Source organism: Gymnoscopelus braueri (assembly GCF_963280865.1).
Source record: "Gymnoscopelus braueri genome assembly, chromosome: 9".
Taxonomy (NCBI): Eukaryota; Metazoa; Chordata; class Actinopteri; order Myctophiformes; family Myctophidae; genus Gymnoscopelus; species Gymnoscopelus braueri.
The window spans coordinates 18607905-18731422 of NC_137610.1; the positions used below are offsets into that span (position 1 = coordinate 18607905).

At 40.4% G+C, this 123518-nt stretch overlaps 7 protein-coding genes across 10 annotated transcripts in view; 1 reads left to right on the plus strand and 6 right to left on the minus strand.

Annotated features, from left to right (window-relative positions):
* Positions 1–6794, minus strand: part of rfx4 (regulatory factor X, 4) — a gene marked incomplete at its 3' end in the record, with an annotated part of 18907 nt that extends 12113 nt beyond the window's left edge. Inside the window, exons 1-4 of the mRNA XM_080437740.1 lie at positions 6666–6794; positions 3845–3931; positions 3504–3564; positions 1625–1748 (exon numbers count right to left, since the gene is read on the minus strand). Coding sequence (XP_080293866.1) covers positions 1625–1748; positions 3504–3564; positions 3845–3931; positions 6666–6708 — 315 coding nt within the window. The 5' untranslated portion in view covers positions 6709–6794. The remainder of the gene's footprint in view (positions 1–1624; positions 1749–3503; positions 3565–3844; positions 3932–6665) is intronic.
* Positions 6795–9899: 3105 nt separating this feature from the next.
* Positions 9900–37113, minus strand: polr3b (polymerase (RNA) III (DNA directed) polypeptide B). The gene is made up of 28 exons (XM_080436846.1): positions 36948–37113; positions 36018–36050; positions 35870–35926; positions 35724–35788; positions 35548–35623; positions 35096–35196; positions 34360–34451; positions 34147–34264; positions 32755–32863; positions 31034–31156; positions 29311–29427; positions 29002–29136; positions 27255–27416; positions 26444–26644; positions 25553–25715; positions 23779–23932; positions 23593–23667; positions 21930–22028; positions 21715–21842; positions 19954–20163; positions 19465–19623; positions 17938–18055; positions 17184–17326; positions 13639–13742; positions 11541–11707; positions 11309–11422; positions 10481–10654; positions 9900–10316 (listed from the first exon to the last, which is right to left on the minus strand). Exons 1-28 carry the CDS (start codon positions 37017–37019, stop codon positions 10187–10189), a joined length of 3399 nt encoding a protein of 1132 aa, XP_080292972.1. The 5' UTR covers positions 37020–37113; the 3' UTR covers positions 9900–10186.
* Positions 37114–38600: 1487 nt separating this feature from the next.
* On the minus strand, positions 38601–42935 carry endouc (endonuclease, polyU-specific C). Its single transcript, XM_080437010.1, has 8 exons — positions 42804–42935; positions 42136–42192; positions 41945–42044; positions 41746–41857; positions 41494–41615; positions 39898–40010; positions 39478–39628; positions 38601–39154 (listed from the first exon to the last, which is right to left on the minus strand). Exons 1-8 carry the CDS (start codon positions 42821–42823, stop codon positions 38876–38878), a joined length of 954 nt encoding a protein of 317 aa, XP_080293136.1. The 5' UTR covers positions 42824–42935; the 3' UTR covers positions 38601–38875.
* Positions 42936–45011: 2076 nt separating this feature from the next.
* ppfibp1b (PPFIA binding protein 1b) lies at positions 45012–74040 on the minus strand. 3 transcript variants are annotated; one of them, XM_080437044.1, is made up of 27 exons: positions 73897–74040; positions 66798–66879; positions 65657–65862; positions 63697–63789; positions 63427–63540; positions 62648–62779; positions 61360–61452; positions 60093–60210; positions 59638–59682; positions 58375–58436; positions 58174–58258; positions 57873–58003; positions 57024–57142; positions 56355–56415; positions 55565–55751; positions 54549–54581; positions 53625–53766; positions 52920–53051; positions 51993–52143; positions 51276–51387; positions 50203–50291; positions 49062–49184; positions 48588–48713; positions 47662–47850; positions 46996–47163; positions 46397–46462; positions 45012–46283 (listed from the first exon to the last, which is right to left on the minus strand). In XM_080437044.1, exons 2-27 carry the CDS (start codon positions 66859–66861, stop codon positions 46200–46202), a joined length of 2925 nt encoding a protein of 974 aa, XP_080293170.1. In that variant the 5' UTR covers positions 66862–66879; positions 73897–74040; the 3' UTR covers positions 45012–46199. The 3 variants fall into 3 exon arrangements, with proteins under 3 accessions (XP_080293170.1, XP_080293172.1, XP_080293171.1); XM_080437046.1 differs by lacking the exon at positions 59638–59682; XM_080437045.1 differs by lacking the exon at positions 54549–54581.
* A 3025-nt stretch (positions 74041–77065) lies between these two features.
* Positions 77066–79670, minus strand: LOC308091779 (guanylyl cyclase inhibitory protein; the record flags this gene model as incomplete). Its single annotated transcript, XM_080437500.1, has 5 exons — positions 77066–77190; positions 77368–77473; positions 78232–78381; positions 78591–78723; positions 79600–79670. The coding sequence occupies 5 exons, from the start codon at positions 79668–79670 to the stop codon at positions 77066–77068; spliced, it is 585 nt and encodes a 194-aa protein (XP_080293626.1).
* Positions 79671–80681: 1011 nt separating this feature from the next.
* On the minus strand, positions 80682–103033 carry bmal2 (basic helix-loop-helix ARNT like 2). Of its 2 annotated transcripts, none has more exons than XM_080437561.1 (17): positions 102812–103033; positions 97336–97471; positions 97158–97199; positions 97036–97077; positions 92777–92934; positions 92258–92337; positions 90073–90165; positions 89781–89898; positions 89353–89502; positions 88946–89186; positions 87977–88083; positions 86670–86820; positions 86457–86521; positions 86252–86366; positions 85785–85872; positions 85597–85696; positions 80682–84842 (listed from the first exon to the last, which is right to left on the minus strand). In XM_080437561.1, exons 1-17 carry the CDS (start codon positions 102873–102875, stop codon positions 84685–84687), a joined length of 1908 nt encoding a protein of 635 aa, XP_080293687.1. In that variant the 5' UTR covers positions 102876–103033; the 3' UTR covers positions 80682–84684. The 2 variants fall into 2 exon arrangements, with proteins under 2 accessions (XP_080293687.1, XP_080293688.1); XM_080437562.1 differs by lacking the exon at positions 102812–103033 and adding an exon at positions 101569–101727.
* A 6361-nt stretch (positions 103034–109394) lies between these two features.
* slc17a8 (solute carrier family 17 member 8) lies at positions 109395–121146 on the plus strand (the record flags this gene model as incomplete). Its single annotated transcript, XM_080438059.1, has 12 exons — positions 109395–109495; positions 111014–111266; positions 111920–112038; positions 113875–113989; positions 114167–114254; positions 115147–115233; positions 116197–116330; positions 117719–117868; positions 118299–118431; positions 118670–118780; positions 119456–119583; positions 120868–121146. 12 exons carry the CDS (start codon positions 109395–109397, stop codon positions 121144–121146), a joined length of 1698 nt encoding a protein of 565 aa, XP_080294185.1.
* Between the last annotated feature and the right edge of the window lie 2372 nt (positions 121147–123518).

Sequence of the window (123518 nt, forward strand, 5' to 3'; positions counted from 1 at the left end):
CATCTCTTTCTTCCACTCCCCCCTTCTTCCTTTCCTCTCTTTTTGTCTGAGAGATCGGCTCCTTGGTCCAACTCCCGGTGCAGAAACTTTAGCAAACAGTGTAGCTCTCCATTGTGTGGGATGAAAAAAGGGGCCACGCTGTGAAGTTTCTGTCAGACCCTGCTTGATAAATGAGCAGACAGGGAGGCAGCCCAGGCCCTCGCTCGTTTTTTTGTCCTGAATCAATGAAGCCTTCCTAAAGGACACCCCACACTGCTCCAGCCACTGATCTAACATTCCGCAACATCTCACCCTTCCAAATTTCCTTTAATTACACATTAATCCAGGCCCCTTCTCTTTTTCAATATCTTCCGACAGGAGCTCTGGAGGGGAGGGGTGCGTGGGGGCTGAGCTGAGGGTTGGGAGTTGGGGCTAGGGTCCAGGGCATAGGGGCGGTTGGGGGTAGGTAGGTTGAGGGACTTCTCCAGGGTTGTGGGAACTGAGGCATGGTGTTCAGTGGGTTTCAGGAGAAGCAGCCACAGAGCTTCACTCCTTGCTTTATCTCCTCAAGCGGATATCAACAGTTGACATTTACTTTTATGGCATGAGAAAAGCGGCTTTTTAGACATTTTGGCTACAGGGTTCGGTGTCATTATTACCCTGATATCATTCCCTCAGCCCGTGGTTACGATCTATTTCCGCTGATGGCCTGTGGTCATTTTGCTCGGATTCATGGTTTTCTCAGGCGTTCAGTGTACAGATGTGTAGATCGAAGAACACAATTTGCAGATTTAAAAAAATGCCTTGATTGCTTCCGTGGTCTAGTCTATTTTGCCTCATCGCATGTTGAATCACTAATGCAGCGTAGAAAAGAAATGTCATCTGAAGGCCATTCGTCTACACTAAACATAATGTTGAGTAGGCCTACAGTATGTTTCTATTTTTCTTTTGAGTTGATCTTGAGAAGCGTGTTGGAGTCGATGAAAACAATGGCTACGAAGTATCTTAATACAACATACAGTATAGTATTCTAAAATGGTATCAGATATTGAATCGGTTAGTGGTTCTCAAAGTGGGGTTCGGGGACCCCCAGGGATCCTTGAGGGTGTTCTAGTGGGTCCCCAGCAAAATGAGGAACAGTTTAACCTTATACCAACTTATAACCTGAAACATTTTGATAAATCAATCAATCAATCAATCAAACAACTGTAGAACATAATTTAAAAAAGTTCTCTTATGTGGGTTCCTGGCTTCTTTTCAGATGGGAATACATATCGTCTTTGTCGGGTGGAAAACTGTTCAAAACTGTTACTTTTCAGGATTCAAATTCAAAAGTAGCAGATCTACAAGCTCAAAACACATCGCTTCGTGTCACGTTTCGAGCTTGTGAATATGCTACTTTTGATACTTTTGTGTGACACTGTAGTATGATCAAGGGCATTAATTTATTCATTCAAACGATTTTCATTTGGGGGTCCTTGACATGAAAATGTTTCAGAATCACTGTGTATAGGCGAGGCTTCAACTTGCTCTTTTAGACACCGTGTCATGTCTTGTCACACATTTCATACAATCACCCCATGGATCATTTTTATTTGTCACACAATGTTTAACAATCTGCTCTGAAATGAAGTTGGAATCGTACCTTTCCAAAGCTGGCAGCGTTCACAGGCAGTGATTCTTGCTTCTCACTGAAGTCGAGGTAGTGCATGTAGAGGGCACTTCGGGGGATACACACACCCTCAGCAATCTCATAGTTGTCCTCGAGCCTGTAGGTACCGAAGAAATGTTATCAGAAACCAAAAACATGCTCCTGTAATGATAGTGGGGTCCCAGGATTATTATTAAGGGGTTCCCAGACCTTTTCAACTCGCGACCCCCAAAAAATTATTTGGTGTCTTTCCGGGACGCAAACATACAAAAACACATTATGAATTAAACCAGTTAAGCCGTATTGCAAAGAATTGCCGATCTACAAGCCCACAATGCATCGTATCTTGTGAATTGGCTGTTTTTGAAAATTTAAAGACAGTTTTGAATTTTTATTTATCTATATTTATTTATTTTTGAAAAATACCAAAATATATATAAAAAAAAGAATTTGATTATTTTTTTGCAGGAAAGGTAAAAACAAAACAAAACCAGGAAATGTATTTGCATTACACAAAAACGGGTCCACAACCCAAGATGGGTCGCGACCCTGTGTTTGGGTAACACTGACTTAATTCAAAGCCATTGTAAGTCAGGGTTCATTATGACACTCCTGTTAATAACATGGAAACGTAACAGATACATTTATTTTACGAAATGTTGTGGGAAAGCGACAGTCCACATGCATGTATGAGGGATACAATTTAGTTCAATGAGCATAGTTATGACAACACTGTGTTGTAACACGAGTTTCACGTTCTAACTGTGAGATATGCTGTGATAAATAAAAATGGCATTTGATCAAGTGTGTCTTCATCATTTAAGACAAACCAAAGAATAATCAAATGTCAGTACCAGAAGTGTACAGATCAAAGTGGATTCAAGTATATTTGACATCTGTGCAGTACAGAACTGTTTACAGCAAACTGAACCCAAGAAAACACCACTTTTACCAGATTTGACTACTATTACTGATTATAATTACAATTATTTTGTGTATACAGCTAGATTATTGGAGATAAGAACTTGAATAAGGTAAAAGGATACATATTTTAAAAAAACATGTTTTTCTGCTACTTGAATATTTCCGCCAATATAACCCCAAAATATTCTTATTGAAAAACCCCCGGACATTTTTGTATATAACAGTAATGCGGGGTAAATTCTTACACTAACAGCAATTATATTGAATTATTAACATTATAATTATTTTAATATTCTTTAATTGTTTAATAAGACTTCAATCCATTTGGAATGACAAACTGGGTTGAAATCAAACCAGCATGAAAACCAACTGGAATGTCTTCGTCAAAAAGACGTTACTGCTGTGTCTGACCAAAACTGTAACATAACTGACTGTTCAGCATTCTGGAGTGTCACAAACAACTATCCACATAGATAGTATCCGACAGGATAGAAAGGGTCTTAAAGTCACAAAGGCAGGTTTTACGCATCAAGCTACCAACATGCAAAGGCTATACTGTAAAATCCTGAGTGTGTACTCAACTATGAGTGTACAAATAACAAAATGGACCCTTCCAGATACATTTGGTCATATTTGTACACTCCTAGAGTTAAACAAACTTTGAGAATTTTACTGTGTATAGTTGCCAATTTCTATAAGAAATCAGAACTTGTATTTATTTTTATTTTATTGATCGCAAAGTAATTGACATGAAAAGGCCTTCTTCTTTTTTTCAGACTTTGACCATTAGTAAGCTTGCGAGTTAAAACATTAAAAAAAAGATTAGGTCTAGATGACAGCATTGCTGGTGTTTTGCATTGTTTTTCATCACATATATCAGTTGATTATTATTTATACAGAAGACTGAACGGTAAAATATACATTACAAATAAAATTCAAAAGGACTCACCACTGCAGAGTAGCCGGTGTCGAATGCGATTTAGAAGCTCTGTTATTTTCTTTTTCTTCATCTATAACCCACAAAACATTTTGGTTTCAAACCAAGGCAAAGTAAGGGACCACAGATATGTATTTTGGCATTCATTAATTTGTTTATATTATAAGGACATGTTATCACTGTAAGCACTATAATGCCTGCACATCATGGTTTAATGACATTTACAGCCTTTCACGCCTTAAGGTGCCAATAGTATAAATTACTGAACAGTAAGGAATGTTTTTCAAAGCCACAATTTACAACATTCCTATTGAAAAACCACGATGATGCTGAGGAATACTAATCTGGCTTACTTTCATCAATGGACATATTCCCCAGGGAGGTGTGACTGGAATAACGTTTACTCTCACTCTCATTAAGGCATCTTTCAATCCAGCTCTCTATAAAAGAAACGATAGGCCACAAGTCAAAGAGTGCAAAAGCTACTTCGAAATTAATTATGAAACACGCCACCATTTAATACAATTCAAAACATAAATTACACCATGTTGCATTTTAATTTAAATTCCAATTAATATGGACAAATATATTTGGTTACAATAGTGAGAATCATGAATTCTGTATTAGGTATACAACATGTTATAGCTGTATTGTATACGTTTTTGTAGTGACTTTGTATTGACAATGCAACAGGTGTCACTTTTGAAACAGGGTAATTTGTTCAGTTGGTGCTTTTTTCCCATAAACTGTGCAAATCATTCAGAGCACGGGATATTTTAAACGTCATTAATTTGACTGGGCAAGTTGACAACTATCAATGATGTGGGCACTAGTAGAGCTATGGTTCTTGTTTTGATGTTTTCACCAAAACGGCAGGAATCCTGCATTGTTCCAGGGGGGTGGGAGTTGGGGGGGGCTACAAGCACACACACATTCACCCAATGGAGCTTGTGCACATCGCTGGACCAGCCTCATGGAATAGAGGCCATTGTCCCGTTTAAATTTCTACTTAAAAATTGCTCAACTGGTGTCCTTTCTGAGAAAGAAAATTGGTAGGTCACCACTGCATTCATTTGGAAATTAATAATAAAAGATAAACCCTTATGGAAAAGTGTTTTGTTAAAGTTCTCAATTGAATGTATTTCCTATATTAAAGTTTGTGACTTCATATGCAATTGCATATCAAAATAAGTAGAAATTTAGTATGTAGAATAGATTAATCTTTATGCAGTAGGTTGGGCTTAAGCTAACAGATACATTCTTTATAATATATTCCTCTTCGGGCTCAAAGTTGCATGTCGCCTTTTTCTGACACCATCTTATCTCATATAAACCCTTTCCCCCCCCCATAATAACTGGCATGCAATCTAAAGATTAGCCTTGAAATGTAGTGGGGCGGAAAGTATTTCTTAAAACCTCAACATGAAAATGTAGTATCTCAGAGATCTTTAAGTACATTTATATCTTACTCAATTTATCACTTTTCTTACTGATATTAGTCTATCCTGTTAATTATTTTTATCACTGTTTGGAGATACTCTGTCTATTTGCCTATTTGCTTCACTGCATATGAGTATGTAAAAGAAAAAAAACGAATAAACAAAACGTTAAAAAAAAAAAAAAAGAGATCTTTAAGTACAGTGCATAAGTAAAAGCATTTAATTACTTCACCAGAAACACTGATGTAATGTTCCCCCTAAGTCGTGCAAATCTGTATTTTCCGCATAGGAATTGACAAGAATCCCTAAAGCAGCCATTGGCAGGACAGCCTGTTGGCAAGGCAACCTGTTACATCCAGTCAAAAGGGGGTTTAGCATGAAGAGGGGGGAGGGGGGAGGGGGGGTCACAGATATTCAAAAGTTTTAGGGACTTGGAACTTTGCACTAGATGAAGATTCTACACCTAGATCTGTGGCACGTGTGCATAGAATAGGTCAGAATGCCATTAGTATCCCATGGCTCCATAGTAACAGGCTGTTTAGTCATAGTCTGTTTTAGGAAATGAAAATGTCTTATTTACTATATTATAATACATTATTACATAATGTTATCTAACTGTTTTAACCTATTTTAAATAGCCATTTTTAATTTTTAGGAAATGAAATAAGCCAATTATAATTAAAAACAAAATACTTTACAGCCTACTACTAAAATGACATGTCCCTCACTTTTTGTCTACAAAAAAAGCTTTTTGACATCTGTAATCTTCATATATTTGCAAACTTTGTGTTAAGTCTATTGGTCCACTCTAGTGCTTATGCGCAAAAAAAAAGAAGTTAAACCACTCGGTTATTATATAGTTAGTCGACTAAAGAAAAGCTATCCACAATAGCTCAAATGCTGGGTGGAATCATTTGCCACAGTCACAGATAAGCTGGGGATGTAAATAATTGGATTAAATATGATCAACAGGTGAAAGTGGATGTTAGCTCATTTATTAATGCACTTGCAAACTGGACTACAAAGTAGATTATGATACTCAGTATCCTTAAGTTTAATATTGAATTGCAGTTCAATCGTAATTCTAAAACTTTTCCCTATTTATATCATTTCCTAAAAGATAAAAGCAAAGCATTCAGTAGGTTCAACTACCTTGAGGTCAAACATTTAACCTAAAAATTCTCACGAAGCACATATAAAATGCCAATATATTTTAATTTAACTTTTTAATGGTTGTTGAAAAGTTCAGCTTACCTGACAAAGTGGTTTACAGGGAGCAGGTGCATAAAACGTAAAGGCACGCAATTACTATTTTTCCCCCACTGACAATAGTGGAATTTAAAGAGATTATTTGTGGAAATTGAATGCTTGAAGAAAGCCAACGGCAATCAGGCCAAGCAAATGCTAGAGCCCTTAGGACTATTTTACTACATTCCATGATGCTTTTTTTCAGGACATGAATTTGTGGTATTACACCTCCATAACACTCTCCTCCATGTCAGTTGTTAGAATTAAAAAAAAAGTCCTGAATGAATAACCTAAACTCAGACCGAACGAGTGGAATAAAGGCCAAAGCATCAGACACTCAGACGCGCTCTCTGAGTGGCTACAGAGAAAGTTTGAGACGTCCAGGGCTCCAGCAGTGGAAGTATCTACAGTGATCCAGAACAGTGGCCGATTTGCTCAACACATCCAGGCAAGGCAAAGCGATGGGACGAAGAACATCAGGACTAACCTGTAGAATCCATATCAGGCTCCTCCAGTACCCCACAATGCATCCTCTTCCCATCAACGACACCGGCTCCCTCCGAGAAAATGGCTTAGTGCACGTTTCCCCCCTCCTCGGTGGGTCTCCCCGTGTCCGGCTCCGTTTCTCCGTGACCACTGGCCGTTCGCACAAGATGTTGAGGAGGATCTGAGGTCCGCCGTTAGAGGGGTGGTGTTGGTGGAGAGGGGGAGGTGGGATAGAGGGTGGAAGGAGGAGAGGAGGAGGGGGTGGGGGGTTAGAGACTCCAGAAATCCAGCGGGGGGAAAGCCAGACCCGTCAAAATGTTTGCTGATGTTTCATGGGAAAGGGGCTGATTTTATAGGAGCCCTGATGGGGACATGTCATTGATAGGCTTGGAAGGCTGATGAATGGGACCAAGTCAGATGGGGATGTGGCAAGGCTCACTGGAAGTCTTTTGTGGGGCTGTTTTGAATAAGAAAAGCTCCCTCCCAAAGAAAAAAAAAGAAGAGGCTTAGATCTACGCAATCCTAGCACTGTGGCCTCCCCGTCTTCCATTATAGCATTTAATACGTTTTTATACACCCCCCAGCTCCCAATACACACAGAACCACTACTATTACCATCCCTTGTAATTCTAAATCCTAGTCTGAGCCCATAAAACACTTGTAATGTTAGGCCTGTCTCTTCACTGCCCGTAAAATCCCATACCTCGATCATACATCGACGGTACACATTTGTTATCTTCGCGTCTCGTACGTGCATATGTTCAGCGAGCTAACCAAAACTTCCAGAGATTGCCAAGTGTGAACTTTTTCTGGAGATAATTCTCACTCCCTCATCTCTGCCTTTCGTTGTGGCAACCTTATTTTGGTGTGCCTCTGAGAAGAGGGAATAGTCACAAAGGGGGGGGAAGTAAAAGTGCAAAGCCTGGGGCTAGGAGGGCTCTGATGGAGTGCCTGAGAGCTGGAGAAGGGAAAGCTGTGATTAGAATATGAATGGAACCACGGGAGAGGGGGAGAAGAGAGGGAAAGAAGAGGGAGAGGAGAAAGGCGGATTATGGCTGAATTACTCACCACACCATGGATGGCAAAAAGAGGACTTTCTCTGCCAGTGCGCAGGCGTATGGGACATGGCCTGTACTTTCTGAAAACATAAAAAATTCTAATGCAGGCCGGGCTTCATCACCTGGATGCACGTGTGAGAGACAGTGTGGCAGCAACATTGCCATGTACCTATAATTCATGGTTTTATAGTCATACCTTGTTTAGACGAGGTGCCCATAGATTTAGACTCCTTTAGGAGGGCCGAAACTGAAGGGGGGAAAACATCAAGGTCACAGGAACTGAGGATGTGTTCTTGTCGAGATGAAATAAAATAAAAAATCTGACAGCCAGCAGAAAACCTAAAAAGACTAACACCATGATGGCCTCCAGTGCTGTCACCATTGTGCCGTCAGCCTCAGCATTAGGCAAAGTAGTACAATACACTGATGAGGTAATGACCTCATGACCTCAAATGAGGATCTAAATGATTTCTGTCAAACAAGGAGAAGGTGGAGTCTGTACCTCTTCCTTTTCTCATCCTGCCCCCATTAGACCCACATTAAAAAAGGACAGGTGCAGTCACCAAAAGGGGGGCCCTTAACACCCTGCCTATTCTCGTACACATGGATGTGTACTGCTTTTGTTCATATTAAAAGGCTACAAATGAGCTGTGTGCATGCGTGAGGAGGGGGTGACTGTGAAGCTCCACACGTTATTAAAACACAGGTTTAAAGAGGAGACGGTATAATCCTATCTACTGCCTTTTTCTTACCAATTCCAATGAATTAGTGTGTTTGTAGTAACGATTAGAGATGTACAATACCTCTCTCAAGTGTCTTCCACCACCACTGAACACTATACCTCTGTTGTGTCAGGCATCCAGCTGGCTGCCTGTCTACCCACCTACAGTATGCTGCCATCCACCATCTGAAATTTAAACTGAAAAATTAAAAGCTGAAACCTCATCATCAGTAGACTTCTTGGGGCAGGAACACTCTTGCCACAACGCACTAGTGCTATTGAGTTTCATAAGTCTGCGATGAGTTTACTACATGAGGAAAACAACTTCCCCTGCTCCCCAGTTGTCAGTTCTGCTGAAAGCAGGAGGTCATTTCCCTTTACAAAGGACAATTTCCCTTTACAAATGCATCTGTAACCGCTTAAGCCAGGGGTGGGCAACAGCCTCTTTTTGATCTACCAGGTGATCAGACTGGGCTATTGAGGTAATCAATTGAGGCAATCATAAACAACCATTATTAAACATTGTATTATTCTAATTAGCAACCTATAACAAGACTTAAAAGCACTGGTGTTTTTCACTGTCTGGCATGGGGTTATCCTGGCAGCCTTGGAAAAAAGTTTTCATTTGCCCAAAAAGGTTCCCCACCCATGACTTTAAAAAAAGTCATATTTTTTGCAGCTGCCAGCTCAGAACAATTTGACAACAATTATGTTTGAGTTAGAGTTTTCAGGGTTCTAAATATGAGATGGTACCCTTAACAGGAAGAAAGTACTACATGATTAGGCCCTTATCATGTAGTACCTTCTTCCAGTTCAAATCATTTAATGCTTTATACTAAACTCCTCACAAAAAGTTTGGAAACTCGACATCGGTCGATTATTTCTCCCCTTCAATAATACCAATTGGTATTGTATTTGATATCATTTTTATCGTTGATTGGTCACCTTTACAACGAGTTATAACTTGTAAGGATTGTGCAATCGTGAAATGAGCAACACAGCTAAACGTGTGGTGAAGTGAAAGGAAGACAACACCCCAAGAAGACCGGTTTCTCACCCTTGCTTCACTGAGGAACCATAGGCTTTCTTCCAGAGATTTAGAGGCAAGATTTGCATAACGGTACCAGAGACAGATGTCAAAGTTGCAGGACCAATGCTCAGGTGCCAGTCACACACCTGTGACTGTGTGCTAGCAGGTCGCTGAAAACGAGAGCGATTACCAACAGAAGCATAATGAGGGATTTTGGCATTTTTTTGGGGGGTGCTACCCACACGATTAGCTGTGTTGTTGTTATACCTCGTTGTAAAGGTGACTAATCAACAATAAAAATTATGTAAAATACAATACCAATTAGTATTATCGAAGGGGAGAAATAATCGACTGAATTTAAGTTTCCAAACTTTTTGTGAGGAGTTTTAGTTGTAGTTATGTTTGAAGGAAATACACAACAGCTAATTACAGGTAATTCTTAGTAGTTCTCATGTTTAATAATTATGTTCACAAATAAAAAATAAAATTCCTAACAAAAGAACATGACTACTAACAATACTCAACAAAAAAACAATACAATCTTTGCAGTTTCACGTTTTGCAAACAAAGAATCTGAACTCAGAACTTTCAGCAGCTAAGGCCTGCATTTTCACCCCATTAATTTCTAATGGTATTTAGTACACAATTCGTATTACACTGGGGGTCTTATCTTTTCCTCCTTTACACAAAGCCAGAATCTGTCCATCTCCATGTCACTCATTGTATCGTGCCAGTTTGAGGCGAGGCACAATGTTCATGGACTGCAGCTCCTGGAAGAGCAGCTTGCAGGCGTAGGGGATGCGCAGCGAGGAAACGTGGCAAGATGATTTACAGTAGTGACACCTGAAACAAAATTAAAAAAAATATTAGCATAAAGGTTAGTGGCAAAATATTGCTGTCCAGAAACACTTGTGTGTTGATCGCCATCAATGGCTTTCTGAGAATCACAGTAACAGTGAAGACACCATCAGGCCTGTCCACATAAGACATACAAATGGACAACTTACCACCCCGAGTATCCCAGCAGGCCACATTGCCCACAAACATCCACCTCGAAAGCATCACTGGAGATCATGAGGCGTTCCAGCAGTAGCATGCTAGCTCCATAGCCAATCAGACAATCTCGCTCCATCTCTCCCAGACGCAGGCCTCCGTCTCTAGAGCGTCCCTCGGTGGGCTGCCTGGGGGAGAGCACAGATACATGGGTCACAGACAGGTAGGACAGGGATAACACGAGAGACCGACCCAGAGTGATTGTGTGAGAGACACAGAAGGAAAGAACGATTACAGATAAAGAGGAGACCCAAGACTACAATTCCAATCAAATTTTCCTCTTGATATTTTTTGGGGGCATTTTATACTTTATTTCAGACGACAGATCAGTGTAGAGAGACAGAAAACCACAGTCAGTGAGAGGCGAGAAATGTGAGTCAAGACAGGGGTCAGATTCGACCTTGTGATCACAAGTAGCATATTATGGTCTGTGCGTTAACCACTTGAACCCTATTCTGGGGCTAACATTAGGCAAAAACTGTAGATTGCAATGCACCACGTTGTGGGCTAGTATATCGGCTATGTTCGGCAAAGATATTTAATACCGAGCGAAAACAGGAGGGGAACGAACTATAATAGAGCCCTTGGGAATCCAGTCAACTAAGTATAGGGTTTAAGTGGCTAACTGACTGAGCCACCAAGCGCCCTGAAACAATCCAATGTTTCTATTGCTGCTGTACGTCCTTGATTTTCTTAAATGACCAAATACCCTTGGGAGTTAATAAAGTTTCATCATCATATATTTGATTATTTATTTTTCTATAGTGCTACATTGCATTTACCTGGTGAGAACAGCTCTGGGGCCACGGGCCCTGGCATGCATTTTGTCCAGCACCATGTGCTTCAGCTTCTGGTAATACACGGGTCCAAAGTAGATGTAGGCCTCCAGTGGTTCCCTGTGACAGAAGACAATGCCATCAAATAACCCCTACCAAGTTCTTGTCCAAGCTGCGATGGCCCACATTTAATTAGCGTGTGATGAGAGGACATGTTCTAAGATTTTCAGATCTTTACCCGGTGATTCCAGAGGTTACATAGTCCTTGCCCTGGTAGTTGTAGCCGTGACGTATTAGATCCTCACAGACATCCTGCACTTTGCTGCCACCAAAAGCTGTGCCGTAGTGAAATCGCCCATCCAGGACTCCAGCCTTACCCGCCAGCAGCTCTATCAACTTACCAACCTGACAGAAGAAGACAGAAGGGGTTATTAAAGCATCACTGGGAGTAAACTAGGCTCTCTCTCTCTCCTTCATCCCTCCATCTCTTTTTCACTGATCAAGCTGTACCTCCCTCTTTTCGTTTCGGTACCCACTATCCAGTTATTATTTTCCGTTGCCTAATAACACTGATTTGTGCTGAAGTCATGGATCTCCATATATGGTTGTATGTTTTTTTTTATTATATAATGTTATTATTTGCCCTGGGTGAGGGTGATGCATGGGCAGCAGTGTCAGTCCTAGATCTGATAACTATTATTAGCCCATAGGGCTGATACGGAAGCAGCTGTCCAGTCACTGCAAGCTTAAGTATGACCGCATACTGAACTGCCACTTCAGGAAAAACATAGTAGAGCTACTATTTTCAGATGAAAAAAGGAGGGGGACAGACCCCTGGGGGACCCCAGTCAACAAGTATATAGGGTTTAACCACATGAACCCTAAGGTCTTCTAGGCATGTCAGCCGAAATAGCCAATCTACAAGCTCACAACGTAACAGCAATTCTTTAGCAGAGATTTGGTGTAGAGGAGGAAAGGAGGGGGGAAATATATAGCTGCCTGGGGGACCCTGGTCAATGAAGTATATATTTTAGGCTTTAAGTGGTTAAGAATTGTTGGGGGAAAGCGCGAGAAAAGGTGTGTGTGCACAAGTGCACGGATGCAACCAAATCCTGATATGAGGGATGAGACAGATCACAGAATAACAAAATGGGTTTACTACCGTGAGTCCTCCCAACCTAAGGATGAGTGATCCAACCAATTCCAGTGAGGTCACAGCCTGAAGACCCCTGACCCTATCACATAAAAGGAAACACCTACTCTCTGTTCCTTCTCAGGCCACAGAATCATCCTGCGAGAGCAAACATTTCTCTGTCCTGTCCATGACAACCAGAGATAGCAAATACACAGGCGGGGACTATTTTTCAGTGAAGATCATTAAAGTTTTACAGTGTAATAGACAAAAGAAAAAAAAAGAAGAAAAAAAAACTGGCAGACAGTGCTAGTTTACATGTCACTCACATTCACACTAACAGTCTTAAGATTTCGCCATGCGTTTTCTGCTTTGATAAAACTTCTCAACGTTGCTGGCGGCTGACTTCACTGGCAGCCGTTTCCACAGCAACAAATATCTGTTTGTGCACAGTTAGATTGCTGCTTAATGCTGTCAATGGACGTGTGTTCTGGGAGCCAATGATAACCCAGAGAACTGAGTAGTCGGTATAATGACGGCTTTGTTTCAGAAGGGCCAATAGAAACCTGTGAAGGGTGAGGGTCAACACAGCTACTTTTGGGCTGCTGCCTCTTCAACATCAGAACAAACTTGATTCCGAAAACAAATAACGATTGGAAGCTAAATTTGAAACTGACATCTTAAAACTAAAACCTAAAAAAACTGATTCTATTTAAAGCAACACTTTAATGTCCTGAAAGTGCTGCTTTAAAGGAGCACTTTAAATAGAAGTGGAAAATGTTTACCACTGAGCATACAGATTTGTCAAAATAACATTTTATTAATTAAAAAAAGTATTTTAGCTTTAAGTTCAGGTTAAATTTGGGCTAGAATCTGTAAATGTTTGTCGTTTCCCTCTCCTGACGAAGCCAGATAATTGCCATCTTTATTGTAGTCTCAGACATCGTTGCAGTGCATCTCGTGTCCAATCTGCCCGTCTGCTTCAAATAACTTTATTGACATTGCCAACCAGTAGGTGTCCTAACCGACACCAGGATCTACATTTTTCAATGCCAGAGTAGGGAGACCACCTTTGCTAGTTATATTGTATTAACATACATTACAATACAGATTGGTTAACAGTTTATCAATTACAAGAAATCCTGGATAGTAGCTTTACGTTGAAAAGACAATTATTATGTTCCGTTCTCAACAGCAGTCATACCGTCATTCTGGAGGGATATCCATGAGGGTTCATGATGATGTCTGGACAGATGCCTGAGTCACAGAAGGGCATGTCCTCCTGTGGAACAATGAGGCCACACACACCTGACACACACACACACAAGTTCAATTTCATACACATAGCTTGTGGACTTTACAATTGTTATGTTATAAATTTCATGTTAACAACTTTCAAAAAGTAAATGACTAACGATGTTTTGTACAAACTATTTCTTGAATTAATTTAATTAATAAAAACTGCAAGAACCTATCAAACCCATCAGGCTCCTAATGAACAGCGATGTCCAATGTAGTGTCATTGGTCATCATAAACCTTCTTGCGATTTTAAAGTCCTACTGTGTAACATTCATTTTAGTAGTCGTTTTGGCTCATATCTCCTGTCATTCCAGCATTTTGTCTACATGGAAGTACTGCTAAAAAATAAAAAGCTAGTCCCAACGCCTGAGGATATTTTGGAATGGTTGTCAGTAATGGTATTTATTAACTGTACAACAACAACAACAACAATACATACATAAATACATTTGAGTGTTGGCAAACACGTGTGAATACAAAATAGTGTTTAATAGTGTTTAGAGAAATTGTCAAAAAACACATTTATGTGGAATGGCTATAGTGAAAAATATACCCGTGAAAGATTATATCAAAATAAACTTTTGTTTAATTGAAGAAGTTACACAGTATGACTTTAATATCTGCGATCAAAGGTAATAATAGACCCCCAGTAGAGGAGGGCATTTCCACACTGATGTGAACAGACAGGGGGCCCTCTATACTATAGATTCACATGTCATGAGGGGACAAGGACCCCAGTAGCCGGGAGTCTTAAGTGCGAGTGCAAATGTTTGCCAAAGGGGCCGAAGCACTCTTCCCTGGCCAGGGTAAACAGATTGTAGACCCATTTGCAAATGAAAAAAAGAGGAGAGAGAGAGTGAAGGAGAGCAGGAAGTGGAGAAAGGTGCTTAGCTCGACAGTGAGACCAGGATTACACATCCATGACTTTCCGTTCAACGCGGAGGAAGTGGAGAGGATCAAGTGCAGGGGAGAAATTGAATCCTTTGCACGTGGGAAAAATTCACTAGCAGTGGACCGGTCACCCCCACACAGCGCAGCGCTGTTGATTGCCTTACAACAGGATGTGGATCAGGAACAAGTGCGGTGCTTTACTGGGCAGGCACATAAGAGAAGGAAAGTCATCCAACGGCAGGATGCAGAGAACAGGAAGAGAGACAAGGCAAATATGGGCGAGCCAAAAGAGAAAGTAAAACAAGGACGACAGAAAATAGAAGGAGAGAATAAGAGGGGAGGGGGATAAAAGATGGTGGAACACTGGAGGGGAAATCCAGGATGAAAGAGAGGCAAGAGACTGAAATAATAAAAGTAAAGAAACAAGAAGAAAATGGCAAGAGAGAGAGAGAGTGAGAGAGAGAGACTAGTTCCCACAGCAGACATCCGTGGTGTTGTTTGTTTTGTGTGAAAGTGAATGATAAAAGAGGCATGAAATCAGGAGAGAAAGGCAAGACAACAGCAAGGGTCCAGAGCCCTCCATCACACCCCACACAGCTCCACGGTGGCACCTCACACAATGGGCCCCTACTACTCCCCCCCAACACACACACACACACACTCTCTCTCTCTCACACACACACACACACACACACACACACACACACACACACACACACACACACACACACATCACCCCTGCACAGCCACCACAGCTGTGTGTGTGTGGGTCACCGGTAAATAATTAACTTATTCTGCTCTAGTGACCAGGACTTATGAGACTGGTCATGAGTATCTGGACCTAGGGTGTGAGATCTAATAACTGAGCTAAATTCACTTCTGGACAAACTGAAGTGAGAAAAAAAAGGGAAAATCTATTTTACGATTTTCGACTATATTTCTGTAACTACACAGTAAAGGGATACGGGTCATCTACTGTATATTAATCACGCACAATACCCTTTTCAGTAAAATCCTTAGTGTCCCTAGCGGGTCCATTTGTAAGTAACAAACTAACACTGAAGATTTTACAGTGTAGAAACTGTGATATTATATGCCTGCAAAAACAAAGGTTTTCAAGACTAAGTTTAAACACTTAGCCTACTTATAGCAACATGCTGGTGTTAAAGTTGCCAAGATAAATAAATGAAAAACTAGAAATCTCAATTCAACAATAATCTAACTTGCACCACATGCTTTGCAGACATAATTATTTGATGCAGTGATGGAGTTATCTTAACCACTTATTTTATACTTCGTTGTACTTTGATGTTGCATGAAAATAGTCGATCTACAAGCCGATCAGTGAACTTGTAGATCTGCTCTTTATGAAAAAGTTTGAAAAAAATGTAAATGTTTTGAAAAATGTTGATTATAATGACATGCCCAAAACAGGGACTCCAGGTTAAAGTTGCTGCTACTTTAGTGACACCTTTGGAGCGTTCAGTCTAGTTCCAACCCGCTAACCCCGTGATGACCTCTCTCTCTCCTCCAGGATCTGGAGACACAAGACATAGTCCCATCCTGTGCCGGCCGCACAGCGGCCACCGCGCTAATGAAGGGAGTAAATTATGCATGGCGCCAGTTAGCTTTCTGATTAAAACATCATACAGGCCCTCTATAGGGGAGGTGCCGCAAAACAATAGTGGTTGTAAACACTTTTCCCAGGAGCAGTGGAATACTGCTGGGGTGTAATAAATTTGCATAGTCTGGCACAGGACAAAAGGCCAATTAATTGAAAAGCAGCCCTCGAAAGATGAGGAGAGGAGGGGCAGTGGTGGAGCAACAGGCTTTGGGACTGGATTCAACAAATGTGCCAGTACAGAGACTGACTGAAACTTAAAGGGTATTTTGCAAGCAGATCTCACTGGTCACTCATCACATCAGCCGATACAGGGGATTTAACAGGGATGGGATTTATGGCCGTGTCCAAGTGGCAGTAACTACAAACAACTCTAAGGAGACGTAAAAGTCTGTGGGCATGTTAAAGGCAAACGCTCACGCTAGTGATGTGCATTTCAGCTCATGGTAGATGATTATCATAGTATATAGCAGGGGTGGGCAGAAGTTTTGGGCAGGCGTGTTGAGCACACGTTTTGGGCACATGAACACTTGTCTGCTTTCAAAGGCTGGAGTGATCGCCCTGTGCCAGACAGTGAATACCACTTGCTGTTATGTGTCATTATTATAAGCTGTTAATTAGAATAATACAAGCAAAGAATAAGTCAATTATATAATAATAATAATACCTAATAAAGAATGAGTCAATAATTTAATATATGTAAAAAGGTAAGATAAATTCTGATTATTTTAGGAGAAAGGATTTATGCACATAATGGTTCAATAATGGTTAATAATGGTTGTTTTTGATCAAGTTAATTGATCACCTCAATAGCCCAATCTGATCACATGGTAGATCAAAAAGACATGGTTGCGAGAGAGAGAGAGAGAGAGAGAGGTTAAAGTTAAAGCTTGTGGGGTAGCAGTCATCTCATAAGGTGACAGTGTGAAGTCTGCACCTTTCTGTCCGTGTCGACTGCTGAACTTGTCTCCTATCTCCGGTCTCCTGGTCTGCCTAAGCAGGATCTTAATGAGGAAAGCATCTTCTGCGTTGGATGAGATCATCACCTTTTCAATGTACGAGTCCGTTGACCCTTTGTAGCTGCAAGGGTACAATGAGAAAGCAGAATCAACCAGCAGTTGTTTGTAGGATAAACTGGAAGAAACATAAAACATAATATATGTAACATATGTCAATCCCAGCAATTTTCTTCCCATTTCTCACTTATGAATAGTGAGGTAGAGGAGATGGGGAAAGAACCATGCCAATAGAGTACAGAAATCTTGACGTCACTCCCACTACCTCTGGGTCACAGCGTTATTTTTTATATTGTATTATATTTTTTGTATTGAATTCCCATAGGCAAATCTTAGATCGCGTCATATAAGAACTGTGTTCCAAAAATAAACAAACCACCCGGTGATTTTGACGATTATGTGACTCTGTGTCGTTTATGATATTGAGTTACATTTGATCATGTCTGTGTTTGAAGAGTTGATGCTTCATATCCATATAAGTAAAATCGCTGGGGTGGTTTGTTTATTTTTGGAACACAGTTCTCATTATATGACGCGATTCCCCTATGGGCATTCCAATACAAAATAAAACGCCGTGACCCAGGGGGATAGCGCCCTCTAGCGGCAGTGATGTCAGACTTCGGTGCTCTATATGAGGCAGGTAAGGTGGTGGGGGAGGGGCTAAAGTGCACTCACCCGATGGGCACATCTCTGTACTGGGGCTGGCCTGGCTGGGTACTGCCCTCCAGTGGCGTCTGGGTGACTGTTGGCATGGCCTTATTTACCAACACCTGCTTGTTTTCCACTCTCTCACCTGTAAGCACAGATGTACTGTATATTAACTTAAATATCAACACAAGATTCAAGTGCAAAACCCAGTGTTCACTTAACTCAGAGCATAAAAAGCACTACTAAAGCATTCTCCGACTTCCGCTTTAACTTGAGTATGTGCCACCAACAGAAGTTCTCTGATGACTCCTCCATTGTCAGTTGCATCACTGATGAAAACGAGGAGGAGTACATAGACCTGGTGGAGAGCTTTGTAGGGTGGTATGACATCAACCACCTCCAGCTCAACATCCTAAAAACCAAGGAACTTGGTGGTGGACTATTGGCGGACCACAAATAGGCTCCCAATGCCCATCACCATACACTACACGTGTAAAGGGTGGACAGCTCCAGGGGGTACACATTAACAATAAACTGAATTGGACTCACAAATCTTGAGGCCCTTCAACAGGAATATAAAGTAATCTTTTCTTCCTTCAATTTGCGCAGCAACTACTGCAGATGTTCTATCAGTATGTAGTAGCCAGTGTCCTCTTTTATGCCATAGTTTGTTGGGAGTGGGGGGGGAGGTATCAACACAAGCAATGCCAACATTGGAATTGAACTGGACAATCTGGAGGTGGTTGCGGAGGGGATGAGGAAGCTGGACGCTATCCTGATAAACCCCTCTCATTCCCTTTATGGTGTGCTAGTGGGGACGAGGAGCACATTCAGCCACAGACTCAGTGTCTCCTGGCACACCACAAAACGATTTGGACAGTCTTTTGTGCCAGTAGCCATCAGGCTCCAAAACCAAGCCTGATATGTTCTGTCCCCTCTTTGGGATAATTGACTGCTGCTTGACTCTGGCACACTTGCACATGGACTACTGGGATGCGCACTACAGAACCATGACAGAGGCCTGTTAATTGTTGTGACTCACTTATATTCACTCATAACTTCATTGAGAGGCTGAATGTTTACAATTTAGGCATTTAGCAGACGCTCTTGTGAGTGACTTACAAGCGCGAGATTGGAATAAGCAGAGTAAGCAGGAACTCTAGTCAACAAACAAGGTAAATAGTCACATAAGTAGACTGTACATATATTATTCAAATACCACTGTTGAAAGTTGACTAAAGCCGGTTAAACACCCGCGAATATGCGAATATACGCAAAATTCTGACTCGTTCCGAATAACTAAAAGACGCTTTTTCGCTTCGCTTTTTCGCTCCATGTAAGCTTGTATTGACTTTATAAGGTTTTAAAAAAAACGTATTATTCGCATGAAAAAATCTCCCCGGTGTGTAAGGACCTTTACACTGTACAGATATGAGTCTCATATTCTCTGTTAGATAGTCTGTACCTACAGTATATCCATATTATCTATATGTATTTAATTTATTCATTTTCCATGAAGGATACTGGGTCTCTGTAGTTCCTGTGGCTACTCACCAGGGGAACATATCCCGTCTGCATCCAGGATGTTGTGCCTCCAGATGGGCTTGCGTGTGGCAGCGTCTAGCATGGGTCCCATAACCTTGTCAAAGGTCTGGTTGGTGTAGCGCCTCAGGGTACACTTGGCATTTTTGTAGACAAGGCATCGCCCAAATCCTGGAGAGAAATGGGGTTAAGAGTTAACTGCCGACAGTTCAGTCCAAAAGTGACAGTGTCAGTGAGTAAGGACTTTTTTCAACCTGCCTTTTAAAACACCGATTTTTAGTGACAAATAATGTAACTGTAAATCCAAAGTGGAAGGTGCTAGTCATAGTAAGACAAAGTCAGAACATATAAAGAAGCAGATATTCTTCAAGGTGTGTGGTCACTTTAACCTATGGATTATAATCCTGAGATGATCCATTTATTTATACTTTTAGAGTGAAGATTTTAGTTGCGATACAGAACTCATGCTCAGTTAATGGTTCAGATTTCCTGAATCCTCACCTCTGTCCAGCGAGGCCTTGTTGAGAATCAGAGCGTCCTCTATGTCGTACCCACTGTAGCTCATCACAGCCACGGTGGCGTTCTGACCAGCAGGCAGCTTCTCAAAGTCAATCAGCTCGATGGTCTTGGTCTTTACCATGGGTTTTTGTGGGTAGCCCAGCAGGTACATAAGAGTGTCTATTCGGTTCCGCTGGTTGTAGCCGATAGTACCTGGAAGGAGTGAAAATAGAGAGTGCCTTCATATAACAAACGTTTATAAATGCAAAGTTTGGACAGGAGTAATACCTTTTTTTTTATAAAAACAGCATAGCATAGCATTCAGTTCATTTATTTAGCATTGAGTGCAGCTTTTTTAAGCTACTTTATTAGTGCCTGGTTTTATAGACCAAGTTGGAAGTTTGCAAGCCAGAAAGTCAGCAATTATTAAATCAATCATTCATATACAGATAAGGAATGTGCAATCAACTAGTTCCTCATAGAAACTAGTTAACTGCTGTAACCATTTAATTCTCTGGTCCTTTAAGCCAAGGGCTGGGCTTTGGCCATCTCTGCTCAGCAGAGAGGAACAGCGCAGGTTATGGCATAATAGCTGGTCTCCCTGGAGGCCTTGACATTTGTCAGATGCTATTACTTCACAATCAGGCTACAAGCACACAGTCTGTGATAATAGGCCCGGGCCACACAGCCAGATTTGCACATGTATAGGGCCCGTCCACACACAACAGACGAGGCTGAGGATATTGGGCCAAATATAGTTCCAGTCCGTGTTTTGTTTTTGTAAAGATGGGGGATGGGGGTAAGTAAGGAGGGGGTGTTTGGGGGGGAAAAGAGCAAGATAACGGGGGAGGGTCGGGGTGACAGGGGCGCTTACGAATGTTAGCAGTGGCGTTTGAGGAAGTTTTGGTTACCAGGGAGCTGTGGGTGCACACTCTGTGGTCTTTCGCAGCTGAGCACACTGACCCCCTGAGCACAGCCAGAGCAGACACAATGAATTGCTAATGACACTCTGGGTGACTGGCAGGGAAAGGGCCTCCGCACACACACAGCACAATGGAGAACCTACGCAAGCGTCCCATGTTTGATATCCATGCGCATACGCACACACACTGACAAACACTCACTCACACGCAAATGTATTCTGACAAGCAGTAAGCGCATATTTTGTGGGTGTGGGTCGGACAAACTGATTGCATACATTGGGGGGGGATAGTGTATGTATGGTAGAGGGTGCATTGGAGATTTAAATGCTGTGTGTGTGTGTGTGTGCGTGCGTGCGTGCGTGCGTGCGTGCGTGCGTGCGTGCGTGCGTGCGTGCGTGCGTGCGTGCGTGCGTGCGTGCGTGCGTATTAGATACTGTGTATATATATTTCTTCTTTCAATCTTTACTTATCCAGGGGAGGTTTGCTGAGCATGAATGCTCTTTTTCAGTAACACCCTGCTCCACAATCACACACATTAAAACCTTGAAACTGCCCAATACAATCACAGTCTTATACTGTGACCTCTCAACCGGGAACCTTTGGGCCACAAATGCACTCCTCTAACCTTTTAGGCCAATGCTGCCCCCAAATGTATATGCATGTACAGGAGCAAATATTGCCAACTATGTGGCAGATATTTGGGTGGCGGATCTTCATTAGCTACTGAAGATCTGCAGCAGATATGCTGTCAAGAATCTATTGATTGCAGATCTTCAGTAGCTAAAGACCTGTCCACCATGCCCATAGTGAGGATGCCTACTGAACTGAAACGATGCCTTACCCATGGCCTGCTTGCCCATAGCACACTGGTATGTGTTCCTAGGGGACTGGTTATGATGGGGGTAGGGAATGAGGCCAGCACAAACTCCCAGGAGCGTGAAGGGCTCGATCTCTAAGTGTGTCGTGTTCCTGTGGAAATTCAGACAAATAAGAGAGGGTCAGACACCACAGTTGGAATTAAAACTAACAAATTCACAAGGATTTTTTTCTACTTACTTGGAAATCATGTGTTCATAAAGGGCGATATGACAGTCATTCTCCTCGTTAACATCCAGGTATTCCACCAGGCTCTCATGAAGGAAATCCTCAAATGTTCTTAAAAAGCATGTTAGAGGAGTATTAGAAAATGATCAACTGTGACAATGGTGAGCAATGGTGTTTTAAAACATCTGGCATGGGGCTAGGGATTCTACCCCACAATGCAACATCACAGGGGACAAATCTTTTCGAGTGTCCGCCATTGAAATTGGGGAGTTTAGCCTACTAGAGGTTCGGGCCACTCAGGCCACTAAGCGGCCCTCACACCTACGTTGCACCACCAATACGACCGATATGTCTGAGTCATAGTACCCGTTGTACAGTACATGGGCAAAGCGGTCGGATCTGTGGCTCTGGACAACCGGATCTCCATATATCCCTATGGGCATATTGGGTTTGTTTATGGTTATGTCTGAGTCATAGCGATGTGACCATGGCCCTGCCTATATATGGGCGTATCGGGTTTGTTTATGGTTATGAGTCAGAGTGAAGTGGCCGTGGTCAGCACGCCAGCCAGCCCGTTAGCCAATTTTAATAAAGAAAATAGCTCAATGGAGTTTACAGCATTGAGTTGATGTGTAAGCACTGTTTTGTAGTTCTGCACGTTGCATGTTAGAAACAACTATGCTAAAAGAACACTAAAGGAGGATGGATGTTAGAGGGACAAATGGCTGAGATGAGCCAGGGAACACCATTTAGAAAAAATAGGTCTCATTAATGGTGTTGATCATTGGACTAGCAGATAAGGAGTGGAGCAGCAATCACCAACTTCTGGCTTGTCTAAACATCAACATTATTTTTTACATATCTTGTGTGTGCCGAGTGCGCACAATCAGTTCACAAAATGATGGGTTACTGGGTTTGATTTGGAAATCTACGGTGTCCAATGGTGGTTAATGGAATGTGAAATGCAGTTGCTTTTATTCAATGTTACACTATTGTTTACCACGTTACGTTGCTGCCTATAAACATGACAGTGTAATCCGGGAATCCCTGTTGACTATTTCGTAGTGCATTTCTTTCTGTGAAGTATAGGTAGGCTACTTTTATTTAATGTTAGACTGTACTAGTGGTTTACCAAATAAAGTGATTTTGCTGATTTTTATATTATGTCATGGTATCATTACATGTCATACTCTTACATAATTTAGAATGACTTACATACCATGAGGACACTTGCACAGCCCCATTAATTAACCACAAGTCAAAATTATTTAAAAAATAGCAGATCTACAAGGTCACAACACATTGATGGGATATGCCGAGTTTATAGATTGGTAATTTTCAAATTTCCAAAGTAAACTTGATCCCACGCACAAGAGCTGAAATGTTTTGCCACTGAACCAATAGAGCACACCTGCTCGCTGAGATTTTGAGCGAATTTTGACCTTCATGTAGTACAACTTGTCAAGCAGTGAAGCACTAGTGGTTCTACCAGACAACAAGTTATACATTTCTCAATAGAAGAGCATGGAGACCAAATACAATTTATATTGTATTAACATACAACCATACAGATTTATCAAAAAAAGCTAGCTTAAGTGGTTGGTTATTGGAGGAAAGTCATGTGCCCTTTACCCCTAACCACATTTCTCCCCGAGTCTCCCTTCCGTCTCCTCACCTGTAGCCCTGGGACAATTCCTCTATATGTTTGTTTTTCACCATTGGCTGTCCCTTCTTCACGATGATGTATGGCCTGAGAGAATAACACAGGTTTAACAGCTATGTCACCAAAAGGACAGAGTTTTACAATGCTTTTTTTCAATCGATATTTCACAAAGTAACATGCATATCTTAAGTTGCCCACCTGCAGAGGCGTCCCCCATCAGAGGAGATGTAGACGCAGCGATCTGTCAGGTTGGTGGAGATGGAAACAAACTCGTTGATGAAGCCGGCCCGTCGCATCAGCCTGAAGGTGTTGACCAGCTTGTGGTGGTCTCTGATCACTCCTAGAATGTTACCTGCATGCAGAGAAACAGAGAGACCCACACACAGTCAGAGAAAGAGAGAGAGCTACAGTAGATGACACCAGTGAACATAATAAAAAACATAAAACTATGTCTTAGCCATATACAACAGAGATGGAAAGAAACAGGCACATTGAAACTAAGCCTGCAACAAATGATTATTTTCATCATTGATTAATCTTATTATTCAATTAATCTATGAGATTAATTTAGACAATTCAATTACCGTAAAATACGTTGATGAAGTACAAAATGGTATATGCTCATCATTACCTTACCTGACATGATCTTAAAATTACAAAGAATATTTAATAAGCAGTCCGAAAATAACTTTTCAAATAATATTGTGGAATAAAGACAAGCATTAAAATGTTGGTGATGTATTAGAAATATTAATGTGACATCACTAAACCGATTATGTGACCACTAAAATGTTATCCGATACGGTCGGTTAAGCGATTGTTCGATTAATCGTTACACCCTTGTTCTGCTCTGTACTGTGCATGCTCTTTGCAGAACATCAAGGAGGCTGACAGCTGCAGTGTGCAGGGCCAAACCTGCCTGAGCGGTTGTATTCATATCAAGCCTGACAGACAAATGTCTAGAAAACAGAGGAGCCAACGCTCACTGCCTCTGTGTGAGGGTAGATTTGCAGGGAGCACGCTCCGAAGGGCTTTGACACCTGCTGTTGCCAACTAATTAAATGGCATGGCAGCTAATATAATTTGACAGTTATCTGTGGATAGAAGGGGAAAAAACATATACAGTAATTAACAGGCCAAGTTCTGTCTTAAGAAAAATACCTACCGGGCCAGCAAAATGAAATAATTATCGGATACTGAGTAAAACAGCAAATTGCCTTCTGTAAATGGGACAGAAAAACATCGCCCAGTCTCCCCCCTTGTGTTATTAGGCACAGTATTAAGAAACAAGTAAGACGCGCGAACGCGGGAAGCGAACGCCAAAAAAAATTAATAATAATGAAAGGAAATCATCTAAAAAAAAGTAACCAATAAAAAAATATATAAAAAATAGAAAAAAATTCTGCGTTAAAAGGAGCATCTTAGCAAAATACAAATTCCCCCCAAAAAAACTTTGAATGTTTTTGAACAATTCAACAAAGTGTTTGAAGTGCCTGTTTCACCCACTTCCGGGGGGCGGAGCCAAAATCCGAGCCCGAAGTATTTGTTCGTAGACCCCCACTTAGGGGGGGTAGAAAAAGTTTCGGAGCGATTCGGGCACTTTTCATTTAACATGGGGTTTCAATGGGGAGTTTTTAGGAGCCTTCTCCGGGGCGTGGCTTCCGGGGGAAGGGGCGGGCTTAAACGCAACCTTGACAGGTGTGTTCAGTTTTCAAAGACCTTTCATTTGATGTATGGTACGTCTATATTGGTCATTTACTTGGCTGCACACAGGGCTGAGGCAGTGCACACACACAGACGGACAGAGACACACACACACACACACACACACAACCCGAGCACGGTTACATAGTAAGCTCCACTTGGTCGGACCTGCTGTTCGCAACAAGTGGATTTTAATCCTTTTCATGCCATCACATATTCCAGCATGAGCAGCCAGTACTTTCTAGTATGTTTGGACCTATCTTCATACCGTTGAGGAAGACAAGGAAGACACTGGGGTAGGCGAGCTCCTCTCCACACAGCAGGTTGACGTCCTCCACCCCGAGATTGAAGGCCAGTTTGATGATGGGACCGTCCTCCATGTCTGTGGTGATATGGGTCATCAGAGCCAGGTTCTTCACCAGACCGCAGGCCTAAGGACAACAACACAGACTTGCAACATCAACTGTAGAAAAGAAACACTTTGAGGTGACTAATTTAAATATTCACACAAATCAACATCCATCATGAAATCCTTTCTTTACAAGTTTTTACCCATAACTACTTCTTTTTTTAAAGACATTTTTGGGGCTTTTCTGCCTTTATTGATAGTACAGTGGAGATATACAGGAAACAGGGAGAGAGAGCCTATATGTGGTATGTGCCCTAACCGCAAGGCCAACGGCTCCCCATACCCATAACCACTTACGGTAGCGGTAGTCTCTCAAAAAACTACCACAATCTCTGAATGCTACAGTTTGTAAATAGCCCTCCTGAAAGTCGTGAACGGAAACGGTCAGTTGTTTGTCATTTCCATTCAGGAAAATATATTTCTTAAATATATATATATTTAAAATATACGCTAGGGTTCATGAGGTTAAAAGGCTTTTACTTATTTAATATACCATCTGGTAACCTGCTTGCCCCTGTATTCCTGCACCACCTGCTTGGCTGGGGCAGCACTATTTATTAAATAGTACTGGACAGATTTGACATGTGGTGTTCACACAAGCTGAATAACAGTACACAGTGGTGCACACATTCAGTCAAGTTTCTGAGTAGCCAACGTTTAACATTAAGAGCTGTTAGCTTTCACATGGAGGCGGTGTTGGCATAACCGCATCAGTGGGGCAGCGGTATGGGTCGTGGTCGGCTCGCTCACCTCTCCTTCAGGGGTGTCTGAGGGGCACAGCATTCCCCACTGGGAGGGCTGCAAGGAACGCGGTCCACTGACTTTCCTGGTCTTCTCGAACTGGGAGGAGATCCTGGTCATCATGCCCAAAGCTGAGATGAAGGAAAGACGCGAGAGAACCTGGGTCACGCCCTGACGGTCCATTTTGAATCTCTTCAGCGACCAGTTCCCCTGTGGAAAAGGACAGAATGACATGAGATTCATACAATCATCTGCAGTCTTCACAGTTTGTCCCTTTGTCCCGCCTCTTCATCAACTTCAGTGTATTGTTGATGTCGGGCAGAAACCTTGTATCTCCACATTTAATATTTTAGTTTTTTTCATAAATTAATGCACTATTTTATACTTTGTTGTATGACAGTAACACGTAAAGTAGTGAAAATAGCAGATCTACATGTGTCGTGTAGTCTTTTTTAAAATCTTTTGTCTGTAATGATATTTGATAATGAATGATATTTATCAGCATAGTAAAGCCAACCATTCATGGATGTGATGGAGGGCTCGTCTGAGGACGACCTAGAAGAATATTTCCAAAATAAGGACAGTAGGTTGAAAGTGGTTAAGTCTGCCTGGGTTTTTAATAAAGATTTACCCCATGAAAAGTATTAACAAGAACTTGCAACTAAATAACTACAGTGGAAGACAGGTTATTTATTCCATTTCCGTTTTGTTCATACAAGGTTTCTGCCCGACAGCGACGATATTTTACAATTTCGTTTAGAGAATGAGGATGACATTGCACATGTTTTCTCTCGTTGAGTTTTACATTCTTCCAACTCACCGTGGAGATGGCATTGACCATGCCGTTGGTGATCTGATCCTGCCGCATGTGCTTGACCACATCAAACTGAGCCGCTCTCTGCTTGGGGATGATCTGGTCGGCGATCTTCTTCAGCTCCGAGTTGAATTTCTTAAAAAGATCCTCAAACAGCAGCGACAGGAGCTGTCAGTATGAAGAACAAGAGGCTCAGCGAGGAAGACTCACATGATGCTACACCTGCTGAAAACTGTTAGTGTTAGTTTAAATGTCTACAGTGGCGATGGAGTCATCATCGTATCCCCAGCGGATATGCGGTCTTAACTCTGCAGATCTGCAGCTCTTCTCCAGATGTCCCATCCCTTATCAGCAACAAGGCGTGGTCAGCGGCAGATTTTAATAACCAGGTGTGCCAGCTTGCTGATAAGCCTGACCTGGCCCGTCTCCCACGGGCCCTCTCCTCTTCGCTCGGCCTTGCAGGAGGCAAACTCTCACGCGGACCCTCCCCAACTGGCACATTAGCATACATCAAAACAAACAGGCAGCGCTGCTTGAAATTAATAAAGAAATTAAGCTTCCGTCGTGCAGCCGGGCCAATTAGTTGAATGTCAGGGAATCATAATTGGAGAGCACGAAGATTGCCGGCGTTGTGAGTGTGTAAGCCCCCTATTGAAAGGGGGCTCTGTGTTCCCTCCCCTCCCACTCCTTATACAGAGCAGGTTGTGGGGTGGGGGGTGAAATTAAAGGCCTTAAGACAGCAGTAATTACATTATCAGAGCCGAGACCCGCGGATTAGCTCAATCGCTCCAGTCAAGGCAGCGTTTTCTATTGTCGTGGCGTAGAAAAATCCCCCGGCTTCCCCGGGCCTGGGGTTTTGGTGGCGCTGCATATCTCTTCCCTGACAATGCCAGGCAGGCAGGAATACATAAAAGGGGAGGGGGGGGTGAAGGAAAACAAAACAAGCAAAAACAAAGCTGGTGGAAAACAAATGAGTCTCAATAAAAAAAAGGAAACATGGAAGCTGACACAAAAGCTCAGGTAAGAGATCAGGACTAGAGTATGAATACATGCACTGTCCCAACACTGTGATCTGTGATCATCACAGACACAAGCATGTTCTGTTGTTACATAGAGCTTTAGACATGTAACGTGTGTACGCAGTATGCTCACTTTTATTTCAACAGGGTGGCTTTACATCCATACTGTATGGGGCGGGGTATTAATCACCTAAAAGGACAACTTCACCCATTTTCAATCTATCATCATATAATTGGTCCTAATGCTGATGATAAGGTACCATTCTTTTCTTTTGTCTGTCTCAGAGGAGGGCTGTGGACAGTTCAGAAAACAGCCTACCAGTGACATCATCGTTGGGCAGTGGTTTTTTTCTCAAACAATTTTTTTTATTTTACTTTTTATGAACACGAGAACAATGGCTTCCAGAATAGCATGCTAACTTTCCAGGAATAGAGCCTGCCGTTTCTATTAGCTTGGATTCCCCATCGATGAGGTCACTGGTAGGCGGGTTTCTGAACTGTCCTCCTTTAAGTCCCATTTTATACTTCGTTGTACGATGGTGATGAGCTGCGAAAATCTAAATCTAAGCTCACAACGTGTCGCAAAGCAAGCTTTTACAGACCAGTTTGACAGACCAGTGGCCAATGGAAGTTTGCTTTCTTAATTAATTATGACTGTGACTCTGAAGAACATCAGAAAATCTTTAAGTTTTGGTCATAAAGCTTTGTAGCATATGTACTCTATGAGAGTTTACCTGTCCAGCCAGCTCCAGACGTTTGTTTCCGTAGTAGTCTCTGTCATCCACCTTGTTGTTTCCTTGGGCGAGGATGACCCTTCGCACCATCACAGCCAGGTAGATGCACTTGGCTCGGAAGTTAAACTCTTTAACCTGAGGTCACAACAGGTATAATGTTCAGTAATGAGACTTGAACACCTGGTACTGTGAAATGAAGCTCAGACTTTCGTCATCGTCATTGTTGTGTGCTTTGTGTGTGTACTGTGCGTGTGCGTGTGCGTGTGCGTGTGCGTGTGCGCGTGTGTGTGTGTGTGTGTGATCACTTACAGGTACGTGTGTGAGGATGAGTTGAGCTAAAAGCTCTCTCGCCTCTTCCATCTTGGTCTTCTTGGGCCCTCCCCACATCCGTTGTCTCCGCACTTTATTCCCAAGGTATTTCAGAGCCTGAGAAGCAGTCAGTTCAGTTGCATATAAGAGCACGTCGAATAGACAGTGGACAATAAACACTGCTGTCCTGGAATCAAGCACTAAAGCCTGATTTATACCTATGATGGGGTTGCTTACCGAAAATAGCAGATCAGCAAGCTCAATATTGTGATTTTGAGCTTGTAGATGGGCAGTTTTGGGTGAGCGTCGAGCGACACCATCATACAGAATATAAATTAAGCATAAATAAAGAGCAACAAAACTAGCTCATTATCAAATAACCTTTGAAGAAAATGGCCTTTAAAATGCATGCCATGAATGCATTAGATGATAATGTTGCTCTAAAGAGATTTTTTCCCCCTTTCCTTCACGAACAAGCAGCACATAAATGCACGTAGGATCAGTGTTGTGGGAGGTCATATGAATTACAAAGGCAGTGACCTTGGAAGCTTCATCCTTTATAGTCTACAGAAGCGTGCACGTGTGCTCACACAAACACACCCGCCCACACACACACAAACACCTGAGGCAACGATACACAGGACTGCACGACTGAACTAGAGGCAAGGTCAAAGGTTAATCAGACTCAACACTTTCTATGAGACCACCCACCCTGCGCTCTGTGCTACATTTAAATATGGTGAATAAATCATTCACCTGACCACCATGTTAATAAGACAATGTCCATCATTTTCAAATATACAAAACAAAACAAATCTGAAAAGTGAAGGTAAATCCATGTTAGCCAAGCAGTGGTGCTTATCTTGGTTGATATAATTTTATTTACCACCCTGGCATCACGCTTTTGGGCAAAATGTATTAAAAATAACTTAAAAAGCAGATCAACAAGCTCACAGCACATTGCAACACAACACGTAGTGAGCTTCTATTCAATTGCTATCTGTTATTAAACCTGTGGAGTGTGGGCAGGAAAGCTTCAGAAACACTGGTTGCTAGGGTGCAAAAATGTCCCTCATCAACGCATCTCTGTTAGCATGCATGTTAACAAACTGATTGCTTGTGTTCATCTGGAAAGGTAATTGAACAAAGAGGACAACAATAAAAAAACATGACAATCCTTACTTAAAGGGATACTTCACTTTCACATAAAATAAACATTAAAAATATATATTAAAAAAAAATGAAAGAAGTTATGGCAAAATAAAGGCCCCCTCACACATTAGTAGGACACTCTAATGCGTGAGGGGGCCATGAATTTTCCATTACTTTTTTCATTTATTTTTAATATATTTTTTAAATGTTTCCCCGACCCGAAAGTGAAGTATCCCTTTAACCACTTAAGCACTACAGTATATTTGGTATGATGAATTGAGAAAATAATCGATACAATGCATTGTGAGCTGGTAGATCTGGTATTTTCGCCATTTGTGAACATTTTGTAAAAACAAATTACAATTTTTTTAAACGTTTTTGAAGATTTGCTGAAAATAGGGACGGGAGGGTCACTGTGGTTAACTGAACCAGACAAAGACGCAGTCATGTGAGCAAAGGAACAAAGAAATACCATTGTGTTAAGTGGCATACGCCAAGTGGTTTGTTTGGGTAAATAGTGCACCAATACAAAATTACAATTACAGTGGGCAGGTGTGGAGCTTGAGGGTACCTGAGTCTGGGTGAAGATCTGTGCCTTCTGGCATTCTTCCAGGCTAGGGGAGAAGTTGGCCATGACGTGGTCCTCTGTGCCAATCATCTGCACTATCTCTTGGTCACTCTCCACACCCATGCCCTGGGTACAACATATACGAGATGTGCTGAGAACTGGATGAAGAGGTACAACAGGCTATAGACGGAGACGACGTGTGGAGCTACATTTCATTTTATGATCATACAACTCTAACAATTACAGAGATTAAGAAACACTGACATGAACAGAGCCGTTGTTCTTCTTCTTATTATTTCAAATAAACAAAGATGCACGACAGGGCAAACATCCAGCAGAAATCAATAAGCTGTGTGTGTTTGTGTGTGTGTGTGTGTGTGTGTGTGTGTGTGTGTGTGTGTGTGTGAGTGAGACACACGCATGTCCTTACTTTGCTTACTTACTTGTGAGGGCTAAATGTAACCACAAGTATAGTAGAATTTGAGAAATAGACATTGTGAGGATAATTTTCCTATACAATCTGTTTGGGGAGTAAAGGTCCTTACACACCGGGGCGAATTCTTCATGCGAATAAATATGTTTTTTTTTAAACCTTCTAAAGTCAATGCAAGCGTCCACATCAGTTTCGCGAAGCGAAAAAGCGTCTTTTAATTATTCGGAACGAGTCAGAATTTTGCGTATATTCGCATATTCGCCGGTGTGTAAGGACCTTTAGGCTTACAATTAGGAAAAGATTCAGGCTGGGGTTATGCATTCAGAAGTTAGGTTTAGAAGTTAGGCTTGGAGTTGGTTAAGTGCCGTGTTGCACACGTTTTAAGCTTGTTTTTTTTTCCGGTATAGTATAGTAGTAAGTATATTTAGGGTTACGGTTAACGGCAATGGCACATATAAAAAAGCTGTCCTCACAAGTATAGTAATACAAACCAGTGTGTGTGTGTGTAGGGAGGGAAAGGTGAGGCAGGAGTCAGGAGGTTGTCTGACATTTGCTTATGGAAATGTGGGGCTGTGGGAACTGATGTGACGGTCCCACAAAGCATCCAGGGCTGACCTGGGAGCTGTGCAGACCACGGGGAGAGCCAGGAGGAACTCACCCCAGACGCACAAGTGCAGGGCAAACAAAACAGGCAGGCAAATGTGCCTGACGGTCATGGCTGACATTACACACACTGTTGACATGTTTGGACAACGCAGTCCAACAGGAGAATGGGAGCTGATGAAAACAGTCGGCTAATTGACATTTTCATAAGGGTGACACAACTGAATCTACTGCGTAACTTGAAACGATCCGACTTTCCATAAGATGTGATTGAATCGATGATTCAATACATACCTCTCATACCTACAATACACATTTTATATAAAATACTGAATAACAGTGTAGAATTAAGAGACACTTTCATAAAGTGAGGGTAAAAGAAAATCCCTATACATGGCTTTAGGCTTTTAGATTTTGCTTACTACCATTACTATTATTATCATAATTATCATTAAGTAATAATAATACTTGTATTATATCTTTCTTTCTCTTTTGATATTTTATTGCTTCAGCACAACTTCTGTATTTGATACATATTCAATAAATACATTGTAAAAAGAAAAGAAAAAAGTAGCAGAAATAGTCATTCGTAACAAGAGGATATGTAGTCTTATAGCACCCCCTACTGGACACATGGCTACCATGCTGCATCCATTGTGACTCACATCATGGAGAAGACTTTTCTTACCTTGAATATAATAGCGATGGGAGCATCCTCTGACAGGGTGTTGTGTCTCAGGTAGAAGCGACCCTGCTTCACGATAATGTTAGTCCTACTCTTCTTCTCATGGGTGGAGCTGGAATGAGATGACAAAGCAACAACCACTGAGCATCTGACAATTACCAGCTTTATGAAATTAGGAGAGTTGAGAATGACTGAACACAACAAATACGAGAGAGTTCGATCACATGTTCCGACTACTGCTGTAATTTTAAACACTTTTCTTGGTTTTCTTTGGTTAAAATAAGTGTTAAATAGCTTTATATTCTGATTGTACTCATTGCTATAGTGTGTTTGTTCAGAAACAGGAGTCTCCATGTCTCTCCAACTCTTTATTAAAGGGACTACACCATGAATTTTAACTTTTTCTTCTTTTTTGTGTGTTTTTGGTCTCCCCTACCTCTCTTCTATCCTCAAAAATACCCCAGTTTGAACACTCAGGCTTTCACAGCAAATCTGGGGTTTTCTGTAAATTGGTCTAAAAACAGGCCAAACTGATTTGGTCCCTGTGCCTACGTCACGTCAGGGAACAATTCCTCCCGTTTTTCAGTTCCAACCCCCCAATTTTCTTATTTTTTTGTTTTACTTTTTCCACACAGAACCAGGAGATAACATGCAAAAAAACTGGCTCAATAGCGCCCCGTGCCAAACAGGACAATGTGGTATTGCAGGTGAAAGTGCTTTATAAGCCAGAGAGAAGTTAGTTGGAATGAGTATATCTGAGGCTTGATTTAGGCTCAAACCTTTTGAAAAACGTTTGAGGGACATAAACAATATGATATTAAATATTATTATTTTTTTTAAATTCATGCTGTAGACCCTTTAAACAGAAAATGGATTTTCAGGTCAGGATACCAATGTTATCCAATCAGGATAGAGAACTCAGACAGGATACAGATTAAACAAGTGAAATGGGAAGTGATGACACAAAGGGAAGTGGAACAATATAAAATTGAAGCTGATAAATGGGTACTCTCTCCTGATTGGCTGAAATTTTGCAACCCACCTGAAAATGTATTTTCTGTTTATTAAAGAGCTGGAGAGACAGGGAGACCCCCGTTACTGAACAAACACTCTATACAGAAATGAGTACTGTCACTATCTAGTGCATTAAGCTTCCAACAAAAAAAGTTTTTGTTTTAACCACAAAATATCACTTACCCTACCTTTAAACCCACTAATCTTAGAGAAATGGACTTGAGTTAAAACTGTACTTCTCTTTGCCAAAAATAGCAGCTCTACAAGTTCAAAACGCATCGCAACCGGCTATCTTTGCCGAAGGTTTCAATTGGTTAACAAAAGAACAAAGTCCTTGTCATTACATGGAACTGGGGTTTAGAACAGCTCCTGTGACAGTACCTGGTGACAGAGGCTCCCACTGCACCCTTCCTGTCCTGCTCTACAATGATACGATTCTTGGACAGCTGTTCCTGGATCAGAATGACCTTCTCCTGTCCCTTCACAATGAAATAGCCCCCTGTTAAATAAAGATAGGACGGCACAATTAAAATTAGTTGGAACCCATTCTTACAAAATGCCAAATGTTTCATGTAAATAAAATTGTTTCTTTACCTGGATCAAGAGGACATTCATTGAGTTTAGCATACTCCATGGGAGTCTTTCCTGTCAGGACACAGTTGGAGCTGCGCAGCATGATTGGCATCCTGGGTAAAATATAACAACATATAATGTTAAAATAAAATAATGTGAAAACACTTTGAGGTCAGTAGTAGTAGTAGACAGACAGAGAGAATGTAACAGGGAATAATTCAGGGGTTGACACTAACGGCTGTCCGACTGCCTGTGGCAAGTAAACAAAACGTTCAGGCAAGTGGAGTTTGCTTTCAGGTTGCCCGACGGGCAAGTGCGTTTGAATAGGAAAGCAATGTCTTCATTAAATATTGTTGGTTATTCATGAAAGAACAAATAATGCTACCGTTTTACAAGTAGCAGTTGCGCTCTTTCAGACTTTCAAAGTTTTTATTTACTTTTCGGTCAAGTGGGCATGAACTTTGGGCAAGAAGAACATGACCTGTACTTGCCCGACGGGCAAGTACCTCTGAGACCTTAGTGTCAACCCTTGTAATTTCATAGTGAATAAAAACAAAATAATAATAATAAGTTATTTAGCAGTGGAAGTGTATAAAACTAACAATATCTAAATAGAAAATTGTAGGGATGTTCTGTTGGATGTAGGTAGGGGTCAGGTGTTGTAGAGGAGAGAGAGTTTATGTAAGATGGACAAATGCTGACGTTTTCTCAAACATCTCAAATTGTTGGACAGATGAATATTAGGAGGGTGTAATACCTTCCGATGGGGAGGGCATTACGGATGATTCTCTGACTGCCTCGAGTGTACTCTATGTCCACTGTGATAGGTGCAGAGTACGTCATATCTCTAAGACGGCACTGGAGGAAACAATAGGCATCACATGTACAGTACATTACAGTAGTATATATTAGACATTTACAAGAGAAGAGAATAGTTAAACGCTATGAATAAATTAAATGTGTATTATTGTATTTAACAACTTAAATCCTGTATACTTGACAGGAGTCACCCAGGGGTCTATACTAGATCCACTCGTTTTTCCCGCTACACCAAATATCTGCTATTTTCTGTGAATGTTTGGCCTCCGAATAGGGACGCTAGGGTTCCTGTGGTTACGATATTTTGTCATGTTTTTCCGAATAGCCAATCAAAGATGAGCCCAGGTGAAAATGGTGATATTGTCTTCAACACAAAGAGCCTCAGCCTACCTCATGAGGAGAGACAGGTCTGGTCACATTAAAGCTCTCTTCAACGTCAGGCATGCCAACATATATGTTAAGGTATCTGTAAAGAAAGTAATTCAGTTGGTTTGAATTTGTGCAGCACAAGAAAATAAAGGTTCTCTTTGTGTGAAGAGTTGGTAGGAGTAAGGACTTGCACTTACTTGAGGTACCACATTGGATCTGCATCACTTGTGATCTTTTCATTTGCCTTCATGATCTTCTTTATCTATAGAGGATCATATTTGCATTTACATGAAGACACAATTGGTTCAGATTTGAAACATATTCACAATATAATCCTATTTACCTCCACATTGATGAAGTAGTTGAACGAGTCAATGTGCTGCTTTACCAATCCTTTCACCTGAAAAAAACACAAAGTCGTGTGGGCAAAACTGTGTGACATGATGATGATATAAAAGAACCTTTATGTTTCAAGTCAAATGCAATGTTACCTTCAAGAATGCGGGCAACAGTTTCCATTTGTCCTGTCCAAAAGAAAGGCCCACAAAGAGATGGTTACAACTTCGGACATATAAAATAAAATAAAAGAATTAGTGACAAAGTGACAAAAACAACCACCAACATAGGGCTGGGAGTTGTTAGCAACAATAACAGTAACAGAGGAAAACAAGTTTGATATTTATAAAATACTATGTTGGCCCTTTTGGTGTGTTTGCTTGCCAGTGTCCAAATGCATCTCTCTTAAGAAAATCAATATGTAAAGAATAAAGATGAACACGCTGATAACATTTCACACTGAGAAATGGCAGTGGTGTAAAGTAACTACTGTACTACTGTACATTTACTCAAGTACTGTACTTAAGTACAATTTTGAGGTATTTTTTACTTAACTGAAGTATTTCCAATTGTCAGTACTCCACTAAATCTCAGAGGCAAATATTGTACTTTTTACTCCACTACAATTATTTGAAAACTTTACTAGTTACTTTGTAGATTTTGATTATTGTTACAAAGCATACATTAACCACTTCAGCCCTAAACATTTTGGCCATTTGTAATTAATTAGATGATCTACAAGCTCACAATCAACGCATTGTGAGCTTGTAGATCTGCTATTTTCAAAAGATTTTCACACATTTGAAAACTTGAAATGGGACATTCTACATGATGAGTACTTTTACTTTAGGTACTTTAAGTACATTTTGATACCAATACTCGTGTACTTTTACTCAAGTAAACTTTGAATACGGGACTTAAAACAAGAGTATTTCTATATTGCAGTATTGATACTTTCACCTAAGTAAAGAATGTGAGTACTTTTTCTCCACCACTGCCAGCCAGCACCACGCCGTACAGCTCAGCAGTGCTGTCAGTGTGTTGACATTCTGCTCTGTATTTCCATCTTAAACTAATAAACTGACCTCCACTGTGTTGACAGGAGCTGCGAGCTGCTGGACGCTCATGTCCCCAAACTCGTCGCCCAGTATCTCCATGGCTGCTTTTGTTGTTCAAGTACAAATAAGTAGAAATGGTAACATTTTGTTCAATGTTTATACAGGCACCGGAAGTAGCTGCAACATGCGTGCCTTCTGGTGTCACACTGTGAACAGTCCGTGTACGGCAACAATACAGGGTTCCACAAATTCTTCTTTGTGGTATTTCATTTCAAGGGCAGTTTAATATAGCATGAGCGGATTTGAGCGCCATCTATAGTTGATGTTGATAATCTATCAATTGTGCAATAAAGTGATTCCTTTAATGCAGGTGTCTTCAACAGGGGGTCCGAGATCCCGTAGGGGTCCTCAGACTCAGAGTAGGGGGTCCGCCAAATCTTTGTGTGATGGGGAACATTAGCCGAAAATAGAAGATCCACAAGCTCATAAGGCCTCGCGCTGAGCTTGTAGATCTCCTATTTTCGGAGAGTTGGTTGGTGTAGAGGGAAAAAGAGAAGAGCCAACGGTCAAGTTGACTAAATATTGAGGGTTTAAAAGGTTAACTGTCTCAAAATGCACATTAACATGAATCCAAGAAAAGATAATGTGTGTCAAACAAGTCTATGAAGCTATCTATGAAATCTATGAAAAGGTTTAATCTGCAACACAGTTTTACATGTAGTGGGGGTCCCTGCTTCATCTCTGTCTCTGCTAAGGGGTCCTTGGGCTGAAAAACGTTGAAGACCCCTGCTTTCATGACAATGAAAGACAGACAATGAAATGCTAATTATAGCAATAGCATATCTTCTCCACTGTACACATTCAGATTAGCTATTGCATGTCTGCACACCTGACACCTCTATTCCAATCTACAGTAGGAATAAAAAGCTGAGCATCAAACCAGTTCATGGATGTTTCTAGACACATCCTGTGAATATCTGCAATCAATCTGTGCTTATATGCATGAAATAAATGCTTCACTATTCTTTATAGCATTATGCACACCAATTTTCAACCTTGTCTTCATATAATTAATTGGCCCTCCTCCTCATTAATTTTCATTATGGTACCATTTCTGTCTGGTATTTTTTGGAGTAGGCTACTGTAGTTTCCATGGACCAAGATGCATAAAACTCAATTGATGTGTTCAGCTCAGAGGTCAGTCATTTTCTGAGCTCTTGTAGTGTAGTTGATACTGTAGATTGTAAATGTTCTACTTTGGCTTTGCAAAACATTTTTATAAGCATGATGTGCCATACTCTTGAAATACATGTATTTCCCAATAAATCAGTTTCTGAAATATAATCAGTCCAATTCTTATGCATATGTCACATTCTGAGATATTATGATTGAATGATCTGTCTTTAGAAACAAAATCCCTTTTTTGGGTTTGTTCTGACATGGTTTCTTACAAAAAATGAATATTGTAGTATACTAGGTATTGACTTCACTGTCGAAATACTTGGTTTTCATTAAAAAAATAGCTCTACGATCCATCTAAAATTTCACTATTTGGGGTGTTTTATAAAGCCTTAAACTTACAAGGTGAGGGCTCTGGTAAATCTTCATAGTCTATTTTAAGTATGTGTGGATATGATTAGACGTGAAACAAAAATGTTCTCTTGACCACAATAATTAGAATGCTTTACATATATTTTTATTTGTTATTGTTAAATGAACAATAATGGAGTTTATAATGTTATTGTCAGTACTGAGTACTGACGGCATTGAATAAAAAGACCAAAATATATTTTGCTATTTGGTCATTGTAAAAAGCTATGCATGCTAAAACACTTATGTAAAAACAAATGTTCATAAGTGATCCAAATTCCATTTATTGACATGTATTTGAAATACAAAACAAAGTCAGTGGAACATTATCTAAAAGCCTGCCAATCCATTTGCTTCTGCAGCACTCACTTTCCAGAATGCTGACTGACATGCCTGCTGTTGCTGCTGAGGAGTTTTGGGTAAGCTGTGCTAAGGGAGCGTCCATGCCTGATGACCACTAACTCCATCTGACATTGATCGATGTTCACCAGCACATTGGTGCTTCTCTCTGTATTGATGAGGAAAACAATGGTGTACAGGGCCATCTCAAACTCTGGACTGGACCCAATGAAGGCACTACCCACAGGCTTCACCAAACCATACCAGCTAAACTGGAGATTCAGGACATGGTCATCTTGATCAGGCTGAGGATGAAAAAACATAATATGGCAAAATCTTTGAGTGAAGAAAATCAAAGAGAGGGGCTGCAGGGCATGACATACACTACAGTACACATCTATACGTTTAATATTGTGTTGAATATAGCCTAAATGATCTGAAAATCATGTTCTAGTGAGTGTAACCCAATCAGAAATAGTTCAAACAACTAGGACAGATAGCAGGATAATATGAGTTAGTGTGTGAAGACACAGTAATACAGTACAAATAATGTTTGAATTTGAAACCGTACTGTACAGTACTGTATGAGAGAAAGGTTTGCTGAAAGATGAAGATCTACTGTACTTACTACATCATGTTCCCTGGCTTTGTAGCCCTTGTAGTCCAATTGCCTGTTCTTTTCCTGCAGGTAGAACTGGACCCAGTTGTGGAAACCAAAGATCTCGTTCCCAGATTTAGTCTCACCCACAAAGACATGCTCAAATCCAGAGGAATCCATACTGGAGAACACATGAGAATTCACAAATCTCATACAATAAACTTGTATGGCAGAACATTCAAATAATCTACATTGGTTGCACTGGTTCATTTGATCGGTGTGTGTTTCATTTGACGTACACAGCTGTGGATGAGATCTTTAGTGTGAGGGCCTTCTAACCACTTAAGACCTGGATACTTCATTATATGACAAATAGCTAAAATAGCCAATCTACAAACTATTTTGGCAATTTTTTAAAAGTGGCTAATAAGAATATAATATAAGTCTTACGGTCCATTTCTTTGTCTGCGGTAGAGGTGGAACCAGATTAAGTACAGCTGACTTCTAAACTGCCTCAAGTCAGAGTTGGACTGGCCCTTGCTGACCAGGTACTGGTGTGCACGCTGTGAAAACAAGACAACACTTCAATGCATCACTAACCTCAACTTTGAGAAAATCTAAATGGCACAATGGATTTTCACATGACAAAGTTTAATGACCAGTATCACAAAACATGATCTGGAAAACATTCAATTGAAACATCTGGATCTGGGTTTTTTTTTGTATGAAAGCATAGAGGTAGAAAAATAAATATTTATTTATTTATTATTATTATTATTTATTTTAATCTGGGAGAAAGAAATTCTAGGATAGGGTTTCTTCTCAGACGTGGCTATCCATTTGTTTTCTTAAAAAAAAAATCTGACCAAAATGTATTAAATATTCATCTGTAAGTGCAAGATTATTTTTCTTCTCCCCCCCTATTTCATGATTGTTTAGACCTAGGGAGCTTTCACCTGCACCTGCTTTTTTCAGGCATGCAGACTATTTTCTCCTTTGCAGGAAATACTTAAAAGCAGGAATTGTATATATTAATTATATATATTTTGCGAAATGTAGATCAAACTAAATTCCCATGTCTAACTTCCATGCAGTCACTCTATACAATGTGTGCATACAGTATATGCTGTACATGTAGTCAAAGCTCTTCTTTGGGGAAACCACAAAAAGCTGAATCAAGATAGCATTCCCAATTCCCATTCTCCACACAGATGGCTGAGATTTAATGATGCTTTTTCTTACAACAATACTGGCTGAGGCATGTAATGACATTAGCAGACAGGAAGACAACTGTCCCCCTGGAGTTCAGCTGCACAGAGCACAGTCTATCCAAGGAAAACAGCTAAACCAAAACAATTTCAATTTAAAAAAAAAGAAAAAGACAAACAGGAGGAGGTAGTCAAACAATGTAACATTCGTTAAAGGACCCTCGGACATTGAAGCAGATTAAATGGGGTATGTGATAAGGTATGAAACAATTCATCATTATTATTTGCCTTTAACCCTTTTTCCCCCTCAAATTTAGCCATTGCCTATTCCCCATGTGTACTACAGTAGACCAGTGGTTCTCAACCAGTGGGTCGGGAACCCCTCAGGGGGTCCCCACATGATTTTGGGGGGGGTCCCCAGATGACAGTGAAGTGACAATTTAACGACTTTTAAGAACTTTTTAATACCTGGAAGAAAGAAAAAAAGACCATTACTGCATCACCCAGCCACCCATCCACAAGGTGGATGGGTGCTTCGCTTTACCTTGGCCTTACATCACCCAACTGCCCCACATTTAAATATTATTATCTGTACACTTAAATCTATTTGTACATACAAGTACACGTTTTAAACCGTACACGGCTTATTGAAATGTGTGTACGTTTTATGTTTCGTGGTATAAATTAGTCTCATTCACCATTTTAATATATTATAGACATTTCAGTAGTCCTCCTCAATAATAACCTCTATTTGCAAGGACAATTACTGTAGCAAGGTTCTTGTGAGCTTGTGTATTTTGTCAGTGATAAAAAAAAACATACTGTACACCAAATGTACCTTCATGACCGCCGACTCTAAGACAGCATCCAGGAAGAGATTGTTCTCTGTCACCTCATCTGTTGAAACTTGCTCTGCCACGCCTGTGGATCTTTCATAGTTATCCAACAGCTTCATGAAACCTGCAGTAGAAAAAACATGTACTCATTTATCCTATACTGTGTAGGATCATTAAAACGTAGTAGAGGCATAGTGGAGTGAATAATGCCAAGATTGTAAAAAACAAAAAACAATAGCAATAAGAATACTCACGGGAATAAGTGGTTATGGTGGCCAGTTTGTTTTCATTAACATGGGAAAACAGAGGCCTTGAGGCATGGTCCCGTGCATCGTGGCTGCCTTGGTTTATAAAGCCAGCTTTACCCTGCAATCCAAATAGCCTTCCAATTATTTGACTGAAACACAACTTAAAAATGTTGTTTTAAAAAATAAACCGTAAAGATATATATACTTGAACACTGATAGTGTAGTCTGCCCCAGGCGTCATTCGGTTGACATCCAGCCTCCATAACTCATTAAAAATATTCGACAGTTCCTGGTTTAATACTGGTCTAGAAAATGGTATATAGAGGAGAGGGAACAATTAAGAAATCCTGGTTGTAAATCAAACACAAGAATGTCAAGGCTGTGGATAAAACATACCTGGAGGCATCCAGTTCAGTGTAAAACACTGTAAGCCAGGCAAGGAAACAGCAGAACCTTTAAATAAAACAAAAAATGAAAAAAAATATCATAAAGTTTTGGGGTAAGGATACACACACACACACACACACACACACACACACACACACACACACACACACACACACACACACACACACACACACACACACACACACACACACACACACACACACACACACACACTATATATATATATATATAATATATATAATATATATTATATATATATATATATATATATATATATATATATATATATATATATATATATATATATATATATATATATATATATATACAAAACACATACTCTCTTTATATATGTATATATATATATATATATATATATATATATATATATATATATATATATATATATATATATATATATATTATATATATATGAGAGAGAATATATATATGAGAGAGAGAGAGAGAGAGAGAGAGAGAGAGAGAGAGAGAGAGAGAGAGAGAGCATTGAGCAACGGGACAAAAAAAACAGAACAGCTACACCCAAATTTGCCCTAGACTCGCATATCCTTAATTAAACATGTAGGCTACAGGGGATAAAAAGTTACAAACACAACAGTATTAAGTTATTTAGCTATGTAAACATGAAAACGCACCTTGTCATTGCTGCCATCATGGCACCTTTTGCAAACTTTCCACTTTTCCAAATTCAGGAACGACGTCTCAGTCAATACATGTAACTGTAGGTCTGATATCTACTGTAGCGATCACTGAACTGCACTGATACGCCCAGGAACAAAGGCAATGGCTACGCCTGTTGCAGTGTTGCTACACACTACACAGTGGTGGAAACTAAGTAATAAAGTACATTTACTCAACTACTGTACTTAAGTACAATTTTGAGGTATTTTTTTTACTTTACTGGGGTATTTCCAATTTTCAGTTATTATAAACTATTATTAAATATTATACTCCATTACAATAATTAGAAAACTTTAGTTAGGCCTACTAGGTACTTTGTAGATTTAGATTATTACTACAAAACATAAATTAACCACTTCAGCCCTATACCTATTTAAACTTTGGCAAAATATTTTTTAGACATATGACGGGACATTCTGCATAATGAGTACTTTTACTTTTGGTACTTTAAGTACATTTTACAAGCCAATACTTTTGTACTTTATACTCAAGTACATTTTTAATACTGGACTTTTCCTTGTAACAGTCTATTTCTACATGATGGTATTGATACTTTTACTTAAGTAAAAAACTTTAAAGGTAGGGTAAGTGATATTTTTTGGTTAAAACAAAAAGTATTTTGTTAAAAGGTTAAAATACTATATTCTGATAGTAATCATTGCTATAGAGTGTTTGTTCAGTAACAGATGTCTCCCTGTCTCTCCAGCTCTTTAATAAACAGAAAATACATTTTTCGGTAGGTGTCAAAATCTCAGCCAATCAGGAGAAAGTACCCATTTTTAAGTTAAAATTTTGTCTGCTCATTTCTTAGTGTCATCACTTCCAATTTCACTTGTTTAATCTATATCCTGATTGAGTTCTCTGTCCTGGTTGGATAAAATTGGAAATGAAACTACAAAAAAAAAAAAAAAACTACAAAATACATTTTCTGTTTTATAAAGAGCTGGAGAGACATGGAGACTTTTTATATGGACAGGACACTCTATAGTAACGAGCACTATCAGAACATAGACCCATTTTGCAATTATTTGAATAATTGCAAATCACTTACCCTACCTTTAAGTACTTTTTCCACCACAGCTATTACATCAGCGCAGCTCCTCAACCGTAGCCCTAAATGTAGATTTTCTTTTTTTCTTTCTTTTTTTGGCCGGGATACTTTTACTTCTAGATTGATTTGCCACATAAAAAGTTGTAAATGTCGAGTTGGCTTACTTAACACAAACTGTCTGTAGCCTTCACAATTCTGACCGGGATTTCTTTGTTAATCGATTCGATAAAATAAAAGGCTAGGTTATGAATTATCTGTTAGTTTATTCTTCTAGGCTAGACCCTTTCATGGAATAGTATCTTTCTCCACCAGGGAGCAGCATTTCTCCAGTTTCTCCTGCCCCTTTACTCCTTTGATCGAGAGCATTGTCATCTGATCATCTTCCTGGTATAAAACAACAAAGACGGTAGAGCGGAGCAGATTGGAAGAAAACTTATTTTGGTGGGTGTGTTAAGTTATATCCTGCTGTTTAGAATACACATACTCTCTTTTCCTGATAATGAATTTGTTCAGTTGGCTTTTGATTTATCAGTTAATGTAGGCTAACTTTAAACTCAAAACACTTCAAGCAAATAGTCAAAGCTAAATTATTCTTGAGACTACAATTTCTACACTCTTTGTGTATTCTTCACAAAAACAAACACAGTAAAATACTTTCATCAGTTGTACTGTTCAGTGTCTGTGGTCCAGACATGGAACATGAATATTAATTCAAAATGTGGAGCTCCATGAATGGCAATCCAGCACAGATTCATCTGTAACATTGCAGAGTGAAGACATGCCACATCATCTGCCACTAATGACAACCTTATTGGACATGTGGTGCTTATTACCTGATTACAAATATCCTAGTATCTCACCAAATATAAATAAATCACACAGATCTGACATAGTGGATGACTTGTATTTATACAAGTAGGGCAAGTGTAAAGTTCAGTGCTAAGAATTGTTCCCTCTCCTCTATATACCATTTTCTAGACCAGTATTAAACCAGGAACTGTCCAATATTTTTAAACCTTAGCCCCGAATTGAGAAACCAGGGGTCCCATTTTAGGGCTATGAAAGACCTATGCTGGGGAAGAAACCTTGTGCAATTGAGAAAAGTAGCCAATTCTCTTTAAATAACTTTAATGACCTTAAAAATTGATAAATGAAAAAGTACACAGTATAAACGTTATTCCCTACTGTGGTCAAAGGCTGCATGAAAGCTAATTTATACTTTGGCGAAAAATGTCTTGGGACATGTCACTGACAAGAATCAAATTATGTATTTCCAACTTTCAAGTATCTACAGACTTTTTTCAGTTGTAAACTGTGTCAACAGAAACCTTTTCAGATGAAAATATGAACATTTTCACCAAAGCATAAATTTGTCTCAACAGCATCATTACTCTGACTACAACCTTGCATCATTTCACTTCTCTCTGAATATGTTGCAACACCATTCCACAAATATCAATGTCATGTGTGAGTCACCAGGGTTCCATATTAAATCCATTTGCAGTATAAAATATAAAATAACTGACAAGTTCCACCCATCTGTTAACAGTATGCATTTCAATATCATGCAATGACACTTAATGAATCATATTCATTATCCTCTGTATGGAGTTATGTATTGGTGCAAATGCATGCAAAGAAGGTTAATGGGTTGTGCAGCACTGTAATATGATCAAGACGGTGGGAGGGGACACAATAAAATAAAAAATACATTTTACATCAGAGGGGCTTACATACGTTCTGCAGAAATTATAGCAGCTGTTTTGAGTTACTTTACTTTACAGTCAGTTCTAAAAATAATCTGCACAGCACATTACACATTTGAATAAATTCTCTGACTTCCAATAGTTACATAGTTATAAAGATATATTATTTCTTTATCTGCATCACCTAGATGACATGTTTATGCTGGATGATGTATCACTTAAAACCAGAAAAAAAAAGTATATGAACAACTAATATAAAAATGTCTCCAGTAACCAGCTGGCAGGCAAACAGTGGTGTTGCCCTTAATTCTCTCCCCAATAGGCCGAAGACAAGTGAAATGGAGTGACACATCAAGAGTAACAGTGGGTACTGGGTCGTAGGTTTACACAAAACCATGGTTTAAAGGAGAGAGAAACTTGGTAACACTTTTGGCTCATCTTAGAATGTAACACTAAAAAGCGATCTGAGAGTGTGTACTTTTATTGTACATTGTACATTTGATGGGAGAGATGTGTGTGTGCTAGTGGAGATGGTTTGGCACAGAGTTTCATTCACAGCAGCATTAGGGTCACACAGCATTATGGTGGCAGCCTCACGCGTTGGAATCTTCATCTGTCACACTGGGGTTGGGGGAATTTGAGATCTCTTTGAAGAACTCGTCGTCTTTCAGCATGCTCTGTTAACGGTAATACAACAGGGGCGGGGTATATATTAAATACATACCGGTACCCAACAGTCTGTGCCATATGTTGTGGTAACTTCTTGACATGTTTACTATTCAAGCCTTACCGTTAGGTTTTGGATGCCCTCTGAAAAAGCTCCAATCTGTCGCACAGTTCCCTCTGAGTCCTCCATCTGCAAAAAGAGACGCATCTCCAGTTTACATCCCAAGTTCCCAGCAGTAAAAGATAGAACTACTGGGGACTGCCCAAAAGTCCGACATCCCATTACTCCGACTACGTGGCTTCCGCGTGCGGTTAGGGTAGGGTTAGGTATAGGGTTAGTAACCGTCGGAATAATGCGCGGACCCGAACTACTGAATATTTCCATAGCGATTATTCTATCAATTACTTTTTAAATGAATCCTATAATCAAGAAGCGTGTTTTTTGGATACATAAATATATATAAATCAATGGGCAAAACTTCTAATTGATTTTGTAAATTGATAAAAATCGATTATAAGCTTAAGCCCTTAAGCTTAAGCCACTTTGTCGTCCAACGGTGTCACACAAGAATACTGAAAATAGCTGTTCTAAAACAGTAAAGAAAATATATAAAATAACAAAACAACTACGGTAATTCTGTTTTCTGTAGACATGTTGTGTAGAGTGTAGCAATGCCTTGAGCCTGACAATGGGTCTATATTGAGGACATTTGACCTTCCTACCTGCTCTAGCCTGTCAAGGTCATCCTCATAGATCTGTAGCTCCACAAAGCCCTTCTGGAAGCCACGTCCCTTTGGCATCTCCACATCCATGGGACAAACGTATTCCTCATTCTCTTCATGCTTCTTCTTCCTCAGACTTCCAAAGCTCCCAAACGTCATTTTCCTTGGCTGGTTAAGGATGGAGAAAGATACATAACATGTAGTTTCTTTGTTCTTTACTGTAGGGCAAGTGCTAACAAAGTACTTTGTTCAAGAGTGGTGTACAGTATCTTATGGCTTTTTTCCACTATAAGAACTAAGCAAACTGAGCCGTGACGTGTAACGTACTTCACGGGTTCAGGATTTGTTTCCATACTCTCGGTTTCAGATTAGGGTCTCAAGAACAAAATTTGGGCCCTGCTCAGGCTTTGGTAATTCCCAGAACTCAGAACTTCAACTTTAAAAAAATGGTGTTTATAAAATAGCGAAAATAGCCGATCTACAAGCTTGTTTTTTAATGACTTTTTATTTATTTCGTACCTCCCCCTTCAGAGGTGGCTCTGGTTATAACGTAAAAAAAACAAACATCACAAAACCTCACTGGTTCTGAAGGTTTCAGGTTATGGAAGGTTCTGGGTTACCCTTCGTATTGGAAAAGAGACACTAAATGCATAACTTGCGTCCTACCTTGACTTTAGCGGTGGCAGTGAGCAGCACGTAGTCTGGGTTCTCCAGGCATTCCTGTTTGAGATGCTGTGAATCTGGGCCCACCAGCAGGTTGAAGTGGGTGCCGAGGTGGCGACGCAGCAGGGTCTTGTTGGGTGGGATGTTCAGCAACAGGGCCATAGTCTCCACATTAAAGCGGGGCTCCAGGACCTAGGAGAGACAGGGGCTTGGAGTTATGAGGCTTTAACGCAGCGGTTCTCAAACTATGGGTCGCGAGACTCGCGACCCAAAGGAATGCGCCATTGGGGTCACGCATTGGCAACCGAAGGCACACAGAACTGATTTAGCTGTTCATAAACAATATAGTTATGTAGCAGGAATGAAGTTCAATATGAGCGGGTGCCGGGGGGCTTAAAATAGTTTTTGTAACTCCGAGAGCGAGAGGGTACACATACATGGACCACGTGTCCATTTGGTTCAATTTGTACCCTCTTGGAGTTAAATTAACACTGGTTAATTGGCGCTGGAGGGGTCACTGACTGTGTACATTTTATCTGTTGTAGCGTATGTGCCAGCAAACACAATAAGCCCCCGAATCTGCATTTGAGTCAACAAACCGTTCAATTTACGGATTGCGATGTAACATTACCGAGCGAGGAGGTCATGCTCACAGACAGACAACCCTACCAGCAACCAACAGCTGCCGTGATGGAGAAAAACACACGGTCGGAGGCCAAAGATAAAATCGATATATATATATATTTTGGCAAAATATGCTATAGTTTACAAATGTGTGAAACTTTTATTTGCACTATAAATAAAGTGTGGGGTCGCCCAAAATAAATCCCCATAAAATGGAGTCGTGGTATAAAAAAGTTTGAGGACCCCTGCTTTAGCGGACTCTACCCGTTTCTGAGGGAAAAGCTAGTGAGGTCTGGTTCTCTTACCATGAGGCCTCCATGCACGCCGCTGCCTCTCAGATTGGGGGCGTACTCTGCCAGGTCAACAGACCGCAGCCATTCCATCACTCTGTGGTTGGTCCACTGGGAGACCTCAGCTGGAGAGATGTTGTTCTAGAGCCACAGCACATAGAAGAATCAGAATCAGCTTTATTTGTAAGAAGTGAAGTGGGTGAAATTATTTTTTTTGTGCACACTCTATCATTTTGCAGTATTCTGTGAGAAGAGAGAGGATAGAGGTCAAGTGAGAGTATAAGGGGAAAATATATGACAAATGAAATACATTGAGTGACAAAAATGTAATAATTCATAATTCTGGAAGCACAGTTGTGTATCATAAACTTGAGCATTGTGGGCTACAATCAATGCTTTTTTTGCTGAGGAAATTTTGAGGTGCAAGTATTTGCAAATTGTTCATGAATCATGATGTTCTGCAGTTTTGTATTGTTGCAGTGAACCCACCTCATCAGAGGGTCTGCGGCGTAAACAGTTGGGTTCAAAGGTGTTGAGTCGCAGCACCTGGATGGCTCGTTTGATACTGAGGTGATGCAGGACACTCCCCACTTTCAGAGAAAGCAAGTCATCCTAAGAAACACACAGAAACACAGACCGTATCCAAACAATAAGTGTGAATTAAAAAAAACAGTAACACACCACTTCTACATCAGGGTTCCCACTTTCATGGATAATTTTCGAGGACATTTTATGTGACCAACACCTACAGTATACCGATAACATGTCATTGATAATACTGCATTGTAACATATACTCTGTCATATGGGTGAAATGATAATCAAGTCATTTTCCATAACGTTTCCACGACTGGAAAACAGCATAGAAAAAAGGAAAAAAAGATAAATGTTTTCAATGTTTTCCAGGATGCGTGGGAAGCTGGGAACCCATAATTGCAGTTTGCAAAGTTTGCCAGAGGCTGGGAAAACTGGAGTATTATCAGGGTCAGACCAGACCATTTCATATTCATCATATTAATCATATACAGTACACTCTGTGCAGCCTGATGAGAGCTGACATTGGGATCATCAGACCCACCCTGACCATGTGATCTGAAGACAGAGCAGTGGTGAAAAGTAACAAAGTACAATTATTTGACAGCTTTAGTTACTAGTTACTATGCAGATTTAGATTATTATTACAAAACCCTATTACATACTTCAACAATTCGAAAATAGCCGATCTACAAGCTCACAACACGTTGCATTGCGACACATTGTGAGCTTGTAGATCAGCTATTTTTCATAATTTGAGTACTTTTACTTTGGTATTGTAAGTATATTTTGTTTTACTTGTAACAGAGTATTTGTATGTTGCTGTATTGCTACTTTTACTGAAGTAAAACAAATCTGATTACTTCTGCCACCACTGAGACAGAGCACATGTATCACTCTTTCAGCACTCACCACTGTCCAGCATGTCTCACTCTTACAGCACTCACCACTGTCATATAGTGCAGCATCCAGCATGTCTCACTCTTACAGCACTCACCACTGTCATATAGTGCAGCATCCAGCATGTCTCACTCTCTCAGCACTCACCACTGTCATATAGTGCAGCATCCAGCATGTCTCACTCTCTCAGCACTCACCACTGTCATATAGTGCAGCAGGCGACCATCCACCCTTCCCTCATCGAACTGGGTCTTATACTGAGGCAGGCCAATGTCATCCAGCCATCCTGAAAGGTGATGGGTGTTGTTAGAGGGAGGGTAAGATGACAGTCAAATAAATGTACTCATCAAAATAATAATACAGAACTGAGATCAGCCTCCTTTTAACAGTTTTTTCCCCCTCACTTGAAACCCAAAATCAGAGGACAATTGCAGCATTACAGTTTGTAGTCCTAAAACCAGGAAGTGAGTTCACTATAGACCGCCGAAGTCTGACGTCATTTACACATCCTTTGTTTGTCTACCTGGTTCGCAGTTTTCCACCCCCGTTCTGAATCCCATAGACGTATTTAATATTGCGTCAAATAAGAACTGTGTTCCAAAAATAAACAAATGACCCCGGCGGGTTGACTCTTATGGATATGAAGCATCAACTGACGGTGAGAAAACGCTAATGTTACTTCCGCCGAATTAGTTACATTTTCGCCAGAAACAGACTGTATCAAATATAAGTGACTGACTATCATAAACGATACAGAACCTCCTCCCTGACAATAACGCCGACACGCGGTGTTTATTTTTGGACCACAATTCTTATATGAGACGATTCTAAGATGACCCAATGTTATTCTCCATAGAGAAATTACTTCCGCAAACCTGGGGATGAACGAGTGACATCAGGACTTCGGTGCTCTATAGGTGCCCTCACCAGATTTCCAAAGATTTTTTTTGCAATAGGTTTTTTGATTTATACAGAAAATAAGCTCTGCTTATGAGTGTTTCACGTATTGTTCTATGACATAAATTACCCATTGTTCTTTACATGTATGTGCGAGTGCGGTATAAAAATCTCAAAAATAAGACATAAGCCTTTGTTTACTACAGAACTTATTTTCGTAAATTATCCCAAATCCAGTGAAAAAAATCCACTTAAAATCTGCAGTGAGAACACATGGTGGAGGTCATTTCCATGTTAGCATACAGAGGCATCAAATGGTAGACACCATTTTAAAACTCTTCATCTCTACTGCCTGGTGGTTGTTGGTACTCACTTGTCACCCAGTTGTAGTCCAGCTTGCCCTTGCCGTCTTCCTCTTCTGAGCCCAGGGCCTGCAGGGCCAACTGCAGCTTCTTTTTGTGCAGCGGGTGTTTTATGCCGAGCTCCTAAACATACAGAGAGGAGACGAGAGGAGAGGATTACACCCGACAGCCCCGGGCCAATACACGCACACGGTTAGCCTGACAACAAGCATTATTTCCATCCATTTCACAGACCCACTCCTCTCGATTTTGCAGTGCAGCACAAATAGTTGCAGAGAGCAGCAGGAATCGCTGGCCTGGCAATGATCGTCATTAAAAAAAGAAGAAAGACTGAGTGAATGTATAAAGCAATAAGAGAGATGTAAGAGGGGAAATATACGACAACCCGTATCAACACTTAAGCCCTTTATACTTTGTTATACAACAAATAGCAAAAATAGCCCATCTACAAGATGAGCTAGTGATGCATCAACTTGGAAATTCTGGGCGAACACTGATACCGATGTTAAAAAATCACAGTTTGGCTGATAGCCATTGGCAATAATGATGTTTCTTTTGTTTGTCTGTTTTGCTTTTGTTGTTATTCATTCCCTCTTTTTGTGCCAAATAAATCTTCCTTATAAAAAGTAACTGTTTAAAACACTTTCAGCCCTTCATCAAACTGTTTTTATGAGCACACATTCAAAAAGTTAATATGCCTTCTTTCGTATGAATGGTAGTTTTCGTACCCTCTCCAGGTCCTGTTGTGAGGCCTGTAGCAACGTCTGTCCAGAAGAGATCCAGATCCGGGCCATGTTCAGATACAGGCCAAGACCCTGCTCCTGTAGCCAGTCACACACCTGATCCTTAGACCACCGCGCAAATGGAGCATCCAGGTCACTAAGAAATACAAGGGAAACGTGAAAAGCAAGGGAGGAAAAAAGGAAGAAAGAAGAGCACGATGAAAACAAAGACAAAAAACAAATGAGTATTCTTGACCACAAGGTGAGTCAAAGCTTTCAAATGTTTTAAAGGCAGTCCTACACTTGGTTGACTGACACATATATACTATATTTAGCCTTCTGCTTTATAATTTAGACTCCTGAGGTGTTTGACATGTAGATAAACAAGCTTTATTCTTTTTCTTGCGTCTTTAATTTGCCAAAGCAAACCAGTCTGACATCTTCTTTGTTAGGTCTCTGAAATTATGTTGTAGTGCAGTGTTTCCCAAACATAGGCTCGTGGCCCATTTTGGGTTGTAAATAAATACAGGTATCCCATTATTAACTCTTTAACTGCCAGAGTAATAGTGTAATAGTGTTACGCTACTGCCAGCAAAAAATAGCAATTTTATCAACCTTAGTTGAGTTAACTCGTCCATGGCAGGCAATGAGTTAAGCCTTTACAACAAAACAAAACAAAAAGTCTTTCAAAAGATTTTCAGAAATGTAGTGTGTGTGATCTTTTTATCAGTTATTGTCACTATTTTTTTTAATATGGCTCAAGTGATTAATTCCTAATGTATTTTTGTATGTTTGAGTCCCAGGGAGACACCAAATTTCTCCTTTGGGTCTCATAGCTGAAGAAGTTTGGGAACCCCTGTTGTGCTGTGTACACAGCAGAGAGTGCACACATCACGCTGCTTCTCTTTATTCAAGGTGAATGCACACACTTACTTGTTGGCACCCTGGAGGTCACGGGACCAACCTAGCCTGGGGCCTGCTGTGGCTCGCACTCCTCCCCGCTTGAACTCGCCTTCTGATAGGTTGTCATCCAGGTTGAATGTGGTAGACTGACTTCTTTTCAGCCTGAATATGACACATTGAAGTCTCCAGTCAGAATAATACTAATCTCTCTAACAAAACTAATCTCATTCATATTGAACAAAAAAAATCGGTTTATTGGCCATGCAAGGAATTAAACTTGGTGCATTGCACTAAGAAAAAAAAGAGAAGTAAATATGACACACACACACACACACACACACACACACACACACACACACACACACACACACACACACACACACACACACACACACACACACACACACACACACACACACACACACACACACACACACACACACACACAGTAAAAGAGTAAAGTATGAAAGTAAAACATAGGAATATATGCAGAATATATTGGAGCGTCAGATAAAGTGTGAGCAATGTGAACAGGAAAGGAAGTGCAGACTATATTCTTTGAGATAAGTATCAGTATCAAATAATATTGCACATACTAGTAGATATTACTGAAAATGTTTTGCATCACGATTTTACATTTTCACTGACAGACACTCATCTGATAAGGACTTCTTATCTAACAATTCTTATAAAAAGGGATCATCCTTCGACAACAGCAGTCAAATAGATGCTTACTTTCCAAAGAGCTTCATAATGCCCTTGGATTTCTTCTTGCCCTCTGGGGTGGTTGGGAGTGTGTGGGTGCTGTCGCTGTTGGCCGACCTCTGAGGCATCCCGGCTAAGTCCAGGTGGTCAGTACCCGGTCGGTCCGTTTCGGCTGTACAAAACAAGCAGGGTATCATCAGACATCAACATCAATCAGCGAGCGCCAGTGTGGGAGACATGCAGCGATCGGAAGTGATGGGAGGTGTCACTCAGGGGGGCTGGAGCTGCGATCCTCAAAACACAGACCGGCGGGCACATGACAACTCAGGTCATGGGGATGGGGGGTGTCAGCTGCGATACGCTGCCCGATATGCATGCATAAGTGAAGAACATTGAGGGACTAGTGGCACACGTTAAGGCTGTAAATGAACGTTTGCAGTTTCATTTGAAATGAAAGAAAGTTGGAGTGCTGTTTAGTGTGAGACCGAAAGATTTTCTGCAGAGAGAGAGCCAAGAAACAAAAGATTCTTTAAAAAAAGAAAAGGGTTTCTTAAGACCCGATTGGGCAGCAATTTTACAGTTGGTAGTAATGACTGGGGACACGACAAAGTGCTTTGAGTGAAGACAGACAAAATAAATTACATAAGCAAACATGCAAGCGCAGACACACAAAGATAAACATACGACACGTTGTCTGTATGTTTCCCGGACCAACGGTGCTTGTTAAAAGCAATTTCACTTGGTAAAACTGCTTGTGACAAGGGGTGTGGTTGCTTTAGCTACTGCAGCTATACTGATTAGCCTAAATTATACACGGAAAAGGTTGTTGGTCGAATGAGCGCTTTAGGAAAGGATGTAGATGTACGTAAATTGTCTTGGTGATTTCAGTAGTCTCCTGATTTACGTCCAGAGAACAACTGCAACCCTAACATGCCCTGCGGTCCCATACTGTACCTAGCATAGGTGCACTTGCACTCCGGCTGCGGTCTTCACGTGTTACACAAAGCACACACGACACGGCCCAACACAGTAGGAACAAGATAGAGGGAAAAGATGATCAAATGGACAACAACTGGGACAGGGGGATTTAGAATGGAGCACACAATTCCACACAGAAAAAGCACACACATAGACGCAAGGCATACACCACTACAGGGCAGCTTCCATAATTAAACGGGGACCACAGTTTGTGTGGGCTGAAAATTACGGTCCTGGGACACATTATTTCATGGGTGTGGCTTGAGGAAACATAAAAAAAGATGTCTGTGAAAGAAGAGAAGTCTTGAAAATTAGAAAAAGGAAAAAAGCACATTCTCAAGGAAGCTACATATTTAATATTCATATAAAATAGAACATGTGAAATCTGAAGTAAATAATCTCAAACATAGACATTTTTGTCTCTTCAAGGTAAAATCCAAATAGTTTTTATTGCCAGGTATGTTTGCTCATGAAAGGAACGTTGATGCGTTACACTGAACACAACAGTATAGAAACATTTACGAATGATTTTCAACTATTTGCTCAATGTATGAGGATAAGCATAAAGAAGCTAAAAACCACACCCAGTGTGAAGTGGGCGGTGTGGTCATCACAGTGGTCATCACAGTGGTGGAAGCTCACTTTAAAAAAAAATCTTTTTTTTAAAGTGCATAGTCCTATTTATAGGTTATTGATTTCATCATGTGTCTCGCTAGCCAATCACAGTGCTGAATAGAGTCAGCCAATAGAGTCAGCCAATCACAGTACAGCTAGGGGTGTACTAATGCTAGGGGTGTACTAATTATGAGCCAATCACAGTACAGCGAAGGGTGTACTAATGAGGTGTCCCAACCCCACTTATAGGGGCGGCTACACCGCCCAAAAATTACACACAAAATGAAATAGAAAGCACAATGCAGCCACAATAAGTGTTAATATTGTCACTGCAAAGCTATCTAGTCTCTAAAACACACACAGACTGCTTTCCTTACCGAGGTTGGGGGTGCTGGCTGTCTTCTTGCCCCCTCGGATCTTGAAGAAGCCCTTCCCAAAGGATGAACGGGCCTTTCTTGTTCCAAAGGCATCATCGTCTGCAGGTGAGACTGAGGGTGGCAAGGTGGCAGAGGGACCCTTGGGTGGCTTATCACTGACCTTACTGATCTCTTCACTGGCATTGTTCTGAGAGAAAGGAAAAAAAATGCTCACAAATAGTACATATTTACAAACATGCAGCACTATGAATACAGGACAAAACAGTTAAAGATGCATGCTGTACAACTAGATGCCAACTATTCGGTCACGATATGCAAACTGAGGACACTAGCGTCACCTTCAGAGTGAAGGTAACAGTAGTTTTGAAGACAGTGGGGCCTAAGAACGAGATGAAAAGAATACCTACAGTTAAACGGAATGTTTTAGTAGAACTAAAGGACAGCTTGCTTTCATTACTGGTCAGGCTCACACAAATTAAACATTACATAATAGAACAGTTTTATGCCTGATTTATACTTGGTTGCGGCTCGTGTCATGCACCAAACACAGCCTATCTACAAGCTCACAACGCGTAGCACCATGACGTGTTGTGAGCTTGCAGATCTGCAATCTTCTAAAACAGGCCTTAGTTGCCAAGTTAATGAGTAACAGGTGGACACTTTCAGAATGGAAATACATTCAAGTATGATCTACATAGCAAATCTGAACTCGAGAGGATCCTTATGGGTCAATTTATACACTCAACATTAAATGTAAACTCAGGATTTTACTGTGTACAAAGTATTTTACCTTTTCACTGTTGATGCTATCCAAGTGGTCCTGGCTGCCAGCCTTGGTGGCGTCTGGGGTGCTGCAATGACAAAAGACCACCACTGAGCACAATGCACGCTTCAGTCAGGAGGACAATCTGTCAGTCTCCAAATTGCCTCTGGGAAAGTTGCGAGTGGGTGAGATCCAGAGCTACAGGATACGACACGCTCCTTCACACACACTCATTGTTGCATGTAACATAAAAAGGGGGCTCAGGGGACAATTCCTCACTCTCTGCACGGCTGCAGGGAACGGACAGGACAAGCGTTGGCTTGCAACATAGACAAGCTGCGAGCTACACTCAGTACAGTGCTTTATATATAAATAGAAGAATGAGAAGTCCCTCTGCCATCAGAGTTATAGATTTGTCATTAACCAGATTTGGGTAACTGTGTGCCTGATTTTAATACAAATGATATGTCGTGGTCAACTCACTGCAAAGGGCAATTCATCTTTGAGCAAAAGTCTGGGAGACGTAATCTCTACTTTTTGTCTTCATTAGATAGTATAGGCTACAGCGGAGAGTCAGGATAGATAAAGATCAGACGGAGAACAAAGGTGGGAAATGGCCTCTAGGGATGGTCTACATCCACATTTTTTTTTTATTTTGAAAGGTTATTTTTTGACTTTTAAAATGAAAAAGCGAACCTGTGTTCCAATGGATCTGCTGGAACCTGTTCCGATACCCCATCTGTATCAGAGCTGGACTTGGCAGAGGGGCTGGGAGTGGGCGATGGCATGTCAATCATTCCACTGAGGCTGTCCAACTGAACAAGGATCAGAGTGAAAAAACAGGAAGGACAGGAAGAGGACAGCCAATATATTATTAGCAACTCCAGAACGTTGCATCACATCTTGTCAACTGCTATACAGCGGCTTAGTGATAAATTACCCTAGGGGCACAATTAAACAGTAGTCAACACCTGAAGTCATAAAAGATGGACACGAGGCACCATTACATTAATTAGATAGAGATTCAGTTAACACATTTGCTTTAACACCTTTTTGCATACTCTGTTGATTTTACACCAGTACTTTCTCCAGAACGTAGCATAGCATGCAGTGCAATCTGACTATTAAAGAAATCGTTCCTCCTTGCAATCTGAAACAGTTTACTTGTAAACGTGAACAAGTCTCTTGCAAAGCTGGCAGTGTGAGAGCCAAGACAATCAATGATGTCACCAAATCACTATCTGGTTTGATTCCACTATCAATGACCAGGAGAGCTAACTTTATGGACATCATGTTGGAACACAGGGTGATTTTGCACAGATTCTTTTAACTTGAAAATTATTAGCACTGAAAAGAAAAAAAAACTCCAATTACAGTATGTGATAGATTTAGAACCACAGATTTTGTACTTGCCCCTGGCTATATTTGTGGACTGTTGATCCAATTTTGACCCACTGCTCTCCCGGCAGGGAGGGAGTTTTCTTCATCTATTGACAACTACATCTAAGTCTGATACTGTGGCATCATGTGCTACAAATGTGATACCTCATCTGGGCTCTTCTCTCTCACTTCCTCAACTTCAGGCTTTTCAGTCTCCGTGGTGACAGGGTTGATCATCAACATGGAGATGGGACTGTCACTGGGACTCTCATCACTCTCACCATCTTTGCCTTTCTCTGGAATGGAAAAAGAAAAGAAAACTCAACCATAGCGGAAATTTGAGGCAATGCTCAATGTGGGTCACTGACAGTTTAACTACACAAAAGAATCAGCCATTGATCCTTTGAATAAACAAAAGGAGCCTCTGCCTCGACTGAGCCAGTGACCAAAATCAAAGTAGTTTAACCTTTCTTTCCTTGCACAGACATCACCATCTCCTGGACCTTTTTGTAACGCAGCAGCGATTGTCTCAGCTCTTCGATCTTGCGATCCTGTGGATGAAGAGGCAAAGGGATGGTGGAGAGGTTGCTTGGGAGCAGAGCAGATTCAACGCTGATCGCTGAACTAAATGTGAATAAAGCGTGGAAACATAACCTGGGTCACTTACCTTCTCCTCATTGGCTACCATCAGCGATTCAACTGCCTTTTTCATTCTCTGCACTTCCACATCTAGTGAAGAGAAGACAAGCATTTCAGACACAGAACAAAACATTCCACAGTGTGAACTGTGTTTGTGCGGATCTGGAAACTCCCTGATGGAGTGAGCCTGAACACATATTGGTATATTATCCAATACATGTTTGCCATTTATGCCAGCTTCAGTCTCACACACACATTTAACTGGATAATGCTATGCTTGAGTGAGCAAGACTTGATGTGGTATTTTTTATTTAAGTAGAACATTTTCACTTTTCATCTTGCACAGCTCTTTAGAAAATCATTTAACAGTCAACATCCAACTGTGGCCTGAGGAACAACTGATTAGCTTTCAGTAGTGACCATTTAAAACATTAAATTGTTCAATTTGAGGTACAGTATGTTCCACACAAAGTTACATATTATCTTTCGTCTATTTTAGTCGAACTTTCTTCTATTTTCTACAACAAAAGTATATTTTTAAGACTGGGGTTTTCAACATAACATTCAGGTGGTATTTTTGGGTGCCCAGAGTGGCCAATTTTGTGCAACAAAGTCACGTGCAGTAAATGAAAATGCTCTACCATTTTGGAAAACCTAAAGTATGTTGCAGAGAGTACAGATGTTTTTTCATAGCTCTCACAATATGTTATTATATGGACAACATTGAGGGTTAGCCAGCATGGCACACACTGGGTGCTGATGTAAGGAGGGAACGTTCAGAGAAGTGAGAGGCAAGTATAAGGAGAGTTGTTCAGGGGTACAAGAGGTGATTATTGTGAGGGTGGGGTGCACAGCCTGCACGGGTGACAGGGAGGAGCAAGACAGTGTATGACACAGTAAAACCATTCATTCGCAATTTTCTGTTTGAAAAAACGAAAAGCAAACATTCCTTGTTGAAGTTTCAGGTTGGACACATTTTACATGACAAGAGTGTTCTGGTTGGATTCAGTCTCCTTAGTGCTGCCTAATAATGCCTAATTTATACTTTGTCACACAACAGCGACGCTTGCCAAAAATAACTGATTTTCATGACCAAGTATAAATTAGGCTTAACAGCGGCACTGTTTTTAACAGTGAGGTGGAGTGCTGGGCCTCCGTAGACAGTCAGTTATTAGCACTCCAATGGGTTATAATGGACAAGCAGGGGTTCAGGTGGCTCATGCCCAAACATGCAGACAGGGGAGAAATGATGAGGTGCAACAATAAACGCAGGCATTAAAACCGCCCTTACGTTTCTCTTTCAGCCTCTTTTTAAGAGTTTCATCTGGATGAGAGACTAAACAGGACAGAGGAGTTATGAAACAAAAAAACTGGTGGCAGGTTTCTGGAGGATTGCCCACCAGTCTGTTTTGATCATTAACACAAAAATATTCATTCACTATCTTTAACCACTTAAACCCTATGTACTTCATTGACATGAGCCCCCCATGGGTCTATCCTAGGCCCCATAACTGTTTCCTCTACACAAATAATTTTTGGCAAAAATCACCAATCTACAATCTCACAACACATTGTGTTGCGATGTGTTGTGAGCTTGTAGATCTGCCATTTTCGCCGTCCCAGAATAGGGACACCAGGGGTTCAAGTGGTTAAGTCTTTTAATTTACTTTCGTGAAAATACATTGAGTGCAAGTGCTGTTATTTTTTTCTTATTCCCTCAGGCAAAGACACCTCTGGTAAGCCCACCTCTCTCTGTGCCGTCTATACTGCTGGAGGTAAGGGCTTTGAAGCACGTCTCGTCCTGTAGTCTCCTCAACTCTCCGTCCCTGCCCTCCAGCTGCCTTCTCAGCATGGCCAGCTCCTCCTGTTAAACACAGGACACAGAAAGCATCAGGCCCGATGCAAGCAACCCCCAACCCCACTCCCACTCCCACACACACACTCAATCATTCACCACTACAAACAAACCACAACACAAACATTTGACGGATGCTGACGTGGCAGCGTGTGGTCTGGTCACACCTGCCCTGTTTGGGATGGGTGCGGGGCAGGGATGGGTCAGTGCTGATATCTGGGAGAGGGCTGACGTATCAACGAGTACAAGAGCCATTATGCAATACACAGTGCACGGTTAAGGGACCGGGATGCGATCAAGCATGGGGACAATCAAATTAAAACAAGTTTAAAAAGACAGATTTCTTATAAAACGAGAGAAAATAAATTCTTCATCCGTAGGACAAGTGAAACAAAAAGGAGATACAGCAAAACACACTGAACTGAACTCTTGCCAAAAGGGCGCAGAAAAACCCCAAATTAAAGCATACCTGTGGTTTGAAGGATGGAGCCCAAAGGAAGTGGCATTTTTTAGCACACTTGATCTTTTCTATTGACTCAACCCCAAAATAAAACATAGACTGATTTCATTTACATTTTTACAAAAGTGACATTTAATATTTCCTTCTAGGGGTGAAAAGGCAATGAAAAAAAAACAACAAAAAAAAACAGACACTGCACACCAGTTTTTAACATTCCTTTCAAAAAAAAAATGGGGACAAAAACAGGAGCCAAGGTGGAAAGACTAACAAAAAAAGAAAAGTAAGGCAAGCACAACAGGAACCCTGGGGGAAGCCAACCTTCATAGCTTGGAGTTTGTGCTCCTTCCTCTGTTTCTCATACTGCATCTGGCCCATTTTGATTTTCAGGCTAGAAAGCTTAGCCATTACAGACTAGCAGTAGAGAGATCAACCAGAGAAGAGAGAGAAAATAGAGATGTGACAAGTGATGGTTACGAGACGACGATGAGAAAGAGGGAAACCTGAGACTCAAGTCAAAGAGAAAAAAAGAAAATAGAAAAACAGACCACATTCCTGAACCATTTCAGGATAACAAAAAGGAAATTAGAACTGACTTGAAAGTAACAATTAATACTTTCTTCATTATGACTATGGTGATTTTATTTAGAGAGCACTGCATGAAATCTGGTAACATGATGAACCACTGTATGACAACTCACCTTTGTAGATTTGAGTTTCTTTTCATACTGTAATCTTTCACTGTCCATCTCTGTCAGTCTGTACCGTAGTTCATTAATTTCAAGAATCAGGTCCTGAAAGCAGACAGACTGTATCACAGAGAGACACTGGGACGACAAAATGCAGCACAGAAATTTGTCTTAAAATACACCAGAAAGATAGCAGCTGAAATATAGCCACATTAGCCAGCCTACACATATTCAGTAAAAACGCTACACATCAGCATGGATGATTTAATCAATAGCAGTTCTCATCAGTCTCCATCTACACTTTTTTTCAAAAAAGTTATTCAAACAGGCCAGAGAGGGCATGGGTGAACTCCTAGGATTATCCGAGGACTAAATACAACCTTACAGCTAGAGGAGCATGGATATAAAATCAGTATTATTTGCTTGTAAATTAAGCAAACCCGAGGCAACCTATACTGCACATGTTGAGTTATGCAGAGGATCTGAAAGCTACTCTATAAAAAGTAATTTCCATAACCTTCAAGAACATTATAACTACAAATCCATGACTGATAAACTAAGAACCACATCGTAGCTTTGAAAAACAATAGCAGTGACTTAAAAACAGTATTATGGTGTCCTCTGGTAGGACCGCTTTCCTCGGACACGAGAATTCCCGAAGCAGCTGTACAGATCAGATGAGATGAAGGGAAGCTGCTGGTGGATGGGGGGTGGAGGGATGTGGAGGGAGCGTTCAGCGTGCCCTGAGGCACGGACAGCAGCCCGTTGTTCCAGGGGACTGGGACACACGGCTGCGCTGCTACAACAACAATGATGTGTTTGAAAGCTGCCCAAGTGCTCTGCACGCTTCATCTGGCTCAGGAAATCTCTACACAAGAGATTGACATCTCTTTTTTACAGTTCTCTTTTATTTTTTGCATGGAAACTATTCAAACTCGCCATAGTTAATTTAAGCAAAAGATGCAATCTCATAATATCAAAAACAAACAAGCCAGTGGATTTTATGCACCACAGCTGTTCATCACATCCTGCAAAACAAACAGTGAAGTCATACACACACACTAGCTATCCCACTAGAGGCTGACATTTCCTTGAAATCCTACAATCACTTTTCTCATTCAACACACAGCTGCTTTGAAACACATGATGGCACAAGGCTTCCCTCCTCCACACAGGTGCACGGCCAAAATAATGTGTTTTGGTGTGTGTGTGTGTGGGGGGAGGGGACTGTGTGTTTAGCAAGACAACGGGGGAAACCTAAAGAGACAATGAAAATTCCTGAGGATTTAGCACAGCATACCTCACTGTCCCTGAACCTGTCATCAAAGTCCACTCTGTCCGTCTCTATGGTATTGAGCTTCAGCTTCAGGTTGGACACTTCAGAGATCAGCTCCATCTTCTGGGTCTCTAAAGCTGACCTGCATAACAGTTCCTGCAGTGGTACAGACAATGTACAGCGTTTCAAAAACACACACCTAGTACTCAAAGGACCATACCGGTGGTCTGACATGTTTAGCTCAATCAATTACGACTCACTACTTGACATTACTGTCGACTATTTTACCAAACATAGTGCAGTTCAACTTGTAGAGACTTCAAACATGCTTGAGGTAGTGATCCAACACACAAAATGTTACTGTGCCATTATGTTTTGTTAAAGTTAACACAGTAAGATTGATTTGAAAAGTCTGAAAAGAATGGTTTGTGAATTAAATTTATATGCACATAACGTCTTAACTACGCAATGATATTTGGCTATTATTCAGGTAAGTTTGGGAACATTTTAATAATATATATTAAAAAAATACAAATAAGTGAAACCTAAGAACAAAGCCATTAGCAGAAAAATATGTATGCACGATATTTGTCTGAAGCTGTCAATAGAAAATAATGTATTGACACTTTGACAGTGGTATAGACGCATTATACTAACACATGCTAGCAAGTTAGCAAGGTCAATAAGAAGTGAACACGTTTTCTTGTCCCAAAGTTGTTTCTTGTCGATTGAATATGACCATACATAGTAAACTCCTGAGTGTAAAATGAACACTCAGGATTTGACAGTGTACAGTACATTACCTGTTGCAGCATCTCCTCAGTGGCATTGAGTTTCTCCCTGTGCTCCTCCAGACACATGTCCAGGTCCCTGATCTTCTCCCCCTGAGCATCCACCTGGTCTGTAAGGACGCTCACCTGCATAGCACCAAAACCTCATTATTATCTTTTCACACACGTTAAATGTAGTTTTTATGTATAGTAAAATGAGGTGCTTGTTTTTTAAGTCTTTCACAGTGGTAGTGAAGTCTCAAAGACAAATAGGGGACTGCTGAAGAATCACGCTACGGGTACCTGAAGCACCAGTGATTCTTTATCACTCTCTAGTCGGGAGAGTCTTTCCTGGTAGTGGTGGTCTCCACCGCTCAGCGAGAGGTGCCCGTTGGACTACAGGGGAAAAAGAGAATATTTAAAGAATGTTAAACAATATTGGTCCGCAGTCTGCTTGGATGGGGTATGGCATGATGGGTGGAAGGGTCACTAGTGGCAAAGGATCCAAACTGCATGTTTCAGTCAATAATAATTCCTGAGGGATCTCCAGAAATCAGTCAATTCCTTAACGTTTCACTGAAGAGGAAGAAGCCTTATAGTAATCCTACATGAAAGCCTTCCCATGATGGTATGACTGATTTATTCTCCACCAGCAGCACCGTACATGGCTGAAAAGGCTTCCAGAGTGCTGTGCACATTACACATAAACTCTGGCATTTGCCTGGCAGTCAGCCCATTGTTCTCCCAGACAGCATGCTGGTTCCCAGGACATGAGTGTGTTTCTCAGAGCACCCTTGCAGTGACATTGACAACACCTGCAATTCGTCTCTCATTCCCAGGCCGCTGAGAATACCAGTGATGTTTTTGCTTAGCAAACAAAATGGTTGCCCACTCGGAAGTAATATTTGGCACTGCCCTTCTTCTGCACTTGTTGGGTTGCAATGTGGTATTGTGAGTGGGCTAAATTGAGAAGCAAGCCAGATGTGCTAAAGCTTGTTTGCATTCCGAGCACATTCTCCCCTATCATCACAGAGAAACTTATTTCACCAAACGCTCTTGTCTGCTTGCAAAACTGTACTGCAATCCAACAGTGGGACAGTATCTTTTCTGCACTAATAGACAATCCTGCAGTCTGACACAAGCCATATTTGAGAAATCTCATCATAACACTGGTAAACACCTTTAATCCTCATGTTGTCGCTAACTATTTCCAGAATTCTAAGCAAGGATATCGTGAGTCATGCAAGGATGGCAAGCAAAGTCTTAGTCCTAACTGGTCATAAGAGTGACAACAATTTTGCCATCAGGGACCGTAGTCTTTGAAATCAAGCAAACCAGCAAAATCAATATGATCTGATAAATCTCTATATAAAAAAAATAATATATATTTTTGGGGCATTTCCCAGCCTTTATTTGATAGCAAAAGTGGACAGACACAGGAAATGGCCAGAGAGAGAGATGAGGAAGGACATGCAGCAAAGGGCCTCAGGTCGAATTTGAACCCGGGCCAGCTGCGCAAGGACTGAGCCTTAATGGTATGTGCTCTACCAGGTGAACCACCGGGAGCAATTTCTTTAAAAAAAAGTTTTTAAACTGATTTTATGTGATCTTTCTGTCTTTCATCCTATTTCTTTTTCCAGTTTACATTTTGTAATTCTCAAATGTTAACATGCTTAAAATAAGTGCTGTAGAATATTATTTACATTTGTATAGTTATCATTATATATTATTAATACCCTTGTAAATGTCATGGATAAGTGTTCACATCTCATTCACTACATATGCCGTTTCACAGGTTCCAACAGGGGAAGTTGTTACCAAATAAAGGGAAATCCACCACATGCAAAGTGATTCTACATTTAGAGAGCAAACAAGTCCTCTAAATCCCCACGCAACAACACAAGCACCCTATATTTACACATTACACAGAGGAAAACAACAGTAATGTGACAAATTAACAATACTCTGACGCTGAAACTTTATCAAAAAGGAAAAGGCAGCTAAAACTATACACTAAATTAACAGAGAACATCATAACAATAAATAGAATTCCTCCCAGACACATTATTCATATATCCTTTGGCTGATATTGTTAACACAAGATCAACCAGCTACCGCTATCAGATCTGTTCAATTTCATTTGCAGTCTGTTGTCTTGCTTGATCTCATCCCAATGTTATATTATGACATGCATGTGTTTTTCTTATTGTTTTCTGTGAGTTGTCACTGCTGTTGTATCAGTGTGAGTGTTTGTTTTTCTCACCAGGTGGCCCTGCAGCCATTCAACCAGGCTATCAGCAGTGGAGTCTGGGATTTGGCAACGCAGACCTTCTCTCTCATCTGTGTCCATCACCTCCAGAACACTCCTCAGGTCCTCTAGAAGGTGAAGTGCCCGCAGGCTCCCCATGAAGGGAGAGGTGGGCGACTGGCAGTCAAACAGACCATTGGAGTAGTCCAGAGCCTTGGAACCTGACAGTAAGAAGGACAACAGGTGGAGGGTGAGGCACAGGAATGAGAGTGAGACAGGTAGGTAGGTATACAGGTACCACATCTGCCTACAGTGGATTGATCCACTTCATCATACAGTAACATCACAACACACTGTGAGCTTTTAGATTGTCATACGACAATGTGCACACTGTGGTACAGCTAAAAAAAAGAACGCTAGCTGGTGTGTTGGCTTCATGTCCATATTCACACGGAAGCCATTTTGCCCTTACATCATACTCTGGGGCTTGGGAAACCCCCTCAGAATAACGGTAAATTAACCACTTAAACCCTATATACTTTGTGTTTTTTTTTATTCAGATAGTGTTACAGTATGAGAGAGACAGCGAGATGGGGAAAGGACATGCCTCAGGTCGTATTCGAACCCGGGCCGGTTGCCTAAGGACTGAGCCTTAATAGTATGCACCCCCGGCCCTATATACTTTGTTGACTGGTGTCCCCAAGTATATAATAGGCTCCCAACGTTTTTCCTCTATACCAATTCTCTACGCTGAAAATAGCAGATTTACAAGCTGACGTTGTGAGCACAACACAAGTGAATAATCCTACAAATTTAACACAGCGCTTTGAATAGGAGTCAGTTGGCCACATGGCCACAAGCCACAGAGCCTAAATGAGGACAGAGTAAATGCTAAAGCCTATCCAAACGTGGACCTCGGGACATCATGTCATCTGACGGCTGATTAAAATGTCAGGTCTGTGATAGACAGTCACAGACAAATACCATTACCCTGGGTCCAGTTGATGCAGACTCTAGTGCTTGCTTCAACACAATCTTATTTACAGGCTTTTAGATAGACAATCTGCACAGTAACATCCTCAGTGTTAAGTTATCAATTTGTAGTGTTAAGTTATCCAATCAAATGATCCATTTGGTTATATTTTGAAACCTTTACCTGCTATAATGCCATCCATCTGCTCCAGGGCAGCTGCCAACATGTCACTGGCATCGGACATCATCTTGAATCACTGAGTCACCTGGGATGGCAGAGGGCAAAGAAAGAAATGAATCACAAGACTGAATTTTTGCTGTATAAATATTTATTTTATATGCTTCTCAAACTCAAGTTCGGTACAACTTGTCCCTAACATGATGATAGGGCTCCACAATGATTAATTTAATAGGTCAAGGAGCAGTGTGCAAATAGAATAAAGACAGCCTCTAGTTCATGGAGGTGCTTATGGGTGATGTGTAACATAATTATGTCAAGAGTCAACACAAGACCTTGGCAAATGTTGGGAGAGTAATTTTTATAATATACTGTATCCCATCACTTTGCCTCTCATCTGCATTAGTCTGTTAGAACTCCAATGCAGGGCTACACTATGCTGAGGCAAAGACACTGGGAATTAAACATTTGAATTTATAAAAAGCTCACCGTTGATTTTGTGTTTCCTATTTAATTGACTAAACATGCACAAATCCTGCCACCTGTATTTTGCTATATTTGTTGTTGTGGGTATACTAGTATCAAGGGCAAGGCCCAAAGAAGAACCAAAGACAGAAAACAAGGTCATGCTACAAAAAGGAAATAACACCAAGATTGTTATGACTTCAAACCGTGACAGCCCGGTGCACTGATAATCAAAGTTTAGACTGCTGAAGAATGAATCACTAGGGATGGTCTGACTGTCTCATATAGCTTAGGTATCAGGAATGGTCTGACTGTAGTATGTCTCATTTAGCCAAGGTATCAGGAATGTGAGTAGTGGACCGACATTCCTTAATATGCTTTCTTCACGGTGACACAGGAACACCCTTGCATAATCAGATTAAGCACTGTGCTAAAGAATAACTCTTAAAATACTACCCAGAGAAGCAGAAATTCATTTCGGCTGAGTGCAGCTTTTGACAAATAAGTGGACAGTATTGTTACTGATACGCCTGTCATTTCAAAAGGCTCTCCACCCAAGAATTAGGCCACTTCTGCAAAGCATTAGTAGTCGTTTGTGCCTAAGAACAGGGTCAAGTCAGATAGCATCCTTGGACTCGTATTGCTATTGATTGTAAAACTAGGTGAAATGGATATTGTAACTGCAAGCAACATATGCAAAGTGGCATCAAAAACTGCTCATGTTTTTATTTTAACTGCATGCCCATTCATATTTTTTGCCGTAGTCTCAGTGTATGGAATTAAAAATCAATGTGCTCAAAAAAACAATATAGCAAAAGAGTTGAACCATTCAAGACACCATCACATTTAAAATCTGGTTATGAGATCTGACAACGACAACACATTGGCCAAGACCCAGTTTGTGCTCAGACATTCTCTGGTGTCCTCTTTCAGACTTGGATCATTGGACAACACATTTTGGAATATCAATTAGGCCATTTACCTCAAGTATTGGCACAATGTTGGCTAACAGCGGACAGGACACTGCATGCTCTGTTGGGAGTTGAGTGAAGATCCATTTTAGTGGCCCAACTCTGGACATCAGCCCAAACAACACAGCAATGCCTTTCTCTAAGAGTCTAATCAAAAGACTGTGTTGTATATTCATAGTAAGCGCAAATGTGCCCGCCCGCAAGCACACACACACACACACACAGTGTGGTAGACTTCTTTTCAGCCTGAATATGACACATTGAAGTCTCCAGTCAGAAGAAAACTAATCTCTCTACCATTCATATTGAAGTTGCCTGGTAAGAATTTACTCACTCGCTCATATTGCTAGCTGAATGACAAACAAAATAAAAACCTGTTTATTGGCCATGCAAGGAATTTAACAAATAAAATAAAATAAAAATATATGACACACACACACACACACACACACACACACACACACACACACACACACACACACACACACACACACACACACACACACACACACACACACACACACACACACACACACACACACACACACACACACACACACACACACACACACACACACACACCTCTAATCAGCTACCTCACATCCTGGGAGGGTGCAACACTGGAACATGCAACAGAACATGGCATCATTTTCAAATCTTTATGGAAACCAAACCACCCACCCACCTAGCACTGTCATTTCAGCATTCCTGTGGTCAGACCCTCCATTATTTGGAAAGTAAGCATCCATGAAAACATCAGGATTTTCACAGCTCACAGCAGGATGCAACAAGATGAGGCCCAGTGTGCACAGTTGTTCCATGGTAAAGGCACACAAATTCAGATAGCCAATGGAAACAAGCTGCTCAAAGCTATCCACTGAGCTCCGACTGGCATTTTCAAAGAAGCGTACAAACTTACAGTGCCTAGCTAGCTACCTAAGAAGATAAGACACATCTCAAACATGTTTCATTAGGAGATATATGCCCATACTGTATATAAGCAAATCTGAAGATCCAGTTAACTTAGCCAGAACCACCGATCCGACAGCTATGCCCATATACTGCCCATATACGGTACGGGTATATGGGCATAAATTGACATCAGGGATCTCCATATGGGCATAAAAGGGACACATACATACAAGGCAGGTACTCTGACAATGTGTGCAACAGGTATAGGTATTATTTATGTGAAATTAGTTTACAGGGACAATTGTTGTTTGGTTAATTTAAACACCAGTATTTTCAGGACACAATTTTTCGGCATTATCTATGACTCAGGTGCTACTAAGCAGTTGGTACTTGTAATAGTAAATTCAGGTTCTCACTAATATAGTATATATCCCTATAATAACTACTACTACTACTACTACTATATCCCTATATACTATATATATATATATCCCTATACCTGTTGTACCCACTGTCAGAGTACCCGTCTGTCCGTCCGTCCGATATGTGTGGGGAACACACACTCACATTTATGGATGAACTTAGGCAGATGCCCGTTGAGAATGCATTCCCCTTTCAATTACGCAATACCGGTTGTACCCGCTTAGGGATGCAAATGGTCGATTAATTCATTAATCGATAGTTGATTCACTTTATCGATTGAGCATCGATTAAGTGCGATTCTCCTGAGAAGTATACCCAAGGGCAAGGCTTATATTATATATACTGTATACAGGTATATGCATTATGCATATAACAGGCAGGTATCACAGTCACAGACAGTGTTTGGATCACGATCACACTAGAAGGAAAGCCTGCAAGCCAAGGCCTGCCTTAAAGTCCTGATTCAGCACAACTCTCAGACAGATAGTCAAGTCAAATAGGGGTAAGGTTAACACATGGCATTGAGCAAACACACTTCAAACAGATACGTGCCCTGACCAGATGTTGCCTCTCAGAAACCTGCTATCCACTTGTCCACTCAGCAGCACCGACAAAGTGTAGAAACTGTGTCAGAACACTTGATGGCTATAATTGTATTACTATCTGATTGTTTGCCATGGTTAATGTACCACGGGTCAGTTACTGTACACCATATGAATGGTAGTACAGCAACATGCATTTTACATCACGCGCCTAGTCTACAATACATTTCTAATGCTATGTTTACATGTCTCTAACCTTGCCATGCCTCAATGGTATGTTAGTAACTTGTGAATAAACAACAGACAAAAGACCCAGCTAAGTGAGCTCCCTTTGCCCTGCTAACAACACACATACTTGTATGTGTATCATGCAAAGCTGCCGCAGTAAAGTTCCCTCAATGTAAAAGAAAACATCTGCCAGGACCTGACTGAGAGGACATCTATTTTCCACATTAATTTGTTTGGTAACATGGATATCAACAACAGGAGAGTTGGCCTGGCAGGCCTGTTTTGTACCAGCGGCAGGTACAAGCTGCAATCACAGAGGAAATCTCAACAGGAGAACTCAAGCAGGCATCATTCTCATTGTGTCTCTTTCTATACGCACCACTTACAGCAGCCATAAGAGAGAGGGTCATTGTTCAATCTGCCAGGGTATTTCAATAGAGGATCATGTGAAGAGAGAAAAAAAGAATGGCTAGAGAGAATGCATTGCCACACTACAGAAAATGCCATTTGAATAAACACCTGCCCGGATACTCTTTTAAACCCCCCCCCCCCCCACAGCACAACAAAACCAAATCCTCATTCAAAAACAGGCTTGCCCTTTAGAGAAAGCAGGCGTAAAACTCACAGAGGCATGCAGAGAGTGGTGAGGGCGATGGGGAAGAGCAGAACTCCCTAATGGCTTTGCAAATCCATCAGTTGTAAACCCTTCAGGCAGGGGGGGAGCAATGAAACCCATCCTGACCGGTCTCCAGCTTAAGACTGCTGGACTACTCCCGGGCCGGCATACAAACTCTTGTTCCTCCCTCTGCCCATAACTGACTGATAAAAAACCCTGCTCTGGCACACGAAGGAAAAAAAAAAGAAAAGTGGCTTCGGGGCCACTTGTCTCTGAAGAAAAGAAGCATTTATGGCAGCCATGCAACTACGCTGTTTCCAAGGGCTTGGAGAACCGCACTGAGAGACGGGTTCCATTGGCAGTAAAAAGCTCTGGGAGTGAGGAATTTACAATGCTGGGCTGGCACAAACCCTAGTTTGCACTACTGTCTTCCACTAAAGAAGACAGTAATAGTGTTAATCGAGGCGACATGAAAATGAATCTAGCTCCTGAATACTTTCTGTGAACGAAAGCAAGTCAAGGGGCTGGAATCCGTGTCTAACCACATAATGACATTCTGTTGCTCATAATTCCATGTTTTGAGCCATCTAACGTCTTGACTAAATAATCCTTACTTTCATGCATCGTTTCCAAGACAGAACAGTCAGCCTGTTTGATCCATCTAATTCTGGCTTTGGTGCGTAATGCTATTCCACTACAGACAAGGCATGTTCTATACTGAACACTGAGGGAAAGTTTGAACACTGGGGAAAAGTTTGAATGGCAAAATATAACAATGCCGCGGTCATGACTTCTTAACTATGCATAGACAAATACCTCTCTTAATACCACCAGTGAATTGGTGACATCCAGACAATTCAATGTAACAAACATGAGTGCGTGCCAAAACTATCCATATTCAATTTAACAAACAGGTGAAAACAGAGGCTAAGGTCAACAGTTGTTCTGGTGTTAAGAGGTGGCATATGCCAATGAACAAAGTGCTTGAAACTAGTACAATATAAAACCCCAACACTAATACTGTAGAATTAGTCGTTAAAGTGTGTCCATGTTTAAAGATGCAGCTTGACGTGAATCCGTGTGGTTAGTGGGTTACGTCACCCTGTTGTCTCTTGGCAGCAAATACATTCGTGGCATTCACTAGCCGCCCGCGGGGCGCTGCTCTGAAATAACCTGCAGCTATTTCTAAACCTGTGTAAGGGCAAAATATTGTATTAAAAAATTTGTACTGCCCTAGGTACATGAAAAGGGAGACTGGTGTACAGCGCACAAGGGGCATTCCTTCCCTCTATATATAGGCTGGTTTGTGGTCAAAAATATGAAATCCACAGGCATCTGTGTAGTGGTGGGTCCAGTACGTAAACAAACTGGGGTAAAGATACTAGCATTGAATGTGATTAAAGACTCAAGCCTTTCTGCCTGTCAATATGCAAATACACTAATCCTCTAATAACAATGTAAAATACCATATATTATTCTCAAGTTATACTATTATATTTATATCTAAACACTAAGCAGTTAATTATCTTTGACATTTTACATCAAAACACAGCGATGAAATGCATGTGAAATTAATGAAGAGTAGGCTACCAAGCTCAGGAATTTCCCTCATAACTGAAATAAATATGCCTCTTTGTACAGTATTACAGTGCACTACAGTATGAGTCTGTATCACTACAGAATAGCAACAATACACCACAAACAGTGCAATTCAAGGATTCAATTCAATCTGATTTGGTGAATTTTGTCAGGACAGAGATGGGGAAAATGTCTAACAAAAAGAGCCAGATGGAACTGCAGATGAAACATGATTTGTTAATATGTGAGGAAGTGAGGAACAAACACCCGACCGCAAATCACAATCAATATTCTTATTGGTGAAGAAGAAACCTTTCCCCTATAATGAGTTTGACAGAACACAAATGCAACGCTGTCCTATAGCTGCCACTGTAATAGAACTTAACAATCTAAGGCGGTGGTTCTCAAAGTCCTGGGGTCCTTGAGTGGGTTCCAGGGGGTCCCCAGATAAATGATGGATAGTTAGGAACCAAATGGACCCTGTGGCTGTAACTCTGAGAGTGTACAAATGGAACCAAATGGACCTGTATTTGTACACTCTCAGAGTTATGGTTGTCCTTATGGTAATGCAGTGGGGTCCGGGGACCCCCAGTACCCTATATGCATCAGCTATTTTCAACAAATCTTGAATATTTTTTACATTTTTAACACCACAAATCTTGTATGGGTTCCTTGTTGGCACATACTCTATTCAGATGGGGATCCGTGGCCAAATACACATTAACTTAGGGGTCCTACATACTCCTTGACATGAAAAAGTTGAAGAACCACTGATCTATTAAAGGAACCCGTGATGGTGGAGGAGCATTGCATTGTTCCAGTGGCTCTTGGCCAGCAGAGCATCCGGTGGATGGTTGAACGGCTCATCTTTATCCACAGATAGATAACTACCCTGTGGGGCTGATGATGACGACGACAGCGGTTGCACCAAAGTAATAAAACGTAATACTAGCGATTCTTCAAAGACAACAAATCTGAGCAACTTTACTTTCTTTTTATAGTCATGGTCTATATCAACACCTAAACGTCAAACCAGGACTGAGTCAGACATTATCACTTCAAAGAAGCATACAAAGTAACTTCACTTAGCCTATTGTTGGTCTATGTGTGAAAAGACGTGACCTCAGGCAATGTAATGGTGAGTACCAAAATGCCAGGGCACAAACTGGGTTGTGGCAAAGCTTTCCCAGACTTTATATGGTATAAGCGAATATTAAACACAGTTTAAAATGTGATAACGTTAAATGTGATAACGTTACAACGTTGTAATTCACCACGAACAACTGTGTGAATCACAGCAGCCTCGCTTCGACAGTTACACTCGAATGTGGGAGGAAAATCCAAATCATGCTGAAGTATAACATACTCACCGACACTTTACTCCCAAAGAAAAATATCCCAAACTAATCTAACGTTGCAAAAACTAAATGACAAAAAAAAAGCCACTGTTTCGTAAACTTGTCCAACTTCTAGAACGCCTGCCCACGAGCCACCGTCCACATCCCTACGCCATGTCCAACTGTACTGACAGGGAAGTTGGAAAGTTGAGACGTCATCACTGGGATGGAACATCCCGCCCTGCTCCCTGCAGACTGCACTGCTCTGGGAAAACCACAGTCCACGTCCCATAGCCCGGAGAGATGGTCGCAGTGTAATTGGTTTACTGGCAGCTGGTTGGCAAGCAAATAATAGTAAACCGGCACTACAATTTGATAAATACATACATTGAATACTGTAGTCCAATGGTTCTCAAACTTTTACATTTCAAGGTCTCTCCTTAACTCTGACAGTGTATAAATGGAACCAAATGGACCCGTTAGGGTCCATTTGGTTATTTGTATAGTGTCAGAGTTACAGACTTGTAAGTGTCAATTTAGAACCCCCTAAAGGAACCTATAGAGTCCCTGGAATCCACTGCTGTAGTCACTATTCAGTAACATCTTTGAATTTGGTCATTATACTCTATATGGACAGTGGCAACAACAATGACAATTGTAGGAGTTTTCATTCCCTTGATATCTTTCAGAAGGAAGCAGACAGACATCTACGCCACTTGTATAAAAACATGTAAACCACCAAAAAACGAACGAAAAAACATACACAAATAAATCTAGCTGTTGCCTGACAACCAACTTTCATAGCCAATCACATCGCGACCCAGCTATATATCCGAGCTATGGGATTTAAACGGTGGGATCCTCTTTGTGAAAGAAAGGGCCATTTGGGCAGAATCCTTTCTTCAGTGTCTGGGAAGTGCACGACATCAAGTGGTCTGTTTGAGTTCTAACACCTACAATCTCTACAGACATGCCACCATTTAGCAGTCGTGGAAAGTAACTAAGTACATTTACTCAAGTACTTAAGTACAATTTTTAGGTATTTTTTACTTCAGTGGAGTATTTCCAATTTTCAATACTTCTACTCTACATCTCTGAGGATTTTTTAAAAACTTTTACTCCACTACAATTATTTGAAAGCTTTAGTTACTAGTTACTTTTTAGATTTATATTTGTATTACTAAACATACATTAACCACTTAAGGTCTATATATATGTTGGCTATTTGAAAATAGCAGATCTACAAGCTCACAATGCGTCGTGATGCAACACGTTGTAGATCTGCTATTTTCAAAAGGCTTTAATACATTTTTTAAAACTTTTGGTACTTTAATTTTTATGCCAATACTTTTGTACTTTTACTCAAGTACAAAGTACAGTCAGTTTTAATACAGGACTTTCACTTGTAACAGAGTATTACACTGTAGTATTGATACTTTTACTTAAGTAAAATTTATTAAAACATGTACAGCCTCTTGTAATTGATTTTGTTACTCAAATATGACACTTGGAAACGAATGGGCATTATAGTTTTATAATTCATTGTTTAATAAGATTAAAGAGGTATATCAAATCACACAGACAATCAACAGTAGCCTAGGTCTCCAAAACTGTAGAGAAAAATAGCACAAACACCACATACATTGATTCATGAAATCCTTATCCATTGTTTACTTTGAACACAATTTGATTGATTGATTGAATACTTTATCAAGAGTTTGCAATTTGTACAGAGGTACGGTTTACAATTATTGTTAAAAGGATAACACAAAAAGTCCATGTTTCCATTGCGGTCCTGTGTATTCAATTCATTAAGACATTTAAAGACATACAATAATATACAATAATAAACAAGACATAATCGACACTAGTAGCAATGAACATAATATAGTAAACATGGGGGGGGGGTCATTTCTTCATTTCTGGAAAAAAATACAGAATTTGAAAGTTTGAGTATGGCACCCTGGAACTTGAACCAGTGACCTTTGTATCCAGAAGGTGACGTACTGAGTGTGTCATGGCCTGGGGAAGATCATTTTGCACACCTTCTTACAAGATGACATCACTTGTGTCAGACTGGGGTATTTCCATCTGTTTAAACTTAAAATGCTTACAACATTCAAAATGTTGTTGAGAAAACAATGAAGGGGGGGGAGGTGGGTAGGAAGATTATTAAGGAAATTCCTCATGGGGCTTTATCTTTATATCATTCCTTATTAGTATTTATTTTAATTGTATTATGTTTTTATCTTATATTATCCTTTTTTTTCTTTATCATATCATATCCAGTATTATTGTAGTTATTTGTGTTGCAGTTAGCACAGTCCTGCAGATTTAACAGATTTTATCTGTATGAGTAATGACAAATAAATCTTCTCTTGATTCTTGGGCTTGCTGGCATATGAATAGATTTGTCGGGACCCATAGAATCAGCAACCAAATAGTTCAGTTTTTCTGTGTTGTGGGTGATATTACCATCTACTGTACCTGTAACATTTGGGAACTGTATAGCTCTTATGCTTTCTGAGACCCAGATAGGCCTACTTTTACTGGAGAAGAAAGAATAATCAGATACAGTACACTAGGGTTCAAGCAGCTTCACTGCTTGGAGCCCTAACAAGAGAGACAAATTTAATTTTACAATTTATTAACATTATGGTTTATTACTTAGGATGAAACTGTACACAGTTGTGCTGGTGACTGGGTTGCTAAAAAAAGCAGCGCTGCTCTAAAGAAGACCACAATTGTGACTGGTACATTAAAGAATACATAAAAGGAAAGGCAATGCTGTACAGCAGTGGTTCTCAAAGCGGGGTTACCTTTTGGTGCTATTTGTACACTCTCAGAGTTATAAGGGCATGTAGCCTAATGTATACCAATCTGGGGGTCCTTGAAATTAAAAAAGTTTGAGAATCACTGGCTTACAGTACCAACCAATCAAACAAACACACAGCAGAAACAAACATAACACTCTGCACTTACAGTACATGAGAAGTATAGTACCTCTTGCTTTGCCATACAGATTTTGTAGACTGTGCCAGTGTCTGGGAGTGATTAAACCTTTCATTGGATCACAAACCATGACACACTTTGTTATGGAAACTGCTGACACGTTGATTCTTGACAGTTTCAGTCCAAACTCGGTTCATTATCTGGCATTATCACTTATCAGAATACTCCTCTTCAGCTTACCCTTGTGTCCCTATAAAGCAGGGTCCCTCTTCAGTGGCCTCTCTACCTTTACAGTGTTGGGGTCACATTCCAGCATCTCCCTGATCCATTCATCATCCAAAGCTCCCTCGATGAACTCCTCTAAGCTGATGACAGCTGATCACAAGGCATCGAAAGGAAGGCAACTTACAATAACAATTCAGGCATTTAGCAGAAGGTCTTTTGCAGCGCAATTTATACAAAGTGCATCAGAATAAATGGTATGAACTTGAATGCAGGACTTAACTTAGTTCGTATGCACTGAGAAATGCTAGTACTGTAATACTTCCTCACCATTATTGTCTTTATCCAACCTCGTAAATATCCTGTTGGTGCACTCTTCAGCTGTAAGTGGGTTGAGCTTGGTAAAAGCAGCCGCCACAGTCATCTTATACACAGCCTGCAAGCAAAATGAGATCAAGTTTTACTAAGATATGCAACACCTAATACCATCTAAGTACATTGGACAGTTGTTTTGAATCTTATAATGGCACTGAAATAGGGCTGCAACAGTTAATCAACCTAATCAATTCAATCAATTATAAAAATGATTGATTTTAATAAAATAATGCGTAACATTTTCTGAGAGGGACGTAAATTGTTTTTGCTGGTGAAACTTACAATAGTAACGATGGATGAAATTAAAGCTTAATACTTACTGTATAAACAAACATCGTTAAGTAACATAATTGACTTTCTCTCTCTCTCTCTCTCTCTCCTATGTTCAAGGGCTTCTGGAGAAACTAAACTTTTCACTTCAGCTTTATGTGCAAGGGAGAGTGACATTGTTAATTTATCAGATTTTTGCACAAACATTTTATAAATATATATATTTATATATTTTAAATCTAGTAAAAAAGAATTTGAGTACTTCCACCACTGCTTTGAGACATGCATGTACTGTAACACTTGTCTTTATCTAAATGTCATAAATATCCTGTTGGTGCACTCTTCAACTGTAATATCAGTTAGTAGTAAATGTAGCAATAATGTAGAAATACTCGGTTACAAGCAAAAGTCTTGCATTCAAAACTTTACTTGAGTAAAAGTATATTTGCATCAAAATATACTTATAGTATACCAAAAGTAAAACAATGTATTATTATTATTATTATTATTATTATTATTTTTACATTTGTACACTCTGAGCCTACCGACCTGCATGATCTCCAGCATTTCTTCCCGAGTGATGGCTCCATCGCTGTCTTTGTCATAGAGCTTGAATGACCAACGCAGCTTCTCCACAGAGGAGCCCTCAATCAGCATGCTGATGGCCATGACATACTCCCTGAAATCAACAACCCCATCCTGGAGACAACCACCTTCATTAATAAGTTTGATTTCTTTGCATGTTGTTTCTTTTTTCTTTTCTTTTTAACAAACATTTGTTTTGTTGTTGCTGCTGGCTTAATTTCAGAATGCATTGTACATTTGTACATTTATAATGATTTCAGTATGTCTTGGGTATTGTGTAAAGGGTGTGGTCAAATAATCGTCCAAGAATATACACAGTTTACCCCATTATTGTCCAGCGTGCGGAATATCTGCTCTGCATACTCAGCTGACTCATTACCCACTGTCCCATTGCAGAAATGCCTTCGGAACTCATGCAGAGTGATCTGTCCACTTGGACATTCATTAAGAAACTTCCTACCACAGAAAGAGACCACAGAACAACAGACACAGGGGTCATGGCCCAAATAACAGAACATCCTACAATGAACAAAAATAAGCTCTAAAAATACGATCTATAAATAAATAAGCTTTCTTCTTGAAGAGCAAAATGTGCACCAGATGAGAAAATAAATGCATATTAACCTGAAGGGAATTGAGGTCATCCTTTACTTGACCTTTAGAGATTAGCTTACGCCCTTGTTTATGCCCTGGTGGCGGAGTGCCAAGAGAATTAGGCTAAATACCCACTAGCCACTTTGCCTCAGCACAGCCAATGTAAGCTTGCTTACAATGTTTACTCAAGGATGCAGAATGAACGCTCCATCCATTGTTTTAGCTAGTCTATGTCACTGGAAAACAGTTTAGGGTAATCTGTTTGACAGAACTGACAGTTCTGAACTGTCAAACAACTACAAGTTATGAAAAGTTACCCCATTAGATGTATCTAATAAGCAAATATTTTGTACATTGGTTTAAAATTTCCAAATAGTAATTTGAACTGTTACATGTCAGGTCCATGTGGTAAATTCCTGGTAATCTGTAGTAAACCAGAACTGTTGTTTAAACCTGATGCATCATGTCAAAGTATAAAAAATATATATGTCTTACAGCTACAGATCTAGAAACCGTTCAAAAGGATCATAATATTGTTTCATGGATCTTCTTGCCCCATTCTGTAGTAGATTCTAACCTTCAAAATGCAATACATCTGTTGCACTCAAGTAATTTTGCATGCTGTAGGAGAACTGCATTAGCTAAACCCTGATAATAGCAGGGCTTTTACTTTAATCTATTGAAAAAAAGAAAAGAAAGGAACACAATGTTGAATTCAAAAGAAAATAAAAATCTTACCTAAACCATTCATAAAGTTTGGTGACATATGATTCCTCTCTCCTGCAAGGCAGAGTGGCTGCTTGCCCCATTTCTTTATTTAATAAGGGCTCTGCACTTGCTGCTGACTTTATATACTACACACACACACAACAAATCCCAGCTTATGCCACACTTTCTTAATTACACTTACCCATGTCACATTTGACTAATGAATGAAACCTAATCTGCTTGTGGGGAATAAACAGGAGGGGTACATATGAAGTAAATAACAGGTGAAAGCAAATGTAATTGTTTTGATTGATTGAATACTTTATTAGTCAGAAATGTAAACAGCACGTGGTACAGTCAGACATTAAGGCTAAAAGGATAACAAAAAAGTCCAGGGCGGCTTGTTTCCATTATGGTCCTATGTATTCAATTCATAGCATAACAAATTAACAATTATACATGTCATCAACAAACAAATACAAAAGGGTTAACCCTAACCCTCATAAAGCAGGTGGTCATGATTGCTGTCTACATCTGCTTGAAAGAATAATACACACACGCACACACGCATATGGGGCACGCACCCACCCACGCACGCACGCACGCACGCACGCACGCACGCACGCACGCACGCACGCACGCACGCACGCACGCACGCACGCACGCACGCACGCACACACACACACACACAACAAACAAAAACAAAAAGATGTCGTTCAGAAAACAAAACATCTTCCTATAGCTTACAAAAATCATGTTTTCGATTTCAAATGGGAAGGAGAAATGGATTTAAGCCCAATCGAAGTTCTATCCCTCAAAGCATCCATGAGGACATACAATAAGTCATAATGGCTGTACTCCACAGGGCGTACACTGGAGGGGTTTTAATAACAACAAAGTCACAACAAAAACAAAAACAGGGCTTCTTGCCATTAAGAGGACCTGTCTAATTTCTAAGCCACTGTTTCTCAAAGTGGGGTCCGGGGACCACCAGGGGTCCTTGAGAGGTCCCCAGATAAATCACTGATTGTTAGGAACCAAATGGACCCTTACAGTTCTGAAAGTGTACAAATGGAACCAAATGGACCTGTAGAGTCCATTTGGTTCCATTTGTACTCTCTCAGATGGGGGTCTGTGGTTCGTGGCCATACTAAACAGAGGGTTCTTGAAATTAAAACGTTTAAGAAACACTGTTCTGAGCAAACAACTCTGCTTGTTTTGCTTTTGGTGTGACTATTCTCATGGCAGACACCTGAATAGTGCCAAGTTTGGTGTGGATTGGAGGACTGGGGGCATGTGGTCCCCTGGGGGCCTTACGTGGTCCCTGCCTGGTGTGACTATTGTCATGGCAGACCCCTGAACAGTGTTTGTGCCAAGTTTGGTGCACCTGTGGAATCTCTCCCGAGTAGGCCAGCGCCCAATAAGGGAGTGTGGTGCCTGGGGTCGAGACGGTCGGATAGGCAGTTGACATCAGGGAGCCTCCATATATTATTAGCATAAAAGGAACATAGGCAGACAGATAGAGATCTCCATATATGGGTATAAAAGGGACAGACGGGTACAACGGGTACTCTGACAACTGGTATTGCATAACTTGGTAGGGCCCAGACAAGACAGCTCTGCCGAGTGGGAGACTGGGGTTCGATTCCCGCTCGGTGCGAATCACTACATCTGGCGTAGTCGGCAGGACATGGAGGAGGCTCTCGCGTGAGGGACATGAAAAGACATGCCTCATGAAAAGACATTATAAAATATCAGCTAAAACCAATATTGTTGATAGGATATCATGAATAATCATGCAAAAAATGCATGTGTTTGTTATCTGCTTATGCTTATCAGCTGATCCACATCTCACCATTTATGAATACAAGAGATTTACTTCAAAATAAATGTTGTCCAATGTACATTTAAGGACAGTTTTAGGACTGATTGAAAAGTTTGAAGGATGGGTTCAAATGACCACATCTCTATTTATAATTGGCATTTATTTTCAATCTAGACTTTCTTTAATGGTCCTGACCAAGAAGCTCAACAAGAAGTGGAGGGAAATTGTAAAAAAAAACACAAATTAAACTATACTCTAGACCGTGTTCACAGGAGGGAAGCTGGACGGAGAGAGTTGCTGCACCAGGGACTCCTACGGGCTGTGGTCGGCGGCTGTCAGCGGGGGATGTTGAACGTTGAAGATTAGGGTGGAGGTGCTACATCCTCCCCACAAATAAATACATAGACATTGCATTGGCAACTGGGGCTGTACACCACCCCAGCATATTGAGCATGGCAACTTGCCATAACTCCACTGCAAGAAATACCATATGCAAAGAAAGAGAATGTGACGTCACTCCATTGAAAGTAATAGCTGCAAACCTCACAAGATGGCGCCACCTGTCCATTGAACTCCACTGAACGGTTCCTCAAGCTATATAGTCCTCCTGAGACCAAAACCTTTTTCTGAGGCTCCTCTCTGACAGGTGAGCCAGTGGGGGCAGACAGTACTATACACAATTGTGAGGGAATTCTGGCTGGGGAATTTTAGAATTGAAATAAATTGTGTGAATATTTCTGCCTTTGTTTGTGATACACCACCATGTGAATTTATAAGGAATACAAGGGCCATAATGGATTTAATAAAAAAAGAAGGTTCCCAATAGGCCAGAGAAAACAAATAGAAGAGCCATGTAATGCACAAAACAGGACATTCATTTTACAGTAAGGGCGGCCATAGCTGAATGGGTAGAGAGGCCGTCTGGCCAGAATCTGCAGCAGGTCGATGGTTAGCGCCCGAGTCTATGTTTAAAAATGCCCCTGAACAAGACACTTAACTGCTCCCTGTGCACTGTATTAACAGTGCTCACTGCTCCAAATATTTAGGATGGATACATTTCACATATTTGCAAATGTAGAGCCTTTTTCCTTATAGATGTCTTTTATCTTGCTATTGTAAATCACTTTATAACCTTGTTTCGAAAAGTGCTTTATAAATAATGTTTTATTAATCTAGGGCTTATCTTGCTAGCAGGACAGTAGCTAAATGAAAGTCTTGTTAGCTTGCATTATGGGGTTTCCCACATTCTGTTTTATTCCACATATGTATTTTTGTCACAACTGCCAAGTACACTAGTGTCCTTTACTTTGGGTCATATAGTATTCATACACCATAATGCCATAAAGGTCTGAAGTCCTTTGATGATGTAGCAGTTGAAAATCTTTACGCTGGATTAGCACCACTTTCTCTGCACACTGTTTGGTATCACAGTTTCCATGGGATTTGATGCACTTTCGTGTGCTTAGCAGCCATCAAGGAAGTTAGGAGGAATTGTCATGGGGTCATAACCTCTGAAAAGTGGAGGTATCATACATGCGCAATGTAGCTGGAGCTTTGATAGTGGAAGGTGACTGGAAGATAACCAGATGTTTCAACTGTCCATGTGCTATATCCCCACTTTATGCAGGCTGATGATATTTGTGACAACAACACCTCTTTCTAGCCATGAGGAAACTAATGTACTGTCTATCCGGATGAAAGGACCACTCAGGAAAAGAATATGGTCAGCTGTGCTCACCTGGGAGTTTGCAATAGGTCCACTCCCATATTCTGGAGCAAATTTCCTCTGTCGTTGCATGGTATGGGAATGACAGTTACACACACAGTAAAATCCTCTGTGTTGAAGACATAAACGGATGACATAAATAGATAAATGAACAATGAGGATTTTACTGTGTAAGAGAAAAGAGGTGCACAGCTGAAACTTGAATTTCTTGGAATGTCAGTGCTGCATAGCTTAGCATGGAAGTACGTAAAACCATAAACCGGAGGATACAGTACTGCTACAGATGATCCAGTACTGCTACACTGTTCCCTGAGTAACCACCTCCACTGTTCTCACTAAAACCTCTATTGATATAATGTAACATCACAGATATTCCCATCACTTCCCTACAGAACCGTCATTTGAAATGTCTTACATCTATCGGGGGCCCCATCATGGTCAACTTCCAAATTGGCTGCTCTGGGATGGGTGGTTGATACAATTTTAAAAGTATACAAATACATCAACAAAATATCTTAAAATTATATCCAGGTAACAGTATATCATACTGTGAGCTGGTTCTAGCTGTTCAAGAAACAGTTGCTGCCTATTTGCAATTTTAACATTTACAGCTGGTGAGGACGAAAAAAAGGTGCCGGTCAGCAAATACTGAAGGTTGACTGCTCCTGAGATTCTATTGAGGTTTGCATGCAAGTGAAAAAAAACTCTAGAAGAGTGACCTACCCTTTCAAAACAGACAAGGGGGTATAGTGGTGTTTGGAACAATATCAAATCATCATCCATCAAGGACAGTGTACCAGAGAGTGTGACTGCTGGACTGTTTCAGATAAAGATACTGTCAGAACATACTGTAGGGTGAAACGGTTAATAAGCACCTCTCAAAAGTCTGAGGTCATGGAGGTGTGGTCACTGTATTACTGGCTGCATGCAGTCTTGATCCTGAGAGGTCATATTATGATCATCAGGCTGACAATCTCCTACATTGGAGCCTTTCACTCATTTTAATTCAACCTACCTAGTCAAATTACAACCTTAAAAATAAGAAAGGAATCAGTGTTTTTCTATTAGCTTTTTTGCATTGTTACTCCCACCCCTTTGTTCAAGTGTAGATAAGGGAAATATAAACAGGAATCCCAAGCCATTCATTTACTCTAGTAGTGTTTATGGGTTCTGATGTTTGGCTGGGGGTAAAATGTAATTGCTGTGGGATGACTGAGCAAACCAATAGCTGTGCAATCTGAGGTGCAGCCCACTGAGGGGCCCCTCAGATACAAGAAAATGACAGTGAATGTGAAGGACAGAGTTCCGTGGCAGGTAGACAAGCTGTAAGGGTTTAGAGGCACAGCCTAGAAATGGGACCCTCTTCCCTCTCCTCCTCCTCACATGGAGGTGGGAGAGCAGAGGTGGCCCGTATCGTCATGTCTTTCAGAAAATAAATAAACAAAATAAAAAGTGTCTTTTAGAAAACAACAACAACAAACTGATCGCTGCATCTTTGAGTAAGCAGTCCAACAGGTCATTTTGTGAGGTCGGATGTTTATAAGGAACACCTCGAGGCAGGGTTCTATAGAGACCAGCGCATCTCTTCAAAGTCCAAGTCCTCACCCAGGTTGGCGTCCGTCTCCAGGAGGCTCATGATCACTGCCATGGCGGCTTCGTCGTTGCTAAGGCTACCAAGACCAGACCCCACCATGCCGTCAAAATCCAGCTGAGAGCTCTCCCCTGAAAAGAAGGGAGGGGAGAAGACAAAAAAAGGAAGGAATGTAGAACCAAGGTTCATAATAATGCACATAACTTACAGAATGTACTCTTCATCATGCGACAAACAGCTAAAATAGCTGATCTACAAGCTCACAAAATGTTGTTAGCTTGTAGATCTGCTATATTCTGTCATTTTGAAACTGTATATATTTCTTGAAATTATAATAATGATCATTATTATTAGCCAAGTCCAAACTAGCAGGTTGAAAATGGTTCAAATCCACATCTCCATGTGCAGCGGGTATAAAGCAAAAAGGAATATCCCTAACATTCCATCATCTGTTTGTCTTAAATAAATCCCATTCACGCAACAATATTCCAGAAGATTTCAATTTGATCATATAATTATAATTAAATATTACGCTTATCCAGATTGAACGTTCCATTTGAACTACAGTTGTACTGCCAGAGGAATGTGTCCCACAGAAGTGAACTTGAGGCTATATCTAAACTGAGACTAGACACAGCTGTTTCTCAAACACATTAAGAGAGGGACTAAAAGAGCTAAACGAGCAGAGATTATATCTCTCTTTTTCTTTTCAGATTTTCTTTTCTGGGATTAAGACAATTTAAAAGTTCTGGTGTCAATTCTTTACAAATTAATATGTGCACACAAAGTGCATTGGAGGTGAGATCCTTAGTGCCCTCAGGCTACACTGTCCTACCAAGACACTGTTATAAATTAAGCTTTTTCAACTGGATGGAGGGAGGGTACCCATGAGCGTTTCTCCTCCAGAGAATGGTGCACCCTGGGACTCATCTTCTGAATTTGATGTTCCTGGCATTTCCACATCCATCGATTCCCCATTTGGCACCTAGAGACCAAAAACAAGAACTTATTAATGATGACAGACAGGCACGCCCACGGACATGTACACACAAGAAACGATTCAAAAGACTTACATTGTTGCTAGCTTGACTGTGAGCTGCTGGGGACTTATCCTGCAGTAGACTGAATGGGCTGGCATTACCACTCCGAGGAGAGTTCATCCTAAAGCAGACAGAATGAGTAATAAGATAAATAACTAGAAAAAGTGCTCCTCAGAGCACAGGTCTCCGCCAGGTCAGGTACGTTATTGTGGCCTCCTGGTGGCGCTATAATAGGCCTGGCGGAGACAATGAACCCTAAATAAACAGTGGGAGCGCTTGGCTTCCTCAACAGACAGTCTATCTATACAGAGGGACTGCATTTTACAAATGCCTCTTATCCAGAGTATCTTCCAAAGTACAATTTCAGAATAAGTGCCATGAATATTTGTCAGTCAACAACAGTGTTAAGTGTTCAGGAATAGTGCTTGCAGAACAAGGATGTTACCAAGTAAAAGCAAACAGTGAAACGGAAAGACACCATTTCAGCATCTCTCTCTCACCTGTTGTAGTCCAACAGCTCGTTGGCAATCTGGGTCCCTATGCTTCCAGCATAAATCATGGTACCGGGGGTGGCGGAGACTCCCGGAATAATTGGTAGAAGCTTTTTGCCATCTTCTACAATAAAATAGAATAATTCCAATTTAGTCTTTCTAAGACAACAACACTTAAGAAATATAACTTTTCCACTTAAACAGTTGAACTAACCCTCGCAGGTCTTGCTTGGCTTCTCAAGCTTGATTCCTGACTGGCTTGTTCGAATGTGGTCATGCCTTTGCACAGAATGGAAGAAATGATATGTGGTGAGCTGAATAATACACATTTATCACACACCAGGTATATTATGCTTGTGTATATAATGATACTATATGCATTCATGCACAGATGTTCTGTAGAGGTGAAGAAAATGCTTGTACTCACGATATGACTGTATTAGTTGACACAATGTATTCCACTTCTTTGGTCCAGGGATTTACAAAACTAAACCACTGACTTTGCAGAGTGACAAAAGAGCCATATTTCGTTTTGAACTTATAGCAGTTTGTCTCAATTTTTTCTTTACTCCGTAGCACTGTGAAGGAAAGAGAAGTCCAAGTTAGAAAATTGAACCAAAACATTTGTCACTGTCGGGCAGAAACCAGAAACTCATTTTTCAGCTTTAAAAAATATATATTCATAAATCAACGCAATTGGACACCCTTTACATCTGTGTGTTGGCTTCTGACAAAACCTCCTAACTCCATTGGATCCTCAAACTGTCGGCCCAACCACCTAACTCCACCCCCTCACCCCTGCGTGGTACACAGAGCAGCTGCAGACTCAGAGCGGAAGAAAACTAACTTTAAGAAGGCAGGGTTTTTCCCCCTTAATCTGTTAAAAGTAACTATGCAGTGTACCTGTTTATCAAACTTAGCACTGACAAGTTATGAAAACAATTAATTCTATTTCTAAAATCTATATAGTGTTTTCTGAAGAGAGCAATGTGACAAGAAATGAGTTCATATAGCATTTCTCTCGCTAGTTCTACTGAAACTGCAACTCTGTGAACCCCTCTTTGCAGAAGTTATTGTAATATTTAAAGCCCTGCTTGTTATTGTAGGCCTATATAAGCAGTGTCATGAAGCATCAGGGCATTAATTCACGCGTTGTGATGCATTGGTGAGCTTGTCAGCTGTTCTTATCAATGATGGACCAAACCTCCTAACTCTACTTGAGCTGGATTTGGGTAAAGTGGTGATAATATAATGACACATGCAAGTATCTGACAATATATCAAGTCACAATAGGAACTTTGATGAGGCAGTATTGCTTTGTTTTAAAAAAATATAAGGTTTTCTTAATTTTCTGAAACATTTATATTTAGTTTTTTCATTTCCTTAAAAATGTTGGAGTTAGCTGGTTTCTTTAGCTACCCGACAGCAGAGATATGCTCCTGTATTTTCCATGTGTTATTTTGTACTGCAATTCATCTCATGTAGTGCAAAGTTTATATCCAATCACACTTTGAGTGTATTTTTATCATTACCATGATAATTTTGATTCCATGCTCTGCCCAAAGACATTGGTTCGCAAGACCATTGGTGTACTGTAAAGTATTTATCTCAATTGATCTGTATGTCTAAATTAAATACATACTGTTTAGCAAGAGTAATGCATGGTAAGAACACTACTGGCAGATCGGAAGCAAGAAGAAAATGGATGCGAGATCTATGAACACTGGAACTTACCTTTTCGATGTCTATCAGCTAAGTGTGGTAAATCATCTTGATGGAAGTACTCATAGCACGATGTCCCAAGTAGCTCCTGGGGAAGATATCCTAGAATGGTTGTCGCTCTGGTGGTAAGAAGAAGGAGGACTTACATAAAAATAACACCAATGCATGAGTTATGAAAGCAAAAAGAAAATGTGTACATTCACATGAGAAAATCTATCATTGGTAAATGTTTTCTGTTCACTGATTCACACAAATAATCTGACTGATTTTTTATATATCTACAAGGTTGGTGAATCCATGAATCCATGACTTCATTATGTAACTCATTACGAACCACACACACAATAAAAATATATCCTATCAACAAACACGCTTTTTTGGGGATAATCACGGTATTAATATGGCATAATATCCTTTTTGATGCTGGTAGCGTTGTCACCACAAAACAAACCGCACCTTAGTTCACAGACTGAGACCCACCTCTTCAGGTAGTCCTTAGATCTGCACTAATAGGTCAAATGACATAATTCTCATCAGGTCAAAGTAATTAATCAAAATGAGTAAGCACACCAGAGTTAGTTAAACCACAAACAGTCTAGATGTGAATTGTACACTGAATAGACCTGCTCAGAGATGACGCTTTCACAAAGAAATAAGGTTTCTGTGGGCAAGATAATCCCTTTTTGGTACCATTATCAATATGACAAATCAAAGAAATGTGTGATTCAAATATGAGGAATCAAAGGGACAGATCATATGCTGATGAGGCAACATGAAAGTGATGCATGATTGACATGATATTGAAGTTAAACCAAAAAAAAACAAGCTCTGCACTGAGACTTTCTAGTGCTCCTGTAGTCTGTAACACACTTACCTTAGACCTAGCAGAAGTGTACAGAGAGACACAAGTCGCACACACCTTGACAGCACAATGGAAAATGTAAGATGTTAAATAAGGGAGAAGCACAAGATGATTGCTACCTTTGATCAACAAAGGTGAACTTGCCATCCATGGCACAGCGCGTGATGAATTCTGTGGGTTTAACCCGGACTTCCCCATTGATCTGAGGGGAGGAGTGGGCATGGACACGGCCCACCGCCACCAAGCAGCTGAAATGGGAGCTGTCCTTTTCCGTGTCGCCCTCGCCCTCTGTCCCCAGTTGGCTGGTGGGCCAGCTGCGCATGTAGCCCGTACAGTGAACTGTGCAATACTTCTGAGACTCTGCAAAAACATGGACACAAATTATACCAACGCTAATTCAGTTCAATGATCAATCCAATTTACAATTTACAATTGTTATAATAGTTGTAAAAAAAAAATCAACTAAAATCGCAGCTTTCAATTTTAATCCAACAGTGCAGAATACAATGGTGGGCTGCTTCCATACCTTTCTTTTTGGAAGTGCCAGCCTGAAATTCCTTTTCCTCTACTTTGACAGTGATCTTGTTGTACTTCATGCGGCAGAAAAAGGAGCGCCGTGCACCAGAACACAGCCGTGATGCTGCAACTGGGAGGTCAGCCTGGACCTGTAGACCAGCTATGGACAAGAAAATAGTGCTAATTATGCAATTGTTTATTGAAATTTTTATAATGAACACAGACACACACCAGCTGGGGACAAGCTACGAGTGTTAAAACATTCTCACAATGAGACACACACGTACACACACACACACACACACACACACACACACACACACACACACACACACACACACACACACACACACACACACACACACACACACACACACACACACACACACACACACACACACACACACACACACACACAGTTACAATCTGATGCCTTACTCTTAGCATCTATTAGCCGTTCGCGAGGGAATAACTCAGAAGCTGAAAGCTGCTCCTTTACTTTGCCCATATCCTTAGGGTGTATGTAATCAAATAGACTCTGTCCAATCAGCTCCGACTGTAGAAAGAAAAGAAAAATATTCCATACATTCTAAGCAAATTCCATGCTCTTCCTAACAAATGAGTTGTCATCAATTCTTGACCTGAAGCAATTCCAGGTCAAAGCATATATTTCTGTATAACCCAAGATGATGGACCCCAAAGATACAGTTGCAAAAAGTAGAAGCCGTACCTGACTGTAGTTCAGTATCTTTGTGATGGTCTCTGAGACAAAGACTATTTTTCCACGATCACAGCCTACCACAAACAGGAAGCCATCTGCAGCCTGGACAGACAAAAAAAAAGAGTTATTTAAACTGAATGTTAAGTAAGTTTGGTTTTCAAAATGCAACTTCATACTCTGTAAAGGTTATTTTGCATTGCTTTTGTGTTTTCTTCAAAACACACTTTTTGTCCAAATTGTATGCAAATTGGTACACATTGTCTCAGGAGTCATGTGATCAAGATGTATCAGAGAGAATCTTTCAGATTGCTCTGAGGAGCGCAACGCACTTCTAGTTTGTATCTTTTGTCATCTGGTTTTACTAATTCATTCTTTTTTTTTAGACCAGGCACAAACATACACAGACACACACAGCACACACTTCCTTTGTTTAAATTAGGCTACTCTGCACAGCACTACTGTTTTTTGTGTGGCTGGGCTTGCTTTATTTGTCAAAGAAATGTTCTAGCACATGTGCCGCCAAAAGGCAGTCTGGTAGCTCAATAAATCAAATACCAAATTTTCTTTTGCAGAGTGTATTTTGATGGTGCTCTGTTTTTCAAAGCTTGTCATTTGTAGTAAGAGAACAATATTTTCCTTAACACTTTATTTGAAATGTACATGAGATTGTGTAAAAAGGAAACATAATGGAATAAACTTCTCTAAAATATATGGAAGAATAAGAGTAGAAATCAGATTTTGTGAGCTCAACACGAGAAGGACTTTAAATATGAGATCATGCCAGCCCTGTTGACTTATGTAGTAAGTGGGGCAGAAAAATAATTGTCAGGGAAACCTGCTATTCACAGTTTCGAAGCTAAATAAACACAGTAATGTACATGGTAAAGCTTAATGAGTATTATGCATAACCATTAGGTTGTTCAAGTGGAGGCCATGGCCAGATAATGAGCTTAACCCATTAAGACCTGGAAAACCCATATGTTGTTATACCTTTAAAACTGAGAAGGCATCTGTGTCACTGTCATTTTAGATGTTGCTATGCATATAGCAACATGATTTTTTTTTTATATGAATAAAACATTTATGATTTTCAGAAAACGTTTTTCAAATCGGCTTCAGGTTTGAATGAGTTAAAATGTCTTGCACTTGACCTTGGAGAAGCAGACCTCAGTGGTTATATCAACACCCTGAGCGTGGTTTAAAATTATTTAAAAGGGGCACCTATTTAATAAACCTAAAAATGTTAATGTATTCCATAGAGTTAAGAAAATCGTGACCTGTCACAGGCTGTGAGTGCAGATAGAAAAGTGTGCTCCTCGGAGCACAGGTCTCCGACAGGCCGAGTTGCCTACCCAGGGCTCGCAAACTTTGGAAAGCAGTCATAGCCACTTGGAATGGGATCTGAAATATCAAACGTAACCAATCTATCTTGATCACATGACCCAAGAGATGATATGTACCGGTTTGTGTGACTTTTGAACAAACTCTGTAGGAATAGTAGCAAAATGTGTGTTTTGAAGAAAACACTAAATGGCGGAAAATTTAATCTGGCACAAGTGGCCAGGCCTATATGGAGAGTGAGAATCCAAGGAATCCAAGGGGAAATGATTTCCCTTGGATCATAGGTCATTATTGTATGACCTACGGTTCAAAAGTTATAGGCCAAAATGTGAATCTGCCTGTTGTAGCGCCACCATGAGGCTGATTTAAAAAATTTAGGGTGGTATTTCTTCCTTGGCTTAACTGGAATGTGCATGCAAAGTTTCACGGCTATCGGACACTGGATTGATTTGAGGCATTTTGTTCAAAACGGGCCACTCCTGCAAACTGTGGAATCAGTCAATAAGGAAGGAATATGAAAAATCGGACAGATCCGTCTTGACCACATGACTATAGAGATAATGTGTACCGATTTTAGTGATGTTTGGACAAAACCTGTAGGAGTATTATACATTTCTTTTATGATGATTGTTTAGCAAAGATCGGTCTTCTTGTGGCGCTATAACAGGCCGATGTGAAAAATATGGGGCAGAGGTTCTGCTCTGGCCTCCAGAGCAGAACCTCACAGTTTCACACCGATCGGTCCAACGGTGCCGGAGATTAGCTGTTCACAGATGGACGGACAGGGGTGAAAACATAGTCTTGGCCACGCCTTTGGCCGGCGGAGACAATAATTTATCATTTGTGTTATTACCTTAAGGACGAGGTGTTTGAGTTCCTCATTAGGAAGGAATGATGGCTTGTAGTTTGCTTCAGTAAAAGAGCCAGTGGAACCTGGAGAACAGGGACAATTTCAGTGCAAGATAAGACAGATAGTGGGAACTGCATGCAATAAAATGATTCACTCTGAATCAGTAAATAAGGGAATGTAGGGTCTGAAATTAACCATTTAGCTAACCCGCCAAATGTCTGGTAGATGAAAATTTAGAAAAAAACGTTTCCTTCTTTTTACTAGACCCAAATATTTAAGTATATACACAGCATTTTTGTGTTGTGTATCATACATATATTTATCTGCATTATAACATATTATGGTGGTGAATAAAAACAGTGGGGAGAGCATAGAGGAAAGGGAGGTTCGAAATTAAAATAAATTAAACACTAAATAGAGATACAACTATCCTAGTTTTTTTTAAATGAAAGGGTCAGATTTCTTCCTCCGATCCGTGGCGCTTGACTGCTGTCAATTTGAGCCCCTGGGCGAAAGTGTTACCTTTAAGAGATTTGAGGTGCTGCACAGCCATTCTGAGCACAGTGAGTTTGTCTAGCTTTCGGGACATGGGGTTACAGGTGGGGATCATGGCCGACAGCTCATCAATCAGATTGTTCATCTTGTCCCTTCGACGCTTCTCAATCTGACTGTGGGGCTCCCTGCAGAAGTTATCAGATGAGTAATGAGAGATTATCAGGATACATGAAGTCATTTTCTGCATGTATGCTGCAGGTCATGAGGTCATACAAACCGTAGCATGCATATCATTTCTGAGGATCCATATATACTAGTCTGTAGGAGACATTTTAGATGTGGCAGTGGGCATCCGATTAACTGGGGTTAAAATCCTCCATGGTGCCTCCAGCTTGGCTGGGCTTTCCAACAAACACAATTGGCTGTGTTCACAGGATAGTCAGGTTCACTATGTTTTTTTGTTCAAAGTTTATGGAGATTTGCAAAACTATACATTTTTGGAATCTTCAGAGCATGGGGAAACCAATAATCAATGTTGCCATTTGCACAGACACCTGCATGGCCGTCATTTTGGAGTTTCAAAATGGCCGCCATAAAGTACATAATTTGCACTATCTTGGCTTCTAGACAACCTAGAAACATATGCTAATCCTATGTTTTCTGGGTCAAGGAATCCAATAATGACCTAAAACGTTTGCTGAGCATCTTGCAGTGGCGCCCCCAAGAGGTGGCCAGGGAAATAATCATACTATTATGGTTCTATCTAATACATTACATTAGGTAGTAATTTCCATTTACACCAATGATGCATATATTTTTCTTAATAGTTCAATGTGAATGAAAATACATGCTTTCTTCCTCAGCCTGCTGCTGCACATGTGTACACTGTGAGATGACAGTTTTAGTCAGGACCGAAAATGGAAAAATCCTCCTGGAAAACGTGTGTTGTTTCTACGTCATAGTTTAGTCATAACATTTTAGTAATTAGCATAATGTATAATCAATTATACATTATTATATTATTAGCAGTGTCTCTTAACTACCCCCAAGAGACAGTGAGGGCAGTAGCATTCCACTTGGACACAGGCCGGGGTCTGATCTGCCTTGGTCGGGTCGCCTGGAGGAGGGTGTCTGTTGCAAGACCCGAAACACCCAGTGACTCCAGGTAACAACACTGATGATGTGTCCAAGTTTGTGCATCAGTTGATGTTTTATTAACTTATTATTCCATCCATATAGCTATCTATCTATCTATATTCATAATAAATGTATATATATTTTACTCCTTTTTCTCCCCAATTTAGTTGTTATGCCAAGTGATTTCTCCCCACACACATTTCTGTGTTGTCACTGCTTTTGTATCCTACTGGCCAGTGAGGAGCTCCCAACGGGAGGACATAGAGCCTTCTTCCTACTCCTCCCGCCCAACACTCCCCACTGACAGGTGCCACCCCCACGTGTAGTGACAAATATCACCCTTCCCTCCCCCGAACACGGACACAAGCTCGTCTAAGGCAAATGCACCGCTGTGGATTCAAACCCCCAGCCTCCAGGGTGGTGGGCAGCAGCTTTACCACTGTGCCACCGAGTGCTCTTCTAATTTTATTTTAAAGGTGAACTAAGAGACTAAGTCCATGTTCATGATGTCCAGAAATTCAACAATTACCATGGTGCAATAATGCCACGTCACTTCACTTTCCACAAGTTAGTTATTCATAAAGGTATCACTGATTTTCAGCACTTGCAAGATGCAGTGCACAGGTTAGGCTTGCAGCAGCGTCTTGCATTCAGTGGTGCAGGCACAGGTGATTAGCTCCACATAAGCATCTGGAACTGGAGCCAGTGACATGAGTTGAGGAACAAGCAAATTGTCCTCCATCTTCCATACACATGTGTAAGTGCTGCGAGTGGTCCTGCTACCCAGACCAAAGCCTGGAAGTGAGAACACTTGATGTGAAAGTAGAGAGAATCTCTGTTTGGTGGTATTATTGTCATGCTCTTTATGAACACGATTGACCAAACTTCATTGATGTTTTCAACATGTGTTGTACACAAGAATTGTTCTTCACTGCATTAGCAGCAGTACTGCAACCATTGTCCCTGCAAGAGACCCTGATGTCTTGCTACTGCTGATCACCTACTTCCACATGATGCCGTACCAACACATCTTCATGAAAGCAGGGACAGTAAAGGAGCGAGTTATGACTGCCATCCTCTGAAAAAAAGATGAAAGATCGAGGACAATAGTTTGTCGTCACTGCCTCCAATTCCAGATGCTTATGTGGAGCTAATCACATGTGTCTGCACCGCTGGATGCAACACAGCTCGATGCTGCTGCAAGCCTTACCCATGCATTGTACTTGCAAGTGCAGAAACGTCAGTGATACCTGTATGAATGACTAAATTGTGGAAAGGGTTAGGGTTATATATATATATATATATATATATATATCTTTTTTGGGGGTCTTATTATGTTTTAGTGAAGGGAGACAGGAAACGGGGACAGAATGTCGGGGAGTGACACGCAGCAAAAGTCCGCTGGGATCGGGAATTGAACTCGAGCTATGTGGTCTGTGCCTTAACCACTCGGCTATCGGTAGCCCGGTGTGGCCAGACTAATATCACTGTGTAGATGGCTAATCTTTTCTTTTTTTTCACACTGGCAGATTTGTCTGATTTTCCAGGCTAGACTATCGGCACCCCGATTACTCAATGTTTATAACTAAACAGTGACTTAATCATACACAAATAATCATATACCGCGTTGTGCATCATCTCACAGTGTACACATGTGCTGCAACAGGCTGGGGAAGAATGCATTAATTTTCATTCACATTGAACTATTAACACATTGTGTGCCATAAACGTTTTTGGCCCATTTTTTAAAATATATTTTTCCCACGTGGGGCGCTCTAACGAAACTTTGGGATCATCCAAGGAGTCTCTAAGAAGGAGAGGCCGGATGTGGATCCATGTCAAAAATGCTTCCGTTCGTCCGCTCCAATGTTAACTCCTTGACTAAAAGCTTAATATCTCCTATTTCTTTTTAACGTGGTGGAAGTGAGACGTTTTCAATCGGTGATCACTCTGCAATGGAGGATCGCGTTAGAAATATTATTCTTCCAGGCGTTAGTCGGGACCCTCCGCCGTCTCGCACGCACGCTTTGTTTACATGCACGTCCGCGTTGGGGCTTCTACAGCACAAAACATATCAGCGTAAGTGGATGGAAGATATGCTGGCACTGAACGTACCCTATTTTAATAAACCTCTGGCACACGATGTGTTAAGAAAAGGGTTAGAAAAAAAAATATTACCTAAAATAATATATCAGATAGAAGCATATTATTGAGATTATATCCCTGGCCAGTGGCCACCGCTTGGGGGCGCCGTTACAAGATTCTGAGTTCAACTTTGATATCTTTATTGGATTCCTTGAACCAGAAACCATAGGATTAGCATATTTAATTGTCTAGAAGTCAAGATAGCGTAAATTATGTATTTTATGGCGTCCATTTTGAACGTCCCAAATGGTGGCCATGCAGGTGTCTGTGCAAATGGCAACATCGATTTTTGGATTCCCCATTGCAGACCATTTGGTTAATGATTACGTTTGTCCAAGTGAGGCCGCCGTACCCGGTGGGCGTATGAGGAACCGGCATGCATCTCATTCATTCAGTACGTTACCTGTTGACTACAGGATTCACCTATTGTCTCGGTCTGTGAATAAACCAGCAAGTTATTACCTACGTCTGATCCTTGACTCACGCAGTATCAGGAATAGTTTTACACCCATGCTCTGAAGATTCCAAAAATGTATAGTTTTGCAAATCTCCAAAAACTTTCAACGAAACTACATATTTGTAACATAGTGAACCTGACTAGGAGGGAAGCTGGCAGGGGAGGATGTTCTCTGTCGCTGCACTAGTGACTCCTACAGGTTGGTCGGGGCGTGTATTAAGTAGTCCCTCCAGGATGCAGAACTGGGAGGAATAGCATGCTCCTCCGTACATGTTACGCCCTCCTAGTAAAACTCCTCACTGTCAGGTGAAAAGAAGTGGCTGGTGACTCGATGGAAAACAGAAAGAGTTGCCAGTGACAAGAACAATACAAACATGAGGGAATTGGCAACAACTAAATTGGGGAGATAGAATTAAAGAAAATAAACACAGTTGATCAAAAAACGAAATAAATGTGGCAGTAGTACAGACGGTAATGTAGGAAAATACACAGTATATGTATTAAGTTAATATTCACTGGAGGGGGTATTTAAAAGTAGAAAACATACCTGAAGCATCTTATTTTTACATGTTGGTCCTCGTCGTCTGACCTGCAACACAAGCGCACAAACTTCAAATGTCTATTGACTACACAATAAAAACGTTCAACTGTTCTTGAACAGCCTCTCACCTATCCTGGTCATCTTCCATGTCTGTGTCGAGAATGGAAGACCTGGGAGAAAAGTGCATGACAATTAATAGGATAATCCTACAATTTTAGTTTTCAATGACATCAATTCGAGGCTGCTGATTACCAGCTTTCATTAGGTTAACAAACACTTTTACATCGAAAACACAACCAAGCTTACTGGTTATCCATGCTACCCTTGCGCTTCCTGGCCATGGGCATCTCCATGCTCGAGGACATGCCAGCGGTTGAGGTTGGGGTCATCAGGTTGGACGGAGAGACAGAGTCGCTTTGGTTTTCCACCACCAGCATATCTTCTGGAGAATACAGACAAAGCATGTTGCAAGTAGCGGTGAGGATTAATGCAGAAATAATACTAATAAAAATCCCTCATACAGGTGCAGGTATGAATGTATTGCATGTGGTCCCTGGCCCTAAACCATGCATTTAGTCATTTGTTAAAATCTTAATTTTTTCATTTTAGAAACATAGAACACAACTGTTGGTATTTATGTGATATGAGGACAGTGTAATTAAAAACATTATCATTATCGGTGGTAATTTGAGGAAGCTTGTGCTTCAATTCCAAAAGTACTTAAAGCTTAAACTACTACAGAAGAGGATCAGGCAGAATTCCCTGAGCTCACAGTAAAGTATTAAATGTTTTGCAACTACGTTGCAATGTGAGAGTGTTTTTCCACACTGACATCCCTGAAGAGAGTACAGGGCTAGGTTAGAGTCAGAAAATGATGAGACTCTGTCCCTGTCTACCACTATATCCAAGAATAGACAGACTGTGCAACTCAAGAAAAATCTAATCTTTGCCCATATCCACACCCAACACAAAACTAGTCCCTAGTTTGATTCTTTTAGTCAGGATGATGGTGCCTGGCTCACAATCGGTTGAAAACCGCTGCATTAGAGTGATGTGTAAAGAAAAACAGAAGAGCAACTCTTCCTCAGGTGACTGAGAATGTCAATGCTAGGATGTGATCAGAGTTCAAGAGCGGTATCAACCACACAAGTGTGTGTACACACAAGACTATAGCACAAGATGTCCCTAGAACCTATTTTTAACTCTGCTCCAGCTCCACAAATCCAGTGACCCAAATAACCATCAACATCATCGACAACCTTTTTAATCTCGCTAGTTTCTACCTCCAGGAAAGAAATGTGGGATTGTAGGGTTTTGGAGAAGGGAACTAGATGCTCAGGCCACACACCTTCCTCTGCTTGTTCTCTCATGACTCATCTTTAGAAATTATTGAATGAGAATTTGCTCCACTCAGATGACCATTACCCAGTGCAGTCTACTTCTATGAAATGCATTGATGTCACAGAGAAACAGCCATTCAGATTTGTTTTGTCTTTTAACCATATAATGTTTCATACTGTTTACACTGGCACTTCATGTCATGGCCAAAGGGCAAATCTTGACCTGATGGCTTACATAACTCCATAAGTAGCAGATTTTCAGCCAGCCTTCCATTTTAAATGCTATACATCAACATCTTTAAACAGCGTGACATCTTTGGATTCTTTGCCTCTACCGTGTATAAGAGTAGGGGTAGACACATTCAACATGAAACATTCTTACAATATGTCATAACACAGTAATATCACAGTAATGGGCCCAGCTGTATAAAACAGCACAAACCAGCCGAAAAACAACCCACAAGCCAGGGTTCCACATTGACAAAAATATACAAGATACATTGAGGGAAGAAGAAAGGTCCAGGGTTAATATTTGTGGCATAGTCAACAAGATGATGATGACATGTAGAGATTTTACCGTATGGTAAACACATTGCAAACTAGAGGCACACCCCAATAATAATAATAATAATAAAGCTGTCATCTATGATAGTAGCATTGTTTGAGTAATGGAGTTACAGAGTTATAGAAGTTACAGAGTGGCGGAATGAATGCAACTGTTTGTTGTAGAAGCATTGGACGGCAAGGGCAACGGTGTAGTAGGGGAACATAGAATGACAAAAGTCACAAATAATGCAGTGTGCACACACTTACAGGTGTTGTGGGGGGCATGCACACACACGTGCATGTGTCTCTGTCTCTTTGTCTGTGTCTGGTGCACCTGCGTGTGTGCCAGGTGCACATGTGTGTCATGTGTTCCAGAGATCACTGTGTCTCACTCTTTGTCTTTTTGTCTTAATATGGTGAGCGCGGAGCGGTTTGTCTGTCTCTCTGTCTCTATGATAAATTGTAAAACAGTGGTGTCGCATTACACTTGCCCCCATTTAAAATGAAAATGTTTGGTTTATTTTGTAGTCAAACAAAAGGGAGGAGGGCGCACACCAGTATTGGTGAGGTGCTGCTGACCTTGGTAAATAAATATGAGAGTAAAGAAAAGGCTGCACACTCGTAGCCACGATGCAAGATTTATTTGAATGAGAAACCAACGTTTCGACCTAGCAAGGTCTTCTTCAGGGATTCCCTGAAGAAGACCTTGCTAGGTCGAAACACAATTGGTTTCAAATAAATCCTGCATCGTGGCTAAGAGTATGCAGCCTTTTCTTTACGGTCAATTGTGTAGTAACATAAGGATTAGATTTCATATGTAATACAAAAAAATCTACTTCCTTTCGATTATACTTTTTGAAGATCCGGATCCGGATCCAGATCCGCGGATTTAGTCCGGTTTGGTGATGTTCTATCTATATTGTCAGCATTAGCTTTGTTTGTGATCGTTTACAGGCAAAAAGAGAGCCTGCAAAGCCTCTTCACAGTACACTGGATGTCAATGAGGACATATTTAGAATTATCAACTTTTAATCAATGGAGCAATTATCTTTTTATTTCTTGCCCACCTTTGGAGTTACATCATGGCAAGGTAACTAACTACACAAGCCAAACCTCTACCAAAGTGTCCTAGGCTAGCCCTTTAAATCACAATATTAACAAGAAATGCATGAAACTCATGCATAAAGCCATTAAATGTTTTTAATATACAATAAAGAATAAACATTCTTGGGGGATTCTGCACATAAAAGACAGCCCAGTAACCAGTATGCTACTCATTTGACATACATTTTACATAACTGTCACAGATCTTAACATGCACATAAGAGTAAAAAGCATGCCATTAACTGCACCAAATAGTGTCAATATGTGACAATATTTATAAGCCAGATTAGAAGAATGATAATTATTTTAAACATGTAAATATTTAATTATTTCATAGCAATCCAATCAAACATTTTACATTTGAGTTATGTCAAGATTAGATTTCAAAGGTTTTAATCAGACTTCAGTAGTAAATGGGAGTAGTCAATTGAAAGACCAGTAACTAATGCAGTAAATTATATTTGGACTAAAAGCTGTTTATTTTGGAATAAACTTGTACTAGCTACTGTCACGGTACAACCTGTAATAAATAAAAAATAACAGAAACAATTATTATAATTATAATAAAAATAATAATAATTAGAATCATTATTATTATTAGCAGTAGTATAGTATTTCACTTTATGTATATGACTGTAATTTAAAATGCAACTGCATTGGAAGCTGGACTGCAAGCTTGCAGTGAAGAATGAAAGTTGGAAAAAAAAGTAGGCTCTTATTTTTGAGAAGTGAGATCAGGCAGAGTTTGTTGTGGTTGGAAAGAACAAATTAGTTTCCTAATATAATGATGTAAAGTAACTAAGTACATTTACTCAAGTACTATAATTTAAGGTATTTTTTACTTTACTGGAGTATTTCCAATTTTCAATACTTTTACTTCTATTCAACTACATCTCAGAGGCCAGTATTATGCTTTTACTCCACTACAATTATTTGAAAACTTTAGTTACTAGTTACTTTTTACATTTTGATTATTATTACAAAACATGCATTACCCACTTCAGCGCTATACATTTTGGCCATTTGAAAATAGCCGATCTATAAGTTCACAATGCCTCGATGCAACACATTGTGAGCTATTCTGCTATTTTCAAAAGATTTGTATACATTTTATACATTTGGAAACTTGAAATTGGACATTCTGCATAAAGAGTACTTTCTACTTTAAGTACATTTTGATACCAATACTTTTGTACATTTACTCAAGAATATTTTGAATTCCGAACTTTCACCTGTATTACAGAGTATTTCTACATTGCAGTATTGATACTTTTAGTAAATTTAAAAAATGTAGAACTTTTTCCACCACTGCCTAATGTTATAAATATAACAATAAAGCTACTAACAATTATGGTCCTTTAACAGCAGAGATAGGACCACATTAACTTATTAACAGTTATCATGTAATAATAATACATTACTATGTAATAATGACTCTTTGTAAAACATTGCATTATGCCTAGTAAATAGTAAATAATAAACACATTCGTGTATTACAAAAACCCGCACAATAAACACATAATAAATAAGTAGGTCACTTAAAACTCACCCAACAACATTCCCCACATTGACTTCATAATAATAAAGACTCGTCGTCCAGGAGAAACAAGGCCTATACTGTTCAAAAGTACTATTGTTACTCCGCAGTACGACGGTGTCGCTCGTCAAAAAGAACCAAGATCCGCGAGATATTTCAACGTCGCGATTCGACGCGCTGTTATCGTTTAGATGTGTTGTTTTTGGCGAGTGACACCGACGGTGTCTTTGCGCAATGCTAAGCTAACGTTAGCTCGGAGCTGTGTGTGTGAGAGTGAGTGTGTGTGTGTGTGTGTGTGTGTGTGTGTGTGTGTGCGTGTGTGTGCGTGCGGGTGTGTGTGTGGGTGGGGGGGGGGGGGTATTTACGTCCAAGCCTTTAACGCTGTTATCGTCTGTTAGATTATATATAACACACACACACGCTCACGACGACCCCCCCCAATAAGAAGCCATGGTCTTCTTCATCAACGCGCCGTGGCTGGTGGTCGGTCTTAACCACCGCCATGGATCATCAGATCACCAGAAGGAAGGAAACACCAAGTTTGCTCCACTGATCTACTGACCCACTTTCGAGAAGCGCTAGCCCTGAAACATGACTGTCATATCATGACAGCCAGTCATGGTGTTTGCACGTTCTCCCTTTTTTGGCCCCGTACATCTACATAAACGTTCATATTTCAAATATAAAGTGCTTACATCAATGCCACAAATGTTACAATTGTGCACGGGCCCTCAGAAGTACCCGTATATTCCGTATTGTTCAATAAAAAAAGCATTTTAATCAATTTTCTTCGTATTTTCCCCACGCTTTCAACTAAGCAACCCTATCGGTTAGGAGGTGTATTGCACTCAGATACATTATAACTCTATGAGAAAATGGCCACCAATCGGATTAAAATGCTTTTTATTGAACAATACGGAAGATACGGGTACTTCTGAGGGCCCGTACATGATTGCAACATCCGTGGCCATGAAGTAAGCTTATATTTGAAATATGAACGTTTGTGTAGATGTACGGGCCGTAAATGGAGAAAGTGCAAACACCAGGTTGAAGTTCATCCATGACGGTCGTGACAGACGACCGTCGTGTATCCATGGCTAGAGAAGCGCATAAGTTGTGCCAGCCGTGGCGTTACACACACATGCACAGCTTGGATCTTCCTTTCGTTTCCCTTGGGGCGCCCATAGGTCTGCTTCATGCGGTCCCGTTATTAACGTCACACAACTGCTTATTACCATTATATTGAACAACTCACCTGCTGCCAGCTCGTCTGTCAGTGACAGTCCGTCGCCACCGGCCGCTGCATTCCTCGCCGACATGGCTGGAGGAGCCAGTGTGTGCGTGTTGTTGTTGCCCCAGGAGGAGGATTCCTGGATGGGATCATTGGCTAGAAAACAAATGAGATTACATTACATTACCGGGATTAATTGGCTAGTTAATGGGGGCCATGCGTGAGCCAATGTTGTGTACTACTACGTTCATTGTTGTGGGTAGGGGGGGGGGTGATAATGGGTCAAATAATCGTACTAAAGAAGAAGGGTTTTTCGCTGTGTTAAACGCGGAAGATGGCACGCAGGCTCCCTCTATCGGCAGCAGGGGGAGTCCCGTGGAATCAGCAGTCAACCATTGACTTTGATTGATTGATTGATTGATTGATTGATTGAATACTATATTATTTATTATTTAGAAGATTTGCAGGGAAAAAACACATGGAAGTACAGTTTACAATACAAGGTCAGCTAAAATGAATGCTCATAAAAGCCGCAATGGCTTGTTTCAAATGAGATGCCCAGGTACTCAATTCATGGACTAAAGTTAACAGTCAGTGCTTCAGTTCAGAGCCATACTGACTCACAGTGACTGTAGGCTACAGTCAGTGAGTCAGTATGGCCCCGAAAGGGGCTACAGCCTGTCGCCCCTTTCGGAACCCTGTATAGATTTTTTGGATTTGGGATGACGGATACCGTCATCCAAAATAGGCTTTTATTATTATTATCGAGGCCTTCTACTGCCCCCTGTTTATGCTTTTGCTGTTGTATTGGAAGATGTTTTCTAGGAACTGGTCAGAATCAGAAAACTTTAATGTCACATCACAGGTTTACAGGTGTAAACGTTTTTGTGCAAGCTCCATCGGTTTTTGTTATTTCCAGAAAAGAGAAAGGGAAGAAGGAGATGGGGAGCAAGGGGAAGAGAGAGAGAGATCAGTAAAAATATCAATGTATCTACAAATGTACACATAGTATACTGTCTATCCAATGTCGTAAAAGTAGGCTACCTGAGGTAAGACATAGCGGCAGATATATACTGTACATGATATGCTATATGACGTTAAGGTGCGAGAATAATAAAAATCAGCTTGTACATGGGATTGTCGACCACATAGTCCATAGATAACTGTCCCTGGTATAATCCACAGGTAGGTCCATGGGGAAGAGCAAAAGACCAAGTCCAGCTTGAAGACAGGAGGTGATCATGATTCATGCCTTGTTCAGCAGTCTAGCTGGGTGGAAGCTGTTCATGAACCTGGTGGTGTTGTCCTTGAGGTAGGCCTCCTTGCCTGGCCGCAGTCGTTGTAGGGGTATAACAGTTTTTGGCTGGGGTGGTGCCTCTCCTTGATGATGCGCCGCTGAGCTTTGACTACACACCTCGGGAAGCTCGCCTCCCATTATTGCTCTGGGTTTTTCTTTTCTCTGACAGTGCCGTTTCCGTACCAGGCCGTAACACAGCCTGATCTAGAAGTGATTGGACTTGTTGTTGCCTATAGCCTTTTGAATTGATTCTACGTTATGTTCCTTCCATTTGTAATTGTAGCATATTCTAATAGTAGTTTGTTTGGCTTTAATCATTCATGGTTTGTTGTCTTTTTGGCTATCTTTTTAGATGCAGTGGTCTGAGTGACAGCTGTGTTAGTGGGCTGACTGTGAACGTTCTGAGAGAAGTCAGTTGGAATGGCTGATGTCAGTGATAAAGTGCTGTTGCCCATGGATGATGAGCTTATGTATCTGAGTCCCCTCAGAGCCTATACCGTCAACTACTGTATGTACAGACCGGGTGAGCGACAGAGCTGTGACCCACTCTTGTTAGTTGCTTTGTCATAGTCGTGTCTGGGGGGACATGTTGGGGAGCTGATGTGTCCACCTCCTGGTGTTTGTTTACCTGTGTGCACTGCTGAGGGTCATTTCCGGGGGGAAAAAGTCGCCGAATCCATTATATCTAAATGGTTATAAGTCAAACATTGTCAGAAAGCAATGATAACTCTAGGATTAGAGTTGTAAATTCCAATCCTTAATTTGTCTTTACTTTTATGCTTCAATGAAGATAAAACAAAATAGGATTTGGTGAGTGAGCCACATGAAACATGCATATATCACTACCCCATTTTAAACACTAGATGGTAGCCAAGGCCTCAGAAACAGGATAAGATAAACAGTGGCTCCATGCTTACAGACATGACGTTTATTACTGCTTAGACACTGTTTAATAGGTGCATATTTATACAGCATCTGGAAGAGATGTTTTTGAGCAGTTTTTATGGGTACCAATTTTGTGGAATTAGTTCGTATGTGTTGGATTAATTGTATAAATATTTATTTCATTTGAGAGTAACATTTCTAATTAGACTGGTGCTAACATTGCAAACACTTGGTCAAAGACGCCTAACCCTTAAACTGCTCCAGTAGTTGCGTGTGTGTGTGTGTGTGTGTGTGTGTGTGTGTGTGTGTGTGTGTGTGTGTGTGTGTGTGTGTGTGTGTGTGTGTGTGTGTGTGTGTGTGTGTGTGTGTGTGTGTGTGTGTGTGTGTGCTATGTGCAATATTATTCAATATTGTACATGCCTTATCTCATAGCATATAGGGCCTAGTCGACACTTCCATTCCTGTTCACACTGCTCAGACTTTATCTGATCTTCCAATATATTCCATATTCCTACTTTTTTCTTTTACTTTTATTATTTACTCTTATATGTAGTATACTTTATAGCTGTGTGCGTGCGTGCGTGCGTGCGTGCGTGCGTGCGTGCGTGCGTGCGTGCATGCATGCGTGCGTGCGTGCGTGCGTGTGTCCACAAAGATCCACATAAATAACTAATTCAAACTGAAGTTTAAACAATTAGCGGTTATGGGTATTTGATATTTATTCATAATAAGATTTACCAATAACCAAGACTTTGTGTTGCAAGGACTATTGCAATTTTAAGTAATCAGATCAATAGCATTAAAGGTAACTCCGCACCAAACAGACTCGTCCAGACTATTGCAGACTACTCCAGACTGCAACAGACTGGTATTCGGTTGGCAAAAGTTGGCATTTAAGTCTGTCAGCCGACTGGCCATTCATGTGCTAATTTGACTTTTAGCCTGCCAGCGTTGCCAGGTCTGCTTATTATAAGCGACTTTGGGCTTGTTTCCCTGCAAAGCCACTTAGGGATGTTCCCAGCGTTTTTTCTTCACTGACGTGCAGTGGTGTAAGTAACTAGTACATTTACTCAAGTACTGTACTTAAGTACAATTTTGAGGTACTTTTACTTTACTGGAGTATTTCCAATTGTCTATACTTGTACTCCACAACAATTATTTGAAATGTTTAGTTACTAGTTACTTTGCAGATATAAATCATTATGAAACATACATTAACCACTTTAGCCCTATTTTATACCTATAAGCTATTTGAAAATAGCAGATCTACAAGCTCACAACGTGTTGCGATGCACGCGTTCTGAGCTTGTAGATCTGCTATTTTCAAACATTTTTGTACTTTTACTTTTGGTACTTTAAGTACATTTTTATACCAATACTTTAGTACTTTTACTCAAGTAAATGTTGAATTCTGGACTTTTACTTGTAACAGACTCAGAGTACATCTATTGCATTCAAGCCTGGAATTTCGTCATTTTAGGGGCAAGGCCACTTGGCCTTTGGTGTTGTAATTTTTTGGAGGGCACAAAGGCCCTGCCCGGTCTTCCTGCCAGGGCAGGAAGGCCATCCAAAAAAATAATAATGATTTTTAAGTCCAAAAATGATTTTTAAGTCCACGGAAATAATGCATTTAACTTGAAGGTTAAGGATCATTGTATTTTAATATATTATAAGAATAGTATAACTATCTGTGAAATATAACCCATTTATTTCACAAAATAATGTGTTGGCAAATGACCAATATTTAGTTATATAGGTCTCAATATGTCACATTCAGCCCTGGACTTCACTGACTGAAGTAGGGGTCACATTAATCACATTAGATTCACAGAATGTATTTTACCCACAAGTTATTTTCATTCAAATGAAATGTGAATGAACTTGCACTAATAATGACTTTAGTTGATTTTTCACTCTTTAAAATATAGTATTTCTTAATTATTAATAATTACAGCTTGTAGATTGGCTATTTTCACGATTTTAAATTGTTTTTAAATAATAATAAAAAAGGAACATACAAGATTTCCACCCGACAGCCATAATATAATAGCCAATATATGGTTCTGTATCAGTATATGAGTCCGTTTTTGCGGATTTCATTCTAATTGGCTACTATGCCTGCATATGAATTTCATGAGCCTGGGTAGGTCACCCTGGCTTGGAGATATGCCCTGTAGCGCACACTCCGCCAGTGGTGTAAAGTAACTAAGTACATTTACTCAAGTACTGTACTTAAGTACACTTTTGAGGATTTTTTACTTTACTGGAGTATTTCTAATTTTCAGTACTTTTACTTCTACTCCATACATCTCTGAGGAAAATATTCTACTTTTACTCCACTACAATTATTTGAAAACTTTAGTTATTAGTTACTTTGCAGATATAAATTATTACATTATAAAACATACAGTAACCACTTTAGCTCTATTTTATACCTAGGCTATTTGAAAATAGCCGATCTACAAGCTCACAACGCGTCGCGAAGCGACGCGTTGTGAGCTTGTAGATCTGCTATTTTCAAACATTTGAGTACTTTTACTTTTGGTACTTTAAGTACATTTTGATACCAATACTTTTGTACTTTCACTCAAGTACATTTTTAATTCGGGACTTTTACTTGTAACGGAGTACTTCTACATTGCAGTATTGATACTTTTACTTAAGTAAAACATTTGAGTACTTTTTCCACCACTGCGCTCCACACAGCAGCAGCAGGTGAAAGCAATTCACTTAAACGAGGGTTGTGTTGCGCACCAAAACTGCGCAAAACTAGGTCAAATCAATCAATCTCTCTCTCTCTCTCTGGGAGCAACAACGAGAAACAGTGAATGTAGGTTTTCATAGACATGGTCGCTTGTTTCTCTCACATAATCTGGCAACACCGACAGCCCTTTGTTGTCACTGCCACTGCTCTGCCAGTCGGCTAAAAAGCTGAACATGTTCGGTCGGCTCTGGGTCGGCCGAAAAGGTCCCGACGGACCCCTAACCGACTGGCCGACGGACCCCTAACCGACTGGCCGACGCTTCCCGAAGCCAAATCGGCCCAAAGTCGGGCCGATTTGGATTGGTCTGGAGCCAGCTTTAAACATGAATGCTCTCAAAAGCAAGAGCATACATTTTATATGCACATTCTGTATACAGGATAATGTTAGCATATATGCTGCATATGAGCCCTATTCGTACAGAAATAAAGAAAGCCAGTCCCTGTTAATTTCCTGTTACTATATGATAAAACCTTATTTATTGAAAGAGTATCCAGTGGGGTCCTGGTACTACAGTTTATTTATAGAGCACACTGCTGAAGTACCATCACTGCCCTGAGCATTCACACTAGCACAATCACTAAAACACATTTTGAGAGCTCATGGCCTCACCATGCAGTTAACTGTTGAATTTTTTAAATCTCAATATCTGGGTTTCTTAAACCGCTGCATGTTTGATGATCTGGCTGGCCATGAAGATGATGGTTTGCCCACACCAATAATGAAAAAGAGAAAAATGTAGTTTTTTAGGAAATATAACATCAGTATTTCACAGGAGAAATGACAGCTGTGATAAGTCTATACAATATGCAGTGCTATGTGAGCAGTTACCATTCACTAGCTATAGGAATTGGAGCCATTGTTGCTAGCTGCTAATGAATGTGAGCATGCACCTGGAACCTGATGGCTGAGTCTGGGGTTTCACCTGCTCGCATGTAACACCACAGCAATCCAGCTCACTCCCTTCTCTCTTCAATGCAACTGGTTGAGCTCGTCAATATTTAATAATTCATCCTCTGGGCTGGTTTCAGATTAACCTAACCGGTTGTAGGGGTGGTGCTGGAGAGATGATGATGGTTAAACTAAGGGGCTGGGCTCCAAGTCCCCCCATCTATGCCCTTCCTCACCAGGAATAGATGAGCTATGAGATGGAGAGGAGAGCGGTCAATTCAATTCAGCTGCAAGAAAAAGTTTATAACACCCACAGACACTAAAAGCTGGAATCTACACTTTCTTTCCTTTGGTTCACATTTTGGAGTCTTTCCACTGGATCCTATAGGGAGGTGACACAAGCTCCACCTCCAGGCTCTACCTGCATGGTTCCTTTGACACAGAGGAATACTGATACAATTGACCGTTAACACCATCTGCATCTACACCCTGCTCAGCTCATCTTCCTCCTCACCTCCTCCTGACAGAGTCCTTCAGTCGCAGCATAGGGGAGTGCAGAGAAGAAGCCCAACTCACATCTGAGGGACCCCTCGGCACAACTGAAAGGCGGAGCCAGCCCCCCCGGTGCCTAAAGCTCAGGAAGGATGAGTTACAGCATCTAGTGGATTTTTTTCCTCTTCTCCTTTTCTTTCTCAGAGCAAAGCGTTGCCAGTAAGGTAGAAAGACACTGTTGTGATTTAAAGAGCAGAAGAAAGCAGAGTAGAAGGCGACAATGCCTTTTGGAGGGTTAGCAGGGCTGAAGGAGAAGGTGCTAAAGCCTGGAAAGGAGGCGGCGAAGAACACAGTTGGAGACTCTCTAGGAAACCTGCAAAGGTGAGTTTGTTTTGATATGGGAGTGGAAGGAGCACATACACTGTAGAGTCCTGAGTGTTCATTTAATTCTGACAACGTTACACATTGATAAATTAACACTTTGTATACAGGCTTGGTGTGAATATAGTTTCAGTCTCACTTTCAAATACTGATGAATATCTGAACCTGATATTTTGTAGAAATGGACGCAGAGCTCCCTTTAAACAATTCACTGTTTATCATTCCATTCATAATTTGTCATTATAACTGCAGCAGATCTATATACTGTATAAGAAAGAATGCCACACTTAAGAGAGCTCAAACATTAGCTGCCAGAGGGACCTGGAGAGCCTTGTAGCAAGCACATTAAGCTCAATGTGTTCTGTTCTCAGAGATCCTGAAGATAAATAAATATTTGATTTCTTTTGCTTGCCAGTGATGTAATCTCAGAATGTATTTTAAGACACTGATCCATATTTCATATCTGATACATATTTCAATACGGAAGGTAGTATATGGAGCCTGCACACATTGTTGTCATTAGAGAGATAAATCACTAAGTAGACAATTTCCTGTTAAGTGATATTTTTCATATTTCAAGTGAGTCTACAGTATGTGCCATGCACATTAATGAGGAAAATAGAATTGATATTTCAGTGAAAATCTGATGTGCAATATACAATATAAATTAAACACAGGAGATTAGTAAACTAAACCATGTTTTTTTATATATATATTTAACACAATTATGTCTGATCCATTCAGTGCAATACATTGAAATGTTTCACAAATACATCTAACAGGGACATTAATAATGGAAGAAAAATAAAGAGAGGTTATGTCTTTAACCATTAGAACTAATTAGTAGGCTATAATCCATATTACTGTATCTTGGTACACACATCCGTTACATTATTTATCAGGCAATTAATTATATCCTAATAGTTATCAGTTTTGTTGCCTGACACTGAGAAGTTATGCCATAGCAAAGATTGCGTTTTGATATTATTGACAAAAATGCCACAACACAGACGTGTTTCACAAGAACATTATTATTGATACAGGCTCACACACTGAAAAATTTACATTGAAGCTCTTTGGATGCAAAAATAGTCCTTACTGGATTGTTGATGATGGTCTGAGGACCAAAAGTCCACTCTCTGTGTCACTTTATTTCACCATGTCACGTTTTGCTCTTTTGTAAGTAAAGGACTTTTTTTTGCATCTAAGAGCCTCAATGTTCATCTTTCAGTGTGCGAGCCCTTTTGTTTTCTGAACTCATGTGTCGATCTGATGCACACAGATGAAAGCATCCATGAATGCTGAGGGATGAGGGTGGAGAAAATCTCTTAGTAATGGAACAGGTGTGCACATGCAGAGAAAAAACGTAAAGATAGATGTGCTGCAACCTTTAGGTTCCTTAAAGCACATACTGTCGAATGCAAGGTCAATCATTTTCAGTGCCAAGACAACATATTATCACCCAAATCACAATATCTTATTCCCTCAGTGTGATCGTTTGTCATATTTCCACTGTAGGAACATAGATGGTTCGAATGTCGAGGAGGAGAACTTTGAACTGAACGAGGATGGGCAACCCGTGGCAGCCCCACCCCGAAAAGTCCCCTTGTTTGACTGTGGCTGTGGGGGCCTGCCCAAGCGGTACATCATTGCTATGCTCAGTGGCCTGGGTTTCTGCATTTCTTTTGGCATACGTTGTAACCTAGGTGTTGCTATTGTGGAGATGGTGAACAACAATACTGTCTATATCAATGGAACTCCAGTCCTGCAGGTAGGCTTCAGTCAAGGATTAATTAATACTAGATTTGACTCGTGAGTTGTTGGGACTGTGCTTTGCACACATATTCTTATTATAAATACAATTGATCCTAATGATTGTCTTTAATAGATTATAACAGGATATAATAGCCAATTGACAAGTTAATAATCCCATTGAAAGTTCAGTACGGTATGCTATACATTGTACATCTGTGATATTAACGGTTTGATGTGGTTTGAGGATTAATGAACCTTCAGGTAACACTTTCTATGAAGCCCAACATTAAAAAAACATAAACATAAACATTTGTTATGATTATTGTTATAATGCATTATGACTTCTTATAACTATAATTATACAGTGTTATAATCTGATTATAATGAATTATAAGTAATAATAATAATGAACTTTATTTGTATAGCACATGAAATGCAGCTCAAAGTGCTTTACAGAGCAAGAATAAGATTGACAGAAAAAGACAAAATAATTAACAATAAAGCAAAAGCATAAAGCAACATTAAAACAACACAGAGATGAAAATAAATCAACTAAATTATGCTCATAATGCAGTCGTGTTTCATAGAAAGTATTACCAAATTTACTCACTCACTCACTCACACTCCCGCAGACATGTTGTCTGAATGGTTTTCCTCCATCCCAACCAGATGGCCCAGTTCAACTGGAACCCAGAGACAGTGGGGCTGATCCATGGCTCATTCTTCTGGGGTTACATTGTCACTCAGATTCCTGGAGGTTTCATCTCCAACAAGCTGGCTGCCAACAGGTGACACACACTTCTGACGGCTTCATTTTTTACAAAACAGAGTAGGATACTGTTGATGCTACAGGTGTGAATCTCTTTCCATGTATTTAGGATGAATGTGAGATGAATACATGTGAGACTTATTTTAGAAGCAGTGCTACACACAGCCACATTCATCATCATCACCTTTATTTAGGAGTACAGTTGAGGGGCAAGCCCTAATTTTCAATGTAGCCGAGGCCGAGGATACAATGTCATTACAGATTGACAAGGAATGTGAATCAGTGTACAATTACAAAATAAACAACTTAAAAAGTACATAAAACAAGTAAACAAAAACAAAATAACTTAAATAAAACAGGTGCAATCACGGTTAAAAGTGTTAAGGACCATTGCTCTGAGCTCATTTTAAAGACTTTTGAAGCTCATTCCAGGAAGCTGACAGAGAAAGCTGCCTTGCCCAGCTCTGTCTGAGCATGAGGAGCCTTGAGCATTAAACAATCTCATTACGAGAGGTGTGACTGAACTATGGATACAGATATATGGGATGTGAGAGGAGTGCGTCCTCAACTCGTGTGGTTAAAGGGTTAAAACCGTGTGGTGTGGTGCTGGTGAGCAGTGCTGATGGTACCGATACGAGTCCTGTAATAAAAGCTTCGCAGGAAAAGAGGACACGCCACTGACAGAGTTAATAATGAAAGATCCTGCCTCTGATTTCTGCCTGAAACACCAGCCACTGGAATATTACAAGTGTCACTTACACACCGTTTTGGAAAAAGAGCAGGACGGGGAAGGGGGGTGCATATGAGGGAAATGGAAAAGGAGCTACGAGAAGCTGGCCGTGAAACAGAAATGTGGGATCCAGTGGAATCATCTTTATCTCGGCCGATCAAAAGCACAAGCATGAGATCTGTCTAATTATAAGGTTGACTGCCTCGTGCCTCGCACTGCAGCCATTTTGAGCTACTGTCTGGCAATATGGGACACAAAAACACATCCAGCTCTAGGAGATTGCAGCAGTGCAGACATACTGTGGTTTTGTTCTCAATATCACACAGGTTATAAGGTCTGACAATATAGTTTGGTAGTGAAACAATAGTGAAAAGGAAGCAAATTGTGCAAGAATTGTGCATAGTCAAATCATATGGCTGTGTTCCAGTCCAAGTTTGTTTTGCCAATTTTTGGCACCCACTGGACACATTCGCAAACAGTGACATACAGGCTAGTCTTGCAGATCGTCGAAGATCTCGCTTACCGCTACAATTCTTTGTCGCCAGGGTCTTTTATACAATGCAGAGCCAAAAGCATTTTAACTTAGACCCATAGGGGGTGCCATACATGTCACTGTTTGTTTCAGAAACATAATTATTTTATTTACAAATCTTCAGGTACACATGATCTCGTCATGTGACAATGAGCGTTGATCGTCAAACAGCTTTTTGATATTCCATACTGCCTGTAATAATTTGTCAAGAAACGGCATATATCATGGACGCAATATCCAATCAACCCCAAATTCGAATGGCATGTTGAGATGCCTCTATGGAGTGCACCTCCAAACTTTCACATCTGACCATATTTTGCCCCAACATGCCAAATGTTGAACCATACTATATATCAAAGACAAATGTTGAACCATACTATATATCAAAGACTATTTCCCCCTCAGTTTCCTGGTGGCTGCAACCCAAAACTTACACAGCCCCGGGTAGGCCAGCCAGCCTGGCGGAGATATGCACTGTTAACAATAGTTTTGCACTTGAGCTTTGCAGGGCTCAGCTAATAAGATTAAAGTTGTTTATGAACGTGTTCCTCTTCTCATTTGTGTGATCACACAACCATGCTGTATCTCTACAGAGTGTTTGGTGCAGCCATTGTCCTGACGTCAATTCTGAATATGTTCATCCCATCAGCAGCAAGAGTGCACTACGGTTGTGTGATGTTTGTCCGCATCCTGCAGGGTTTAGTGGAGGTAAGAAGGTGCACACATTCACAGTGTTTTCACTCCATTGCCGCTGCATCATTACAACTCCATTCCACCTTTCCAAAGATTTCAATGGTTAAACTTCTTGTGCAAATGAACCTGCATGTGCTCTTAGACCAATTTGTTAACCTTTGAGTAAATCTTTTATGTCCTTCTCCCTGATAGGGTGTCACCTATCCTGCATGCCATGGGATGTGGGCAAAATGGGCACCGCCTCTAGAACGGAGTCGACTGGCCACAACCTCATTTTGTGGTGGGTCAAGTATCAGCTGGTCTCTTTAGAAATAATAACAACATTGTAAAGACACCTGAAGCATTCTCAGTGTGTCAAACATTTTTGGACAAACACCATAACAAAATCATGGATGATTGGAGATGCTAGAGCCCTTTCTCTTTCTTTGTTTTTAGCACAAGAACTTACTGATTCAAATGGACTTTCCTAGCTGGAAAAGGTTAAAATGAGGGACTATTAGACTTAGACTTCAGATAAACAAAAACAATATCATGAATATAATCACAGACTATGTCTTTGGGCGTGTCTTTGTTTGTTTGTTTGTTTGTTTTGCTGATGCTGCCCATGCTGTCATTGCTACCTGAAATTAAAATAGCCATCCTCCACACACATTACAACTGGTACCATGGCAACCTATACTATCAAAAGCCTCTTGACATTGTCTCTGAATGAAGACTGCATCTGCTCTGTGAAAGCACTTGTCTCCTATTCACCTGCAGTAAATACAGTGTCACTCTTACGCTCTATTCAAAACAAATTTGTTTATTAATACGTCAGATAATAGAAAATACATTAAAAACACCCTCAATGTCCCTATCATGGACAGTTGAAATTGTGCATTTTCAAAACATTTATTCATTTAGACTACATTTTCCTTTAGGATACATGGTTATTGTATGGCACATTATGTTGTATATGCTGTTGAGTATTGAATGTTAATTCAGAGTACAGGGCCATGCAAACTACATGAAGTTAAAGTTTGTTTTATATTTCAAATGAACAATGGCAAACACAAACAAGTCAAGTTGCATATCATTTACCTTTTCAACCGAATAATCAATCATAATTAAATACATGAAATGTTGGCATGAAAGCGGTACAAATTTTGACTTTTGACACTTTCTGGTTCCAGGATCTTATGCAGGAGCAGTGATTGCCATGCCTTTAGCAGGTATTATGGTACAGTCTGTTGGATGGCCTTCTGTCTTCTACATCTATGGTAAGTTTAATCACTTAGGCAAGGCAAGGAAATTCAAGGCACAGTTATTTGTATAGCACATTTCAACAACAAGCCAAGGCAATTCAATGTGCTTTACATATAGAACATTGAGCAAAATACTATAACAGGACATTTGAATTCAGTAAAATTCAAATGTTGAATCTTAAGCCCTGTTATATACTTAATCTTACCACAAATGGTAAAAATAGCCCACAAGCCCCATACACGTTGTGTCGTTATTGTGGCGTTGTAGATCTACTACTCTTGCTATTTTTTTAATTGTGAAAATGTGAAAATGTTAGAACATTTTGCTGACTAACATTTTCACCTTCCACATAATGAAGTGTCCAGCATAGGGACACCAGGGTGAAAGTTACATTTTGAAATGAACCAAGTTATGTATAACATGTAGACTAATTGGTTTTTTTTGTACTGTGTATCAGGGAACAAATAAGAGTACACTGTAGGATGTTGGGTGTTGAGCAACTGGCCATTGAATACACTAGATGTCACTTTAGTGACATAAAGAACTGTTGTAATATCATTAGAGGGACTTATGGGACATTGCTGCCCGGCACCTGTGCTTAGCACTAAGTGACGACTGAATTGCTTTTGAACTTCATTAAAATGATTAGTACTCGCATAATCTCATTCTTTGCAGTGCCTGTGTCTGACTGCGGTCATTCTCAGGAGATCTTATCTCATGATTAATTGATGTAAATGAACATTTTCCTGTCTGGGCCCTGTGACTAATACTTTGTTCATATTGTTTTAATAATTAAAATTCTTGTGGTTCAGAGAAGGTCTGGACCCATTTTAATGAATCCACTTTACCACAGCCTGCTCTGTAATGCGTGACAAAGCCTTCGGTATCACGATAGCTATCCATACATCCACAGTAATTAATTTAGCATATTATTTACTTATTTTCGTTTACTTTCTTAATGTTGCTTTTATCAAAAGGTGTTTTTGGGATGATATGGTATATCTTCTGGCTGTTGCTGGCATATGGAAGCCCTGCTGACCACCCTACCATCTCTGATGAGGAAAGGAAATACATAGAGGCCGCCATTGGAGACCAACTGAGTGCCATTGCGGTGTGTACAATAAAATAATAATAATGCCTTATTCAAATGCGGATCATTTCATGCCATTATAACATGTTTTGGGGTGATAAATGAAATAATTTGCATGCACATGCTCCTTGTTACCTTTAGATATTTGTTCAAGCACGCGGACACACACACGCAAGCATGTGCACGCACACACACACGCACACACACACACACACGCATGCACATGCGTTCTGGCTGGCATGGTAGCAGACATAACTAGAAAATATTGTTCCTGAAGAAACAATGTGGGCTCGCTTAGAGACAAAAAATAATATAAAAAGTACAAATTCAGTCAGGGTCCCAGGCAGTGCTCTATTTGACTTGGTATCTCTGACTGTGTTGTACGTGAGATTGTAGACTTGGCTCCGGTTGATCACCTGTTTCCATTCTCCTAATTGTCATCAGTTACGCCCCTGCTTGGTGCTAGGTGTATTGTGTGTGTGTGTGTGTGTGTGTGTGTGTGTGTGTGTGTGTGTGTGTGTGTGTGTGTGTGTGTGTGTGTGTGTGTCACTACTATATAAAATATACTTAAATTGCCATAGTAAAAGTACTCACATCTTCCAAAGATTGTCAAGCCTTCTCCAAAATAGCAGATCTGCAAGCTCACAACGCATCACAGTGGCTGCGGTTACATATACTGTATATACTGTACATAGACGTTACATACGTCTATTTATTTAAGAAAGTTTAAACGTATCTTGGAGAATACCGCAGTATCTTCAGCTAAGCTCTAAACACATGGTTAGAAAAGCCGTTGAGAGTCAAATAAAGGTGTTTAATAAATAGATATAATACATATAATTATAAATAATGAATATAATAAATACATTTTCAGGTGAGTCACCCATTTCATCCAATCAGGAGAAAGAACCTCTAAGTGAAAGTATGTAGGAGTAGTTAGGTGCCAAAGTTTTGTGGAGAATAATAAAGAAATAATGTAGAACATCAATAGTGTGCTCGCTGCTACTGCAGCGAGCCCACAATGATTAGAGAGACTTTCCCAATGCTACAAGGTCACACATTCAATCCATAGTCAGTGTGTCCCGTTGAAGTGTCCTTGAGCAAGACTTTGAACCTCCACCCAGCACCCGCCTACACTGTGAGTCACTCTGGAAAAGGGTGTCAGACAAATACCTGAAACGTGAATCGAATTACACACATGCGCACGCACGCACGCACGCACGCACGCACGCACGCACGCACGCACGCACGCACGCACGCACGCACGCACGCACGCACGCACACACACACACCCCCACACACACACACACACACACACACAGAGACATACAAATACACACATATACGCATACAAACATAGCCAGAGCTTTGGGAGTGCTTCAAACAGTTCCGGTTCTCTCCCTCAACAGAAATACAAGACTCCATGGCGACGTTTCTTTACCTCCATGCCTGTGTATGCCATCATCGTGGCCAACTTCTGCCGCAGCTGGACCTTCTACCTGCTCCTCATCAGCCAGCCAGCATATTTCGAAGAAGTCTTCGGCCTCCCCATCGAAAAGGTTGGCCTCACTCTTGTAGTGCAGTGCTTCTCAAATCTTGTAATGTCAAGGACCCCCAAATGAATATGTATTTGGCCGCAGACCCCCATCTGAAAATATTTGTGCCAAGGACCCCGATACAAGATTTATGTTGTTCAAATATTTGTAAAATTATGTTTCAAACATTTTCAAGATTTGGGGAAAATAGCAGATCTACAAGCTCGCAACGTATCGCAACGCGTTGTGAGCGTGTAGATCGGCTATTTTCAAATAGCCAATGTACTGTATATAGGGTTTAAGTGGTTAAACTGATTTTGATGCTATATTAACTCATCCCACTTTGAGAACCACTGTAATGTAGTGCACCTGTTGCACAGACACCTAAATACAACGTGTGAACACAAAAGTGCCGATCCCACATTCATTTACCAATGTGTCCCCCTCCCTGTAGGTGGGGTTTCTGTCTGCCGTGCCCCACTTGGTGATGACCCTCGTCGTGCCATTTGGAGGACAGCTGGCAGACTACTTGCGTACAAACAAAATTATGTCTACAACGAATGTGCGGAAAATCATGAACTGTGGAGGTATGTGAACGTAATATAAATGTAAGCCCAAGTAAAACAACGAGATTTTGATGTTCCATACACGTATGAATGTGGTTACAATAGATTTAAACAATAGATAGCATAAAACATGGAAAAAATTTGATAGTTGAGCAATAAGCATGATATTTGTATTTGAGTGTAAATGTTCATTGCTTGATTCCAAAATAGAGTGATCCTTTTAGTGACTTTGATATTGTCTAACCCTGTTTTCCCACAGGCTTTGGTATGGAGGCTACTCTGCTTTTGGTGGTTGGGTTCTCTCATACACGTGGGGTGGCCATCACCTTCCTGGTTCTGGCTGTCGGCTTCAGTGGATTCGCCATCTCAGGTATAATACCTTGGTTTTTGTATATATGTGTATGAATGGTATCATCAAGTATGGTGACTCTAAATCCTCAGTATTAGTGTAGAAATGTGACATGGTCTGATTGAATGTACAGATTATTAAGGTGCACATTGTAAGCTTTCAAAAAAAATTAATCAAGAAGCTGTGTCACAGCAAGTATTTGCTGATGTGTAAAATTGTTATTTGTATATTGAGTGGATTCTTCAACATATACATTTGTATAATAAGAAAATAAATACATTACAAACTATTTCATTTACAGTATTTACGCAATTTCATGTTTGCCTACTTACAGCACATTCTATTAGACCCTGTCACAAATGTTAATAATACAGTAATAACACTGAGTATTTTACTGTGTAAGATAAAGTTTGAACTGCACTATATTTAAACTCCTAGGCAGCTATATACTCTTTCTTCTCCAAAAGCATCTAATCATCTTAGATGTTTTGGCTGGCTTTTTGAAGTATAGTTGAAAGAGAATTGTATACTACTTCTCCATTGGGTGTGATTCAATATAGATTCATTGGTCTGATACGCCTTCAGAAGGGCATCATTACTGAATACATTATAGCCTGTTGCAAGGCAACTAAAAAGACAAGGTCACAAGAAACTTTCTTTTTTTCCAGACTGATTGCTCACTCACTGTATTCACAGGTTTCAATGTCAATCATCTGGATATTGCTCCACGTTATGCCAGCATCTTGATGGGTATCTCCAATGGTGTAGGAACACTGTCTGGAATGGTGTGCCCACTGATTGTTGGAGCCCTTACCAAGCACAAGGTATAGCATGATACAACAAACACTATTTTAGATCCACTGAAAAGCCCTATAGTGATTTTTGTGTACACATGGCCTTTTCTCTAGCGCCAACCTTAAGGCCGGATTATACTTGCCACATCCCTGTAGCAGAGATTCTGTGGATAGCCGATGCATACGTAATTCTGTTATATAGTACAATTTGAGGTCTGCAGACATGCGCACGTTCCACACAAGCACAATACACTTGACTAAAAGTGTCTCGCAGATACTTTCACTTCTGCCTGCACACTGACACACTTTCATCTCTTCTGACAGTAACAGCACTTTCTTTCCAAGAATTTAAGCATATTGTGTTGTCTTTCATATGACGACTTATACAAATGCCGTGGTTGTCCTCACGCAACCTCTTCTCAAACAGAGCGACCATGTTTTTGTGCCACTGTACTTGTACATTACGTGCGTAAAGTACATGCGATCGTAAAATCTGAGGGGCATGCAGATGTCTGCATGTACATGAGCTGGAAATGGAATTACATCATGATGCCATCATTCCCTCGTGGCCATGTGCTACAAATTCTAATTTGCATTTCCAATGCAGTGTCTCAAAATCGAATAGGCAGATTGCCATGAAACGTAGTGCTTTCATGCTCCCCAGAGGATGAACCCTAACCATTTGAGTGACCCCATGACATTTCCTTAAGTTTTAGTTTACAACCAGCAAAACCCACAAGGGACAAGGGACTGATATAGGTATCAACCCCTTAAACTGTCAGTACACACTAAAAATAATAACAAGCTTAAAACACACAGCTAAATTCATGTCCCCTCAATGTATTTATACAAACAGTGACGGTGTACAATTCAACCTCCCAGCAGTTATCATTCAACCCAACAGTGTATTCGCCCATACAGAAGTTCTGCTCAATCGAGGGACTTTTGACCCTAAAGGGCCGTCCACACCAAGAACTATAACTATAACTATAAATATATGGCCGAGATCACATCACAACTATAATGACAACGGTGGTGAACGATATAGTTATAGTTATTCGTTTGGTGTTAATTGGATGTTATTGTCTCCTTAAAGTTTCCCTTTAAACTACACAGACGTTGTATATGTAATATCACATGCCCGAGAGGCTGTAGTGTTAACATCGTAAATGTTATACATTCTCATTAAAGTATGACATACAGTATGTCATGAGGCAGCATAAGTACATCTGTTATCTGTTATGCGTCAGTAAACATTAACAGGTTTGCCTTTGACAGTAGACTCATTGACTGCAATTCTTCTCCCCAATGCAGACCCGTCTGGAGTGGCAGAATGTGTTTGTGATTGCCTCCATGGTGCATTATTCAGGGGTCATCTTCTATGCTATCTTTGCATCGGGAGAGGAACAGGAATGGGCAGACCCTGAAAGAACAAGCGAGGATAAATGTGGAATCCTTGACGAGGATGAGCTGGCTGAAGAATCAGCAATCGGCAGTGAGAGCATCTTGGCACAATCAAAGTCTTACGGAACGGCGGACAATTCTTCTGGCCAGCGTTGTGCGAATGGGAATTACCAGGACCAGTACCAGTGATAAGGCCTACAGGGCCAAGAACTTCCCCTTCACACAAACCTAGAGTTATGGCTGAAGGGTTAAAATGTACACCTGTGGAACTGTCAGAGACCATCTGAGAAGAGAACAGCGGTCATGAATTATTTTATAGAGTTTTGTCTGTTCATTAATGTTAATGTGATTACTTGATGCAGAATGGGTCTGTTCAGCCAGACATTCAGAATTCAGAATGACATGCAAGAAGTAAACAACTTGAGAACGAATGGGAAAATGAAGTTGATTATGACCAAGTCACTTTTTCAAAAGGTCCACTATCCCTAACCTACATTGAGATTGTTCAACAGAGAAATATGATCAGAAGAATGATTGATAAAACCAACGTCCCAAGAAAGATGTACAATGAACATTGTTTACCAAGCTTAAAATTTGTCCTACAAACTGACCATAACCCATCTTTGCAATCTGAATCTGAATGATCTGAATCTGAATCGGAATTAAATGTGTGTTGATTCCCTTCAACCATGTAAACATTTTTTTAATGTCTTGTGTCAGCTATGCAACGTGAAAACAGATGTGTTTATGAAATGTGACTGGTGGAAATGGAGCAGACCACAGTGTTAAAGTGATGCGCCCAATTCTTCATTTTGCTTGTACATATTTGCTACTGTCCAGTAATTCCACTACTTAGCTTGCTCTACATTTCTGAGCAGGTTCTAGTACGAACATCCAGTTTCAACACCACTTCCATCATTGTTATTCATGGTGCTGGGAGACCATTCACAGTAAAATGGACAATTCTGGAATCTGGAAATTGATTTTGCTGTGTATGGAGGTAAAATGTTGGGTGAATTCAGCACGTTGCCCAATTCAAACAAAAATGACCGATCATGCAATTGTCTGTTGATAATCTATTTATTATTTTTGCTGTTTCCTTCCTTCTATAGCAGTTTATGAATGTAAGACAGGTAAAGTAAAGCAGGGAAATGCAGTGAAGCCCCTGTTTAGAAGCATTTACAGTGATGTGTCACTAAAAATTTAATTCATCTGGTGAATTTACAGCCTAGATTTTCAGTACTGTGAAAGAATAGAGAGCAGGTTTTGCACAGGAAATGATTAAACTATTGTTTGGAGAAAACAAAAATATTGATTTGCCATGCACTTTACTTTAACACTTGCCAGTGTATTACATTATTATTTATATTAACATGTATGGTTTAAAAGCATAGATGGCCTCAACGGCTTATTATTCAATAACATGAAAGGAGTTGTTCCTAATCTAATGTTTATTCAAATGTTGATTAAAAAGTTTAATGTGCGTACTTCACCAAGAAAGTTACATTTGTCAGTTGCTTCAGTGGAAAATAAATAACAGTTTGAAACACCTACCTGTCAACTGAATGTACAGTAAATACCTGAATCATTATTTCAGCTTGTTACAATATAATAAGACTTAGTTACAGTGAACGTAGGAATACAACAATACCCCACCTCCACACCATTTTTCTCCCCCTGTTTCTTCTATACAGTATGAAAGCTAGAGGCTTGTTATCTGGCAAAACTAGTTGACAAAATCGCCTGTCTTTAACACGGCCTGTTTATGTTGGTGGGCTCAAATTAGATGACTCCACAGACTGCTCTGTTTTCCATCATCCTGTGGTAAACATCCTTTGTCTTATCTGTCTTCTCCCCAAGTTTACTTCATTCTCACGTTTGGATATAATTACTAGAAGAATTCTTCCTTCTTCCTTCCATTTTTTTACTTGTGATGATAGTAAACTACAACTGTATCACATCATTGTAACAGTACGAGTCTCAAATTTAATTGTAGGCCAACGTGTCAAAATGTGAAAGAATCTGCATGACGTGTAGGCCTACCCACAAAATATTCAAGGTTATGGACCTTGTTACTGCCCTCTCCTCGAGAGCTTAATTGTCAGACACTATGCCAATTTATTGCTTGTTATTTCAGTAGCTCACTCACACACAATAAAAGCTATTATCAGTCAGTAAACAAAAACATTTAACATGAAGCATCATTAACCGCAGTGTTGGGTATGCTACTTTAGAAATGTAGCTAGTTTGATAATATAAAAAGTAACTGTAACTGATGATATATTAAAATATCTCTAAAAATAAGTATAGCTACACTACAAGTTAAAAGTATCTACATTGAAGCTTCTTTGTACATAATTAGTTGGTAATGTGGCTGAGGATGTGATGATACTGATTGATTGAATAAAACATGTATAAAAGATACAAAGGGATGGAGATGGAGAATTCTCTCTTTGATGTAATGGACAAACTGCAGTTAAAACTCATCTGTACTATTTCATGTTGATGTGCCACTGATAAGATATACAGTACTGCCCAACACCAATAAACCTTTTCCAATC

Excerpts from the sequence above, each read along its gene's own strand:
- bmal2 (XM_080437561.1), bottom strand. The coding sequence starts at position 102,875 with ATGTCGGCGAGGAATGCAGCGGCCGGTGGCGACGGACTGTCACTGACA. Across the intron at positions 92,935-97,035 it reads GTAAAAATAAGATGCTTCAG|GGAGCCCCACAGTCAGATTG; the intron begins GTATGTTTTCTA and ends TAACTTCTGCAG. Across the intron at positions 90,166-92,257 it reads TCAAACACCTCGTCCTTAAG|GCTGCAGATGGCTTCCTGTT; the intron begins GTAATAACACAA and ends TTGTCTGTCCAG.
- endouc (XM_080437010.1), bottom strand. The coding sequence starts at position 42,823 with ATGATGGCAGCAATGACAAG. Across the intron at positions 42,045-42,135 it reads ACTGAACTGGATGCCTCCAG|ACCAGTATTAAACCAGGAAC; the intron begins GTATGTTTTATC and ends ACCATTTTCTAG. Across the intron at positions 41,858-41,944 it reads ACTACACTATCAGTGTTCAA|GGTAAAGCTGGCTTTATAAA; the intron begins GTATATATATCT and ends TTTGGATTGCAG.
- ppfibp1b (XM_080437044.1), bottom strand. The coding sequence starts at position 66,861 with ATGATGTCCGATGCCAGTGACATGTTGGCAGCTGCCCTGGAGCAGATG. Across the intron at positions 47,851-48,587 it reads GCGTGCATGGAGGCCTCATG|GTCCTGGAGCCCCGCTTTAA; the intron begins GTAAGAGAACCA and ends TGTCTCTCCTAG. Across the intron at positions 47,164-47,661 it reads CTGCCACCGCTAAAGTCAAG|CCAAGGAAAATGACGTTTGG; the intron begins GTAGGACGCAAG and ends ATCCTTAACCAG.
- polr3b (XM_080436846.1), bottom strand. The coding sequence starts at position 37,019 with ATGGAGATACTGGGCGACGAGTTTGGGGACATGAGCGTCCAGCAGCTC. Across the intron at positions 35,624-35,723 it reads GATCCAATGTGGTACCTCAA|ATACCTTAACATATATGTTG; the intron begins GTAAGTGCAAGT and ends CTTTCTTTACAG. Across the intron at positions 10,655-11,308 it reads CCCAGAGCTGTTCTCACCAG|GCAGCCCACCGAGGGACGCT; the intron begins GTAAATGCAATG and ends GCTCTCCCCCAG.